This window comes from Rhinolophus hipposideros (assembly GCF_964194185.1).
Source record: "Rhinolophus hipposideros genome assembly, chromosome: 2".
Taxonomy (NCBI): domain Eukaryota; kingdom Metazoa; phylum Chordata; class Mammalia; order Chiroptera; family Rhinolophidae; genus Rhinolophus; species Rhinolophus hipposideros.
This window is the reverse complement of record NC_138048.1, coordinates 51424204-51541928: the sequence shown is the minus strand read 5'-3', so window position 1 is coordinate 51541928 and position 117725 is coordinate 51424204. Positions and strand designations below refer to the sequence as shown.

Here is a 117725-nt window from a genome sequence, read left to right as displayed (position 1 = left end):
GTTGTTGTTGTTGTTGTTTAAGTAGCAGCCATCCTAATGAACATGTGCTGGTATCTGGTAGTTTTGACTTGCATTTCCCTAATGATTAGTGATGTTGAGCGTCTAGTCATGTGTTTGTTGGTCTATCTGCCATTTTTTAATTGTGCTGTTTGTTTTTTTTGTTATCCTAACTGCCCTTTTGCTGGACCCCATGACATGGAATGTCATCTCTGACCTGGTTTCACTGGTTTTAGGAATCCGGATTTCTGCCTTTCTCCTCTCTCCAAGCATGTGATGTGGGCCTGGCTCTCCCTCCACACACCAGCACCTTCTGTCCTGGCTGCACCTTTTCTCAGGGTATTGGCAGCCTGTTCTCAGAGGAGCAGCACCTTGCATGTGGCTCTTGTCATCCATCCTCACTAGCCTGGCTCTCCACCTGTCCGGAGACTGCTGGCAGTGCTGCTGCTGATGTCCAGCCCTCCAACCAGGCTGCCTCTTCCGCGTGCCCACAGTCAGCAGCCCACTGTTCATTTCACAGGGTCCCATCTGGCTGTGAGCTGTCCTCTGGAGTGTTTATTGGCTCTTACAGTCTGACAGTGAATGCGGGGAGATGGCCACACACAGAACTTTATATGACACCAAGCCGAGAGCTTTGACAAGACAGAGACTTGGAGCCCTGGCAGCACAAATGTATGAACCTTGAAGAATTAACAGTTGCCAGGCAAAGAAAGGGGAAATTAGAAGAAACAAAGATTTGAAACGGCAGAAGCCCTTGTGTGGTAGGAAATGGAGGCTGGAGAGGGTGTGTGTGTGTGTGTGGTGGGGGGCAGGAGGTGGCAAGGGAGAGGCACAGAGAAAAAGCTGGAAAGGTGGCTTCGGGATGGTTTTGTCTCCATGATCAGGTTTTAAGTTCTAGAGAGCAGACCTGTATCTTAACTTCGTATGTGCTCCAGAGAAGTGTGTTGATTGGATTTCCTGTTTGCTTTTGTCATTTTCCAGGTCAGCATTTTGGTTTCATTCCCCTTCCTTCCTTCCTCCTTTTGCCTCTCCCTGTTGTAACTGAGTGGCTGCTGTTGGGTACTTAGAACATCTTCACTGTATTGATGTAAGGCATACTGTCTATGATGGCAAACCACTGCCTCCCCAGGCTCTTTTTCCCCTGCCAGAACTTAGGGCACTGAGCATCCCCGTGTCAGGGGCAGGCCCTGGAAGTTCTCAGCCTGCAGGAAAGGCCTCCAGGTCTCTCCTTGGCCCGCCAGCTCTCTCATTTCCTCTCATTTACTTGCTTCCCCTCAGAACCCCAGGGTTGATCATGGTCATGGAGGTGAAGGAGAACTGATCAGAGAAGGATGGCAGAGGTGTAGGAACCAACATGAGGCCTACGTATGGAGACATAGTTTGGCTGCTGATAGTCCTAGGGTTATGAGCACTCTGTCATGTCTGATACCGTGTTTCCCTGAAAATAAGACCTCGCTGGACAATTATCTCTGTCATGTCTGATACCGTGTTTCCCTGAAAATAAGACCTCACTGGACAATTAGCTCTAATGCGTCTTTTGGAGCAAACATTAATATAAGACCCAGTATTATATTATATTATATTATATTTATTATATTATATTTATTATATTATATTATATTATTATATTATATACCAGGTCTTATATTAAAAACCCGGTCTTATATTATAGTAAAATAAGACCGGGTCTTATATTAATTTTTGCTCCAAAAGACTCATTAGAGCGGATTATCCGGCTAGGTGTTATTTTTGGAGATACACGGTAGCTCCAGTCAGTTTAACCACAGCCTAATCCACAGGTGGGAAGGCTAACAGCTTCCTCTGATATGCAATTATTTTTCTTTCTCTCATTTGCATAGTTGCCATTTGTAATATTTCTTACTTTCAACTCCTTTATTTCTGTACTAGGCATTTTAAAATTTCAAGTATTAAATATTTCCAAATATGTCACCCATCCATTCATTTATTCATCAAAAAAATATTTCTAGCATTCTTTTTGTGTGCCTGGCACTATACTAGAAGGTAGAGGTACAATCATAAACAAAATAGAAATGGGTTACCAGCCATGGAGTTTGTTTAGTCAGACAAGTTATTATTCCAGCTATTGTCCTCCTCCCAAAATAAAAAAGAGGCTTTTCCCCCTCAAATAAGACATTTTTACTTTTTGCCAAAATAACATTCTCATTATAGAATTTTTGGGACATAGAAAAGAAGAATGTTCAGCTTATTTGTAGCTTGATATTTGAATACAACCATATTTGTATTGATATTGATATTGTATTTGATATTGTATTGATATTGTATTTGTATTGATATTGATGATATTTGAATATACATACATATATATATTTTTAATGTGTTCACTCATCATAGAATCATAAACATAGTGCATTAAGTAGGTGTGCCAAAATATTCTGTTTTAGGCTAATGTTTAGTGGCTTTATTAAGAATCTCCAATAATTGTAAACAACCCAAATGTCTTTCAGTGGATGAATTTTAGGAGTGATACATTGATACAATGGAATACTGATACACAATAAGAAGACCTCCTGAACCATGAACATGAACAAATCTCAAAGATATTATGCTAAGATTTAGCAGGTTGTATATTTTGGAAAAGGCAAAACTACAGGAATAGAAATTCTATCAGTGGTTGCCTGGAGTGGGAGCTGACCTTAAAAGAGCATACAAATACTGTATGATTTCACTTATATGTGGAATCTAAAAAACAAATGAACAAACCAAAACAGTAAAGACCCATAGATACAGAAAACAAGCTGATGCTGTGTTTCCCCGAAAATAAGACCTAGCCGGCCCATCAGCTCTAATGTGTCTTTTGGAGCAAAAATTAATATAAGACCCGGTCTTATTCTAGTATAATATAAGACCGGGTCCTTAATAATAATATAATTTATAATATAATATAATATAATATAATATAATATAATATAATATAATATAATATAATATAATATAATATAATATACCGGGTCTTATATTAATTTTTGCTCCAAAAGATGCATTAGAGCTGATGGTCCAGCTAGGTCTTATTTTCGGGAAAACACGGTGGTTGTCGAAGGGGAGGGTGTTGAGGGAGTGGGTGAAAAACTATATTTTAGAAAAGAGCATACAGGAACTTGGGTGGTAGTTGTGCTTACTAAACTGTATAGATGTCACAGAACTGCACACCAAAGTCACAAATTTCACCAAATATAAATTATGTATCAATAAAACCAACATAAAAAAAAACCCATCAGAGCCATTGTTCACTTCTCTGTTGCCAAAAACCCAAGTGTGATAATCTACTGTTTAGGGAGCCGGGGGGGAAACAGGCACTCTTGCACACAGATATAAACTGGTACCTCTACCAAGTACAGTTTGGCACCATCTATCAAAATTAAATTTCATAAATCCTTTAACTCAACAACAAAAAATAATAATTCTTACTTGATATTGCTCATCTGTATGCATACTTAATGTTACTACATTGTATATAATCCTAATTATATAACCCATAGAAATGGGTGGAAACCCAAATATCCATAGAACACTATATAGTAACCCTTATCCACGGTTTTGTCTCCCATGGTTTCATTTATTTACAGGCAACCATAGCCTGCAAATATTACATGGAAAATTACAGAAATAAACAATTCGTAAGGTTTAAATGATGCGCCATTCTGAGTAGTGTGATGAAATCTCTCGCAGTCCGGCTCCATCCTGCCTGGGATGTGAATTATCCCTTTGTCCAGCATAGCCATGCTGTATATGCTAGCCAGCCAGTTAGTTAAAATAAATAAATAAACTTTCAACTGTCGAGGACCTCCAGCCATTGACATTGGCATGACTCAGTGATCCAGGATAACCTCAAGCAGATGGCCCCGCTGATAGCTGTCGGCTCAGTAGCCTAACGCTGCGTCCCAATGCCTGCCTGCTTCATCACAAAGGTTGAATACAATATTTTGAGACCACATTCACATCACTTTTATTACATTATAAGTGTCCCATTATTAGTTGTTGATCTTTTACTGTGCCTAATTTATAAATTAAGCTTTATCATAGGTATGTATGTATAGGAAAAATATCGTGTGTACAAGGCTTAGAACCATCCATGGCATCCACTGTGGGGCTCGGACCACATCTCTCGTGGATAAGAAGGGACAACTATATTATGCAGCTGCAGAGATGGACCCTTTTTATGGAATGATCAAAATACAGTGTTATCTGTGTAATAGTATGTACAGTATGCTAAGTTTTTGGATAAAAAAACGAGCGGGTAAATAACTATGCTCATTTGCTGTGTATGCTTTAAGAAACTAAAAACAGGGCCAACGTGGTGGCTCAGGTGGTTGGAGCTCCGTGCTCCTAACTCTGAAGGAGGTTCGATTCCCACATGGTCCAGTGGGCTCTCAACCACAAGGATGCCGGTTCAACTCCTCGAATCCCACAAGGGATGGTGGGCTGTGCCCCCTGCAACCAGCAACGGCAACTGGACCTGGAGCTGAGCTGCACCCTCCACAACTAAGACTGAAAGGACAACAACTTGACTTGGAAAAAAAGTCCTGGAAGTACACACTGTTCCCCAATAAAGTCCTGTTCTCTTCCCCAATAAAAATCTTAAAAAAAAAACACAACAAAACAAACTTGCTGCTAACAGTATAATAATTCGTCAATGAATGCAGGTTTTTGTTATTTTTTTTAAAAAAGAAACTGAAAACAGTGATTATAGGGAAGAGGCTGAGAATTAGACAGATGGAAAAGAAATCGATGTTAAATCAATGTTGAAACGGAGGAAGGTCTGTGGCCTGAAGAGCCCACATTTCTTATCCATATACTGTTTAGCACTAACTTGTTCAGGTATGACTGGGAAAAATGCTGCTATTTTATACTGGTAGGTGCGAGGTGAAGAAGCTGAGAAGATAAGACACCAAGGAGGCTAAAAATGCTGGTGCAAAGCCGATGAGGAGCAGGTTCCACTGCAGCCGTTACCACGTCCTAATTCTACTCCCCTTAGGAGAAGCGAACATCCCATTAAACTGGTAGAGTCAAACCACATATCCAGGCAGATAAGAATAATTAAAAAAAAACAAAAACGCAATGGAAAGAGATCAGGCATTAATCACGTTCTTCATAATAAATTCAGAACAGCAGTTTGTGAGGATGGACCCCATTTATGAGAGTGAACACAGAGCCGAGATAGCCCCGGGGCTGCAGAACAGCTTTGATTTGGTGTGGAATTTGCAAGTCCATGGCTTTCCGATCAATTTTACACTGCTCTGTAATCTTGTATTTCTGTTTCTCTGTGTCGAAGACCTCACCCTCCTGGCGTCTGGGCCTGTGCAGCTTCTTCTTGAAGTAAGCACCAGTGAGATGTTGGGGATTTTCACAGCACGGATATTTTGGTGGAGGTGGCGATGACAAATTTCTGGTGTGTTCTACACAAAGGAATTCGATTGAGAGACAGAGATCCAGTCACACATCACAAGCCTCTGCTCAGCTCAGGGAAACCGCCCTCTTGCCTCTATGGCGCCCGGTGAGCGCGATCAGAATGGTTCCAGGACTGATGCTGGCCCCAAGTTTTCTCACCTGCTGACTGAACAGTTTCTTGCCGTGGCTCAGCAGCTTTCAAGGCAGTCTTCAAGGACCTTATCTAGGCATTTTGTGAAGTTTAACCACTCAGGTGCCACCATTCTTGTTGCCACCAACTGGTTTCATAACAGTAGCAAAAAACTTCTTTTTTTTTTCAATCCTGGATTTAACTGCTGAATACTTCCTCTGGTACATGGCCTTCCGGGAACACATAGCCCATCGGGAATACCCTCCAATTCCTCTGACCAGGGCAGGGTTTCGGCTGCAGTGGGGCTTCCCCTTCTGAGGCGTTTTGGCCTTGAGGTTACCCTTTTTTACCTTGCCACCAGCATCAGCCTTCTGGGATTCAGGTTTCTTCTCCTTAGTGTCCGATTTCTCAGCCCTCCTCACCTGCGATCCACTGATACCTTGCAAGATGGTTAATCATTCCCCCTTGGTTGAATATAGTAGTAGTTCCCACTTTTCTTCTATAATTCTTATTGCCAAAGCTAATTGAGCTAAATCTATTAATATTTAATCAACTACTCTCAGTGCTTAGCATTCAATCTAGAGCATTTGTCATGAGGGGTCTCTGCTCCCGCTCCCCACATAAGAACGCAGGATGTGGTGAGGCCAAAAAGGAACACCCACGGAGCCATAAGTAGGGGAGTCACACCACTATATTCTCTCTGGCGGCATCCGCCTGTCTACAATCCGTTCTTGCTAGCTCAGCCACCATCTTCTTGCAAGCCCCCATTTTCTGCTAGCAAAGCCAAGGCAGTTATATTAGTGGCCAATGGCTCACTGGTTATAGCTGACGGCCAACTAGCCACAGCTGATGGCCATCCCATCACAGTTGATGACCATTTACTACCTGAGCCAGCACCTTTCTATGTGAGGCCGAGAGCCTGGAAACTGCACTCATGGCTCTGTCCCCACAGCATTCCTTAAAAATATAACAATTGCCCATCATGCTATTTTAGCTAAATGTTTATTAAAGACATCTACATATAAGAACATTTTTTCTTGAACTGTGCAAATGAAATCCTTAATGAAACTTCTAAAAGCCTTATAGTACTTAATTCTCCACAAATAGAAAAAGCTCAGGAAAGCAGGTATTTCTATCACTGGTTGTATGACCTTCTGCAAATCCCTGTCCTTCCCTGAGCCTGAGTTTCACGCCATAAAGGAGGCGGTTGGAAGAGGGTCCTTATCACCCGTGCCTCTGATATCTGCTTACTGTCCCTGGGAAGAGAAGGCTGGTGCTTTACCGCTTCCCACAGCTGACATCTGATCTCCTTTGCCTTGTTTTCCCTGTGTAAAGGCCCCAGGCTTACAGACAGAGCCTGGGTTTGAATCCCAGCTCTGCTCCTCCCAGACAACCCCGTTTCTGTCTTCTAATCTCTCAGGAGCATGTTTCCTCGCAGTGAGGTGGGAGAGGGCCACTGGGAAGGGAGTCAGTGTGTCAGAGCCTCTAGTGGTAAGATCGGATCATCTGTTAGCTTGTGCTTCTCCCCCACAGCGCTGGTCGGTGAGTCCTCAGTTTGCCAGACCATCTCTGTGCCTCTGACTGTGTGCAGAGCATTCCAAGTCAGAGGAAAACCACCAGTCCCCTCCCACAGGGAGCTTAGTTGCCCTGTCTACCACACACTTCCCATGACTACAACTCACTCTGACCAAGCGAAGAGAGAATTAAGAGAGAGGAAAACAAGCAGGGGGATTCCCCTATACTTTTGGGACCACGGGTTCTCTGAGCAGAGAGGACATCCTCTCCCATGGAACTTTAGATCCCGTCCAGCTGTTGCTGCCACTGCCGCTGTAGGTTTGCCTGGGAAACTGGCGTGGAAAAGAATGGACAAAACAACAACAAAAAATGTAGATTTCCTCCACTCACTTTAATCCCTAGGAGCCCCCTTTTCTGCTCCTTTGACCAGAAATAGCTTCTTTTGGAGCTCTTTCTGTCTGCACCCAGACTACAGCTCTAGGTTTCAGGCTAGGGGATAACAGAGCAGGGAAAAAGGAAAACTCACTGCCAGTTTGATGCTACTTCAGATTTGGGTTTTCTTCCCCAGTCCACTGCTGTCTCAAATAGCAGGCCTCGGACTAAAAACAGGATCTGCCACTCCAGAGTTGTGTATGCTCCTGAGGGTGTTCATGCAGGAGAAAGCCACAGGCCCTGTCACTTAATTGACATCAGTCACCCCGATGACACCAGTCCCACTCACCCGCAAACCTCACCTTCGAGGCTAACGTTATTTTTCTCATGCACCTACTAAGCAGTTGGCCCTTTCACAGACCTTATCTCATATAATACAATAACTTCCCAAGTTAGATTTTATTGGCCCCATTTTATAGACAAGGAAATGGAGGATCAGAAAGGTTAGGTGACTTTCCCAAAGCCATAGAAAGAGATGGCACTGGAATCCAAATTCCGATCTGGGTGACTCCAGCACCCCCATAGCCGCCTGCTATATAAATACCCAGCATGGCTGCCAAACTGAATCCTGGGAGCCCAGCCACGAAAAGAGAGGACAACTGAAGGAACCACGTGACTATTTGGAAATTCTCCTGGTGCCCAGAGCTCACCTGAGGGGAGGAGCCTATGCGTTCTGGGCAATTCCCTGGGAGAATCCTTCCACCACCCTCCGGCTCCACTGAGCAGGGTGACCATCCCTCCTAGTTTCTCTGGCACATTCCTGTTAATGCCCATTGCTCCTGCGTATCGCTAATATCATCTCTTTGCACCCTCACAAGTGACTCAGTATGGACCCTAGATTATAACAGAGTCACCCTACCACTGGGGAATGCTTAGCCATGCCTCTGTCCGTATGCTCAGCCTTGTTCTTAGTACAGGACAGGCACTAGCCCAATTAAACCTCTGCATGGATCAGAGATGTTTCCTGAATCTTCCCTCAGCCTTTTCTCCAGCCTGGAGGATCCTCAGAGGGCTGCACACCGCTGTGGAAAGGGAATGAATTTTGGAACCCAGAGACCTCGGTTCTCTATTTGCACCTCTGGCAAACTATTTAGTTTGTTTGAGCCTTAGTTTCTTCATCCATAAAATGGGCATAATAAAACATATTTTAAGGTGGTTGTAAGGATTGAAATAAAGAATGTAAAGAACTTGGCACAAACAGCAGTTTCTCCTTTTGAAGATGGGAGAAGCTGGAGACTAGGGGTGTGGAAGAAGATGCATGGGGTGGGGGGTGACCTCACTGCTGCAGTGGAGCCCTAATCAGTGGACAGCAATACTGCTGGAACACATATTCCTTGAGCAAATGCTAAAGTCTTAAAAATGCAGCCATGATTGTAATGGCTACTGATAGCAGTTCAGTTGTAACTTTGCAGAGAAAAGAACCCAGAACATTATTCATCCTGAAGTTAGCAGTGCCTGAGTGTGGGTGGCGAAATTGTGGGTAATTTTCAGTTCTTGGGTTTTTTTTTTACAAGTTTTTCAACTTTCTAAATCATGCGTGTGTGTGTGTGGGTGATTTTATACTCAGAGGAAATCACACATTATAGAAATAGACCAATGTAATAACTGGTTTTTAGTGCATTAGAAGGTTATTTTGGATTGATGGTCCTGATTCCCTAAGTGGTCAATAGAGGAGCCTAGATGGAAACTCAGGCTTCTAGATTCCCAGTCAGAAAAATGCAGAAAAGTGTGTGCATATCCATTTGCACAGAAAATGACTGCTGTGTTCCCCCACCTGGGCCCTTACCTGGTTCTCCTTGGGGCCCTGGGGTCTTGAGGACCCAGACTCCAGGCAGAAGTGGAATTACGGGGTGGGGGGGAAAGGGGCAGGGCAGGAGGGGAGGCAGCACAACCTGGGGAGGGCACGGTTGCTGTGGAAGGACCACAGGGGCCTCCTGCTCAGGACCCGCCCCTCCTCTCCTCAGCTGGGCCCGTCTCAGCACATCTCTCCCAGAAATGAGTCAGTGAGCGCCTGGATGCAGGGTGACATGGTAGAGGGCCAGCTGCAGAGAGAAAGAGGCTCTGAATCAGTTCAGGCACTCAGTAAGAATTCAATGCATGAATAAAAAGTCAATTAATTAATTAATTAATTAATTAAGGGACCGGCAAGAAATGACCGAAATCCTCTAGCGGCAGAACAGAAGCCTAGCCTCCACTTAAATGTGAGACATCTCTGAAGGGCCACCCCAGGTCTTGAGCTCCCCAAGGGATCAGCTGATGCTTCTCCTCTACCCAATCCTGCATTTGCCACCCCTCACAAATGTTTTCAGGAGAGTGCCCTAGTTAACCACCTGCATAGAAATCTCCTTCTTGGAGTCTACTTCCTGGGGAACTCGACTTATGACAATGCCCTGTCATACAAAGGGGGACTAAAAGAAGAGTGATGTTCGCTGCCTGTCACTGCTCAGGTGTGACTGCACTGGGACCTGGAAGCATCGGCCTCTCCTGGGGGCTGGAGTGAAATGCAAATCTCAGGTCTCACCTCAGACCTGCTGGAATTTGAATCTGTGCTTTAGCATGGTCCTCAGGGGATATATGTGCACAAAGTGAGAAGTGCCTCACTAAGAGCTATCACAAAGGTCAGATGTGACATTACAAATGTGGACACACAAGTATCTCCTGGCCACTAAGTGAAATTCCCTCAATTTGCTCAGTAGTTGTGTTCCTGGAAAATTCAGTGTGTCTTAAAGTTATGCAAAAAAAGCCCTACTTTGCCAGGTAGAATGGAGGACATTTCCTCATTGTACATTATTGCTCCATGTATTGTCGAAGATCCCTTTTATACCAGTGGTCTCTGTCACAGTGACCACTGAAAATACCCCCAGCACTTCCCAATTTGTCCGCTAGGGGTCATTACTGCCCTCACTGAAAACCAGTGGTCCCCTTAGAGAAAACCCTGTGCATGGAAATTTGCAAATTATTCATCTAATCCTCCCAGTAAGCTTAGGAAGTAAGCATTATGATTCCCTTTCCTTAGCTAAGAAAACCCAGTTCAGAGAAGTTAAGTAATTTGTCCAAGTTCACACAGTTAGTAATTGGGAAATCAAGAAAGGTTTGAACCCAATTCTACCTGTCACCAAAGTCCATGTTTCCCCTGTGGGTTGCTTTGTGTTTGTAGTTTATCAAGAATTGCATGGTTACTAGGGTGTGGCCAGGTTTGTTTATAACAGAAAAGAATAAATCTTCTTTAGGGCCCACCCTTTGTGTGGACACAGGGCAACTGTAGGAATTTGAGGCTGAGATTTGCTGGGCTTCCCTGAGGAATTTCCACCTTAACTGCCTGTGTCCTCAGAGCCTGGGTGGGCAGATGGAAGCACAGCCTTAGGCCCCCTTCCTCAGGTGACATCCTAAGTGGCTATGGGGACAGAGTCCCAGAGAGCAGTTTCCAGGCTCTCAGCCTCACGGGGAAAGGTGCTGGCTCGGTTATTAGATGGCCGTCAGCTGTAATCTGATGGCTGTCTGCTGAGGCTGGGTGGCCATCAGCTGTTACTGGTTAGCCATTAGCCACTAATATAACTGCTGTGGATGCGCTAGGGGGTTGGTTGGTGGGCAGAGAAGCGCGGATTGCAGCAAGCAAGTGGGGTTGGTTGGCAGAGACGCGGCAGGGAGATTGCGCATCGTGTGGCTCCTGCTTCCTGTGTCTCCAACCCAGCCGCCAGCAAAACTATAGTAATATGAACCCCCTATTCATGGCTCTGTGGATGTTCCTTTTTGGCCTCACCATGACCTGCGTTCTTGTGCCGGGAGCGAGACCAGAGACCCTGCAATATGACAGTGTCTGTCTGTCATGCAGGGACTCAGCTGCAATCTGCCATCTGCTTCTCTGCCAACCACCAACCCCCCAGAGTAGCCATGGCAATTATATTAGTGGCTAATGGCTAACCGGTAACAGCTGATTACAGCTGATGGCCATGTAATAACCGGAGCCAGCACCTTTCCCCGTGAAGCCGAGAGCCTGGAAACTGCTCTCTGGGACTCTTTCCCCCACTGTCCACCCCCACACACCACAAAAAGACCACTAGAAAAATGAGTGGGCCCAGATCCAGGAGACACCAATCAGAATTTCTCTGCGGGTCTCTCCCACCCTCCACACCTGGGCCCTAGACAAAGTGAAGAGTGTTCCAATATCCAGCTCAGATGCCTTGTCACTTCACCTTGAATTAACTGGACCTGGAGTCAAGGTTTGAATGACAGCTAAGTTTGGCAGGTGTAAGTAGGAGCTTACACATGGAGGTAGAGACCAGATGGGAAGACTGGACCACATTATCCCCAAGTCGGGCTCTCTCCTCGTTGGGCCTAATGGAGAGCTGAGGGGCACTCTCTATGTACTTACGCCCCCTGCTGGCAGAATCTTTCTCAACTTCTTCAGTAAGTTGTTTGGTAGAGGCTGACGGTGTTTGGAGTGGGTATGCACAACCCAATTGTGTTAGTGCAGATCCTCCAAGAAGCAGTCACCAAAATTGGGATCAAACACCCAAGGATTTTATTTGGGGAAAGTGTGAGAGAAAATGAGGGAACCAGAGATGCTGGGGGAGCCTTCAGCCACCTGAGTGAGGAGAGAGGGAGGGAAGGTTGAGTGGAGGAGTGCCCTAGACCTCCGGGTAGTCTACAGAAGGTTCGACAAACTATCAGGGAGTCCTGGAGCCTGTGTCTCTCAGGAATGAGTTAACATCCAGGTCGCGGTCAGTCATTATTTGGGAGCTGGGGGCACTGGGGATTTTCTCCTCTGACTCCGACTCCCCTACACACACACACACACACATTGGGTTTTGTAAGCCCTTCCGTCAGCCCAGGGTGTTGGCTCTTTCAACTTTTCTAACTCCTTCCTGGAGGTGGTGACAAGACCTTAGGAGCTGTGTAGGAGGGAGATAGGATGAAAGAAGACCACCCTTCTTTCAAGCCTCAGAAAGCACATCCACAAAACCCAGCAAACCTTTCTTGTGCCAAAACTGACGGCTTCACAACTTTGGTGCACTCTTATACGAAGAGTATCTTTATTTTCCCCCTTACATTTTTCTAAGAACCCCTTCCAGAAAGAGTGTGGGGTGGGATGAACAAGGTGATCTGTTACATTGTTCCTGGATTAATAGGAGAAGAACCTGGAAAGTCATGGTTGCAGCCAACACCAGAGGCCAAGGCAAAGTGTTCTGCAGGGTTGTTTAGCAGAAGTGGGGCACCCACAGAGGAGGGGTTTGTGAAGGTTACTGTGGTAGTGGGTGCAGGATGAACCACTGTTGGGGTAATTCGGAAGGAGGCCCGTGCACGGTCCCAGGGAGTAGGACCGAGCACCAGGCAGGAAGTGTGTTGGTTTGTGACAGACTTGAAGGGGAGGAAAGAGTCAGTGCTGACTGGACACCCCAGGGCAGCCTTCTGGGTGTGTGGGCCGCTCAGGCAAATCACTGCTGGAACCCCACACCCAGTACCAGCCTCAACTAGACCTTCTGTGGTATGTGATTTCCTTTCTCTCCAAGACAGGCATGGCCTTGCTCATTCCAGGGCAGCCCAGAGGCTGTGAGACCCTGAGCTGGGTCCTTCCTCCCTGACAGGCCAGATTTCCTCCCTGTCCTTCTGGTGACCCCATTATTTCTGCCATCCCATGCTCCCTGAGCCAAGTGACTAATACACATAAATCTCCCTAGGAAGAGTAGAGACCAGGCTGAACTCTGCAATGGAAACCAAGCCCAAAGAGGTGTGGTTGGCTGCCCTGGCAGCCACTTGCCATTGCCCATGGGTGCCAGGTGAGAGATGTGAGCCCAGCGAGAGGAAGGAAGGGGGCCAAGGACGAGGAGAGGGGCAGGCAAAGGGACTAGGTGAGGAAGGATGGTAGCCAGGGAGCTCCATGAGGGCAGAAACCAGGTTTGTCCCATGTTCCCAGGGCCTGGCAAGCACCTGGCACATAGTAAATACTCAATGAACATTTGTTAATTGACTGATTGATTGATTGATTGATTGATTGATTTTGAACAAATTCACCTAGAGGGGCTGCTGTAAAGGATGGTGAAATGGGGTTGGGATGAGAAGAGGCATCTTGCTTCTTAGGAGACAGTCTCTAGGCAAAAATGGCAGGAGTCTTTTTGTAAACTAGCAGTCCTTTTGAGATGTCTAAGGGGGGCCATGGGAGGGGTCTGGAGTGTGCACTTCAGGGGCTTGCTCCGACTGATCCTGTGGTCCACAGTTGGCCACCAGTGTCCCACAGAGCATTCAAGGAGGACAGTGACTGAGGACATGGGGATGTGCTCCAGCACGTGCTGTGTAGTTTCCTGCAGTGTACTCGCTATTCACGTTGTCTTCAAGGGGGCACCTGCATGGTCCAATATGGCAGCCGCTAGACACGTGTGGCTACTGAGGACTTGAAATATGTCTAGGCCAAAGTGAGATGGAAAGTATAAGCTACACTTGGATTTCCAAGACTTAGTAGGAGAAAGAAATATCTCAATACTTTTTCATATTGATATGTTGAAATGATATGATTTTGGATATGTTGGGTTATATACACTATAATGTTAAAATTAATTTCACCTGTTTCTTTCTACTTTTAATGTGGCTACTAGAAAATTTTAAATTATATGCGTAGCTTGCATTATATTTCTACTGGACTGCACAGCTCTGCAAGATATTCCACATCTTGCTTTTTCTCACCTAACATATTGTGGAAATTGTTCTTAATCAATACATATGGAGCAGTCTCATTCTTTTCAATGGCTGCACAGTATACAATTGTGTGAAGATGCTATAATGAGGTTTCAATATAGTGAGATCGTAGTGATTACAAAATCCTCAGTAGTTCACTGCTGGGAGCTATGAATCTTCCATCACAGTTTAAAGGCACAAAGGGAATTCCAAGTGGGACTTTGTGGGTTGCAGGTAGTTGGAGGACGCAGGTCCACACAGTGACCCATCGAGGGGATGTGTCATGTGCTGAAGTAGAAAACTAAGACTCAGGTATTAGGGAAAGCTCACAGTTGGGAGGGGAAGAAAGAGGAAGAGGAAACAGGAAACGAGTAGACAAAAGGCCAGTCAGAAAGTTAGAGAAGAACCGGGATGGCCCAGGGCCACAGAGGTCAGAAAGAGACCTTTCCTACAGGAGAAGGAAGTCAAGGAAAGGTGTGCATTACGGTGCTAGGGCGCCTTTAGCTTCAACAAGGGGTCCTCAAATTTGTGACTTAAAAAAAAATTATTACGTGATTTAAAAAAACTATTTTGCATTGAATATATATTAGTCATTGGCTGCATATTTATTGAGTCACTTCTGTGTGACAGGTCCTGCTCTGAGGTGGGAGGGAGTTTTCAGAGGGAACTAAGACAGGCAAGAATCCTGCTCTCAAGAAGCTTATAATTTATTGCAGAGAAATGGATAATAAACAAGCAAACAAATTAGTAAGACTTTAGGTAGTTATGTGATAGAGTGACTGGGATGGGTGGTAGCATGGCAATGTCATGGAAGTCCTCTCTGTGGAGGTGACACTGTGACATTTAGTGCAGATTTGAACAAGGAGAAGGGCGTCAGCTACATAACCACCTGAGAAAGAGGTAAATATGTGTTCTAGGTGCCATGGGGAGGCTTGTGTGGGGTCTTATTCAGTTTGGAGTGCGGGCAAGAGATCAAGAAGAACTTTAGAGAGAAAGTGGACACCGAGGTGAGTCCTGATGGATGGGTTCCTACTTGTCAGGGGGACAGCCTTGTGGATTCAGGACAGAGCGTTCAGTGGGCTAAAGTGTGGAATGCAAGATGAGGCTGAGAGCCAGGCAGGGCACATGTCCTGGAGGGGTTAATAAGCCATGAGGAGAAATTTGGACTTTATCCTGAGGGCAGGGGGCAGACACTGGAGGGTTTTAAGCAGGATGGAGACAGGATCCGCTGTGAAAATAAGGAGGATCACTTCCCCCATGATGTAGAGAATGGATGGAAGGGACAGGATTGGAGGCAGGGTGAGAGTTTTGGGGGTTGGGTGGTCATCCGCGTGAAGGAGGAGGGTGTCCTGAGCTGCGGTAGGGTCCATGATGATAGAGGATAGAGGAAGGGATGGGAAGGAGAGATTTAGAGGAGGATAGAATTGACAGGACTTCTGTCTTGTCTGAGTGGATTTTAAAGGTGAGAGAAAAAGATCAAGGCAGACATCCCAACGTTTGATTTGGAACATTGTCTGAAGGGTGCTACTCAGTAGATACCGAAGACAAGAGCAAGAGCAGGTCTGGGGTACACAAACGGTGTTCTATCCATACAATGGAATATTATTCGGCCAGGAAAAGGAGTAAGGTCCTGACATGTGCTACATCATGGATGAACTTTGATAATCGATGCTAAATGAAAGACGTCAGATGCAAAACTCTACATATTATATTCTTCCATCTATATGAAATGTCCAAAATACTCAAATCCATGACCACAGACAGCAGATCAGTGGTTGTTAGGAGTGAGGGGGAAAGAGGCAAGGGGAGTGTCTGCTTAATAGTACGGTATTCTTTTTTGTGGTGATAAAAATATTCTGGTACAAGTGGTAATGGTCGCACAGCACTATAAAAATACTAAAAACCACTGAATCGTACTCTTTAAAATGGTTAAAATGATAATTTTATGCTACGTAAATGTAATCTCAATAAAATATTTAATTTAAAAAAAGCATGTTCAGGGCACAATGATGAGTTTGTTTGGGAGGTGTGAATTTGGGGTATCTGAGAGATACCCAGGTGGAACTGCCCAGTAGGTAGTTGTGGCATTTGACTCAAGAAACAGGCCTCAGATGGAGTCAACCATCAATACATAGAACCACAGAGACGCCATTGCTGCCTCAAGCTGCCCCCGCTTTTCTGGTCCAGCTCAGGATTCAGAACCAGATAGATGTGCCTTCAAATTCTGCTTTGGGAGCTCCTGCTGGCTGTTAGGTCCGTACCCACAGAGACAAAGTTCAGGTCACCCTTTGTGTTAATTATTAGTCTTCTTTGGAACACAGATTTTTGTATTTTCACATGAAGAGTGAGGTTGGTTTAATGTACATACAGTAGGACAAAAAGAGCTACCAAGGCAAACCCAGCCCACCAAGACTTACACTTTTCATTACAGAGCATGTCCTCAGAGTCTTTTCCATGGGACTAGGAATCTGGCTTTTAACAGTGTCAGTGCTCAGAGTCACACACTAGTTGGTTTCTCTGGGATCAAATTAAACCTAAAGTCCACCTGAAAGTCTTCCCACATTCATTGTCATCACCAAGAGTGTTTTTATTTTGACTTTTCTTATACTTAAGGACTGAGCTTCTTTTTCACATTTGACATCCCCATTTGAAATTCTCTTCCCTCACTAAATGGAGCAAAAGATTTATAATCATTTTTTGAAAGCACAACAAATGCAAATATTTAATCTTTTTTAAAAATTTTGTTTTATTGTGGAATATTGGGGAACAGTGTGTTTCTCTAGGGCCCATCATCTCCAAGTTGTTGTCCTTCAGTCTAGTGGTGGAGGGCGCAGCTCAGCTCCAAGTTCAGTTGCCATTTTCAATCTTAGTTGCAGGGGGTGCAGCTCACCACCCCATGCAGGAACTGAACCAGCAACCTTGCTGTTAAGAGCTTGAGCTCTAACCAACTGAGCCATCCGGCCACCCCTCCAGCAGCTCAGTGGCAGCTTGTTGTCTTCAGTCTTGTTGTGGAGGGTGCAGCTCACTGGCCCATGTGGGAATCGAACTGGCAACCCTGTTGTTCAGAGCTCGCGCTCTAACAAGCTGAGCCATCTAGCTGCCCCACAAATATTTAAAGTTTTCATGTGACTCTTCCATCTTTTTTAATTGACTGGGTAAAAATCTTTCTACTCATTTTTTCTCCCGAGTCTTATATTTTTATTGTTTTGAAAGAATTAATTGTTCCATATTTTCTCTTTATAACTTATCAGGTTGTGTATGTATTGTTAAATACCCTGCTAGGCTGTGAACATCTTAAGGGACAGTGTCCCTTTGTGCCCCATATCCTAGATACCCAGTAAGGGCCTGGCATATGGTAGGCTCTCCATATGGATCTATGGAATCACCCCAATGAGCTTTACCTAATGTCCAGGGCCATGTACAGTTTTCTTCTTCCTTCATCCTTAACTTCCTGAGTCCACATAAAGGCTTCATTTGCAACCATGGCTTGCCTGCTTTGTTTTCTTCCATAATCTAGAACAAGTGGCTCCTAAATCATCTCACAGTGGCTATCAGAGTTCAGAGTGAGGGATTTCCTCTTAATGCTTGCATAGGGAAGAATCAAGAGAGAGGCGATGAAAACCAGCTCAGGATTCAGAACGAGATAGATGTGCCTTCAAATTCTCACTCTTCTCTGTGGCAGCAGAGTAATCTTGGGCAGGTTATTTAGACCGCTGTTTCTTAAACTGTCAGCAAAGGACCAACTTTCTAAAAAGGCAAAATTATAGCAATGGTAAAAATCAGTGGTTGCTAAGGGGAATGAGGAGAGGGAGAGATGAGTAGGTGAAGTGCAGGGGTGTTTAGGGCAGTGCAACTATTCCGTATAATACGGAAGTGGTGGACACACGACACTGTGCATGTGTCAAAACCCATAGAACTTTCTAACACATACAGCGAAACGTAACGCATGCAAATGAAAAAAGAATCATTTAGGAGGTCAGAAATTCCAGGCTAGAATGCAGAACAATTCCAGACTAGAATGCCCAAACAATCTAAAGGTACTGCAGTTGTATGAACAACCTCACTAAAGGGGGTGGGGAAAAGGGTGCTAACAGAAGTTACTTTGCAAATGAGTGGAGTATATAAGACTAAAGGCGAAAGAAACTGTACATAAAGGTGTTTCTCATGAGGGTACAGGCTAACAATTCTGATAACACTATACATATATACTGGGATTGAACAATTAAGTAAATGGTGACAGGGGCTACCAGGAACCTCCCTGTTGGAGTGGGAGGCTACAGATTAGCAAGGGGAGGAGGCTGGAATTATCTGTGTGGAAATGGATTGGAGTTGGAGACATCAGTATGAACTCATGTTTAGCTTCATATAGATACATATGGGTATATACTAAAGTATTTATAAATACGTATATGGACGTGGGTTAGTATACACATGTATTTCCTTGCTCTGTCACTTGAGAGACACCACGATATCAATGGGTATACCTAGAGTCAAGATCTTACTTTCTACTGCCACTCTCCAATAAAAGAGATCCTGGGTTCCTTGAAGAAATAACTAATTCTAGGGTTGAGGAAAGAAATACCTAAGATGAACTGGAGCATCTTGTATAAATGCAGAAAGTAAGAAAGAGCTTAAAAAAATAAAACACAATAATGAAATATATCGAAGAGACACAGGAGCCAGTGGAAAGACTTCCCAAAACTGGAACAATTTGAGCAACAACATAAATAAAATCATACTTATAATCTAAAGTATAAAATAAATATTAAGAGGTCCATACTGACGTATATAAATGCTTGAATGCATAAATAAATGGGGGGAGAAAAGACAAACCCCCTATGCACAATTTCAAATAATTAATGTGATATTGCCCCCTCAAGGAAGTTTGAACACAATTCCCCAACCCTCAAGTGTGGGCTGCATGTAATGAATTCTTTTTAGAGAGTATAGTCTGGAAAGGGTGGAAAAAAGACTAAGTTTACAGTAGGGAAACCTGACAAAGACTACGTCAGCCAAGTGACCGAGATCAACATCCACAGTGACAGGTCATGCTGAGTGTATGTCCCCTTGATACTGTATGACGAGAATGTCACTTTACTTACATGAATTCCTCCCCAAAATTCACAACCCCGATCTAATCATGAGAAAAACATCATACAATTCCAGCTGAGGGGCATAATACAAAATCCCTGACCAGTACTCCTCAAAACCGTCATGGTTATCAAAGACAAGTCTGAGAAACTATCACAGCCATGAAGAGCCTAAGGAGACATGGCGTCTAAAACATACTCATAAGGTGGTATCCTGGATCGGATCCTGGAAGAGGAAAATGACATTAGGTAAAGAAATCTGAATAAAATATGCATAAATAATACAAATAAATTTAATAAAGTAGTAACTATTTAATAACAATGTATCAATGTTGGCTCATTAATTGTGACCAATTTACTAACAAATATAAGGTATTAATAGTAAGAAAATGGGTGTGGGTTATATGGGTCCTCCCAGACTGTCCTTGTAATTTTTCTGTAAATCAAATTATTCTGCGAAAAGGTTATTAAAAATGAATTACTAGAAAAATAAAATGTATAAAAACCAAAGATATATAAAATATGAATCCCCAAATTTTACATAATACTGTGTTTATTTCATCTTTTGTTTGTCAAATTGTAGGTTATAATTGCAACTATTTCGTGTTTATAAATACATAATGATTACCTAGGATAGGCTTTCTGATAAAAAATAAATCATGGCATAATTAGATACACTTCATCTAACTTTTAATTTATTCTAATTCAATTATATAAAGCAGAGATTAGCGAACTTTTTTGCAAAGGACCATATGGTCTCTGTCACAACTACTCAACTTTGCCTCAATAGCGTTGTAGACAATCCTAAAATGAATGTGCAGTTGTGTTCCAATAAAATTTTATTTACAAAAACAAGCAGCCGCTAGATTTGGCTCATGGGCTATATAGTTTGCCTACCCTTCACATTTAGCTTAACATTTGTGAGATTTACCAGTTTTCCCAAGTATATTTGTTTTCAAATCACTATCTTGTGAAACAATCTGCTCATACTTCTTTTCCTTGTGAAATATTTAAAAAAAATTTCTGTTTCCAATAAATACTTATTGATAGGACCCATGAATAAGAAACTGTCTCTAACCACACTATGAAGTGAAACAAAAATCCCTAGAGACATGTTCACTAAATATATAAAGATATTATTTCACTCAGGACCAGAGTTTCAACATTGTCAACATTTTCATTTAATTTCCATGAATTTTTTCCCTGGATACTATTCCTTTGCATTGATCTATTTACCAATTCTTGGCCCAAGACTACTTTAAATTACTATAGTTTTACATTTTACCATCTGGTCATTTATTCAAAATGTATTTTTTCATATGAACTTGAGAATCAAATTTTCAAGTTCCAAAAAATAACATTGGCGTTTTTATTCTAACTGCAGAGATGAATATAGGGAGAATTAACATCTGTTTACCATTAAAGCTTTTCATCTAGGAACATATGTCTTCTTATTTATTCAAGATATTTTTAAAGTCCTTTATTACGTTTATTATTTTTCTTCATATGACTTTTCCACAACTCTTTTAAGGTTTATTCCTAGCTGTTTTGTGCCAAATGTTTATTATTTTATTTTTAATTTTTTTTATTGGGGAACAGTGTATTTCTCCAGGGCTCATCAGCTCCAAGTCGTTGTCCTTCAATCTAGTTGTGGAGGGCGCAGCTCAGCTCCAAGTCCAGTTGGCATTTTCAGTCTTTAGTTGCAGGGTGCATCGCCCACCATCCCATGTGGGATTTGAACCAGCAACCTTGTTGAGAGCCCACGCTCTAACCAACTGAGCCATCCAGCCGCCCCCGAAATGTTTATTATTACATACAAGGGACATACAACTTCTCTGTCAAAATGCTAGGAGTTTCCAAACACTGTCTCTCGATTCCTGTACTTACCTCACCGTGACCAGCATACATCTGTGGTTTGCATTTATGGAAGCACTGATTTTGACTTCTGTGAGCCTCGGGCTCCTCTTGGGTAAAATAAGAGCACAGTGTTGGTAAAGAGTTGGTAAAGATGGATGCATTCACAGGCAGCTCCTCAGGTCCCAAAGGAGACATCCCTTTCCTGCCCAACAGCCGCCATGCTCTGTGGCTGCTCTCTGTCCTGTTTGCCCCACCTTCCAAGAATGCATCCAGTAATGGCCTGACTCTTCCTATTTACAAGTTTTGTAACACTTTGAAAGAAGAAGATAAACAGAAACAACAAATTATGGGGAAAATATTTGCAACTAATCTGACAAAATGTCCCTAACAGTATTACATGAAACACATAAATTGATCAGAAAAATACTAAGATCTTAACTGGATAAAGGATTTGAACAGATAATTCACTATGAAAAAATATATATGTATTATTCACATACACACATATGTATGTATGGAAAAAATAGCTGTTTAATTCTCAGAAGTGGTAAAAATGTGAATTAAATTAATTGTATAATTATTAAACTATAAAAATGATTTTTCAAATTCTTCCTAGGGTTTTCAAAGTTTTGTTAACAGTGTCACTGTGTTGGTTAATGTCATGTTTCAACTTGGTTGGGCCATAGTGCCCAGATATTTGGTCAAATATTATTCTGTATGTTTCTATAAGAATGTTTTTGGATGATATTTACATTTAAATTGGTGGACTTTGAGCAAAGCAGATTGCTCTTCATAATGTGGTGGACTTCATCCAATCAGTTGAAGGCCTGCATAGAACAAAAGGCTGACCTTGAACAAGAGGGAATTCTCCAGCAGACTTTAATTGTTGGACTTCATCCGAACACCGACTCTTCCTAGTTTTCTAGTAGACTGCCTTTGTCTTGAGTCTTTAGCCTGCCAGTCTCCTGCATCAGATTTTGTACTCACCAAGTCTTTATAATTGTGTGAGCCAACTCCTTCAAATAAATCTCTCTCTCTCTCTCCTGCTTCTCTGGAGAATGATGACTAACACAGGCACTCTCATACATAAGTACAAAACTTTTGAAAAGCAATTTGGCAATATGTATTAAAAGCCAATAAAAGATTTATACACTTTAATTCAGTAATACCCCTTTTGGAAATCTATCTTAAGAAAATGATACCCAGAAGGAGAACTTATTGGCATGTTAAGCAGGACATTATTATTTATAATAGTTAAAGAAAGAAACCAACAAACAAAATATCTAAACATTCAATAATAGAATAGTTCATTAAATTATGGTATAACTCACAATGGAATACTATTCGGCGTTAAGGAAAGATGATATAGGAGCATTTGTGACAACATGGATGGATCTCGAGAGAATAATGCTAAGTGAAATAAGTCAGACAGAAAAAGCAGAGAACCCTATGATTTCACTGATATGTGGTATATAAACCAAAAAGAACAAGACAAACAAATGAGAAACAAAAACTCATAGACACAGACAATAATTTAGTGGTTACCAGAGGGTAAGGGGGTGGGTGGTGGGTGATGAGGGTAAAGGGGATCAAATATATGGTGATGGAAGGAGAACTGACTCTGGGTGGTGAACACACAATGGGATTTATAGACGATGTAATACAGAATTGTACACGTGAAATCTATGTAAATTTACTAACAATTGTCACCCCAATAAAATTAATTAAAAAAAAAATTATGGTATAACTACGCGATGAAACACTTCCATTAAAATTATATTGAAGATGCTTAATAAATTAAACAACTGAATACAAAATTATATCTACAGTGTTGTTCAGCCATGTTAAAATATATATGTAGATGAGAAAATTGGGAGTGAAAAAAATTATTAGGGTTATTTATAAAGAAGACGTGTTACATGTGACTTTCCACCCTCTAATGTTAGGCTTTCTATAACATTTGTATATTGCATTTATTTATTTTATTTTTCGTATTTTTTATCTGTGTTTTATTACTGAAATACATTATCCTACCCATCCCACCCCACAATAAAAAGCCCACCCAGATCCCTCATTCTTTCCCCTCATCCCCCAACTTGTATCCTGTACAAGTGCTACAGAATTCACTCCCCACTGGCAATTCTGAATGTATCCTGAGTGGAGAAAAATGGAGGGGGCAAGGGAGCCCCAGGAGGGGCTTATTTGATGGCCTTGGCCACTTGCTCCTAGGTCAGCTTGATCTTTTCATCCTCTGGACAAATGGCATGACACAATTACTGATACACTCCCTGGAACACCTCAAGCAAGGAGAATCCCTGGTACTTCTTATACACCATCTGTACTCTATGGAGCTTTGGCAACAGATTTCAGTCAGCCAGAGTGAGCTCATCACCATTCAGAAATTTCCGCTGAGAGATGCCTTCAGCAGTGGTCTCATCTACTTCTTCTAGGATGGGGGATGTTAAGAAATTCTCTAAAACTTTCAGGGCTTTCAGGAGCCCCTTTTCCAGATGATCACTGAAGGCTGGGTTTGAATTCTTGATATAGGCAGAAAATTTAGCAAATACGTCCACCTAACTGTGTTGGATTCAGCGTTCAGAGCTGCCAGCTTGGGGTAACTGGGAGGGCAGAGCCCTGCCTCCAGAAATGCCTCAGTCTTGTTGGTGTCTGTGTGCACTTCGGTGCCATACAGCAGGAATGGGACCTGCCCTCCTGGGCACGGCTTCTGTACAGTCCAGTTTGCCTCTTGGTGTCAATGGCGGTTATGTTAAACTTGTCTCCCTTGAGCCAGGACACCATGAACAGTCTGAGAGACGGGGCAGGTCTTGGCCCCATCACCGCCAGCGTTCACGAACAATTTAATTCTTCAGCCATGACTGCGATGAGGATATTTGCATTTATTTTTTTAAAAGGGAATAAAGGGAGGAAGGGAGAGAGGGACAGAGGGAGGTGATATTTTGCAGGTATTTTGGACACTGGTGAGCACAGGGTGCCTTCTCCCTACCCGCCCATCCCAGTCCTACAATGCTGCCTTCGGTGTATAGGCTCTGGGGTCCAACTCCCCCCAGGAAGGAGGTGAGCAGGCAGCAGCTCCTGGAGTGGAGGGAAGAGTTGTGCCAGCTGCCTTTCCTTCCACCTCTGGATTCCTACTTCATCTTTCTGGTCCTACATTTCTTCAATACCTGGTCACATCTGAGGATGTGATTGCTCAGCTAGAGTCTCTCTCCCTGTTGCTCTCCCAATGGGAATGCAACAAGACAGGGACTCAGGGTTTGGCCTAGAGACTTGTGTTGAACTTTAGCCAACCAACTGAATGCTAGTGATGAATTCACCCAGTGTTGGCCTGGGGACACCTGGAGAACCAGATCTCTCCCACTCAAGAGTGAGGGAGAAAGGAGACTCCTGGATGTTTGCATATGTTTCTCCCTCTGCTGGAGAACCCATCCCTTTCTTTACCTGGCTAATTTCTACAGTCTTGAAAGACTCAGCTAAGGCATGACCTCCTACAGGAAGCTTTCCCAGATATACACTTCCCTGCCAGGCTGGCTCAGGTTGGGAACACCAGGAGGATAAATGCTGTGTCTGCCAAGGCCTAGGCAGAGCTGAAACTTAGAAAATATTTGTTGACTGAAAAGAAATCACTTCCTTGTAATTGACTTGGCCCTTGGCCTCACATCTCCCTGAACCCACAATGCCCTCTACCACATATACTGTCTTGGGAAGAATAGCTTCTTTGATTAAATTTATGTACCATATGGAAGGAGGAAACACTTTGGTGTCGTGACGGCCATGAAAATGTACTGCTCAGCTCTCCGGCTGCACAGAGCATAACTGATTGACACACCAGCTGCAGTCCCCTGCATCCACCATCACTTTTGACAAGAGATCATGCTTCCCCAGGGCTCCTCCCAGCCAGTGCCTGAGCATAGCGAGGGTATAACGCAGGCACGTTCCAGCAAAACATGGGACTCCTCCAATGGGTGACACTGGCTTGAGGACATCCTATTGGCCTGATGGAAACCGTCTTAGACTGAACTGCAGTCCAGGACTCTTCCTACCCAGTCCTCGAGGCTTCTTTCCCCCGTTCCCTCACAGAGGTCAGACCTGCATCGTGTCTGAAGAATCTGCTCACTCTCTATGGTTCCTCCCCTGTGGTAGCCAATTTCCAAGATAGCTCCTAATGATCCCCACTTCCCTCTGTTCATGTTCTCATGTAGCCCCCCCACACTGTCCCAGGGTTGGTCTGTGTGACCAACAGAATATGGCACAGGTGACAGAATGTCACTTCTGAGATTAGGTTATAAAAGATACTGTAGTTTCTCTCTCTCTCTCCCAAGTCAGCTGCCATGTTGCTGCCACGTTGTTGAACAGCTCTAGCCCACATGGTGAGAAGCTGAAGCCTCCAGCCAACAGCCACATGAGTGAGCTTGGGAGCCTTTAGATGACTGTGGCCCCTGCTGACAACTGCAACCTTCTAAGAGGCCCTGAGCCAGAAACAACTAGCTAAGTCTCTCCAGATTCCTGATCCTCAGAAACTTGGTGAAATAATAAATGTTTGTTGTTTTAAGCCACTAAGTTTTGGAGTGATTTGTTATGCAGCAATAGATAATTATTCAATAATATACTCCCCTTTTTCTTTCTGCGGCATTTCCTCTAATAAATCTTTTGCATGCTTAATCTTGTCATGACATCAGCTTTTCAGAGGACTGAGACAGCATAGGTGTCAACAGATGACAAGAAAAACAGCCAACCCTAACTGAACAGGTAGTAGTGCACTTCTAATCACCTATCATTTTAGTTAATCCTCACGACAATCCTATGTGATACTACTATTGTCCCCATTTTACAGATGAAGAAACCGAGACACAGCGATGTTAACTCATTTGGATGTGGAGAGCGCGCCTAGAATAGCAAAAACTGCTGTGTTTACTGCAGGGAATTCTAGTTCTGGCTCAACGGTGTGACTTTGGACAAGACATTTCACTCCTTTGGGCCTCTTCCCGTCTATGATGAGGGTGCCAAAATGACTGGTCTCTGAGGTCCCTTTTAAGGATAACAATAGGGTATCACTAGCATTCCAAGAGTTAGATTAGTAAAACTGACACGTAAGAGATAAGATCACACAGACACATACATGTGTGTACGTATACAAATATATGTGACTCAAATGTCAGCTGGAGTCATCCTTTCTTTGGGGTCCAGAGAGAAGGGAGGATCAAGGCCCCATTCCACCTTCCTTGTCAAGTCCAGTGCTCCCTCCAGACACGGAGAATCCTTTGGTGGCAGGTGGAGGAGGTGATGGACTTGTGTCACCCCCCACTCCAAAGTCCCACTCCAATTTCCTGCCTTGAGACTTCCTGGACTCCACCCTGCACAAAGCAATTCTGATTTTTTTCTGTCCCTGTGCCAACCCAAATTTGAGACATAGCCTTTTTCTCCTTGATCCCTGCCCCCCTGCCCCACCCCCATGATGCACCCACTTACGACAGAACTCAGACTGTGGTCTCCTGGTCATTGGCCACACTGCACAGCAAACAGGAGCCTGTCGCAGAGCAGGAGGTACTTTTTCTATGACCTGCCCCGGCCCACCTCCCTCCACCCCCACGCCAGCCACCCAGGCCTGCCCCTCTTGCTGTTGCATAGGGTTGCCAGATAAAATACAGTATGTTCAGTTAAATTTGAATTCCTCATAAACAACAAATAACCTTTAGTATCAATATGTCCCAAATATTGCATGGGATATGTTACATTACACAATTATCCACTGGTTATGTGAAATTCAAATTTTACTGGACATTCTATATTTTTATTTGTTAACTCTGGCTTCCTCTTTTTTTCTGCTCTTGTTTAAAAATTCGTTTTAGGTGTATAAAACAATGTGATGGCCCCTCCCGCCCCCGCGCCCAATCTACTAGCCCTCTGACATCGTATACAGCTGTTACAATTCCATTGACTCTATTCCCTACGCTGTACTCCACACCCTGTGACCATACATACATACATATATAAAATTATAGTTGACATTCAGTATTATTCAGCTTCAGCTTCAGGTGTACAGCACAGTGGCCAGGCTTCCTATTTTCTTCCAAGGTTTCTCGTTGCTCTCCCCAACGTCACCTCTGACACTCAGATTCTGTTCACTGTATAAGTCAGAGCAGTTATGGTCTGCCCAGACCTCATCCCCAAAGTCAGCCCAGGTCCACGCTGCATTTCTAAACCCCTCAAGGACAACCCCTCCTTTATTAGCTCAGTGCACCCACAGTTTATGGTTTCTTCTTGAATTCCTCCAACCTGTTCTTCGAAACAGCACTTTCCTCTTCTGTTGCTGGTATAGAAGTCGTCTTAACACAAAAACGCTTCTCCAGCTGCCGTCAGAGGGTGGAAGGCCTATCAGTGCCTACACAGTGCAAATAAAGAAAGAATTTGCCAGTGGAGGCCAGCCAACAAGGAGAACAAGAAAGAGGGCCCAGGAGGCTGAACCGGGTGGGAAGAGGCCCTGGATAGAGGAACGCAGCTCTCCACTTCCAGAAGTAATCCCTCGTGTTAGCCATCCTATAGTGTTAGGGAGTATGGAGGAAAATGGTTTTGAGGTCAAACAAATATGGAAAATTTCTGGTAAAACTATGTTTATTTCAGAGCCTTAAATAGTCCTACACACATTGTGAATTTCCAGGAGTGGATGAAATATGCAACCTTCTCCAAACTTAATTGGCCTTGAGTCCTTTTTTTGAAAAGCTGTTCATGTAAGAGCGTTTTGCTTTGGGAAATGTGGCCTTTCACTTCCCTCTCCCCTAATTTTGCTGCCAGCTCACTAAGTTATCTAATTTGAGTCTTTGGATAACTAGAAGCTATGAAGGGGACCACCCTGTCATCAGACACAGAGATTTAATAATTGCAAAGGGACAGCATAGGGGAGATTGCTGAAGATGAATAGACTTGCATAGGGGAGGATAAATCAATGACATCACACAGTCAGACAGTTGGGGAGTTCTAGCTTCTATTTTCCATTAATAAACGGCATTCTGGTTTATGTATCAGTTGTGCACATGGGTTTGGTTAGCAGAAATCATTTCCCCAGAAGCTGGGACATTGATAAGACCTGGCTCTTGGTTACTGGGCTGAAAAGATGGGCCCAAGCAAAGTGACCAGTAGGCTTCTTGTTTCTTCCCACAAAGCACCTTCAACTCTAGAATTGTGGATCTTTAATAAATGTTAAATTTGCGGAGGGCCAAAGGGGTCATCATAGGTCAGCCATCTTATCAGTGGGCAAAAGGCCAACGGGTGAGCTGAGGTGTATGAGGAAGGAGAGAAGTGAGAAAAGGGGTAAGTGCAACGAGAAAGAAAAGACATGAGTCAGGGAGGTCCAAGATCAGAAGCGAACATGACATTTAGTAGGTGCCCAATACTGGAGGGCAGTGGGAACAGGAAACGCGTGGAAAACAGGAAGACAGAGGAACTAGGCTGTAGGCCGGACGTCAGAACAGTTTCCGGCTGAACCCAGGACAGCAGCCAGGAGGAGATGCACGTCCTAGCCTGGGAGGCCAAGAGATAACTGGAGGCCTGCTCTTCTCCACGTGGTGGAGTTCTTCAGGAGTGGACAGAGCACACAGCCCATCCCTGGGGGGAGGCACCTGAGCTCTCACACCTGGGGAAAAGGGTGTGGATGGTGAGGGCCTGACTGGGGTTCTGAGAGCTGGCAAGAAAGCTCTGGGAACTGAGGACTCAAAGTCTTCCCTACCCCATCTTCCCATTGGACATCCTTTTCATCAGCCACGGCCCTGGTCCTGCTCCTCTGTCCCATCCTGGTTGTAAAAGGAGAGGGAGCTCCTTGTGGGCCTGTGGAGACTGCTGAGACCCCGACCTGCCTCTGCCAGAATACCATGGCAGCTGATTCTATTTCCTCTTCCTGACCCAGGGGCTTGAGCTCACAGCCACTTCCTGTCTGCCCAATAGACAGGAGCTGTGACAGCCCCCCTCCACACCCCCGCTTCCCCACCCAGTTCTCAGAGCAGCCCAGATTGAAACTGAATTTGACACATTCCCTTACTTCCTTGTTCCTCTTGGCACCTGGGTCACTGACGTCCTGGCCCAAAATGCTCGTTGTGCCAGCACCCTCCAGAATCAGGGACCCACCCAGGTAGACTCAGAGTCTGGCAGCGTCAGAGCTGGAAGGGACTGCAGTGATCGACTAGTCCAACCTCATTTCAAAGATGAGGAAACTGAGGCAGCGAGTGAGGAGTAGCTGCCCAAGGTCACACAGCCGTGAGACTGTTTAGGTTCTGAATCTTCACGTCCTCCCTGAACTAAAATAGTGCCCAAATAGAGAGCCCCTGTGATCAAAATCCAGAGGTCACTTCATCCAGCCTCTTGCCTCCAAGGGGTCCATGACAACAGGGGTTGCTGCAATCTCATAACTTCTGGCTGCACGTTGACAAATGCAGCCTCGCTCCCTCTCCGGGCCCCAGTGCCACATTTTTCTATTCACTGACAGAACATAGACCACTGAGTGGCTTCCCCTAGAGAGCCCCAGCATCCCTGGGGAAAGGGAGAGGATGACCCTAGTAGACTCTTCTTCTTCATAGGGGTATTATAAAGCCAAATGCGATTCAGATGCAAAAGCACTCAGGGGGGGAACGTGTGAGGCCCCTACAAGGTAATGGGGAAAGGACACACGCCCCAGAGACATTTGGCTCTGCTCAGGCCAGTGGCTCTGCGACCGCCTTGCCCCACTCACCTCCGAGCCATGTGGACTCTGGCTTTACTGACACCGTTCCCTTCTCTGGAGGGTCCTTCCTCTGGCCCTTGGTGCACCCATCTGATACCACCTTCCTTTTAGGAAGAGACAGTGCCCTCTGGTTTGCAAATCAAATGAGCTGGGTTCAAATGTGCACCAGTCAGCCTGCTGTATGTTTTTGATTTCAACAGCTTTCCCTCCTCTTAGGAAATGTCCCACATCCTTTAAATGTCTGATAAAACCAACATCTGTGTTCCGTAAAGTGTCCTCCTCCAGCCACTCGCCTCAGCATCACTTGGGGAAATAGGTAAACACGCAGGTTCCCTGGCTGAGGCTTGGTGGAGGGCAGGCTCTAGAGCTGATATTGAAACCAGCTCCGCTAGGACATGCTTATGCCTGTAGAGTCTGAAAAGCTGAAGGATCTGAGTCTTACCAGCTCTTTAGCCTTATCTTATTTATTCCTCCCCCTTAGCCCCATCTCTGTGGTCTTCTTCAGATCCTTGATTAGGTAAAGTTTTTATCTACCTCAGGGCCTTAGCACATGCCATTCTTCTGCTCACAGCTGTCTTGCCCCACCTCCACCTGGCTAACCAGTGCTCCTTCTTTAGACCAGCTTAGGCATCCTTCTGCCTGCCCTCCTGCTCCAGCTAAAGTAAATGCCTTGCTGTATGTCCCTAGAATCCTCTCTGCTTTTCCCTCATAGCACTTAACACAATTATAATTTACTTGCTTGACATTTTGTTTAATATCTGCTTCCAGACCAGACTGTTGAGGTCAGAGACTACTGTTATCTCTGCTTTTAGCCCCACACCTGGCACAGATAGTTCCAATCAATGATTAGAGATAATATTCTATGTCAAAATACCAAACACAGTGGATGCTCAATATACGGCGGCTTAAAAAAACACAACCAGCAAGTTAAATAAGAAAACCAGCATGAAACAGCCAACATAGAGCTTTACTGTTAGTAGCAAGTCAATTCTCCGGTATGCATAGTTTGCTCTATTTTCTCACCTGTGCATGTGGTGACACAGGTTACCAGCCTCTGGCAGCCTCTCAGTGGTGGTGGGTGAAGGGCAGAGGTTTGTGTGGCCTCGGGCTGCCTGCTAGAAGGACATGCCTGTCCAGGAGCTGGCCGAGGCCCAGAGGAGCTGGAGGGCTGGCGGTGGGCAATGCCTGCGTTGCCCACCACCTGGCTTCTCTCTGCTCAAGCAGAAGGGATGACTGCAGGCCGAGCATGAACCCAGGTGAATGCAATTCCAGCTGACTCTCAACCAGCCCTAATGGACAACACAGCTTAGTCATGGCAAAGATGGCCTGTGCCCACCAGACCTGGGGCTCCCCAAGGCAGGTGGCTAGGTTTTTCTTAATTCTCTGGGTGTCTTCCCTGCACCCAGCACAGAGCCAGATACACAGTGGGCACTCACTTAATAACCATTAAAAGAATCTATGGATTAATGAATGAGCAAAATGGCCTGGCATGGTGGCTTCAGTCCTGGGTATATGAGTGTGTATGCACATGTTCATACTTTAACAGACCACAGGGCTGAGGAGAGGATGACTTCAGAAGAGGCAGTAGATGGCAAGGGCCTGGACACATGGGAGTGGAGGGTGGTTAGGATCCGAGTAAGGAGAGGGGAGGCAGGTTTTGACTTTGGGGGTGACAGGGAGGCTGCCTTTAAACATCTGAAGTGCTGCCCAGGGAGAAGGGTATTGGAGGTGACCAGGTAGGATGAGAGTCCAGAGCTTGTTAAACAGAAGAACAATGTCTTGCAGTTGGTTCTGTCAAAAAACAGCACAAAAGGTAGTGAGCTCCCCGTTACTAGAAGGACTCAGCCAGGGCTGGGCAGTGCTTAGTTGTGGCCAGTGTAGACCAGTGTGTCTCAAAGTTTGTTTTTAAAAACTACAACCTACATAGAAATATATTTCATGTTGCAGTCCTCTGCACATGCACACACAGGGGCCCACTCTGTCGGTCTGGGCGCTCAGCACAAGCATGGGGAGAGCATTGTACCTGCTCTCCCATCAGGTACCTGCTCTCCCATCAGGTACCTGCTCTCCCATTAGCCTGAAGGCCCCATCAGGCCTGGGGTCCCGAGGTTGTATTCTCAAGGAATTCAAACTCTCATTAGTATTCACCGGAGAAAAACTCATTTAGGAAGATAAACCTTCACTTAAAAAACTCACAAAACATTTTTCTCTTTTATTACAAAATAATATTTATTGTTGGAAGTACCAATAAGCAAAAAGAATAAAAGCCATCTACTACTCAGGTAATGCCAATGTCAATGTCGCAGTATATTTCCTACCGGATTCTTGTTTTTATCATTGTGTATAGTTCTTAAAAAAAATGGGATCACATTGCATAAACCATGTTATCAACATTTTTACTTCACAGTGTTTTATTAACATTTCCTTGATTACTGTATATTCTTCCACAAGATTATTTTTAAAGAATGCATCATATTCCATTGCATGAATGCATTATAAGAACTTAACCAAATTCTGGTAGTTATCCAGTTTTTGCTATGTACATATGTCTTTGTACACCTGGCCTGTGATTTCTTTTGGATAAATTCCTAGAAATGAATTTTGAAGAGTAGAAGTAAAATATTAAGACTTTTGCAATGTGTTAATAAATTACTTTCCAGAAATTACCAATTTTTAATCCCGAGAGCCATTAAAAATGTCCGTTTCTCCATATGCTCATCAATCCTGAGTATTATCATTTTTTTCAAATCTTTACAAATGCGATTTTTCTTAAAAAGTGATATTTTGTTTTGATTTGCATTTCTTTAAATACTAGTGGAATTGAAAACTTCTTCGATGTATTTCTTTGTTTATTCATGCCCTTTGCTCCCATTTTATTTTATTTTAAAGTATTATTATTATTTGTAAGAGCTCTTTATATATTAAGGATATTCATACCTTTCAAATATGTTGCAAATATTTTTTGAGTTATTAAAAATTGCCTTTCAAGTTAACTTGTTTTTTGTTTTGACATAGAGGGTTAACCTTCGTTTTTAAATATTGCCAAATGCATTCAAAAGCCAAAAATTATAATGTTTGGCTTTTGCGTGTTATTCTTTCCTCATCTTCAATTACCCGTCTGCCTCCTTCCTCCCTATGATGCACACTCCAGAAGCAGATAAGAGTTTCTTGTGATCAGGGAGGTTTATCTCATTTCCAGTCTCTTATGTTCTCTGCTGCTTTCCAGGTCATAGGCAGGTTATGACCATACAGTTAAACAGATAGATCATGGAAGAAAAACCAACTGTGGATACCCTACGTCCTGGATTACCCATCCATATAATCCGAAAATACTGCGAAGCTGATGATTCTGCCCCACTCTCCTTCCGGGCACAAAGCCTGGCATCCCAACACTGCCCCTTGTAGAACAGAGTCCAACCCTCCTGGGGCCCTCTCCCCACCCGGAGGGTCTTCTCAGGAAGATTCCGGGGTAGAAAGACCCTTTAAAGCCCTGCTTCTTGGGCTGGGTACAGCCATTCCTCATCTCAGATTGGTCGTCTCTCAAGCCCCACCCCCACCTGCCTTTCCTGCCTGGACCTCTCCAACAGCACACCCTCTTTCACTCTGTGAAGAAACCACAGGCTCTTTCAATTTGGGGGGAAATTGAATAGCAAGAGTGAAAAAGCTGTGGAGAAAGACAGACCTGCCTTCTAATTCTGGCTCAGGTCCCTGTTAGGTGTCTAAATCCGGACAAATTACGTAATCTCTGAACTGCTCAGAGACACTTCAAACAGTCTGAAGTGCTGCCGGGAAGGAGCACCGTGGCTGTTCTGCCCAAAGCTCCTTTGCCCCGAAAATGACAACGTTCACATTCTGTTTCCCACCCACCTTCTCTCTCTCACTTCCCTCCATGAGCTCCAAGTCCTCTATTCCATGTAGAAAACAGAGACACCCACCCCCAGGAAACTCCCAAACACAAGCACCCTCTGCACAACCCCCCCGCCCCCACCTCCCACCACAGAGAAATGGGAGATTGTTGCTCCTACAAAGCAGACCCTGCATCAGGCTCTTCTCTGCAGTTTTCCTCCTTTCTGAGGCTCCCCCACCCCAGGCAGGTATTCTGGATTCCATCCAGGTATCCAAAGGATTTCACCCACATTCAGGGGAATTGGGGTGAGTCAGCTACTAGTACTTCTCACGTTTCTCGTGGTGCCACACAGGTTGGCAGCATTAAACCACTACAGCCCTGATGAAGGGGCTCTGGTTTCACCGTCTTATTTACTCTTGTTAACGCTTCCTCCACCCTCCCACCTGGGCTGCATCCACAGGGGCTGGACCCCAGCTTCACCTCAGGCCAAACGACTGTCCTCCTGTATCTCAGGGACTCTGCTTACAGCCGTCCTTTCCTGTTGTTCCGTAGTTCAGGGTCAGGCCTGGATGACTAATGAACCTGTCAATTTGCTCAGCACTCCTGTCCTGACCTTCCCATTTTCTCCCTGCCTTCCTCACCCTCTGTATTCATCTGATGAAAGGACACGCTTTCATTGTAGGAGAAGTCACTGTTTTTTTAAATGCATTGGTCATTTACACGGAAACACAGACTCACAGATATGGATAAGAACACAAGTGAATTTTAATTTTGTCTCTCATTGTTGCCCAAGGCTGGTGGGGAGGGAAGGAGAGGATCTAACAGAAGAACAAGAGTTTAGGTTTCATGTTTTTAATACTTCAGGCAAAGTACAGTGACCTTGACTCTGATGGCATGGGGTAGGGGTGGGGTAGGTCTAGCCACAGCCAGGGTGCTCTGAAAGCCAGGTCCTAGCATGTGTGGGCCTGCCTCTTGGCAGAGGGGCAAACTAACCAAGGACCGGTGGCCGAAGTGTCTCAGAGTGACCAGGAGTTTGGCTGCCCAGGCATGTTAAAGGGAATCAGACATCCAGGAGCTCCCCAGGCGATAACAGTCGTAAAACCTTTTAAAGCAGTTTTAAAAAACTTATCTCACACTTGTGTAGGCTAATATAATGATCTCTATATAATATATACTATTATATCACACATCACAATATGTTAATGCTATACATATGAATTATTATAAGATATTGAAACCTACGTTTGAACTCTCAACACACAGTCAGGTTGCATCTAGGGTCTGCAGGCTTTGACCACTCTGTGAGATGTTCTATTGTCAACAATTTTAAAAAGCCCTCCAATAAAAAATATTCTCTCAGGACCCACCCCATCCTTGCCCTTGCATACTCTGCTTTTTAGTAGGTTGATTCAATACTATTGTTTCTGATTCTCAAAACCTCATTCTCTCAAACAGGCTCCTTTCCCCCAGTTTCCAAAGCATAGTCTTTGAAGAAGTTACCACCTTGCATAATCATTGCATAAAATAAGCTTATCTGCATATGATTAACATCTGATCTAGCCAAGCTGATTATCTCCCAGTTTACAGGACCCTGGTGGGGACAGTAGCCTCCAGAGCCCTATAGCCAGACCTGTCCCCCCACCCCCATTTCCCTTCCAGAGCTATTCACTCAGCAAGACTCATACTGTACCTCCCTCACTTCCATGAGCTGTCCCTTCCACCCAGAACACCACCAGACTCTTGCTACAAACAACTTTTTGGCTCTCTTTCCATGTCCTCCTTCTCTGGGGAGGTGGGTGGGTGGGTGGGGGAACACTACCATTTGTTGAGAATCTTCTATGTGCTAAACCAATAGGAAGTATGATTACTATTCCCATTAAGCAGATGGGGAGACTGAGGTTTAGCTAGGAAGCAGCCTGCCCGAGGTGACTCCAAAGCCCTTGCCCTTTCCCTGGAGCACTCGCTCTGCCTTCTGGGGCTCAACAACAGCCCCTCTCACACCCTCCTTCCCAAAGGAAAATAGGTGGTGACTCCTACCCAGGCATCTCCCGGACCTGGGGCCAGGTCCTAGGCAGTTTACCCTGGACCTGATACCTCACAGCTAAAGTCTCTGGACCCCAGAAGCTGAACTTTCATCTCAGTGAAAATTTCATCTTGCAGTGCTTGCACCTGCGGATGTAGGCTTATTAATTGTAATCCTCTTGCCTCCTCCTCTGGCCTGCACCTCAGCTCTCAGGGCTCCAGGGAGTGTGTGTGGGTAACCAAGGCTGAGGAGAGAGAACATTCCAAGTACACTTGAAGAAGTAGTGTCAAGTGGGTGGGGTAAGGTGAGAAGTCGCTTTTTTTTCAATAAAGGGAGAGTCTGGGGTTGTGTAGGTAAAAGAAAAAAGGTCTAGGTCTTATTTTTCCCCACCCTTGGAGATCAGGGGGGTCAGTTTAGGGGTTGGGGCATTGGAGACACGCCTGGGTATGGAATGCCAGAGGACAGGGTGGGGTTCGTTGATTTTTAAATATACTGGCCTGTCCCTCTCCGCTTGCCCACCCTATTCTCTTCCCTGGGGTTAAGAAAACAGGAAGTATGATATCTTCACTGGCAAGTCTACCTTTGAGAGAGCAGGACTGAAACAAGGGGTGCCGGTGTGGTCATCTCCAGCGGGGCCCTGCTCTCCTGTGTTCCCCACTTCTCTTCAGCCCTCCTGGGCAATGGAGGGGTGGTCTCTGCATAGGACATAATGAGGCAGAGCTGGGAGCTCCTGGGTCTGCTGCCTGCCCAGCTTCCCTCCCTGGGATGTTTGATCAAGGGATTAGTCCAGATGTTTCCCTGGGTCACCCAGCCTGGCTTGTGACACAGCAGTGATGAGGGCTGGCATTTGGGGATGTCTAGGGTCAGCCCAGAGTGAAGTGGGCTTCCCTGCAGAGGTCCATATTGTGATGACCCATACATTTACTCTTCCCAAACTTTCTTTATAGAGGTTGTACTGGGTTGGATAAGTGTCCCCCTCCCAAATTCATGTCACCAGGAACCTCAGAATGTGACCTTATTAGGAATAGAGTCTTTGTAGATGGATCAGTTTTGTAAACTGAGATCGTACTATATTAGCGTGGGCACGGCCACTCCAGTGACCCACGTCCTTAAAAGAGAAAACAGACACACACACGCAGGGGAGAAGAAGGCCACGTGGCGGTCACGTCAGAGGCTGGAGCGTTGCAGCTGCAAGCCAGGGATGCCTGCAACCACGAGACGTTGAAGAGGCAAGGAAGGATTCTTCCCTGGAGCCTTTAGAGGGAGCATGGGCCTGCTGACACTTTGATTTAGGACTTCTAGCCTCCAGAACTGTGAAGAGAATACATTTCTGTTGGTTTAAGGCACACAGTTTATGGTAGTTTGTTATGGCAACCCTGGGAAACTCATACAAAGATCCTCTTGTATTGCCTTCATGGAGCTTCCTCCATTGCCTAACACACACCCAGACCTCAGGGCCACAGATCCAGAGGGCCTGTCATTAAACGCCCCTCTCCCCATGTCTAGAGCTCTCTAGATTGTGACCCTGTGAAGGCAGGGGCTGTGGCTTGCTCATCTCAGCATTTCATGTGCCAGGCACACAGGTTCATGGAGTAAGTTGGTTGTTGGAGTCCCAGGCTGACCCTCTAAGCTCTGGGGCCTCCACCGTACACAGGGGGTTGGGGCTTGCTGGGACAGCCTGGCTCTGTTCCCCTCTCCTCCCCTGGCCTTCCCTTCCAGGTTCAGCTGCTTCCTCTCTCCAGCTAGGTTTTGCTCCAGGATGATTCCCATTCTCTTCTGCTCTAATTCTCTGGCTAAGTACCTCCCTCCAACCTTTTATCTCTTTCGAATTCCTTCTGGATCACTTTCTCTGGAATATTCACCTGGGCTGTGTATTCAAATGTGAGGCCTGGCATTGGTTATGGATCAGAGCTGGGAGCCCATCCACGAAAGCATCCTTGAGGGCCTCTACCTGTTTCCCAACCCACCTGCAGAATCCTTAATCTAGCCACTATTTTTAGCTCACCTGAGTGATTATCTCATTTTACTGTTGGTTTTACCTCTACAATTAGACTGCCTGCACTGGAGATTTAATGGACTCCAAGTGTCCAAGAATACACCCACATCCTGTAGACTTAGCTAATATATGTTCCTTGACTTCCTGCTGTAGGAGAAGGAAGGGCAGAGCAGCCTAACTAAACATGTTAGACCCGATTCTAGCTTAAGGAAACCAGCCTAAATACTCAAAGAGCTTCAGGCACACAGACTCTCATCTCTGCATTACTTGTAATAGGGACAACTGTAAATAGCTCAAGTGTCCAATGTCATTAAATAAGTTATGGTGGCAGTCCACTCAGTGGAGTATTGTGAAGTCTTTAAAAATATGTGAATGAAGTATTGTAACAACAGGAAGAAATTTTTAGGTTTCAAGTTACATGATCAAGTAGGAATTCAAATTTTATCTATGATATGATAGTTTTAAGCTACACACACACGTATATAAAAATATATGAGCGATTCATGGGGATACTAGACTATCAATGTATTAAGAGGGGTTTTTCTTGGGTGGTGAAACATTCATGATGTTTTTCTTCTCTCTTTCTTTTAAGTATTTTCCATATCTTCTATAATGAGCATGTATTAGTTTTATAATGGGAAAAAAGACAACTAGTAAACTTTATCTTAAAAGACTATTTTAGGCCCGGACTGGGCTCTCTGTCAGAACCCTGCATGGAGATCTCTGCTGGCTGCCGTGTCTGAGAGGACAGCCCATTGTTTATCTGTCCCCATCATGACAACGTCTCTGAGTGTTGCTGTGGACAGAGGGTTAGACTAGGGGCAATGGTTCTGATCTGGGTGCTGGAAGTATGCAAAGACAACTTAATACACATGGCTGGCAGAGTGGCAAAGCAGAAAGAGCACTGGAGACATGGGTTCAAGGCCTGCATCTGCCACTTACAACTGTGAACTTTGACACTCCCTTCTCTCTGGGCCTGCCCTCTTCCTTAGAAGATGAGGAGTGTGGACTACATAATTGCCAAAGTCTCTTTCAGTTATAAAATTATGTTGAGATTCTTTTTTTTTTCCCCTTCAGAGTTTAAAGAGGGAAACCTAACCATAGAATACAGAGAGCAAATTTGGACACGTGGATTCTGGGTTTTTGACTTAGTACTGTTGCTAACTTCCTGGCCTAAATTTGCTTCTCCTTGAAGTTGAGTGAGTGGATACATTTAGATTCCTGGGCCTCAAGTCACTACCGGCCCTTAAGCCCTGCCTGTGCATTCAGGATGGCCCCTCCCTCACAAGGACCGCATGCCTGGGAGATGTCGCTTGGACAGGTATTATGACCCCATCCGCCTCAGAGGTAAAACGAGAAGGAAAATGAGCTAGTTGGTATGAAAATGCCCCGTACTTTTAGAGCAAAGAGCTTAGAACCCCAATCCTGAGAGAATTATGGGGGCCTTTGTGTGGTCCAAACTCCAGGGCCCCTGCTTTCACCAGGGCCTGGGAGCCAAGGCCTCAGAAGCGGCTGCCCCTTCACTACCTCGGCTCCTTTCTCCACAGTGGCACTGACACCAACACACAACACTCTCCTGGTGAGAGTCCGGTCACCGGGCCCCGACATCAATCCTGTTGGTCTTTGTCTCTTGCAGTGTGAAATCTTGTCTTGTCAGGCAGGTCACATACTCCACATGGACAAAATTACTGTACATAGCAATGTGCCAGGCCCATCAGGCCCACACACCCCTTGCTGAACTGTTGAGTATGATACAGTGGAAAGAGAATTTGGAGTGGTGCAGATCTAAGTTTGAATTCCAGTGCAGAGGGTAGCTTTCTGTATCTATGAAATAGTCATCCTCTTATAAGTGTTTCAGGTTGAGTCCTTCTGGAAGCCAATGCTGAGATGGAGTGAAATGGAAAGTCTTATTGGGAGTAATACTTATGAAAGGAAAAGGGAGGAGGCAGGACTGGGCAGAGGGAGCCGACACCTGAAGTCACAACGTCCCTGTCAGCCTTATGGGATACTGTGGGGTGCAGACTACCTGTTAGGGGAGTCCTGTGGGGTAAAAATAGCCAGCACCTTGTACCATTGCGTTGCTCATTCACCGGCCCAAGGGTCACCCCGAGAAAGCTGAGGCTACCCTGAAGGAGCTAACAGCTGGAGGCTGCCAACTAACCACTCTCCTTGCCTCTGAACACTGAATCCCTTCTTAAAGGTGCACCTCGGTGTCTTGGGAAAATAATGTAGCTCAGTACAGAGTAAGCACCGGTGTATGTTAATTCCCTTCTTTTGCTTTGGAGCCAGGCAGACCCAGGTCTCGAATCCCAGCTTTGTGACTTATTGTGTGAGCTGGGCAAGGGTGACCAGAGAGTTAGCGTTTTCCAGTTTTACTTGATCACCCAAACTGGACCATGACTCAAGATGACGAGAGTACATGTTCATCATCCTGAACCTCAGTTTCCTCACATGTGAGATGGGGAGAATGATATGCACCTCACAGGATTACGGCGACATACACAGGACCTGACATTCTAGTTACAAGTTTTTTTATTCAAGACTTAATAAATCACACTTAATAAATGTCAGACTTCCTGCCTCACCTCAGTCTCAGTGCTAAAGCGGGACCAGAAGTAACTATTAGCAGCATGAACGTCTATCAGGACATACATTATATGGAGGTAAGCAATATTAGGGAGCCCTCCCAAAATGAGGGCCTCCTGCTTTGGTTAGCTTAGAAAAGAAATCCCTCTTTAAGATCTTGACTTTGCTGCTCAGAACCCAGGCTGTGTGTTCCTTCCATGTGAAAAGGTCATAGTCTTATCCTTACTCCAAATTACTTATACCCCAAGTCCAAACTGAGCTTTCTTGGCGCCTGCATGGAATCTCAACTTAAACTTGGTTTTAGATTCCTGCCCCTGGGTAAGCCCAGCTGTCTGTGGGCCTAGGAGGTCTCCACCAGACAGAACTCAGAATCTACTCACTTCCTCCCCTCTTTCTCACCCCTCTCTGGCCCCGTCAGATGCCTGGGAGGGGATAAGGAAGGACAAACAGATAAAGAGAGAGTATGAGACCTAGAAGCATCCCAACTCGAAAACAGGCCTCTTGAGAAGGAGCTGAGATCAAAGGGAAACTGAGAAGGGAACTGGAGGTGGGCAGGGAGAAAATGGATTAGATTTGAACATGCCAATGTCATGAACCCCAAAGACCTTGGTATGCAGATGGGCCTGGACATTCTTTTCCAGAGTCCTCCTCCCTGGCTTCCCTCATTTGTTTCTACCTTCAGGGATGGCGTCAGGATGAAATGAGGAGCCAAGTGCTCTCTACAGGTGTCTTTACATTTGTAAAGCACTTTAATGTGCATGAACTCTGGCCAGTCTCACAACCTTTTGGGTAGTTGTTCTTTGACAAAGATTCTTTGCTTGACCAAACTTTAGTCAGGCTCCTGAAACTTCTTTTTGGCCCATCTATGCAGTTCCTTACAAAATCCAGTTTTAGCAAGAATCCTGCTAAGTCAGTTTAGCAAGAGTGCCCTTCCTCAATATCTGATCACCCCCAATATCTGATCAGGTTCCTCATCCTCTACCATCCTCCAGCTGATGTCTAATCACCCTGGCCTGTCTTCAGCAAAAAGTCTTGTTAGGTTAGCTTAGCCGGAATCCCCTTACCCCTGATGGTTTATTTCTCTTAATAATTTTTCATCCACTGACCCCAACCCTGCTCCTTGGCTTTAATTCCCACTTGCCCATGGTGTATGAGTATTCGGAGTTGAGCCCGGTTCTATACTTTCCCCTTATTGTAATAGTCCTGAATAAAATTCTCTTATGTTAATAGTCCGGAATCAAAAACAGTCCTGGATCCTTTTTATTGCTTTAACTACCTCCCAGCTCTGGCTTTCCTTTGATATATCACCCCTATTTCATAGATGAGAAAAACAAGTCTCGAAGAGCATGTGACTTGCCTTGGGTGGCACCGCCCAAGGATTCTGATGCCCAGTTTGAAGTCTTGGCCACCACAGCAGCCTCTGGAGAACGTTCTGTGCCTCTGGCTTCCCTTGTATTGAAAAGTAGAAGGGTATATCTGTGTTAGGTCAACAAGAGGTCCAACGCTTACTTTGTTCTAACCTGAAATGCCTTTTTTCCCCTCTGTAGATGGGAAACTGCATTCCAGAGGGTCACCAAACAAACACACACAACAAGTTAATAGAGAGACCTCATGAGCAAGAACTGACACAGAAAAATGATTAAGGCCAAGTTGGGCCTTGGTGTCTACGTAAGTTCTTTCAAGTGATATCATCCTCCTATCCTGTCCAGGTGCTCGATGCCTAAAATCCCTCTTTACCTTTGTGAATTTCCTGCTCCCAGGAAAGAATGGGATCCACTCATCCATGCAGAGGTGGAGGGACTCGTGGGGGAGACCCTGTTGCTTCTCTGTAGTGTCTGCATTGTAACTGGAAAGTTTAGCCTTTGGGCAAGTAGCGAATACGATGGGGGGCCTTCACGGTCCTCTGAGATGGCACCACAGTGTCAGGCATCTAATCCTCCTGGGCAAAGCTGGATCTGCCTGGGAATGTGGAAATACCAACTCCTCATCCTAGGCTGTGTAGTGTCTGAGAGCCGCTCTGGGAATCATCACTGCACAGACCCCACACTCAGAATCAAGGCTTAAGGAGCCAGAAGCTGGGGTTCTCACTGTGGCAAACGGTGGGGGAAGATCTCCATTGTTTTCCTTTGCAGAGCTACACCAACTACCTTCTCTCACCTTCAGAACTCTGCTCAGTACACCTGTCTGGAGGTCCTTAGGAGTAACAAAAGATCAAAATGAGGTGACCTGAGCTCCAAGGTCTCCACCCTCACTTCCTCATGGGGTCACAGGGACTTCTTCCCCGGTTCTGCTCTTTACCCTACGACCCATCCCAAATGCCTTAACCTACCTTCCCAGGTTGCAGCCTGCTGGCTCTGTGCTCCCTCTCCTGGACGAAAGAGATCCGCCATGTAGTGAGGCCCCGCCGTGTGCCCGGCCCTGAGCAGATATTTTAAGCCCAGCACTCCTTCCCAAAAGTCGCAGACGGGGTATTTATGATTCCTACCTCTCACCCCGCTTGTTCGCCCCACTTCCCATGTTCCCTAGGCTCTGCACAAATCTCACTTTTTCTCCTATTCATACAGACCCAAACTCCTCCCTCTTGTCCCCTTTCTTTCCCATTCTCCCCTGCCCTTCTTCTGGAATGACCCAGCTGCCTTCCAGTATAAAAGTCCAAAACTCCAGCAGGACAGGGGCAGGCTTTGGGGAAGCAGGAGAGGACCCAGGATCCCAGACCAAGGGTGGCCCACTCATTTCCAGTGCCTCATGGTTTCTATTCCCCCCATCTCCTCCCACCTCTCCTCCTACTTGGCTCAGGCTGACTAGGAGCAGAGCAACTATTGTATAGGGTTTTTTTTTTTTTCCTGGTGGGGGAAGGGGGTGGAGATTGAGGAAAGAAAAGACGGGCAAGGATGATTGGCATGGGGCCCCGCCTTCTTTTGTCCTCCTCCCCTAGTACTCTAGTCCCTCAGGGAAATACACCTGTTTTAGGCCAGCAGCTGGTGGTGACAGGTTAACTTCTGCTCCTCACACCACCGCTTCTGTGCTGAGGAACTACCCTGAGGAACCTGAGAGACTCTTTTGGGAACCATGAGCTGGGCCCACTGGAGGAGGGTCCCCTGGGTGTTCCTGAGCTGCTTATGTTCCTGCCTCCTTTCTCCAGTGGTCCTGGGTGAGTGATGCACGTTTCTGGGGGCAGCATTCTGGGGGCAGGGTTGACTGACTTCAGGAAGCCCATCAGAGGAGCTGGGGCTTGTGTGTGTGTGGGGGGGGGGTAGAGGGAGAGACAGAGAGACAGAGAGAGACAGACAGACAGAGACAGAGAGACAGACAGAAAGGTGAATGGACAGAGATAAACAAGACGGGGAGGGAGAATGCTACAGAGACAGAAAAAAAGAAGATAGAGACAGAGAGAAGCAGAGAGGTGTCTCAGGGCAGGAGTGCCCTGGTTTAGGAAAAACCATCAGGGGTATTGGTGCTTATTTTGTAGGAAGAAAAGGACAAATAGGCAGAACTATAGAATGAAGGAGAGAGATCTGAGAAGAGAGACAGACAGAGAAAACTAGGAAAACTGGGTGACAGAACTGGAAGAAAAGCTTATATAAAGATATAGAGACAGAGGAAAAAACCAGTGAGAAGCAAAGCAAATTAGATACAGAGAGAGGAGAAAAACCAGAAGAGACAGGAAGAACTGAAAGGAAGGGGCCAGGAAGAAAAGAGGCAGACTGCCTGGGAGAAACAAGATGGGGACTAGCAGGCAGCTGAGATGTGGGCAGTCAACTTCTTGCCTTTGACCTTGAGTTTAAAACCCTCCTGTTGTGGTAATGTCCTCAGGGCAGGGCTCTTAGCCTTGGTGCTGGCCATGGCCTCCCCCACACCTCTACTTGCCCTCTGTATGTTGAGCTGGGGGTAAAAAAAAGAATGGAACCAAGGCCTGTTGGAGAAGTTCCTTCTGGGTCTCCCGTTCTCTCTCACCACCTTCCAAGTTGCCCCTCTGGCTCTAGGACGAGATTTCATTCTGGATTTCTAGATGTCTGAGTCTTCTGAGAGGTTGTGGGTCCCAGGAGATTGAGGAGTCAGGAACCCAAACCAAGGATATAATCACAGCTCCTTCCCCTATTCAACAGGCCTGGGGAAGATTTCAGCCAAGGAATCATTTCTTGGGGAGTGGGTTAGAAGGAACAGGCTCCCCTACAAATAATGAGACACGATGCTGGTGAAAGGGGAATATTCCACCTTCCTTGAAATGTGTAAGGGCTTAGCTAGGAGCAAATGAAACAACCACCACCGCCCCAACATCCCCCCACCCGCCCAACAAACCTCTCTTTGACGCCACCCCACATTCATCACACAGGCAGGAAATGGACACCAGAAGGATCGTTCAGAGCCTAGCTACTCAGAGTCTTGTTCGGGGGTAAAATAGAGGGATGTGGAAGAAGGCATATCTGTGGGAGTCATGACCATGGACAATGGGGGAGAAGGTGGCTTGGAGTTAGGGATCCTGGGGCCCCATCTTAGCTTGGTGGCTAACAGACCTGGTCCCTGTGACCAGGTCCTATTGTATTTCTCTCCAGAGCTCAGGTACTTTATGTAAAAAGCGGGGTGGTGAATGGCATGACCTCTGGATTCGTATGTTCCGTGATTCAAAATCAACACAAAAAGTGTTTGGCGCCAGCTCCACACTTGGTTCTGTGTTAGTTGTCAAGCTCAGAAGGAGCTGGGAAGTCTGTGGAGAGGAGTCTGAAGGGTCAAGGACTGGGGTGCGAGTGGACAGTGACGGCTGAGGTGGGGAGCGATGAGGTATGAGAAGCAGGAGTGAAGGAGCATGAATGTGGAAGGGAGTCCCCAGGATGACCCTGGAGAAGTGCAGGGATGCCCTGGGCGCTGAGTCCTATGCTTTGTTGAAGGAGACAAAATGGAGCAGGGCCAGTAAAGGAGGTGGCAGTGGGATGGGAGGTGGCACGCCAAGCATGTGATTGAGCAGCAAGAGGACCTCGAGGGAAAAGTAGTCTCCACAGGACAGGCAGTTAGCCTTCCACATCTTGTGGGGGGGCTTCTGGGAAAGTGGAAACTGGTCAGTCCCATTCCCTTGGATTCCTGAGGGCGGCCTATGACTGACCTGCCTATATTTGAATATAGAGTCTATTTCCACACTTGCTGCCAGAGCCCTCGCCCAGGCACCCCTGGAGCAGGTGTCAGAGCCTCTGCCTGGGCCAAAGGGAGAAACTTCAGGGTTTCCACGAAGGTGCCACAGTGTCAAAGGCTTCCTTAAGGAAGACTCATGGCTCTCGAATGTGAAAGGGGAAAAGGAGGTGGACAGAGGTGGGCTAAACAGGGAACCAACGGAAACTTGGTGGCTACTGGTGGTTCCCAGCAGGAATGACGCAGAAGGAAGCCTGGCAACCCTGACTCCATGCCCTACAGTAAGGAAACTGGGTCAAAATACACCTCAGTCTCCCATACTATCAGTGGCCCAGTAACTAAGGGGCCACCGCCCTATGGGGCCACTGGGAAGTTATGGGACTATAGCAAGTACAGGACAGATCCATGGTCACAGAGGGCTCCAGAGAGAAGGGTCCCCTGCTCTCTCTCTGAGAACCTTCAATTTGTCTGTTGGTCTTGGGGAGTCCTACCCAACTTGCCACCAAGGACACCAAAACCTTCTGCAGGCCATCTTTCCCCACCCCATGCCCAGGAAACCCTCACTGTGCTTGGGGATACCCAAAGGGAGAGAATACCTAAACAAGAGGTCCTGACAAGAAAATCAATCAAATTTAGGCCAATGGCTCAGCAGAATGTACAGTGAAGAGCAAGAATTTCAAATCAGAAGACCCCGTATCAGTGTTGCCACTTACCAACCCAGGAGATACGAGAAGTCCTTTTAATTCAGTGTTTTCAGTAGCAAGATGAGTCACACGGGGAGAGACTATTTCATAGGGTTGTGGAGAGGATAAAATGAGGTAGTATCTGGTATAAAGTAGAAGGGCCACGAAATCTTTTTTGAGAGAGGGACCACTCCATTTTAGAAGTGGGAGATTGGGGGTGAGGAGGGTGATGGAGCCAGGAGTGTTAACAGGCGTCTCTGTTGCCTCAATGGAATTTCCATTCATCTAAGGATCTTTGAGCCTCTAAAAAGCACCCGTCTTTCCTGTGGGTTTGCAAGGGCCACCTGGGTTTATTCAGAATGTTTCTTATCTTATGAACTGAATGCCAGCTCTGCCTTCAGTCAGAGGCCCCACTTGAGCTGACACCACTGCTTCACGGTTCCTTGCCCAGCAATCTCCTCCACACCCTTAGTTTCTGGGCTCAGCTCCGGAGCCAGAGGCTGTCCTGGCACTGTTTGACATGCGAATGATTTATGTCTGCATTGCCAGTAGAGGCCAAGCACAGTTAGCCTTTTATGTTCTCAAACAAGTAGGTTTGCTACTGTGTCTGTTCTCTGGTTTTGTGTAACCGCTAAATGCTTCAGATAGGCACATAGTCTAGCTGTTGGAGCCACTTCTCTGAAGACCAGAACTGAAGACGTTGTAGGTTATCCCTCCTCCTAGTCCCAACCTTTCTTTGTTGAATGCTCATCTTTCCTTCTACTAAGTTGAATTCATGGCAAGCAGACACTTAGTCATCATTGCAGCCCCCTTCCCCAGCATGCTGTCAAAGAGTTGATTTGAAATGAACTCAGTTTGTTGGCACTTCAAGGAGGTTTAAATACTCAAGATTTTCCTTGAGAATAAACAGGCCCCAGGAACTGGGCATCCATGTTTGTGCATGTAGTAGCCTCTACAGCCACGGCCTTGCTCATGAGGAGGGCCCTGGCTTGTGCTGCAGGCAGTTCAGGTCTCCACGTGTGCATTTTTAAGGTCTGCATAGACATCTACTCTATATAGATACCCTCAACTAAAGTTGCAGTTCTAAAAGTCTTGTTGATGGTGGGTTTGGGGAAATTCAGAATAGGAAAGAGTTCATCATCTGACCTCCTACATGTGCCAAGTATTCTGAACACAAAGATGAATAAGTCATGGTTCCTGCCTCCAAAGCTTGTTTAAGGTCACACGGCCTACAAGTAGGGCAGCTGGGACTAGAATCCAGTCTCCTGACCCCTCATTCAGTGGGTTTGCACTGCAGCTCACAACCTTTCACAAACCACCAAACCAGCCCAGCCCATTAATGGAGGAAGAACAGAAGCATTCACAACCCCTGATGAGATATTTGTTATTCATTTATCCATACATTTGTTAATTAAACTACTATTAAAGCAGTGACTGCTATGTACCTGATATTCTTCTAGGACAGCAGTGTGTGTCCAGGTCTCGCAAGCAGAGACATGAAATAATTACATAAAGATCCCCAACTACAAATGTGGTGTTATGTTGAGTAAGTGTTATGAGGAAAATAAAACAGGGAGACTTCGTTGGGATTATTAAGTCCAGGGAGACCTCTCTGAGGAAGTGCTACATGTACGAGCTGAAACCTGAAGGCTGAGGAGTAAGCCAGGTGGAGCGGGTGGGGTGGCGGGGGAGCAAGAGCCAGGCAGGGGAAGATGCACAGAGTCAGGAAAAAGTTTGACCTGTTAGAGTGTTTGAAAGAGGTAGGCAGGTGCGAGACCATGCAGGGCCTTGTAAACCATAGAATGGGTTGTGGATTTTAAGGAACTAAAATGGGCACACGATAAGGAGTTTGAGGTAAAGGAGTGACGCGACCAGATTTGGACCTCGGAACGATCGCTCTGGATACTGTGGTGGAAAAGGGATTGGAAGGGAATCAGGGTGAGATGGGAGACCAGGTAGAAGCTGGTTGCAGGAGTTCAGGCAGGTGATGCTGTGGCTCAGGCTGGTGGTAGCAGTGGAGATCTGGGAAGGGAATGGACTGGGGTCAAAACAGCAGTAAGTGGAAGTTCTGTCTTAATAAGGATACAGTCAGTCACAAAGATTGCTGCCTTTGCCAGGATCTCAGAAATTTGTAGAGGTCAAGATAACAGGCAGCACAGAGTGCCATTTACTGAGCTTGGGTACTAAGCTAAGCACTTAACGTATATTGCCTCATTGGTATGACCATTATCTGCCATTGTCCCACTTTTATAGAGAAGGACCAAAGCCTCAGAGAGGTCAAGTAACTGGCCCAAGTCACTCAGTGAATGTTGGTCAGTTTGACAGCCCATGCTCTTAACCACTCCGTAGCCTTGTCAGATTTTGCAGGTATTTGTCCATCTCAGGCTCAGAAAGGACTTTGTTGGGGGGTGCCAGAAGTACCATATCTGTCAGGAATCACTAAATCACAATAGTTACAACAGTATCACTTTCCTGCTTCATTCCCTTCTCCCCCACGTCAAAGACCAGCTGATCTGTGTTCTGAGGAAACTGGGGTATCAGAAACATCCCTGACATCATTACAGCTTCCTCAAGCATCCCCTTCCTTTTCCTTATTAGTAAATGGAGCCACCTCTTTTGAGCTGACCTCAAAAATTTAGGTCAATAACACCAAGGAAAATAATTTAGAATCCACCTTTCATAGTTGTCTCCAAGGCAAGAGCTTATTCCTCCTTTCCATCTATACCCACCGAAGTCACACCTCAAACAGTGCCTATTGACCAAGCCTTTCTTCACCTTGGATATTGCCACAGGTCGTTTGACGTAATTTCTCCCAGCATCTGGTATGACACCACCAAGATTACTCCCGTGACAAACCCAGAAGCTCACTAGCACAGCTCCAACTTTCTTTTTTTATCCATGCTTTCCTCTCCTCAGAAGTTTGATCTCCAGCCTCCAACATCTCGGTTTGGGAGCTCTTCTCTCTCTGGCTCCCATAGGAGGCCGGCACACCCTCATAGCCTAGGGTTGCCCTCAGGAGTGTGGCTACTTTCTACTGCAGTAGAACCATCTCTCAGAACCATCTCACACCTCTCAGGCTGCAACCATCATGTTGGCCTCCTCCGGCCCCAGGACCACTGTGACAGTCAAAGGAGAAACAGATGCCACCTCCCCCTGTCTGCAAGCTCAGCTGAAGGAACCAAAGCCTGGGAGATGGGGACACATGACTTCATTTATTCAGTTGATGTCTACCAGCCACGTGTTGGGTGCTGGAGGTCTTGTGAGATCAGTTATCCTAAGGGCATTTTCAGGTAGCATCTTTCCTCATCCTGAATTCTAGGAACAATGGAGGAAAAGTACCTAGTGATAACAACACTGGTCACAGTTTCTGTTTCCTGTAAGATAACAGCAGGTACACAAACCATTGTCACCTGTCACAGTCCCTACAGCAGCAGCTCCAATAGCCATCGCATCCATTAGCTCACACTAGTCCACCGTCCCTGAGGGGGTAGCTCTAGAAACTCTCAGCTCCTAAACCCTGACCATAGCGGAGCAGAAGCCTGAAATCATCCATAGCCCAGGAACTGCTCAAAAATTTCAGTGTATGGTCACCAAGAATTTCTTAGGGAATGACAGAGTCTTCATCCTCAACCCTGGGAAGTAAAGACTTGTGTGTGAGCATCTGTGAGAAGGACAGAGACTGCACCCCCATATGATGAGGATGGGGTTTATGCTGATTGTGAAGCTGAGAGATATACAAATGGCCCTTGGTTCTCTACACAGAGCAGCAAGGTGGGTGGTTCTGCCTCCCTCCTGCAACTTCTTCACACCTTTCAGGGCACCCACTGCCCTTCTGGAGTCAGTTTTCTCTTTAAAGCTTTCCTTGCAGTTAGGTGCTTGACTCTGTACTGCCCTAGGCATAGCCTGGTGAAGAGCCCCATCAATCAGGAAACAACAGCAGAAAAGAGAAAATTTGCGGGTATTAAGGCTAATGGGTTCCTCACCTCCAGTTCCAAGAAAAACTCAAGACAAACAGACCAGGCACCAAGAATAAGCCTCTGCCCACAATGCATGCATGTGAGACACAGGCTTTGTTTTCTCTTCAGGGAGTGACTTCACTCCTCTGTGGGAATGTTATCTCCCACCATCATTACCACTTCAGCTACCACTCCTCCACCTGAGTCAACAACACACCTCTCACCTTCTCATACCTGTGGAGTCACCCGAGGGCCAGGCAGGAGAAACGATGCCTATTGATACCGTCAACCTTGCCAACCATGTAGCCTTGAGAATACTGTGCCTATTGCTGGACATCTCCCACCAGAAACAGTTCAACGGGGGAAAATAACTTCCTTGCTGAGAGTTCTCTGACCACAGAGAAATCCATGGAGGCTTCCAGGATTCAGTGAGGAATGCCGCATCTCAGTGCTTGCTCCTGAGCGCTCTCTGTCCCTGGATGCAGGCTCCTCCTCTGACAGAGCTTCTTAAAAACTATCCATTGTACGTGAAACCACACACGTGTCTTCTGACAGCAATCCTATCACCCCAAGGTGTCACCGCCATCACATCATCACAGAAAAGGAGATACTAGGAAAATTGACAGAAATATCCTAGTGTCACATGATTTGCCCCTGAAAATATGCCCGTCTTGTCCCCAGGCTCAGACCATTGTGGATGTGGCAGGCCAAGAACTCAGGGCAGGTCAGTCAGCATTTGTCCGTCTCTTGCTTCAGCTCTCCTGAGGTAGGGTTAGAAGAGCCCAGCTGTGGAGAGGCTATGTACTCGATGACAGTCCCACAGCCGAGTGATAGCTCATACCTTCCAAGTCTTTACTCTTACCTTTGAGCCCCAGACCTGTCACTTACAAGCTATGTAATATTTGGCAAGTCACTTAGCCTTTCTAGATCTGTTTCCTCATCTGCTAATTTTTTTCTTCATCTGTTAAACTATCAACTAAGATAAACTAGAAAGAACTGTATAAATACGTGGTATCGACATTTTTATTTATAGAGTCAAAATGTGCCTAGTGAGAGAAGTAGAAAAGAAATCCCTCTTCTCAACTGTATGGGTCAATTAATCACAAATCAGTTGATAATCAGGAACTCAAAGTAAAGACAATGTCTTCCACAGAAACTACCTTGGTAATGGGCGTTCCTTGTTATAGAAATCATTCTGCTGTGCAGACAGACCCATTGACAAGACTCTTGAACACTCATCTCAGTCATAAGCAGAAGTCACCTCCTTCTGAAGAGACAACTTCAGGATCCGGGTTTCCTTATCACAGTTCTGAGAGGATGACAGAAACAATTCCAGTCACTAGTCTCCATGGCTCTGACAAAACAATTAGACCCACGCCCTTAGGATCCAAGCAGCTTATACAGGCATTTTCTTTTTTCTTTTTTAGCTCCTAAAGAGGTTTTCAAGATTACATATGTATAACTGGGAAACAAAATCACAAGACAAAAAAAAGATTGGGGAGTTTTGATCTAGAAAACTTTATTAATAACTATTTTCCCCCATTTATAACAATATTCTTTGTGATCTGGAAAATTGTTTTCTAAAAGCCTAAACAAAGTCTTAATGTTTATCACATGAATTAATCTGTTCAAAGAAATCCATTAGTCACAAATTATTATCCCCTTTGCCTTTCTATCATGAGAATGTACTTAAGAAGATATAATTTTCATTCACAAGGCAAATGTATGCCAGTTATCATACAAAAAATAGGAAATATGGGTGCCTTACTTCAAAATCCTCCCCACATGGGGAGGAAATAAAACACTTCCAAGTGTATATAGTATACTGTAGTTGGTCAATGACACCGATTATTGTGGTATATTTAAATATCTTTAACTGTTTTAAAGTGGGAAACTTCCCCAAAACAGTGAGGATGAAATAAGGAAGTGAGTGCTTTCACTGTCCTTTATCCTTTCTGAGCAATTTGTTTAAGATGATAATCAAATGAACTCATTGAGTCTCCAGATTTATCTTATTATTAATACATTTCATATAATACATGATTGATTTTAGTCATACTCTTTAAGTAATTTTTTTTGGCTTATCTAATATCTTAGTTGTACCTAACTTTAAGGACTTTGTGTGAGTTTCCTTATTCGTACTTAAATAATCTTTCTAAACATACCTGTAAAAATGTAAATGTTGGATTATTCACTGATAAGTGCCAATATCTCTAATAGAAAAGGTTAATTCAAAGAAATTTAGACTAAACTGACACAAGAAATAGAACTGGTCTTCCCATCTGCAGTTCCATGTGACTCTATTACACCCTATCTCTAAGTGTCTAGACTTATATCTACTATACTCTCGAGAGCCTTCCAAATGCTCCTAGATCTAGCAGTTGCACAAATCCTACTTCAGGAGACTTAATATAATCATACCTATCACCATTCAAATAACATTCAAAAATGTAAAATGATCAATTGAAACAAAAAAATGACTCCCACCCACTTCCTCTTTCATTCAATGTCACTTCTCACCTATTTCAACCATAAGTACAATTGTATTCAAAAAAGATGCGGAAGATAATGACGTTTGTGAAGAGAGGGCCTTTTTTCTCTTAAGGAAACATACAGAGTGGAGTTCTTTTTGATTCATGCAGGTGAAATAATAGGGGCAAGAATAGAAGCAGTGAGACATGAAAAGAATGTGGAGTTTGGAAAGGGAAAAATAAGTTGTTAGGCAGATGATGAGGCAAGAGCCCTGGGATAAAAACGAGTGGCACGAAAGGATACACTTAAGGACCCATCCAGCCCACAAAGAAAAAGGTGGCCTCTGACTGCAGCCCTCGAAGCCTGCTCATCAGTCTCCGGCCACGTGTAATCCGCTCGACATGGTGAGGCTTTATAGAGAAGCACACAAGCTGGTGTTCATGTCCCAATGTAAGTTTCTTCTGATGGGAAAGATCAAGTATCTTTCCCCTAGTGTGCTGTGGCACAGCTCAGCTCAAGCCTTGCCGATGCTGGATGAGAGAAAGTATCATTGAGACGAGAAAGAATGGCATAAGCTTGGAGCAGCTGCACGTGTCCTGCTGGGTGGTAAGTGGCCACGTGTGAGCCCAGGCTCTCTTTCGGCCACTCAGCCCTGACTTTACTTCTCTGCCTCTGGCTCTGGGCCTCCTGAGCTTGAAAGATGAGCTCAGGGTCTGCTCCCCAACTCATGAGCCCCATTTCCAGCTCTGCCCTGCCCGCTCCCCGGGTTCTGGCTCTCCTAGGGCACAGGCATGTTCTAAAGCTATCCTTGCTAAGTAGGCGATATGAGAAACTCTCTTTCCTGGTCCCACAGCTGAAGGTCAATGCAGCAGTGGTGTGATGAAAGCTAGGAGTCTAGGTAGGAATGGAGGAACCAGGAGGAGCAGTTCAGAGGCTGCTGCAATACAGTAATGAAGGTAATGCAGCAGAGTGAGCAAGACACTGGTGGGAGACACATTTTGGAGGAAAGGTAGTTGGTGCCAAACTGTGATGTCGAGGAGGGAAGGGGGAGGAATCAAAGATGGCTCGGGCCTGAATATCTGGGGGACTCATGTTCTAATTAACATTAACATGAGAAAGGAAGATGGAAGAAAGTTCCAGGGTCAACTTAGACATGTTGCATTTGACAGGCCAGCCAGGAAATCTCTGGAAAGGTGAGTCTGGAAAATGGGTCTGAAGTCAGGGTAGAATTACAGATTTGTAAGGCAGGAAAGTAAAAGCACATGAGCAGAGAGAAAGTGTAAAGGAAGAGGGAAAGGGCTGGCGATGACACCCAGAAGGCTGACTTTGGGAATTGAGAAGCGAAGAGAAGTGGCAAAGGGAACAGAAGAAACAGGGAAAGTGTTGGGCAAAGAAGAATTATTCAGCTTCAAGGAGAGCAATGCCATGCAAATATCGAGGGACACTGTTCAAGTTGAGAATACTGAGTTAGATGCTTTATAAATACATGTTGAAGGAATGAATGGGTGGTGCCAAATTTTACAGAGACTAATGGGGACTGAGAAGAAAATTGTTTGTGGTGATTAGGAAGGAGTTTTTTGGTAACTTTTGAGGAAAGTCTTTCCAGTGAGGTGAGTTAGGTGGAAGGTGAAGTGTGAGAAGTAGATGATAAAAAAGAGGTGAAAGGGGTACACCCCTCTTTTAGAATGCTTGTGGGTGAAACAAAAGATGGGGATGAGGACACAAGATGGTGAAAAACTTTTATTTGAGGTCAAGAGACACCTAAACGTGATTGTCAGTGGAAGAGAAGGAGCAAGGTAGAAAGAGATTCTTTCTTTCTTTCTTGGACAGAGAGAAGCCATCCGAGGAGGGAGCAGGGGAACAGACAAGTCTCTGTGTGTGTGTGTGTGTGTGTGTGTGTGTGTGTGTGTGTGTGTGTGTGTGTGTAGCCTTTGAGTAGAGACTTAGCCTCTCTTCTGCTGCAGGATAAGGGACATTTCATGGTGGAGAGGGTTCTGGGACATCGAAGGGGATCATGTTAGACGGCTTTTCAGTGAAGTAGAAGATGGAGTGTCATAGAGAAAAAAGGGAGAGGCGGGGAGGGGAGAAGAGGGGAGAGAAGAGGAGAGAAGAGTCCCATTTCTCTCAAATATCAGCTCTTCACAGTCAAATCCCTCGCTCTCTGCTCTGCAGATATGTTATGTATTTGGCCAGGGTGAGAACAACAGGCTTCAGTTGTCTAACAATCTGATGGGAACTGAAGAGCCTGACTTGCATTCTTGTAAAAGACAAGGTCAGTTCATTGCAGCAAATCTTGAGCAACAAGAATAAGGCTGGATGTATTCTTTAGAACAAAGCTTGATCAAGACCCCAAATATCTCTGCCTTACAACTTCAGTAAGGTGGTTTTAGCTTACAAAAAATTTAAAGAGCAGATACTATCATTTTATTTTCAGGGCAGTGTTTCTTAAAATGTGGTCCATAGGCCACCTATACCAGAATCATCCTGGGCATGTGTTAAAATGCAGATTCCAGGACCCCACTCCATACATAGGGATTTGGACTCTGGTCATGGCCCCAGAACACATTTTTGCAAGCTTCCCCAGGGATTCAGATACACCCTATCTTTTAAGAATCACTTTCTTACCAAGAATAACTTGTCTGTAGCCACCCCCTCACCAGGATTTTTTGCCTAAGGATACCCTACTCAAGTTTAGTAGGCTGGGTTATCTATAAGCTGTTTTCCTAAACAGCTAAATAATCCATTGAAGGAGTGGCTTAAGATTTGTTTAAAAGGTGGTGAAAGACAAATAAAATACTGTAGTTTGGATGTAACTACTGCTAATCTCTTCCTTTTAGCAACAAGCCCAACAGATTTAGCCCCCCTCCCTACACAATAAAAGATGTCATCGGCCTGAAGGGACTCTCCTTCCTATTTACTGGAGCTGGAGCCTCTAACCAACTCAGCCAATGACTAACAAGAGTTGTTTAAATAAAGATTCAAAAGGTGGACACAGCCCTGTTTAACAAGATTTTAAATTGGTACTACCAAGCAAATATTTTTTCAAAGGGAGAGAGTTTGGGGAAACAGGTACACTCTCATATACTGTTCATGGGACTGTAAATTGGCATGACTTTTCTGCAAAGAAATTTAGCAGTATGTATTAATGACATGAAAAGTTTTATAATGGCATTAATCAGTAATTACGCATAGACAAATTTATGTTAAAGAAATGAGCTGAAATAATGAATATAAAACAAAATATTATACATAAATATAGTCATCAAAGCTTTATTTATAATAGCAACAGATTGAAAACAGCCTAAGTGTCCAACAGTAAGTTAATTATGGGCTATCCCTATGAGGAAATATCATTTAATGTATAAAGGTGATGTCCAGTGCTCCATAAAGGGCATGGACACACACACATGCACATATACGCTCTATCACATATACATACTAACAACACATGGAACAAGCATAAATTTATTAAGGAACAACTTACAAGCAAAGAAGCAGTAGGGTGCACAGTCCTCGAGCTCTCGTTATGTCACAGAGAGAAGGTTATAGTTGAACACACTGAAGGAAGTGCTCCAGGAGAGAGATGTGCCTCTGCGGTGCTGCTATTTATAGGGAAATGGGAATGGTAGCAATAACAGATTTCAGGCTGAGGGACTGTCTCTGTTGGGAAAGGGATCCTCCAGAACTTAGCAAGGGGTGTTTACATACAACACCCAAGATCTTGCTATTGGGCTTAGCTGGCCCAGTACCCCTCAGGCAGCTCTTCCATGCTAAAAGGGGGAAGAGAAAGAACTACCATCTAAGACATAAGATTTGTCTATACTCAGGTTATGTTTACAAAGAATAAAAACATGAAGATACGTTCATGATAGCAGGTAAAGTTAAAAAAAACACGATATAAAATTACATATACCAGGTATGTTAAACTATATATTTTTTAAATCACAGAAAAAAATCTTGGAAAGACACATAACAATGTGGTTGTCTGAGTAATGATATTATGGGTATTTTGTCTTCCAATTATCTAATTTTTGCCATTTCTGTTTAATGAGTATGTCTTCTTTAATATATTTCATGATGTATAATCCTTTTAATACGCTGCTGAATTTGATTTGCTGCTATTTTGTTGAGGATTTTGCATTCATATTCATAAGGAATATTGGTCATAATGGATACAGTTTTCTTTTCTTGTATTGTCTTTGTTTGGGTTTGGTATCAGGTAATGCTGGCCTAAAAAGTGAGTTAAGAAATGTTCCTTCCACTTCAACTTATTGGAAAAGTTATCAGAATTGGCGTTAGTTCTTCAAATGTTTGGTAGAATTTGCCAGTGAAGCCATCAGGGCCAGAACTTTTCTTTGTTGGGAGATTTTTGATTGCTGATTCAATCTCCTTACTAGTTATAAGTGTATTCAGATTTTCCACTTCTTCATGACTTAGTCTTGGTAGGTTTTGTGTTTCTAGGGAACACATTGATCTTTCCATGTAGGTTTCCCAATTTTTTTGGTGTATAATTATTCATAGTACTCTCTTATAATCCTTTTTATTTCTGTAGAATTAGTAGTAATATCTCCACTTTCACTTCTGATTTTATTGAGTCTTTTTTTTTAGTCCATCCAGCTAAAAGTTTGCCAATTTTGTTGATCTTTTCAAAGAAACAACTTTTGGTTTCATTGATTTTTCTCTATTGTTTTTCTATTCTCTATTCCATTTATCTCTGCTCTAACTAATCTTTTTTATTTCCTTCCTTCTGTTAGCTTTGGGTTTAGTTTGTTCTTCTTTTTCTAGTTCCTTAAGTTTTAAAGTCAGGTTCATTCCTGATATTCTTTATTTATCCTTTCCTTCCTTTCTTTCCTTCCTTCCTTCCTTCCTTCCTTCCTTCCTTCCTTCCTAATTAATCTTGCCGGGGTTTTTTCTCTTTTATCTTCAAAGAATCAACTTTTGGCTTTATTGATTTTATTTTCAATTGTTTCTATATCATTAAGTTCTGTTCTGTTCTTAATTATATCTTTCATTCAGTTTTTTTTCTTATTTCTATCTGATGTTTCTAGTACACTTTTTCACTGAGGGTTTCAGTTTTATGTGGATAATATTCAATTTACAGTGTCCTAATTAAAATTATTTGTCCTTTCTCCATGCAGTCCTTAAAACCCAAAACACTAGATCTCAGAAATCTGCCAGCCCTGTGAGAGCATTAACTTACTATCTTAGTTTTTATCTCCTTCACTCTGGAGTGTTTCCCTTTCTTTCTTCTGATCTCAGTTCTGTATTTAGAAAACATTTATTACACATTACCTGGCATTTATACATTTTGTAGTTAAAGGCTTATCTCTTCTGTTATATTGCTGGAAATGGAACTGTATTACTTTTCTAAACAAACACACACCCAAACAAACAAAACTCTTTACTTAAAAAAATTGGACTGTACTCTCAGGAAACTTTTACAGCTGATATTGATTTTAACAGAGGTGCTGCAGGCTCTGAAAAGATGCTAATTATCAAGCATCTATAATAAGTTTAGTAAGTTAGGCATGTCAATAGCTTCTGTCTGGTGACGCAAAGCCAGATGATAGAGCAATGCTCTTATTCATGTTCTGAGGAAAATGAAATAAAGTTAATAATTGCATAGTGAGTGTTTTCCAATCTAAACCTTTTCTGGAGAAACCAAGTTTTGGAACTTTATTGAGGAGGGAGCAGACACAGAATTTGAAGTCCTATAAACAAACCTATTCATAATTCTGAGTAAAGGAAATTCCCTTTTAAAGTTGAAAGTTGAAGCAGAGTCATTTTGGGTTAAGTAGGGACCCAAGGTCCTCCTAACACACCTTGCAGCTCAATCCATGCATTTATCTAAACCAGCTTAGAAGTGTGTCGCCTGTAATTAGTTACTATTAATAAAGTACAGAAGCTTGCAAGTGAACCACTTATTTTTAATAAATTAGAGCTGGGTGAGGATTTGTCTGTAGCTTGTGTGAGTGCGCTCAAATATTTTAAACAAAACAGCTTGGTATTTAAACATTCTGCCTAGCTAATAAATTGAAAAAACAAAACAAAACAAAAAATGGGCCTGATCAATTAAATTAACATCATGTTATGATGTTACCAGGGCTAGAGTATGTGTACTTACTTAGGTTTCTGCTAGATTGGGACAAATGTTAAAAATGAAAGAAAAAAAGCTAGAAATTTAATTTGCTTTTAAAAACTGCTATAATTCAGGATGAAAGAGCTAACACTCCTTCCCCCCACGAAGTTTTAAATGATGTGGTCACTCTTGATGTCTAACCTTGCTTTCTTCCTCACAAGCAAGATAGCTATGAGTTGTGATATTCCTGAATTTTTTTTTTTTTTATTTGAAGCAATCCTGAATAGGTGCCTCACTCTATAGGAATCCTGCACCTCTTCCCCTTAGTCTCTATTGCAGAATTTTTCTTTAAGCTCCCCTCCAGGCATGTGTAAACCTCTGACCCGGAACAGGTTTTATTGACCAGACCTCTGGCTAGAGCTTCTGCACTGCCTGGTTGCCCAGGGCTGCAAACAGTGCTGTAGGTCTGAAGGTTTTCCTTCTACACAGGTGCTATTTATTCTCATTATGAAGGAAGTTGTCTTCATATTTGTACTTCTCAGGGCTGTCTTAAGGGAAGGAATATTTGGCAATTTTAGCAAGAAAGACTGGCCATTTCAAATCAACAGCATTAAATTTTAACTTTATTCTAAATTCCTTTAAAAAATAGATGATGCTTTTTGCATTTGAAAAGGACAGTCACATTATAGGATTTTAAAAAATTAGTCTACGTAGTTGACAAATTTGCTTTTGAGCTCCTGAATGTATCTGTCAGAGCCCTTAACCACCCAGAGAAGCACTTTCTTCTAAATATTAACCTTATTAATCCTCTTAGCCTTTTGAATTTGGCCTATCATGAAAAAACTCCTTCTTCCGATTAAGTATTTTGAAACTAGCTATTATCACCTATGAGAAAGAGCTCTTTTCCAAAAAGGAGCAATGTCTTAATCCTGATGTTCATATTTAAGGGAACATCTCCTGATAAATGGAAAAGGGTTTTCAATAAAGAACCAGATAAAACAAATTTGTTAAAACTGAATTCGTTGTTGTATTTCAATAACTTCTTGGGGGCGGGGGGAGGAATTAGCGTTAATAGAAGGGTTGAGTCAAAAAGAAGTTACTTCTGTGGTTTTTTTAATAAACTTTATTTTTTTTAGAAACTAAAGATAGTTTTGGGGGGAAATCAATACAAGGTAATGTAAAATATAAAATAAAATTAGATTGTCATCAGTGATCTACTCTTATGGAGTCTCTTTTTAAAATTGAGGTGTAATTGACATAAACTACTATATTATATTAGTTTCAAGTGTACACTGTAATGATTTGATGTTTGTATACCTATCTCTTTATTAGTGTGTCTAGACTTTTGTGAGGCCATCTGGCAAAAGGGCCACACAATGACTTTCATGGACCCTAGGCATTTTTGCCATCCTGAGAGACCTGTTTAAAAAAAATTTTTTTAAAAATGAAAGACTATATTTTACGACTGTGTTGCACTAAAGACTAATCAATGCTGAATTCATTATTATACATTCATTACTATTACATTGATTTTTTTCCTTCTGATTGTAAAAGAAACTAACATGAAAACAGTTTTGTGGGATCCTAATAGTAGCTTGTACCCCAGGTCCTGTGGGCTCTGCACCTCATCTGCCCATAGCTTTGCTGGTAATTGTAAGGTGGTGAAGCCTTGAGAAGCAGCTTGCTGAGGTTTGTAAAAAAAAGGATTTTGCTGAGCTCAGGACCTCACCTGTTTGAAAAGAAACAGAATTCACTCTACTCACAATTTAAAAAAAAGTAAAGTAGGAAGGGAAAGTTCTGGATTGTAGGCTGAGAGACTGCCCACAAAGAAGTTCCTCCAGGAAAGTAAAATGAAATAAAAATAACTATATATCTTACTATAAGACAGGGTAAACCCGGGGAGGGGGAAACCCTACATATTTCCAGAGAAGACAGAAAAGACAGAGTCACTTTACACTTGAGTCCTCATAAAGTCTCTTGTATTATAGGGTGTACTCCCAAATGCTTTATGCCAAAACAAAGTTGTTTGGAGATGGCAAGGGAGCCTACAGGGAGAGGGCCAAGAAACATGTTGAGAGAGGGTCAGGAAGCATGCTGGGAGAGGGCCAGGGAGCGGGAGCGGAAAATAAATAAATAAAACAAAGTTGTTTAAGACAGTACAAGTTGTTCACATGTACTGTATTTAGGCATGTTGGGTATTCAAGTATACAATTCACGGCATTTTCCCTCTCTTTCTCTCTAAAGAAGGTCCTGATAAGCTAGCAAGTTTCTTGGGCATTTCAGATGGAGTAATACAGAGAAACAAGGGATGAAAAAGACCACAAGATTATCACTGTGGGTGAACACTGGAAGGTGTTTTGGGGTGGGATTAGAAGAAACAGAAGGAATATTGTAGGAATGAGCACTGGATTAAGGAGAAGAACAAGAAGCTCTGTGAAAAAGAGAAAAGGCTACTCATCACCTTTCTAGTGTTGGAGAAATGTGTATATAGGATATGCAACAATTTTGAAAATTCTTGATTGCATGAATCCATGCGTATTTTAGTTTAAACAATTTTCTGAGACTGAAGGACTTAAATCTTGGTTTTTATGCCTCATGTGGGGAAACCTGGAGATCCATTAGACTAGTTTCCATTACTATCCTTCTAAAAGTGGTCCTAGAGACAAAATGTTATCACAAAAAAACTTATTGCCGTATTATTTAGTACTAGATACTGCCTGTGTTAAGAAATACTACCCATGGATAAATAACTAATTCTTTACAGCCATACATTCTGGAACAATGTGATAAAAAATGGTATATGTGCATAATAGTTGAGTAACAAACTGTCCAGTTTAACAGCCATAACCTCTCATGTCTCATCAGTCTTTATCTCCTATCTTTAAGGGACACAAACAACACAGAAAACAACATATCCTGAATACTCCAAAGAACAAGAAATGACAAAACGTGATTCTAATGTGACATCGCCTACCAGTACCGGGCACGTAACTACCAAAACATCAGAATCGTTCACAGATTCAAAATCAAAACACACCCTTGGAGATTCAACAACCAGCATCCTCACAGTACTAAGCACATCAAGACCCTCATCCTCAACAAGTGGACACCATTATACAACACATGTTCCTCCAGAGACATCCCCTTCAGGTGAAACAAGCACTTCGTCATCGTCCAGTGTCAACCAAACACCTCTGACAACGTCACAAATTATTACAGTACAAAGTTCTACAGAGACCAATGCAAGAACTACAGAAAACACATCACTCTCTACTTCTACAATTTCTACTCCAGTCACCTCAGCAGTCTCGATGACAACTCAAATAGATCAGCAACAAACGACAACCTCTTCCAGCACCTCCACTCAGGAAACACAAGCATCTTCTCAGAACCACCAGAGAGAGACTACTGAGACGACCACAGACTCACAATCCAGCTACATCACAAGAGTGAGCACTTCAATTCCCTCATCCTCACCAAGTGGACACACCTATACAACACATGTGCCTTTAGACACATCCCCTACTGATGAGCCAATAACTGCATCATCTTCCAGTGTGAACCACACACCTCTGACAACGTCACAAATGTTGACAGCATTAAGTTCAACAGACACCACTGCAGGAAATACAGAAAACACGTCAAGCTCTGCATCTACACCTTCTACTCCAATCACCTCAGCAGTCTCTATGACAACTCAAATAGGTCAGAAAACAACGGCACCCTCTTCGAGCACCTCCAATCAGGAAACACAAGCATCTTCTCACAACCACCAGACAGAGACCACTGAGACGACCACAGATTCACAATCTAGTTACATCACAAGAGTGAGCACTTCCACTCCCTCATCCTCACCAAGTGCACACACACATACAACTGTTGTTCCTCCAGAGACATCTCCTTCAGGTAAAACAAGCACTTCTTTATCTTCCAGTGTCAGCTACACATCTCTGACAACGTCACAAATGTTGACAACACCAAGTTCAACAGACACCACTGCAGGAATTACAGAAAACATGTCAAGCTCTCCATCTACACCTTCTAGTCTAATCACCTCAGTAGTCTCGATGACAACTCAAAAAGGTCAGAAAACAACGGCACCCTCTTTAAGCACCTCCACTCAGGAAACACAATCATCTTCTCAGAACCACCAGACAGAGACCACTGAGATGTCCACGGATTTACAATCCAGCTACATCACAAGAGCGAGCACTTCTATTCCCTCAACCTCACCAAGAGGACACACCTATACAACGCATATGCCATTGGACACATCCCCTACTCATGAGCCAATCACTACATCGTCTTCCAGTGTCAACCACACACCTCTGACAACGTCACAAATGTTGACATCACCAAGTTCAACAGACTCCACTGCAGGAAATACAGAAAACACGTCAAACTCTTCATCTACACCTTCTTCTTCAGTCACCTCAGCAGTATCCATGACAGCTCAAGTAGATCAGACAACAGCAGCACCCTCTTCCAGCACGTCTACTCAGGAAACACAAGCATCTTCTCAGAACCACCAGACAGAGACCATTGAGATGTCCACGGATTCACAATCCAGCTACATCACAAGAGTGAGCACTTCTATTCCCTCATCCTCACCAAGTGGACACACCTATACAATGCATATGCCATTGGACACATCCCCTACTCATGAGCCAATCACTGCATCGTCTTCCAGTGTCAACCACACACCTCTGACAACGTCACAAATGTTGACAGCTTCAAGTTCAACCCACACCTCTGCAGGAAATACAGAAAACATGTCAAGCTCTTCATCTACACCTTCTTCTTCAGTCACCTCAGCAGTATCCATGACAACTCAAGTAGATCAGACAACAGCAGCACCCTCTTCCAGCACCTCTACTCAGGAAACACAAGCATCTTCTCAGAACCACCAGACAGAGACCACTGAGACGACCACAAATTCACAATCTAGTTACATCACAAGAGCGAGCACTTCCACTCCCTCATCCTCACCAAGTGCACACACATATACAACTGTTGTTCCTCCAGAGACATCTCCTTCAGGTGCAACAAGCACTTCATCATCTTCCAGTGTCAGCTACACATCTCTGACAACATCACAAATGTTGACATCACCAAGTTCAACAGACTCAACTGCAGGAAACACAGAAAACACGGCTTTCTCTGAATCTACACCTTCCACTCCAGTCACCTCAGCAGTCTCGGTGACAGCTAAAGTAGATCAGACAACAGCAGCACCCTCTTCCATCACCTCTACTCAGGAAACACAAGCATCTTCTCAGAACCACCTGACAGAGACCACTGAGATCACCACAGATTCACAATCTAGTTACATCACAAGAGTGAGCACTTCCACTCCCTCATCCTCACCAAGTGCACACACATATACAACTGTTGTTCCTCCAGAGACATCCCCGTCAGGTGCAACAAGCACTTCATCATCTTCCAGTGTCAGCTACACATCTCTGACAACTTCAGAAATGTTGACAGCACCAAGTACAACAGACTACACTGCAGGAAATACAGAAAACACGGCTTTCTCTGAATCTACACCTTCCATTCTAGTCACCTCAGCAGTCTCGATGACAGCTAAAGTAGATCAGACAACAGCAGCACCCTCTTCCAGCACATCTACTCAGGAAACACAAGCGTCTTCTCAGAACCACCAGACAGAGACCACTGAGATGTCCACAGATTCACAACTCAGCTACATCACAAGAGGGAGCACTTCTATTCCTTCATCCTCACCAAGTGGACACACCTATACAACGCATATGTCTTTAGACACATCCCCTACTGATGAGCCAGTCACTGCATCATCTTCCAGTGTCAACCACACACCTCTGACAACGTCACAAAGGTTGACATCACCAAGTTCAACAGACTCCACTGCAGGAAATACAGAAAACACGGCTTTCTCTGAATCTACACCTTCCACTCCAGTCACCTCAGCAGTCTCGATGACAGCTAAAGTAGATCAGACAACAGCAGCACCCTCTTCCAGCACCGCCTCTCAGGAAGCACAAGCATCTTCTCAGAACCACCAGACAGAGACCACTGAGATGTCCACGAATTCACAATCCAGCTACATCACAAGAGTGAGCACTTCTATTCCCTCATCCTCACCAAGTGGACACACGTATACAACGCATATGCCATTGGACACATCCCCTACTCGTGAGCCAATCACTGCATCGTCTTCCAGTGTCAACCACACACCTCTGACAACGTCACAAATGTTGACAGCTTCAAGTTCAACCCACACCTCTGCAGGAAATACAGAAAACATGTCAAGCTCTTCATCTACACCTTCTTCTTCAGTCACCTCAGCAGTATCCATGACAACTCAAGTAGATCAGACAACAGCAGCACCCTCTTCCAGCACCTCTACTCAGGAAACACAAGCATCTTCTCAGAACCACCAGACAGAGACCACTGAGATGTCCACGGATTCACAACTCAGCTACATCACAAGAGCGAGCACTTCTATTCCTTCATCCTCACCAAGTGGACACACCTATACAACGCATATGTCTTTAGACACATCCCCTACTGATGAGCCAGTCACTGCATCATCTTCCAGTGTCAACCACACACCTCTGACAACATCACAAATGTTGACATCACCAAGTTCAACAGACTCCACTGCAGATAATACAGAAAACACAGCTTTCTCTGAATCTACACCTTCCACTCCAGTCACCTCAGCAGTCTCGATGACAGCTAAAGTAGATCAGACAACAGCGGCACCCTCTTCCAGCACCTCTACTCAGGAAACACAAGCATCTTCTCAGAACCACCAGACAGAGACCACTGAGACGACCACAAATTCACAATCTAGTTACATCACAAGAGCGAGCACTTCCACTCCCTCATCCTCACCAAGTGCACACACATATGCAACTGTTGTTCCTCCAGAGACATCTCCTTCAGGTGCAACAAGCACTTCATCATCTTCCAGTGTCAGCTACACATCTCTGACAACATCACAAATGTTGACATCACCAAGTTCAACAGACTCAACTGCAGGAAACACAGAAAACACGGCTTTCTCTGAATCTACACCTTCCACTCCAGTCACCTCAGCAGTCTCGGTGACAGCTAAAGTAGATCAGACAACAGCAGCACCCTCTTCCATCACCTCTACTCAGGAAACACAAGCATCTTCTCAGAACCACCTGACAGAGACCACTGAGATCACCACAGATTCACAATCTAGTTACATCACAAGAGTGAGCACTTCCACTCCCTCATCCTCACCAAGTGCACACACATATACAACTGTTGTTCCTCCAGAGACATCCCCGTCAGGTGCAACAAGCACTTCATCATCTTCCAGTGTCAGCTACACATCTCTGACAACTTCAGAAATGTTGACAGCACCAAGTACAACAGACTACACTGCAGGAAATACAGAAAACACGGCTTTCTCTGAATCTACACCTTCCACTCTAGTCACCTCAGCAGTCTCGATGACAGCTAAAGTAGATCAGACAACAGCAGCACCCTCTTCCAGCACATCTACTCAGGAAACACAAGCGTCTTCTCAGAACCACCAGACAGAGACCACTGAGATGTCCACAGATTCACAATTCAGCTACATCACAAGAGGGAGCACTTCTATTCCTTCATCCTCACCAAGTGGACACACCTATACAACGCATATGTCTTTAGACACATCCCCTACTGATGAGCCAGTCACTGCATCATCTTCCAGTGTCAACCACACACCTCTGACAACGTCACAAAGGTTGACATCACCAAGTTCAACAGACTCCACTGCAGGAAATACAGAAAACACGGCTTTCTCTGAATCTACACCTTCCACTCCAGTCACCTCAGCAGTCTCGATGACAGCTAAAGTAGATCAGACAACAGCAGCACCCTCTTCCAGCACCTTCTCTCAGGAAACACAAGCATCTTCTCAGAACCACCAGACAGAGACCACTGAGATGTCCACGGATTCACAATTCAGCTACATCACAAGAGTGAGCACTTCTCTTCCCTCATCCTCACCAAGTGGACACACGTATACAACGCATATGCCATTGGACACATCCCCTACTCGTGAGCCAATCACTGCATCGTCTTCCAGTGTCAACCACACACTTCTGACAACGTCACAAATGTTGACAGCTTCAAGTTCAACCCACACCTCTGCAGGAAATACAGAAAACATGTCAAGCTCTTCATCTACACCTTCTTCTTCAGTCACCTCAGCAGTATCCATGACAACTCAAGTAGATCAGACAACAGCAGCACCCTCTTCCAGCACGTCTACTCAGGAAACACAATCATCTTCTCAGAACCACCTGACAGAGACCACTGAGATCACCACAGATTCACAATCTAGTTACATCACAAGAGTGAGCACTTCCACTCCCTCATCCTCACCAAGTGCACACACATATACAACTGTTGTTCCTCCAGAGACATCCCCGTCAGGTGCAACAAGCACTTCATCATCTTCCAGTGTCAGCTACACATCTCTGACAACTTCACAAATGTTGACAGCACCAAGTTCAACAGATACCACTGCAGGAATTACGGAAAACACGTCAAGCTCTGCAGTTACACCTATTCCAATCACCTCAGTTGTCTTGATGACAACTCAAATAGATGAACAAACAACGGCAACCTCTTCCAGCACCTCCACTCAGGAAACACAAGCATCTTCTCAGAACCACCAGACAGAGACCACTGAGATGTCCACGGATTCACAATCCAGCTACATCACAAGAGCGAGCACTTCTATTCCCTCATCCTCACCAAGTGGACACACCTATAAAACGCATATGCCTTTGGACACATCCCCCACTCATGAGCCAATCACTGCATCGTCTTCCAGTGTCAACCACACACCTCTGACAACTTCACAAATGTTGACAGCTCCAAGTTCAACCAACACCTCTGCAGGAAATACAGAAAGCACGTCAAACTCTTCATCTAAACCTTCTTCTTCAGTCACCTCAGCAGTATCCATGACAACTCAAGTACTTCAGAAAACAACAGCATCCTCTTCTAGCACCTCTACTCAGGAAACACAAGCATCTTCTCAGAACCACCAGACATTGAGCACTGAGATGTCCACGGATTCACAATCCAGTTACATCACAAGAGTGAGCAGTTCAACTCCCTCATCCTCACCAAGTGGACATACATATACAACACCTCTTCCCCCGGAGACTTCCCCTTCAGGTAAAACATTCACTTTTTCCCCTCCCCCTGACAGCTACACACCTCCAACAACATCAGAATTGATGACAGCAAGATCCTCATCAGACACTAATACAGGTAAAACAGAGGACATGCCACTGTCTGCTTTTACATCTTCTACTTCTGTCACCTCAGCAGTCTCCTTGACAACTCAAGGTGACGGAAAAACAACAGCACCCTCTTCTAGACCCTCTACTCTGGAGATATTACCATCTCCTCAGAACCTCCAGACTGAGAATACTGACACCACCAGAGAATCACAAAACAGCTACATCACCAAGGGCAGCACATCAACTTCCTCATCCTCACTAAATGCACACACATATACAACGCTTGTTTTTCTAGAGACATCCCCTCCAGGTGAAACAACCACTTTATCCCCTCCCCCTAGCAGCTACACCCCTCCCACGACAACAGAAATGATGATAGCCAAAACCTCAACCGACACTATGGCGGGAAACACAGAGGCCACGTCCCTCTGCAGCCACATCTTCTACCCTAGTCACATCAGCAGTCTCTATGATAGTTCAAGTAGATCAGAAAACAGCAGCACCCTCTTCCAACACCTCTACTCAGGAAACACCAGCATCTTCTCAGAATCACCAGACTGGGAGCACTGAGACAATCAGAGACTCACAATCCAGCTACATCATCCAAGTGAGCACATCAACTTCTTCATCTTCACCAAATGGACACAAATGTACAATAGTTGTTTCTCTGGAGACATCCCACTCTGGTGAAACAAGCAGTTCATCTTCTTCCAGTGTCTGCCACACACCTCTGACAATCTTACAAATGTTGACAGCACCACCCTCTACAGAGACCACTATATGTGAAACACAGGACACATCATTCTTTGTATCTACACCCTCTATTCCAGTTACCTCTGCAGTGCCACTGACAACCCAAGGAGATGGAAAAGCAACAGCACACTCTTCTCACACCTCTACTCAGGAAACACAAGCATCTTCTCACAACCACCAGACTGAGAGCCCTGACACCAGCGGGGACTCACAAAGGAGCTCCACCACAGAATTGAGCACATCAACTCTGTCATCCTCACAAAGTGGACACAAGTTTACAGCTGTTGTTCCTCCTGAGACATTCCCTTCAGGTGAAACATCTACTGCTTTCCCTGCACTTCACAGCTACATACCTGTCACAGCAATGGAAATGATGACAGCACCAACCTCAGCATGCATCACTGTGGAAAATACTGGGGAGATATTATTATCTGTCACTAGACATTTTCCTTCATTCACTTCTATACTTTCTACAACATGGGGGTCAGAAGTACAATCAACACCACTCTCTGTCAGTTCTTCAACTCCAAAAACATCTACAGTTTTCCACACCCCCTGGAGCAAAGGCACAGAGGCCATGGGATGGCCTCATGATGGTAGTTCAATGTCTACAAGTGTTTTTCATGAGACATTCACTCCAGATAAAACAACAATATTTACTTCTTCATTCTTTAGTAATAGCCCTACAACTCAGTCACAGAAAGAACTATTGTCAACAGCAAAAGCTATCACTATACTGGTCACAGAAAACACACCTAGTTCTATAGCTAGTACTATTTCTTGGGTTACTTCTAACATCTCAACAAGTGGTAAACAGGGACAGCCAGCCACATTCTCCTATCAGCATATCTCCTCAGGAAACAATGATAGTTTCCCAGACTCACTGGTCACAAGGCACAGGGACCACTGGAGATACTCATTTCAGCAGCACAAGCTCCAGTGTGACTCAATCCATCAAAACAGTTACATCTGTTTCTCCTTCATCCATACTAAGTGAACACCCGTCTCAACAAACTATAACAGTAGGCCCAACAAGCCAGTTAACACTAGTCTCTACCAGCACTTCTCAAGAATCATCAGCTATTTCTCAGATAGGTCATACTCAAGGCACAAAGACCACCCAAGAATCCTAAACTACAAATTTAGTCCCCCCCATAACAGACATAATCAAGAAAATCACATCTGCAACTTCTTTATTCAAACCAAGTGGACACTCATTTTCAGAAAGTGTTCCTCAGGATACATCCACCACAGGTGAAGTGATAACATTCACCCCAGTACCCCACAGGAACAGCCACACAACTCAAGTCACTATTACAAACACAGAACTATGGACCGCACCAGTCAGCTCTGACACCACCCTGGGAACCTTAGGAGGTACATCATTTTCCATAACAAGCGCCATTCCTCAGGCCACTTCTGTAGTTTCAACATTGGGAAGCCCAGGAGGACAATCAATATCCCCTGTTACCAGCACTTCACCTGACACAACATCAGCCATTTCCCAATCCCACCAGACTCAAGGCACAGCAACAACTGGAAAACCACACACCACCACACCAGCTTCTTTGGTGGTGGCCACTACCTTAGTGGGCACAGGTACAGCTTCTTCATCCACAGCGAACAGCCAAAGAACTTCAGGAAGTACTTCCCGAGAAATGTCCACTTTAGATGAGATCAAAAGTTTCTCACCAACTCCCTCCAGGGAAAGCCACACAACTCAGTCCACAACTGAATTGTTGTCCGCTGCAACCAGTGATGACATTATTCCAGGAACTATGGGAATCAGATCTGTTATTGTCCCCAGCACCGTTTCAGCCATCAGCTCTGAGGTCTCCACAACAGGGAGACTGACAAGACAATCAACCCCAGCTTCTCCCAGTGCCTCTCCTCAGGAAACATCAGCTCTTCCCCAGATGGCACAGACTCAAAGTACAGGAACCACCAGAGGATCTGAAACTGTCAGTTCAGTCACCCAGGTGACTAACACCTTTTCAACAGTCACATTTCCATTCACACCAAATGTGCATACATCTGCACAAACCATTGCCCACACTCTGTCACCTTCAAGCTCCAGCACAACATTAATTTCAAACCCAGTCAGAAGCAGACACATGACCCAAACAGCAATGCCAACCCTGTCATCTGGGGCAACTGAAGGGCCAATTACAGTTGGTTCTACCTCCCTGAGTGATGCAGCCTCTCATTCTTCTTCCATGATTTCGTCTATAAGTGGAAAAGTTCTGATAACAACCTCAAGCTCAGTCATTCATGAAAACATGACTGCCATGGTCATTCGCACTGTGGGTTCTGGCAGTAACTCTTTGACAAATACCACACAAATCCCAACTTCCTCCGTGGGCAAGTCAAGCACACCCCGCCGTAATCATCCTGCAGCTGTTCAAACAGTAGCCTCTGCTACCAACCCTATTACAAGGCCACCATATATGAGTTCTACAAGTAATCATAACAGCACAGCTGGATCCACACCGACTGTCATTTCCACCTACAACCTACCCTTTGATCAAGACCACTCCTGATACTTCTTCAGCATCTAAGTATTCTAAGAGTCCATTGTCTACGCTACAGCCGTCACAGACTATGCTTTCTCTGACTCTACTGCCTCTGGTAATGTGGGCAAATCTCAGACCATAATTACTTTAACCAGTAATTCTTCATTCTCTCAATCAGTCCCTGGCCCTGCAGTCACCTGGAGCTCCACCACCCAATTCACAGGTCATCCCACGCCTCTGTCTGGTACCAGCACTTTTCCACCATCCACAGCAACCTTAAGCTCCACTGTGAAGACTGAGACATCAGGTAGGTAGGGACTCCAGCATATTGGTCTCTTATAGTGACCCCATTGGCTCAATTTGGCTTAGAGGAGTGCTTGAGAGAAGACAGTGAGTCGGCATTACCAGGCTAGGGTTAAAGTCAGGTCCACAAGAGGTTGAAGTGAATGGGGGTGTGGTGAGTGAAAGGGTCACCATCCCCTCTGCCCCAGCAGACAACTGCTTATCTGCATGAAGTAGATGGGTTTGAGCCAAACAAGAGGGTTTCTAGCTCCTAAAGTCTATGGCTGTCTTTGACTCTGCTGCTGTCAAACTATAAGACCCTCTCCCTGAATACCAGGAACAGTCACAACCTCGATGAAGACAGATATCGAGAGAAGCACAGCAACATCACTACCCTCAACAACCTCCCAGATCCTTACCACCTCTACTCCCAGCACGTCCACGGGCGTCCACTCAACAGCTGTTTCAGTCCCTATCAAGCCCGAGAAAGGTAAGTGATGCCATAGAGCTGGGCCTCTCCGCCCTGGGATGGAGAGGATTGAGCTAGGTGCAGAGCTTGTAGTTGTGGCAGCTGGATTGGATCTATCAAGGAGGGCCATTGTGGGTAGTCAGGGAACCAGTTCTGTGAATATCTCCACTGCCCCTTCTGGACCATGGGAGATCAAGCTGTTCCTCATATCCCCTTTATAGGGTGATGTAACTGAATGCTCATTCTCAGCCTGCTTGCTCACAGACTCTGCTTTCTCAGGTCAAAAGGATCTCGCAAGGGGCAATGATACAGCATCAGACTTGGGTGCTGGGGGTTGGCTTTGTGCACTGCACTGGGCTCAGAGGTAGAGATAGAGGAATGATCAAGGTGCTGTCCAGCAAGTGACAGATCTGCTGACTCAGTGAGTACAATTAGAAGAACAAGCCCAGGTAGAAGGCACACACAATGAAAGGCCCCCAGAGAGTGTGGGGGTGGGTTCAAGGTGAAGAGGAGGCTTCCTAGAGTGAATAGGAACTGGGGGAGTGGAAGCAGCCCAAGCAGGCAGGAGGATCTGAACAGCAGGCATAAAGGCATAGCTGTGGAAAGTAGTGCCAGTGTTGCAGGAGGATTCCCGAAAGCACTTGGGGTTGCTGGAAGTAAGGTGAAAATTGTTGAGAAGTGATACTATCATTTGAGGGAATATTGTGGATAACAGGAACCAGGGAGGACGTGGCTAGATTTGCTTTTATAAATGGTGCTATGGTGATGGGGTGGAGGATGATTTTGCAGGAGGACAGGAGAGCAGTGTAATGACAGCCATGGATTCCAAGAAAGACCAAATGAGGGTGGCCATAATGGAGAAGAGGAGAGCCATTTGAGAAATGTTTAGGACAAGATTTCTCAAACTGCCCAAGGAACTAGGTGGGGTGGGGGGGATGGGGGGGTTCTTAGGACAAATTCTAGGGTATCTTCAAGTTTATTTAGAGTAATACCATCTTAGGGAACAAATCTCATTCTATGAAATGGTCTTTCAATTACCAATCTTCCTTGCATTGGAGGCATTTTATCTTTTCACCCTTAAAAGAATGATGAGTTCCATAACAGATGCAGAATAATTTGTTGGCATTCTGACAGCAGAACTTGATTTTCTCCAAAGTGGGGAAGTCTGAGAATACCAGTTTAAGGGGTAAAATAAGGAGATGAGGTAAACCCAAGTGGAGAGGGGAAGAGAGGAGTCCTTGATGGCTCCCAGTCAGGGGAACAGAGGACAGGATGAAGGAGCAGCTGGGTAAGCTCTCTGAGGATCCCTGTCAGTCTGAATGAAGTCAGCGCCCATGAGAACTTCCTGCTTTTCTTTGTCCTGGCCCAGGTGTTACCCTCTTCCCCTACGGGTCACATGTTGGAGACCAGGAATTTGTCAGGAGGATTGTGGACTTCACCTCACCGCTCTTCAAGCCCCACATTGGCTTCCCTTTCGGCTCCTCTCTCCGAGATTTCCTCTACGTGAGTCCCGGCTGCAGCCCAAAGGGCAGGACCTGTGACCCGTGTTTCCTGGTCCTGCTTCCCTCTCAAGGACTCTAAGATGGTCCTGTGGTTGTGACCATGATCCTGATGGAAAGAAAGGAATCTACTATATGCCTCTGACTCAGTTTGCATTTAGTCTTTAATGTCAGGGTGTCAGCTAGGCAAGGTCCACCTATCTACCTGTGTGGACAAAAGTATCTTTACCTCAGTGAAGAGATCTTGGGGCCCAGTAAGCTCTCCACTGTTTTCACAGGCCCTTTTTATGAGTAGGAAGCTCTACTTGGGAAACTTAACTGTTTGATACTGTTTACATTTTCTATAATTATTCCTGGTTCCCTGGTCCAAGTACACATGTCTCCTGGAGGAGAGTTGGAATAGTTGTCATTGCCCCTGTGGCTCTCAGTGAAAGAGGCTGAGTCAGAACACACTAAAAGGATGGCACAGTGATGGGGTGAGGGTATCAATCCTTTCAGCCCCATCTGATGTGGCACCAGGTTTAGGATGGGGCTGAGGGGATTTACCCAGAACGGTCTGCTCTGGGACAGGCTGGTCTTACAGACGGAGTCTGCTGCTGAGGCAGGGCAAAACCTACCACCTTAGAAAGGACTTAGAATGACAGGGATGTCCTTGAGGGTAAAGTATTTATGTGAGAACTATGTAAATGGGCTCCCCCAGCAGGCAGGGAGATGGATGACATGACCTCCCAGAGGCCGTTGACGTCTCTAAAGTTCTACCCAGAGAGGACTTCGGGGTCACATTCTGAGAAGCTGGCCCAAGGCCTCTCTGCCCCCCTCCCTCAATGCTAACCAGAAAACCTTTGTGCTCAGTTCACAGATAATGGCCAGATCATTTTTCCAGAATCAGAGTACCAGATTTTCTCCTACCCTAACCCTCCCCTTAGAGGCTTCGCAGGCTGGGACCGTCTGGCCCTGGTGGCTCCTTTCTGGGACGATGCTGATTTCTCCACCCACCGGGGAACCATATTTTACCAGGTGGGCCTTTCAAAGCTGGGTTTTGGGATCACACAGCACCCAGCCAAGAGAGACAAAAGACTGGGTAGAAGGCGGTACACGTGTTACTGCTGTGAGAGCCGGGCTCAGTGTGGGCAGGGATTGGTGCTTAAATATGAGGGCGGGAATGAAGCAGATTAGGACTATTACACTCAGGAATATGCTGACACTACCATAAGAAGACCTTCAGGTAACAGAGAGGGGTTGGCAACCCAGTGTTTGATTCTAAAATAAGGTTGTAGGGTCTTTCCTAACAAGCCTGAGTCAAGCAGGGCCCCCCTATATACTCCTGGATTGGGTTAATGATTGCAATCAGTGGGAGCATGTAATGAAAGCTCAGGGTGAATGTGGATCGTGCACCTCCCGTGGACAGGCACTGCAGAAGGTCGAAAGACGGAAAAACACATGCCTGTTCTCAAGGAGCCTCTGGTTGGACATGGGGAGGTTGGAATGGGCACAGGTGGTTATGCTGTCCAAGCCAGTCTGTGATAAGAGATGGATACATGAGTTTAAGTCCACAAGACTTGGGTTTCTGGGCCTTGGCTTTCCTCTCCGCACACCCCAGACTCCCCACAGCTGAATTTGAATCAATTTTAAGGTCCAATGAACTAACTAAAAATGTAGGCCTGGGAGAGAGAAGGATGTGGGATGTGGGTAGACTAAAGGGAGCAGGATCACCGTGCAGAAAGTGGGGGATCTCTCAGGGGTGTTCAGCTGGGACCTTCATTTCCTTATCCTTATCTGACTTTCTTTCCTAGATATATGAGACACTCTATGATGACAACAAACCACTTGTAGTCCAGCAGGTGGAATCTTGGATTGAGAAGTTCACACACACCTGGAACTACAAAGCCAGGTGGACCCTAAAGGTCACATGGGTCAATGCCCCTGCCTATCCTGCCCGGTGGACCCGTGGGGTGAGTGGACAAATGGACCGCTCTCTGTGAGCCATCTGGAAGTCAGACATCCTAACATTCTAGCCAGGGACCAATCTTCTAAACCCTCTCTGACTCCAGGACAGATTTCTGATGGCAGCACTCCCCCTGCCCGTGGTGATGCTGAGTCTCCATCATGCACCAGGCTGCCCCAGCCTTTTACTCACTACCTCAGAGCACTGGGTATTGGGAGGTTCAAACTTAGGAAATGGAATATTTGTAAGTCAAAGAGGGCTGGTTATTTGCAATTTTATATGGCTCAACTTGGTATTATTATCCACATTGTAGAGGTGAAGAAGACGATGGTTAGAGAGGTTAAGCATCTTGCTCAAGGTCACCCAGCTAGCCAATGACAAAGCCAGGCCTAGAACCCAAGTTTTTGTAACTTCGAACACTGGCTTTGAATCACAATGCTATCCAATGGAAATGGGCGACCACGCACTCTTCCTTCCGGGGACTCAGCTGTTACAGTCACAAAGTTCTTCCTTGTGTCTGGTCTAAAATTACTCATTTCTTCATTAGTTCAACAAGTTCATTGATTACCTACTTTGTACAAACACAGCACTTGGTATCCATCTTCAGAGACTCTCCAGTCTCATTTGCAGTGGTCCTCCCCATTATTCACATTGAGGAGACATTTAGACAATGTCTTTAAATATTGCCGAGAAAGTTACATAGGCCTCTCCCCGTCCCTGGTGTCTTACCTAATCTCTCAGGTTCCTGAAGGTTTCTCATACAAACTCCCTTCCAACTGGTTTCTAACCCAGAACCCGTTATCACTCCTCCCTGGAAAGAAGTCATAAAGAAGGCAAATCCACCATTCTAGGTGCTTTGACACCCAGGGTGAAAGATGATTCTAGTGCCCTGGACTGACAATTAATCCCTCACCCAGGGGCACGCTCCCAAATTTATCAGCATTTTAAGCCCATGTCTTTGCTCTGGGTAGGCCAGGAAAAGAAGATGTGTGTGTCAGGAAAAGGATGTGGGATGGGTGATAGGACCCCAGATCTCTCACAGACATCCCTATGTTTGTCTCCAATAACCCTCAGACCAACACCTACCAGGCCATCCTCTCCACGGATGGAAGCAGATCCTTTGCCCTGTTTCTCTATCAAAGCGGTGGGATGCAGTGGGACGTGACCCAGCGCCCAGGCAACCAGGTCCTCATGGGCTTCTCCAGGTAGGACGGGGAGGGGCCGTCAGCACTGAGCAGATAATAGGAAGTGGTGCAGAGCAGGGGTTTTGCTATGCACACACTCCCATCCCCCAGGACCAGGCATAAATCCTCCTTGCTGATGCTTCCGACTCACGCCTACTCCAATTCCCGCTACTTGCTGTTTCACAGGAAAAGATCCCTATTCATCTGCTGTTCCCTTTTCTTCCCAAGAACTTCTTTCCTCCCCCAGAACTCATGCAGTGTAATAATTCCCAGAGCTTTGACTTCTCTGATTTCCACTGATGTTAGCTGACCTCTCTCAACTTCTCAAATATCATAACAACAGCCAACATTTATTATACTAATGACTTAACATGCATTATTTCATTTGATTATCACAACCACCTCATGAAAAAGATACTATTTATTACCCGTTCTACAGATAAGGAAACTGAGGTGCAAATAGATAAGTTATTGCCCAAAGTCATAGAACTGGGAAGTGGCAAAGCAGGAATTTGAACGCACAGACGTCTGAAGTTGAAATCTGCTTTCCTAACTTCTGGTGCCCCTGGGCTGATGATGAATTCCTCACCCAGGGGCACCAACACCTTGTCTAGGGTTTGGGGAAAGACAGGGAGTGGCAGGATGGGGCTGTAGGTGGGGCTGTGTGTTCCCGTGTGTGGAGGTGGCTCAGTTTCTGACACAACAGTGTTCCAGCACAGTATTTCCAGGTGTTGGTATGTGCAAACGGTTGTGAAGGTCACTTGTAATTCGTTACTGGTAATTGCTGCAAATGGTTTTCTCTTAGATGGTATTCTGGAGAGCCCTATAATTACATTGCTTTCACTTGCTTTTTGATGTGCTGTGAAGGAGAAAGGAGTGGAATTATCCAACTGGCTAGGAATTTCACACCATTCTGAGTGTGCCTGCTCATAGAAGGTGTCACACCTGTGTGCATCATCTATCCTATGTCAGAAAGGAGAAAGATCTGGAGGCACTGTCCTGAGACACTCACCCAGGGTGAGGCTGCAGGCTTTGCTCCAGGATTACCTCCTTCCTGGGGCAGCACTTTGAACCCTACCATTGAGAGGGCGGGAAGGCACCCATTGCATCCAGTACTCACCCAGTTCTGAGTGCTTTACAAATGTTACTGCATTTCATCCTCACAATACTGTGAGGTAGATGCTACTGTAATCTCTTACACTGATGTGAAAACGAAGAATCAAAGAGGTTAAGTAACTTGCCCATGGTTATCAAGCTACTAAGTGCTAGAATCAGGAATTGAATCCATGACTGTTTCTCTTCAGAGACTAGCTGTTAACGATCCCAATATACTTTCCCCCACCAATCCCTAGTAGAAGGGAAACTAACCGGAAGAAGGCCTGAACTCTGTTTTTTCCACCTCTGTCTCATGACCAGTTTCTGATCATTAGCAATCAGATGTGGAATAAATTAGAGCCTCCCCAGCCCTGCCCCATCCATCTCCTCCCCTCTCCTGCTTAGTGGTGGGAGTCAGTGATTCTCGGTGACTGACTGACCAATTGATGAATTAGTTGACTGACCAGCTGATAACTAATGACTAGCTGGACTGAGTGAGTGACTGGCTGAATGAATAACTTGCCGACTGAGAGGAAAGACCCTGGACGTGACAGAGGCCTATGATTCTTTCCTTTGCCTGCAGTGGAGATGGGTATTATGAAAACAGCCCACTGACATTCCAGCCAGTGTGGGAGAAGTATCGTCCAGATCAATTCCTGAATTCCAACTCAGGTAAAAGTACCACCTAATCACACTTGAGTGGACTTAAATCCCCTTCTGTCCTCTACTCCATGGGCCATGACAGTCCTAGAGGGGCAGCTCCTGAGCATCCCCACAATCCCAACGGGGGTCCCCAGCACAAATTGACCTCCCACAGGTGTAATCGGGACTTGGCACTGCCCCGGGGAGCAGCTGGTACCTTCTGTGCCCTCACACAATATAGTCTCGGTTGGGGCTATGTCTTCTCTCTGGGGAGCCAAACCTAGGAGGTCTCTCGGGGAGGGGGGTAGGGGGGGCTCAGATCCTGGAAATGAGGACAGGGCTGTAGGAGGAGGTAAAGATATGAATGGACAGTTAGGACAATATTCCAAGTGTCCTGGCTCAGAGTTGGAATGTGAATCCCGATGAGATCCCTTCAGGGAATCTACCCAGAGGAGTTCCAGAGGTATGACATTCATTCAGTCATCATATTTATTGGGCACTTGCTGTGTGTGGACACTGTGCTAAGAACGTGGAAAACGACAAAATAAAGGAAAAGACCAACTATGTTTGTTCTCAAAGAGGTCTCACTCTGGTAAGGTGGCCAGTACTTTAGAATCAGGAAGAAGCCCATGAGGCCTCCTCCATGACTCGATGTACTGTCCTGAGGCCCCAAAGGAAAGAAATTATAGTTTCTAAAATGTGATACAACAAAGGACATTTTAGCGTTAGGAATCAGCCATATAAATTGTGAAGCATAAATCCAATTCTATTTGTTCTGTGGCAAGAACTTTTGGTAAACAGAAGCTAAGTCAAATCATGGGTGCCATCTGTGGCGAAAGCTGCCCAACCAGATGAGGCCCTTCTGTCAAGATGCACCTGCTTGTGACCTAGGGGGCGAAGTATGAGAGAGAGAGTGAGGGAGAGGGAGAGAGAGAGAGAGAGAGAGAGAGAGAGTTGGGAGAGAATATCTAATGAGTTTCCCCTGATGCCAGGCCATTGTGGAGAAGATACCCGAACAGATAATCATAAACAATGATTATTTTTTCCAAAACCTTAACAAATTGTAGTTATCTTGACAATTTCTTCTTTTGTGTGGCAACAAGGTCAAAATCTAATGCATATGTCCTATTGTATCTTGTTGAGCTCTGGAGCCCTCCTTCTCACTCCTGGCAGCTGGGGTGGGCAGCATGTCACTTACAATTAATTAAAGGTATATTTAACGTCCAATCCCCCAGCAAGGTTTCTTCTCCCACTTACTTCTCCCTTCCAAGGATGGTGTCTGAGCACAGAGAATGCTTCCTCAGTGGTGTTAGAGCAAGTCCCAGCTTCACATGCCAATGTCTCTGTGGCTCCCCAGCTGGCCTCTGAGCACTGGCCTCTGCCCTGGCTGTTTGGCCACAGACATGTCTGTGCTGGGGGCAGGGTCCAGAATGAAAGCCAAGTGGCTGGTGGCATCATTCACTGAGATATAGGATGCAGGAGGAGCCACTGCTTCATGGGGGTTGGAAGGTGCTGGAGCTGAGTGACAAACAAGAGGATAGAGGATGCTGTGAACTAAAGATCAGGGCCAGGCTTTGGCTCTGACTTGGGTGCAGGTGAGGCCTCCCTGTCCAGCACTTGTCGCAGGGTTTCACCCTAAGATCCAAGCTTTAGGGGCATTTAGAGGTCACATCCAAGTGGTCTCTGGGAGGAAATTGCTGCCAATCTGAATTGGGCCCCATCCCTGAAAGAGCTGTCCAGAGGGGGAAAGTGGCATACAGAGGGTACATCTCTGAGTTTTGGTTGTCTCTAAAGCTAAAGCAGAGCCTGTGGCCCAGGCCCTGGGATAACCCCTTTTTCCTTTGCTCCCCCAGGCCTCAGGGGTCTGCAGGTCTATAAGCTACACAGGCAAGAGAGACCCAACTACCGCCTCTGGTGCCTGCAGTGGTTGAAGAGGCAGCCTCAGTGGCCCAGCTGGGGCTGGAACCCGATCTCCTGCCCATGCTCCTGGCAGCAGGGACTATGGGACTTACGATTCCAACGCGTTCACATAGGTGACACCTCCTTCCTGTCTCTTGGGGTACCACCATGGTTCCCCACATGCCCACCAACCACCCCTCTGGTAATGCCTATCCTGTCCCTTTTGAGGCACCCTCAGTCCCTCCCCAGAAACACCCTACCCTGATCCTGCCCCACCGCAGGCATTCTGGGCCTGAATATGTCTGGGTTGTTGCAGGCTGGTGGCACCTCAGCAGCAGGCATCTGTGCAGCTTCTCCTCCTGGCGTGGGGGTGTGTGCTGCAGCTACGGGCCATGGGGAGAGCTTCTCGAAGGCTGGAGAGTGCAGAGTCCTTGGCAGTTTGGTACGTGTGTCCACCTCCTCTGGGGCTCTCTGCTCTTCCCTATCAGAGACCAGCCCTGGGCTCTATGCCAAGCAGTGGGACCCATAGATTGAAGCCTTTTGTCCCCATTCCCTCCCAATTCCTTCCCTTCTCTGGCCCTCAATTTCTTGATCTTGTAATGTTAGGAAGCTTCCAACATCCCTTCCAGCTGGCATCTTAAGGGTTTATGATTGAGTGCCTCTTGCCCCATTTCCACTTGGTCCCATAACCCCAGCCCAAAGTGGGGGTGTCTTTCTAGGGAACGGGTGTGTGACCCTATTCCTCTGGACCCAGATTAGCAGGCTGTCTGGGAGAAGACATGGAGTCATCTCCCTCAGGAGACCTCCAAAGAAGCTCAAGGACACAGGGGTGGGGGGACAAGTAATGTGTGTCCTCTGCCTTCCTCCCTGTAATCCAGGCATCATCCATAATCCCCAAACCATCAGCTCTGCCTTCCCACTCCCAGCACTTTAAGAGCAGTGGCACTCAGCACCCCACTCTTCAAGAAAGGAAGTTCCTTAGCTCCAACCATGTTCTGGCCCACCTGGGGGCTTGGCGGCATGTGGCTCCTACAAGCCTGCAAGGGAGATGGTAATCGATCGTTAGCCTAAGGTCACTGGGTAGGACAGGATCTGAACTGAGGTGTGCCAAATCCCCAAACCACACCCTTTGCCACCCATCTCATGCTACCCCACCGAACCTTCCAGCTGGGTTCCACAGGTCCTCCATGTCCCCACCCCCACCCCAACACGATGCTATTCTCCACAGACCAAGAACTGGAGCCACAGCACTGGTGCTGCCGCTGGAATGACCAGCCCTCCTTGTGTGCCCTGTACCAGCAAAGGCGGCCCCGCATCGGCTGTGCTGGGTACCACGCCCCAAGGCCCGGTGAGGCTGCTGCCCCCCCCACCCCCTGCCGGAGGCAGGGTTGAAGCAGAGGATCTGGGGAGGGGTGGCCTCTTGGGGCCTGGACCAGGGCAGTGCTAGCTGCCTGGGGCCGGGCTGTGGCCACAGGGGAGATGGAGATTGTGCTGGTGTACGATCGCAAACAGAGGGGCTTTGTACGTGGCCCTGAGGAAGGGGCTGAAATGGGGGAGTGGGAGCTAATGAGCAGACATGCATGGGGCAGGCCACAAAAGTGTAAGAGGGCTTCTGGGGAGGATTCTATAAGCCATGAACACCTTTCCAGGCTTGAGTCTATCTGGTCAAATGCCCTGCCAAGGGGTAGTGGGGAATCTCAGATCCTTCCCTTGTCTGGCATGCCAATGTGGTGTTTCTCCTTTTTCCAGCCTGGATGTTCGGGGACCCCCACATCACTACCTTGGATCGTGTCAATTACACCTTCAATGGGCTGGGAGACTTCCTGCTGACCCAGGCCCAGGATGGAAACTCCTCCTTTCTGCTGCAGGGCCGCACTGCCCCAACCAGCTCGGCCCAGGCCTCCAACTTCATTGCTTTTGCAGCTCAATACAACTCCAGCAGCCTTGGCCCCATCACTGTGAGTGAGGCAGGGAGCATTAGGCCTCCCTGCTCCCCTCCCAGAGAGCCCTCAAGGACCCTCAGCTGGAAATGGAGTCCCGGGAAGAGAAAGAAGGAAGAGGGGAGGAGGGCAGAAGGGAGGGACGATGCATGCTGCCGGAGTAGTGCTTTGTCACCCTAGAGACTCAGGATTAGGCTCCTGGCTCCACCAGTTATGTAACTAAAGAAACGACTTAACTTCCAGTGCCTCCATTTTCTTAAAGTAAAATGGGGATAATAATATTACCTACCACACAGGCTGTTGCAAGATTTTAATGAGATAATCTAAGAAATGTACTTAGCTCACATCCTGGCCCATGCTAAGTACCCCATAGCCGTTAGCTAGCAAAACCTCATTGTCACACTCATCATCACCTTCATCTTCACTCAAGGCTCAGGTTCTAAGCTGTCTGCAGCCTCCTGTCTCAGCCTGTGGGCCAGCCTGCTGGTCAGGCTTAGGCCTCTCCCAATTCCCTTCCAGGTTCAATGGTTCCTTGAGCCCAATGACACAATACACGTGCGCCTCAATCACCAGACTGTGATGTTTGAGACTAACCGTGAAGATGCAGAAGGTAGGCTGGGGTCAGCTGTGAGGGTTCAGGAGGTGCCCTGCACCTGAGAGCAATGTGTTCGGATGTGGCGGCAGCAGCACTGGGGCAGAGGAGAGTGCTCGTCATCCCTGCTGTCCCTTCAGCAGCTATGCCTGAGGCAGCTTCTTTACCTAGGAGTCGGGCATTTCCCTCCTCACTTCTTCCTCCAGTGCTGTGAGGGCCTCTCTGTGGTGGTCCCTGTCTTCAGTCCCCCAGGTAGAAGGGGGTGGTGTGGGCCTGAGGGTGTCCTGAGAGTTTGGTTTTGGGCCACTAGAGAAGGCACCTCAGGACACCCATCCCAGAGCTGCTCTCATTCTCCTCTCTGCATTTTGAACCTTCACTACTGCCAAGCCGTGGGCCCACAGGGTCCCAGCGCTGGGTTCTTTCTCATCCGTCTCCCAACATTCTAGGCCAGGAGATATTCAACACCACTGAAGTCGTAATGATCCGCAATGGTTCCCTGGTGACAGCCAGCATAGATGGGACAGTGATCATCTCAGTGACTGCTCTCTCCAACATCCTCCATGCCTCTTGCAACCTCCCAGAGGAGTACCGAAACCACACAGAGGGCCTCCTGGGTAAGAAGCAGGCAGGACCCTGACTCTGAGGCACCAGCCACAAGAGGAACTCAGACCCGTAGACTCCAGGAGGCTCCCCCTCCCACTGGCCTGCAGACATCCCAGCTTATTTTCCTTTCTCAGCCTCCTTGGAGTAGAACCCTGCTGGTGGCAGGGAGGGTCAGGGACCTCTTCAGCTACCTTGGAGGATCACTTCTTGTCCTCCTAAAACTCTAAAAATTCCGGGGCAGCCAAGGGAACATCAAGAATGGGATATGAGGAGGGTGGGGCCAGCAGCAGCCCTTCTCCTCCATGAACATCACAACTTCCCACTCCTCCCTCCATTGCCTCCATTCCCTCCTTCTTCCTCTATTCCCTCCTTCCTTCTCTGCTCCTCCCTCCCGGAAACAGAAGGGCTCTGAGGTTATGGTCCATCCTCTCCCGCCTCCTAGAGGACTGAACCAAGAACAGATGCCATGGAAAGCATCTTCCTGGGCTCCCTGCTCCTCCTCACATCTTGAGTGTGACAGCGGAACCACAGTCCCAGGGTGCCCAACCTCCTTCTCTGTCCCTCAGGGGTCTGGAATGACAATCCAGATGATGACTTCAAGATGCCCAATGGCACCACCATTTCCCAAGGGAGCTCTGAAGAGATGATTTTTCACTATGGAATGACCTGTGAGTCTGGGCCTCAGAGTGCTCGGGGTAGAGGGGGCAGGGCCAGGATGAAGGAAGCTGCTAACATTGTCTCCCTCAGGCTGGTGGGTACCAGACTTCTGTCCTTTGTAAGGGAGGAGTGGAAAGGCCAGGAGGAGATGCTGAGGATTCTGGTGCCGCCCCAGATGTCCCCTCCATTCCCATCACATCTGCATCTCTCTACCTGGAAGAGAGGATGAGGGAAGTGAGTGGCCCTCACTCACCAGAGCTGAAATTTCCAGACTCAGAAGCTGGAAGTCAACCTGTCCTTCCATGTCTCTCTCCCCCACTGCAAGCCATATACAGTGATAGTAAGGGGTGGACCCTGCCGAAATATAGCTGGAGTCCCACCCCTGCTACCACTTCATGTGTTATAGGGGAAATCAACGGAACAAGCCTCCTTGGCAAGAGGGATGACAATCTGCCTTCCAACTTCACACCTGTCTTCCTTTCCCAACTTTTGAAAAACAACTCGAATGAAAATTTGGCCTCTGAATGTAATGGAAATGAACAATGCATCTATGATGTCCTGGCGACAGGAAACGCACAGACCGGACTGCACACTAACATGATCTTTAGAACATACCAGCAGATGAACACCACCCTCCGTAAGTGGCGTGAGGCCTAGGAAGGCATTTGCAGAGTTAGGGGGCAGATGATACTCTCTCCGTGGTACTCTCTTAAGCTACACATTCTTTAAATTTACCATATTCTTTCACTTATGTTATTCCTCTGCTCAAGCCCAGAGTGACTCCCCAGCTCACTCTGTTCTTATGGCGACCTTCAAAGCCTTATCCAATTTACCTCTCTGAACTCTTCTGCTAGTATGCCCACCTCGCTCCCTCTATTCCAGCCCCATTGGCTTCTGTACGTCCTTCAAACATGCCGGGCTCACCCACACTCTGAGATGCCACACATGCTGTTCTCTTTGCCTGGAACACCATTTCCCAGGCAGCCACAGGCTTGCCCCTGGCCACCTTCAGGTCTCTATTTAAATGTCAACTTTTTTGGTTAACCTGTCTAAAATTTCATGTTCACCTACACTCCCTATTCACCTTCCCTGCTTTAATTTTTCTCCTTAGCATTTATAACTATCAAATATATTTTCTAATCTTCATAGGTATCTTTTTTTATTATTTATTCACTGCTGTGTCTTCACTACCTAGAACAGTACCAGCCATATAGTAGGTACTCAATAAATACTTGTTAAGTGACTGAATAAATGAGTGAACAGAAACTGAAAGAAATAGCACGGCTCCAAAAAACAGAGACCAGTGCAAATGTTTTACTCCCTCTCTTTTTTCTGACAAATGCAATGCCCTTCTAGATATTATCGTCATGATTTTCAGCCCTCTCCCAAAGGCAAAACTCTGTGATGCCCTGAACAACCCTGTTCTCTGATTCACTTTGTACCATGCCCAGCACCGTACTCTGATCAGAAAAACACTAGAAATGAATCCTGTTTGGGGAGAAAATAAAGAGAGAATAAAGATTTGGCCAGGTGGTTGGTACAACCCCAGCCTGCTCTGCAGGTCTGAGAGCAGGTACATAGAATAATTCCTGCTTCCAGAGGCGGGTCACAGCCCTGGGAATGCTTCACAAACCAAAGGACTGGAGAAAGACAGAGGAGTTCTCAAAGCAAGAGTGTCCTACCTTAGGCTCTGAATTCCCCTTTGTGTTTCAGATCAGTTCCCGCCCTCTATAGATGGTCACCGAGTAGTAGAAGCCTACCTGGGGCAGACCACACGAATTGAGTACACCAGCAACTCTAAGGACGTCACGTTCACTCTCAGGAATGACTACACTGACTTCAAGCTTTTTGGTAAGAATGTTTGGGGACATGGGGATGAGGTCAGAGTCAAGTTTTGGGGACTTCTGCATTATTATACCCTGTGCAACTTCATGTCCCTTTTCCACCGGAATATCCAGGACAAGCATTCCTTAGGAATGATTTCTATAATTCAAATCGGTGCCCCCCGCCCCCATCCTCAGGGAACAGTAGTGATGGGCTTCTGGGGAGATTTGGCCAGCTAGCTAGACTGACTCTGGGCAATCACCAAGTTATAAGACTAAAGTATAACAACTAAGAAATACCAATGTAAACATTTTCATATCTATTTTTTTAAAAGGATATAATGTGGAACAAGATTTAAATAAATACAAATACTTTTGTTTGGAATGTTTATCACTATTTTTATGTTTGCCAACCACGGTTATCTACCTTTGTCACTCCTTGTTGGCTTTTCTGTGCTGGGACCAAGCATAGCTTCATTTCTCCCTCACAGTAATGGTGTGGAGACCCCAGGCCTGTAATCATGATGTGGGTCAAGGAATCAAAGCCCACAGGATGCAGCTTGCCTTCTGTCACCAGCACTAATTATGCTGGTGACTGCTCTTTGCGAAACCAAAGCCCTTCGAGACCTTATTCTGAGCTCTGAACACCTCTCTGCCTCATTTCCTTTCTCTGTGCACAAGAAGGGCTTCTGTCTGTACCCTTTTGCTCCATGTGGCATCAGGGCCAGACAAACATATCAGGATATTTTCTCCTCCACTGGCCTCCTCTCCTGAAGACTGACGGTCTGGAAGTTACTGTCATCTCTTCCTTAATATCAGCTGCTTTTAACCTGCTGTGTTAAGGAGACCTCCCTATTTTCTTGAAAATATAAGGCAGGTTTGATCAGAAGAGTCCTCATTGATATGTAGCAGTGTTTCACTATAGTCTGGTGTCTGAAGGGGTGGCTGGTCAAAGGTCCAGGAAGTGAAAGGGGTGGGCAAGAAATCAGGGCAAAAAATGGGGCTGCTGTGAGGGTGAAGCCAGTTTGGCCTGCAGTGTGTAGCCTGGGGAAGTGTCAGGAGGACCCTGGCCTCCATCGTTCATCCATCCTGGATGTCCCATCATGGTGCAGGCCCATGCACTTTACCATTTGGGGTCTCTTCAGCAGGAAGCTGCCTTCTCTCTATGGAGTTCCACTCTGCAATCAGTTACTTGGGCGGGTGCTACCTCTAACTTGGAGTGTAACCAGTATTACCCCAGGAAACCAGCCTTGCTCAAGGAAATACCTGATGAGATTTGAGGGTTGGGGGAAGTCCAGCATTGACTCTCAGGGTGTTAGATGCCAAGATATGTTGGACAGCAGAGCAGACAAGGTTCCCAGCTCTTATTGATCTTGTCTTCCCTGGGGTAGAGAATGGGACATTGCTGTGGACACCAAAGTCTCTGGAACCATTCACTCTGGAAATTCTAGCAAGAAATGTCAGGGACAACTTATCATCTGTACTCCAGCCGAAGACCGTGGTCTGTGCTTGCAAGGGAGAGAAACAGTGTTTATACAACCACACCAGCTGGGTGGGAAATTCCTCCCTGGAGGTGAGTGCTGGGACGAGGGTGGGAGGGAGGTTTTCATGTTGAGGTGAAAGGAAGTGGGAATTGGAGGGATGTCATAGTTGAGCCCCTCTGTGGTAAAGTGTGTGTTAAGAGGTGGGTGGAGCTATGGTAGGTGAGTAGAGCCACAAACTTACATGTATAGGAAGTAGAACTTTTCGTTACTGCTTATTCTTCATCTGGATTTTTATCTCCCAGCTCCTATTCTGCCAGGCTGGTGGGAAAACTTCCACATCAGCCTTTCTTAGAGTTCCCCAGTGGTTTCCATCTCCATAGTTCTGGAACTAGGCACTGAGGGGTGGGGTAGGAAGGTGCCCGGGTGGTCCCTGGGCATGAGTCTGCACGGATTACAAGCTCCCTCCTCTTCAGACCCAGGGAGGTGCTCGGTGGTTCTGTGCCTTGCTCAGACACAGGGCACCTTTCATAAGGAGGCTTAAAGTCCATTCTGCCTAGAAACACCACACAGCCATTTCTCTCTGGGGTCTCCTCATCATGGTGTTGGGAAGAGAGGTGCAGGTCCCCTCTGATCTTGACACTTCCAAACCTCTTTGTTTCCTCTTTTACTTTCTCCAACTAAAACAAGCAACTCTTTCAATCTGGAGAAACCCTTCTCCATTCAAGTTCTAGCCAAGATACTTGGCCTAAGTCCACACATCTTGCTCCATCTATTTTTTGTTTGTTTGTTTTGGATTGTAAAAGGGAAGCCAGAAAGGAAAGTGTTTGGCTGGCAATACCCTACGACCCCCTTTACCCTTTATACACACATGTCCTTCTCTAGAAGCATGAGCAGAGAATTCCTACTTAAAAGGGGTAGAGGTGGGGGGAGACCAGGGACTGGAAAAGGAAAAAAATATAGAGAGTGGGGAAAATACAGCTTAAAATCAATGTATTATTCTAGATATCCCCAAATACCCAGTCTTGGAGGTAGAGTGTTGGAGGGTTCCACTTCAGGAAGATTTCCAGAGTCATCTCATGGAGATCAGAAAAGAGAGAGCAGGGGGCTTGATGAGGTTTCCAGAACGTTCCCTGCCCTATGCCATTGTCCTGGTTATGTGTGTTCTCACTGTGCTGAGCAGTGAGGCTCTGTCTTCTTAGTTTGGGAGTCAGCAGGAGGAGAACGAGTAGGAAACTGCAGCCTATGTGGAATCCAGTTTGCAAGGGATAGTAGAATATTTATTTAGTCCCTGTCTTACTCTAAAAAGGATTTCAGGCAAGGAGATACGGTGTGAGATGGAAGAGGCTGAGAACCTGGGGCAGGGCCTGGGCACAGGGGTTGGGGAAAAGAATGGCCCAGGGAGGCAAGTGGGCTAGAGGACAGTGTGCCTTTGGGCAGGGATGTGCAAGGCAATGGCCTGGTCAAGAAAGTGCTCCATAGATTTTGGCAGAACTAAGACGCAGCGTCCATGGGTCCTCAGAACAGAGGGGTCCGTAGTGAAACACCCAGACACCTTTAATGGTTCAGCCTCCTGGCTGCCTAGTGATCAGCAACCCATTTCAGGTGGCCAGCTGCGAGTGTGATGAGAACACCTTCGGCCACTACTGTGAACACTCCAAGGACCTCTGTGAGGAGCAGTGCTTCCCGAATGTGAAGTGCATTCCTGGGCAGGGCTGTGAGGGCTGTCCCCCCAACATGACTGGGGATGGGCGTCACTGTGCACGTAAGCTGAAACAGGGCCCTGGCAGGAGGAGGTTCTGGGAACAGGTGACACCTGGGGGGCCTAGGACAGCCACAGGCAAACCATTTCTCTCCTTTTTCTAGCAAGTAGGGTTTCGGAGGAGAGGGGGAATTCCTGCCTGTTTCCGTGAATTTTTTTTCTATTTCCCGTTCCCGAATCCCAAGAAAAGTTGGTCGGGAAATCGGGAAAATTGGCTCCTTGAACCAAGTAATACCCACAATGGAAAATAAACATACTATTCACAACGTAATTCTTAGACATTTTTCCTATTTATCGCTAGGGTTTCCGGGTGGGAATTCCTGACTGTTCTCAGGATTATTTTTTTAATGCTTTTCCATTCCCGAATCCCAAGAAAAGTTGGTCAGGAAATCAGGAAAATCGGCTTCTTGAACCCAGGTGGTTGGTAGTATCGGCCGTCACTTTGTGGAAACAATTCATCGTGGAGAACAGAAAACAGTTTATATCTTGGGATTTTGGGATGGGAAAGCGAAAAAAACTCTTGAGAACGCGTGGGAATTCCTGTCCAGAAACCCTACTAGCAAATATTTGGAATGATCAATGTAGATAGATGTGGTCAGGAGGTAAGGTCGGCATGGTAGGGCGTGAGGCTGAAGGAGAAGAGATTGTACAGACATGGGGGAGAGGCCAGGGCAGAGCAGCCCTGAGGCACCGATGGGGAAAGCCCAAGGCAAAAGACTGAAGGTGGCCTGGAGAAGAGAGAAGACTTCTGGCACAGCCAGGGAACCAGAGGCAAGGTGCGCCCTCAGGCTCCTCAGGGTCTTCAGAGATGCAAAGCCCAGCATCTCCACATCCCCCGGTCAGGACATTTGGAGGGGCTGCCATGGGGTGTCTCATTTTCCCTTTGAGTCCTCCTCCCACCATCTTGACCTCTGAGCTATTGGAGTCAGATGAGAGAGAGCACAGTGAGGCTTCCACTAAGCCCTGTAACGCACCCAAAAGAAATCTGAACAGAGGTCAGAGTAGGTAGAACCACAACTTCGTAAAGGCAGAAAAGGGGATGTAAGTAGGGAAAGCAGGCTGACAGACCCTTCTCCTGCCAGCCATCTGGGTCCTTTCCTGATGCGAAGGGTCTGATAAACACTCCATTCGTTCATAAGAGGGAGAGTACCTACCTGGCAGAGGAAAAAGGGTTGCCTGGCAGAGAAATGTCTGGGAAAAGGAGAAGAAGCATTGTTTGATGTTCAGAGTGGCCCACAAGCCTGCAGATTGTGCCGGTTTTCGGGGAAAGAAACCAAGCTTGTCCCAGGAACAGCTTTCCATGGGCTGGTGGCTGCCCCCTGCTACCCAGTGTGGGGTTACTGACCTCCTCTCCCTCTGCAGTTCTGAAAGACTCTGAACTCTGTCAGAACAAGTCCTGCCCTGTGAATTACTGCTACAACCAAGGCCACTGCTACATTTCCCATACTCTGGGCTGCCAGCCCGCCTGCACCTGCCCCCCTGCCTTCACAGACACCCGCTGCTTCCTGGCTGGGAACAATTTCACTCCAACTGTCAGTCCAGGTACTACCAGATGCCCCCGCCATCCCCATCTCCACGCTTCTCTTGTTTAGGGAAAATGGGGGCAAGAGGGAGGGCTCTGGGGACTAGGGCTAAGTTCCTCAAACTCCCAGGACAGAACTCCAAATTTCTCTTAGGTGGTGGTAAGTTGTAGGCTATGGGAGCCAGTGGGGCAGCTGTCACAGCATGAACCATAGGCCTGAGTGTTCTTCTGAGGAAAGACTGAAGGTGACCTGATGGCTCAGTGAGAAGAGAGTCAAGGGGGCCCTGACCACAGTCAGCAAGCACTAGGGTGAGGGTCAGCAGGCTCGGCCACCTCTGAGTCCTCTGGTGACCTATCACTGTAGGATAGGATGGTCTCTCTGGACTAGCCCAACAGTCTCTTGGGGTAAGTCTGGGTGAACCGTGCCATGATCATGAATCTGCTTTTCCCATCTCCAGAGTTTCCCTTAAGAGTCATCCAGCTCTTGCTCAGTGAAGAAGAAAATGCCTCCATAGCGGAGGTCAACGCCTCGGTCAGTGCTGCAGGGGCTCTGGGTGGGGATGCGGGTCTTAGCCATCACTTGTGCATTCTGTCTCTATTCATCCATCTAGATTCAATTACCAGAGGAGACAGGAGCTTCCTGCCTCAGGGAAGGCCTGGGGTGAGGAAGGCAGGAAGCCCCAAGACTGAGACCTCTAGCAGGTTGGAATGACCAACTCAAAATGAATAGCATCTAGGGTGGCTGAGTCACCCCAGCCTCTCCTTCTGAAAGTCCCTCAAGACTTGCACTTGATGTTATATGGGAGAAACGCAAGGCATGTCACTTCCAGGAAGCCTTTCCTGACTTCCCAAGGAAACTGGGGGCTCCCTCTTCTTGGCTCCCATCCCCTAGTCTGTCCCTCAATCACAGGCAAAGTAGCACAGTGCTTGAGTAATTGAGGCTCTAGAATCCTACATACCTGGGTTCAAATCCTGATTCTACCGCTCACTAGAGCAGGTGTAATAATTAGACAAATTATTTGATGTCTCATCTATAAAAATGGAAATAATAATAGTACTTATGTCAATGGGTTGTGTCAAGGTTTAAGTGACAATGTATGTAACGTACTCCACAGTCTGGTAAAATCTGTTGCCATTTGTCTACTGCACCACTATGGGTCTTTGAGTATGGACTGTTCCTGTCATGTTGACGTCCCCAGCACCCGACCATCCCCTAGGTCTGGTTAAACATGATTGATGTTAACATACATGTGGGGAGAGAATGAGTGGGTGAGTCAGAGCTCAGAGGCAAGGTAGGGGCCATTCATTTCAGATTCTCCCTATATAATGGGAGGCTGGGGGTAGGGGGAAGATATGTAAAGTCCTTCACTCACCAACAAACTTTTACTAAGCACGGACCCACCCCAGTCACTGGACTAGGCTGGGATGTGATGAAGAAATGGATGAGAAACGTTCTGGGGGTCCTGGGGCTCGCATTCAGAGAAGAAAACAGATAGGGATGAGTTAATTGTATGAAAGTGGGTGGCGTCTCCTCTCCGGGCTGGGCCTCATCCCCACTGACACCACCCCCAACCCCATCCTCCACCCTAGGTGGCCTACAGACTGGCAAACCTGGATGTTCGGGCTTTCCTCTGGAACAGCAAAGTGCAAAACACGTAAGTGGGACTGTCCCTGCCTGGTCCCCAGGTCCTCCCTCTTCCCTGTCACCCCTTAACCCCTCATTGTGCCCCTCCCACACAGGGGTATCACGACAGCACTGGCCTCAGGAAGGTCCCTTCGACACTGGATTGTCACCTCAGAGTTCCAGTACCGCCCACGGGGCCCTGTCATCGACTTCCTGAACAACCGGCTGCTAGATGCCGTGGTGCAGGCATTCTTTCTGCAGGCCTCATGGGGGAGTTGGAAAAGAAGTGAGGGGCCGAGGAACAACGTGGTCTTCCACCCCATCTCCAGGGGAGACGTGCACAGTGTGAAGGCTTGTGAGTCACTATCTTGGGGATGGTCACAGGGATAGCTGAGGGAGGAGGTAAAAGGTGGGAGCTTGTCACAGATCTTCAGCCCACGCAAATGGGCCACAGACAAGCAAGAAACAAGTTCATTTAGCTTTTTTGTTTGTAATTTTTTAGAGAAATTACAAACCTTTTAGCCACCAGATTTCTAGATTCAAGAGCAGGAGCATAAAACACTGCTGAATGAATCCCCATGTGCAGCGTTTCACAGAGCAATTACTCCGCTTGCTGCCTTCCTGACCACCACTGCTATTCTTCCTTTTATTAAAACTGTTAGTGATATTGTTAAAATATCATTGTACTTTACAAACATGAACAGGGACGTCCTTTTGCCTTTGCCTTCCTGCTGAAAGGTATTAAGTTGAAGGCTGGGGCAGAGATATCCCCATCTGAAAGGGTGTGACACTCTGCAAAAGTCACCCACAATCCAGGCCTCACCACCCCCATCTAGAAAATGAGGTGGGATTTCTGAGGTCCCTGAAAGGGAGCCCCTGACTCTTCCAGAATGGGAATGAGATAGGTTGGCATGTTTGTCAAAGAGGGAAACACACCCTGTTTTGGGGAGTGAGGCAGAGAACAGGGTGGTGACCAGACCAACTCAACAAAACTGCTGTGTTACTTGGGTCCAGGACCAAGCAAGAGCTTCTTCTAGAATCTAGGCTAAATTTCCTCCTTCCTGGGGGCAACAATATGAAATCCTCACTCTACTATGTGTATGTGTGGTAGGGGGTCTAGGGGTGGGAAGAAGGGAACTACCCCAGAGCAGACCATGCCTTTTGTTAAGGAAAACAAACAAAAAAATCCCTAATTTTTACTATATAAGTACAATATATTTATTGTGGAAACTTTAGGAAACACAAGTTAACAGAAAGAGAAAAAATAAAATCACCTGTAATCCCAAGTCCCAGAGACAAGTCCATTCATCTTGCACATATCCTTCCGAATGTTTCTTTTATGCATAAGCACCTTCACACATAATCAATATTTTTTATAATAAAGGGATCAAATCATACCTAATGTTTGATAACCTCCTCATTACTTAAACAATTGTGAACATATTCCCATTTGATATATTATTTTATATAATGTACAATTTATATAATTTAACATATTTTAAATAGAATATTATTCTAATAGGGACCGTTTCCTGAGTGCTTACAGTACAGCACTGCTGACTACCCTGCATATATGAATTACCTCCTTTAAACTTCACGGCAAGGCTGGCGCTATTATTATCGTTTCCTTTTAAAGATAAGCAAACTGAGGTTGAAAGAGTTATGAAATTTCCCCCAAATCACACAACTAATTAGGAGTAAAGTTTGAAATTCAGTTAAGGTCTGGCTGACTTCAAAGCATATGCTCTTAACCAATGCATTTTCCATACCGTGGTGCTTATTGGTTACATAATATTCCTTGTTCAACAAAACGCCTGTTAAACATTGTTGATATTATGAACCATGCTGCTCTGGACTTCCATGAACATACATATGTGTGTGATTTTCCAATTATTTCTAAGGATAAATGCCTGATAGGGAATTCTTGATCGAAAAGGTATAGCTTTGGTGTTAATTGCTGTCCATGTTCGTGTGTGTCCTACATGACAGTGAACGTGAGCACGCTGGAGACTTACCTCCAATGCAAGGGCTACAAGGACTACCAGCTAGTCTACAGCCCGCAGGACGGCTTCACTTGCATGTCCCCATGCAGCGCGGGCTACTGTGAGCACGGAGGCCAGTGCCAGCACCTGCCCGATGGGCCCCACTGCAGGTGAGAGGGGCAGGGGGCAGGAGGTGGAGGGCAGTGCTAGGGAATCCAAACTGGGCAAAAATACTGCATGGGGTCCAGAAAGGCCATGGGACCTCAGGCTGTCTGAAAATTATAATGATTTCCTTTGTAATTGAGAGAACAGGGATCAGAGGAAAAGGGACAATGGGGGGAAAAATGTGTGAGTGCCTACTCTGTGTAAATAAAGGTGCTAAATTACCTCTGAAACTCAAACTAGCTACTAGGTACATATTATGACTGTCTTAAAGATGAGAAAACTGGGGCTCAGAGATGATAAGGACCCTGCCCAAGGTAACCAGTAAGTTAAGTAGCAGGATATGGGTTCCAAAGCCGAACTCTTCCACCCGATTTTGCTACTTGGTGGACACCCTGCTGTCTCCTTGTGGAAAAGGAACCCATTGTCTTATGTCTAGGCCTGGCCCTGCACCTCCTTAAGAGTACCAGGCAGGGGAGGCCCTCTCAAACTGGAGCCCTATGTCCCCTTGCTTCATCAACAGTCTGAGGGACTCCCGAGAGCGAAATGCACTAAGTCTGGAGGCCTGCTAAGGAGAAGGGCAGTGCCACCTGGGACCTCTATCTACCGCGTCCCCACCCCCCACCGTCTAGCCTTCTCTCCTCTGGAGTCCAAGGAGGGGATGGGTGGAGCCAAGGACTGGGCCCAACTCTCAGGGTCGGGCTGGGTTTGTGACTATGCCTGCTCACCTGTGGCCAGCCCTGCCCCTTCCTCTGTTCTGATGGAGCTGACCCCAGGTGAATTCACACCATGTCTGCCTCTTTTGTCCCATGACCCCCGCTTCAGCTCCGCCTCAGGGCTGACTCACCCTCTTTCCCTAAAGGGGAACCCAGTCTGTGCTGGGGGGTGGGGGAACCTCCTCTGGCCCCATAGGAGGAGGGGGTGGTGAGGCTGAGTGCCCGCCTCCCCCGTGCTGACCAAGTCCCCTTTCTCTGTTCCCAGCTGTGTGTCCTTCTCCATCTACACGCCCTGGGGCGAGCACTGTGAGCACCTGAGCTTGAAACTTGGTGCCTTCTTCGGGATCCTCTTTGGGGCCCTAGGCGCCCTCTTGCTTCTGGGAGTCATAGTGTTTGTAGTCCATCGCTTCTGGGGATCCAAGATACGGTATTCCTACTCCCTGGACTCGGAAAGCTGATGCCTCGCCCCAAGGGGGCAGCTGTGGCCTAAGATACCTCAAGACCCACCCCAGCTTCACCCGCACATTTCCAGGTACCTTTGCTTTGGGGAGATTGGAAAAAGGAAGGTGACTGAAATCGATTCAGGATTCTTCAATGAAATGAATAATGGGAATGAATAATAATAAAGAATGAATAAAAATAAAGACTAGCACACCTTATCTGTAAACACAGAGGCAGACAGGAAGAGGTCATAAAAGACCAACTACATAAAAGAATGGATTCTCACAGACATAACCACTAGGAGGACACTGACTTACACATATGCAAACGCCAGAGTTAATAATGGGGTGATGGCTCTAAGTTAAAAACCAAAATGCATTTGCACATAAAACTGTCCAGTTTACTTCTAATTAAAGTCTATCTAAATAAAATCTCACTGACTTCTTGTGTTTTCAAAGCTATTGTTTCCATTCATGATTTTCCTCTGGTGGTTGACAGGCCACCAGAGGTAGAGGAACACAGGTGGGTTGGAACCAGTCCTGCCCCAGCCCTCAGTACTCCATGTTGGAAAGCTCAGTTGCTCCAGCCCAGACTTGCCTCCTTGTTTCTATATCACTTTCTTCCCCTCACCCCAACACAAGCCAAAGCCTGGTCCTCTAAGGAGGACAGTAGTGACACCCCCACACTTCCTCTGTCCTTTCCTGGGCTCCAGGCAGTCTTCTGAGCATCTCCACCCACAGTCCTTCAGCCCCATTCTGTTTGTTCCCAGCAATTAGATCAGTTTCCACCTATCCTCTTTTAGCAGGGCAGAATTATACACTTCTCTCATGTAACAACTCCAACAACAACTGGTTCACAACTCCTATGCCTGGGGCACCTCAATTCCAACTCTATGCAGAAACTGGGTAACTGCCTCTTGGTCCTAAATACCAAATCCCTGAAGAGAGAATATTATTGGTCCAGATTATGCCAATTGTCCATCTCTGGTCCAAACACATGTGGCCATAGGGTAGGGAAGGAAGTCACATGATATAAACCTGGTGCTCAGGCTCACTCTTATAGGTGAGAAAGTACTGGTGTTAGAGGAAGTTCCAACAAAAACATGACCTTTGATCTGAGCAGAGACTGCAAACTGTCTGCTTTACATAGAGAATGCCTTCTCCCAGCAGTTGAAGCCCCCCCCCCCAACACACACACACACTCCATATGTACAAGGCTGTGGCTTTACCCTCAAATGTCCCAAAATGTAATCATGTCTCCATATAAAACCACATTCATTTAATCCCAGCATTCATTTATCAAGAATTAAGAACACAGAGCAGCCAAATAGCTCAATTGGTTAGAACATGAGCTCTGACCAACAGGTTTGCAGGTTCGATTCCCACATGGGCCAATGAGCTGCACCCTCCACAACTAGATTGAAGACAATGAGCTGCCACTGAGCTACCAGTGGGCAGCTGGATGTCTCAGTTGGTGAGAGCTGAGCTCTGAACAACAAGATTGCTGGTTCGACTCCCACATGGGATGGTGGGTTGCAACCCCCTGCAACTAGATTGACAATGGCAACTGGACTAGGGGCTGAGCTGCGCCCTCCACAACTACGATTGAAGGACAACAACTTGATTTGGAGCTGATGGGTGCTGGGAAAAACATTGTTCCCCAATAAAGTCCTGGAAATACACACTGTTCTACTTCTCCAATAAATTTTTTTTTAAAAAATAGCCTAAATGGCTTCACTGGTGAATTCTACCAAATGTTTCAGGAAGAAATTCTATCAATTCTGTATAATGTCTTTCTAAAGATTAAAACAGAGCAAATACTTCCTAACTCATTTTATAAGGCTAGCATTACCCTAATACCAAAACCAGAATAAGACATTATAAGAAAACTATACATCAACATCTCTCATGAACATAGATGCAAAAACCCTCAACAAAATATTAGCAGATCAAATCCATCAATGAATAAAAAGAATTATACACCACAACCACGTGGTATTTATCGCAGGTATGCAAGAATGGTTCAACAGGCAAAATTCAGACCCTGGCAAAATGGCGGAGTAGATAAACATTGTGCCTGCATCCTTCTGTGAACACATTAAAATTACAACTAAATTATAGAACAATCAACCCGGAGAATTGTTGATTCTAGCTGAACATAAGTCCTATAATTACAAATATAAAGAAGCCACGCTGAGACTGGTAGGAGGGGCGGAGACACAGAACGGGCCACACACCTCCATGTGGTAGTTGAGAATCAGGAGGAATATCTTGGCCATGGAGATTCCTCTCAGAGGAGCAAGGGACCCCAGTCCTCACACCAGGCTTCCCAGCCCCGAGTATTGATGCCAGGAAAAGGAGCCCCCACAACATCTATCTGTGAAAAATAATGGGGATTCCAACTGCTCGGGTGGGACAGAGGCTGCAGGAAACCCAGGTGACCCGCTCACAGACTCACTTGCTCTCAGGCTGTGGGGACAGAGCCCCAGGCTCTCGGCCTCACATAGAAAGGTGCTGGCTCAGGTAGTAAATGGCCATCAACTGTGATTGGATGGCCATCAGCTGTGGCTAGTTGGCCATCAGCTGTAACCAATGAGCCATTGGCCACTAATATAACTGCCGTGGCTACGCTAGCGAAAAAATGGGGGCTAGCAAGAAGATAGTGGCTAAGCTAGCAAGCGGCGGAATGTGGATTACAGATTGCAGGGAAGCAGATTGCTAGCAAGTGAGATAGTTTGGCAGAGACAAGTGGACGCAGGGTTGCGGATAGTGTGGTTCATGCTTCCTGTGTCTCCAACCCAACCGCCAGTAAGAATATAGTAGTATAACTCACCTATCTATGGCTCCGTGGGTGTTCCTTTTTGGCCTCACCATGTCCTGCATTCTTATGTGGGGAGCGGGAGCAGAGACCCCGCAGGAGACCCTGCATGACACAGGCACTCACCTTGGACTCAGGCGGAGGGTTGGTGACTCGGCGGGCCTTGGAGACATTTGGAGGGCACACTGAGGTTTGTAGCTTCAGGAGGACTAGAGGCTAGTGGTATTTTCCTGGTTTGGGTTCCTCCTTTCATGCAGCTGTTAGGTGGGCGCCATCTTGCCTGTGTTGAACCTGCCCCCTACAGGCCAAATCTGAACCTGATTGGGCTGGTGAGCTCCATTGCTCTGCCCAACTGATTCAGTTGGAACCCTGTCCCACCCAACTCGTGCACAGCGGGAGGCAGTTTTTTGTGAGCAGCCAGCCCCACCCACATTGCAATCTTTCTTGGCAGGCCCAGACTATATATTATATGTCAGCTATAAAGCTTTCCAATAAAGATCAAGAACAAGGCAAGATGTACCCTCTCACTACTGCTTTTCAACATCATACTGGGAATCCTAACTACTTCAATAAGACAAAAAATAAATAAATAAAAGATAAACAGATCGGGAAGGAGGAAATAAAGCTATCATTGTTCACAGATGACATAATCAACTAAGTAGAACATCTGAAAGAATTGATTGAAAAAAACAAAACTGGAATTAATACTGATTTTAGCAAGATTGTAGGATACAAAGTTAACGTACAAAACTCAATTGCTCTCCTACATACCAGTAATGAACAAATGGAATTTGAAATAAAAACACATTACTATTTACATTAGCAAACCCTGTAATTAAATACCTAGGCATAACTCTAACAAAATATGTATAAGTTCTTGTGGGGACAGAGCCCCAGAGAGCAGTTTCCAGGCTCTCAGCCTCACATAGAAAGGTGCTGGCTCAGGTAGTAAATAGCCATCAACTGTGATTGGATGGCCATTAGCTGTGGCTAGTTGGCTGTCAGCTGTAACCAGTGAGCCATTGGCCACTAATATAACTCCCATGGCTATGCTAGCAGAAAATGGGGGCTAGCAAGAAGATGGTGGCTAAGCTAGCAAGCGGCGGAATGTGGATTACAGATTGCAGAGAAGCGGATTGCTAGCAAGTGAGATTGTTTGGCAGAGACAAGTGGATGCAGGGTTGCGGATAGTGTGGCTCCTGCCTCCTGTGTCCCCAACCCAGCTGCCAGCAAGAATATAGTAGTATGACTCCCCTACCTATGGCTCCGTGGGTGTTCCTTTTTGGCCTCACCATGTCCTGCATTCTTATGTGGGGAGCGGCACCAGAGACCCTGCATGCTGCCCTACGCAACAAATGGCGCAGCGAGCAGGGTCTCCTGCATGACAGTTCTACATGAAGAAAACTACAAAACTCTGATAAAAGTTATCGAAGAACTAAATAAATGGAGAGATATTCCACGTTCATGGGTAACAGGACTCATTATTATCAAGATGTTAGTTCTTCCCAATATGATCTATAGATTCAATGCAATACCAATCAAAATTTCAGCAAGATTTTTTGTAGATATTGACAAACTGATTCTAAAATTTATTTGAAGAGTCAAAACACCCAGAATAGTCAACTCAATATTGAAGAATGAAGTCAGAGGACCTACACTACCCAACATAAAGATTTACTTTTAAGCTAAGTACTTTTTAAACTAGGTACTTTATAAGCTACAGTAATCAAGACAGTGTGGTGTTGGCAAAAGAACAGGCAAATAGATCAAGAGAACAGAATAAAAAGCCCAGAAATAAACCCTCATATATGAGTATATTCAACTGATCTATGACAAAGAAGCAGAGACAATACAATGAAGCAAAGCTAGCGTTTTCAACAAATGCTAGCCTTCAACATCCTCATGCAAGAAAATGAATCTAGACCAGACCCTACACCTTTCACAAAAATTTACTCAAATTGGATCATAGACTTAAATGTAAAGCACAAAACACAGATCATAGACCTAAACATAAAACTCCTAGAACATTACGTAGGAGAAAACCTAGATGACTTTGGGTATGGTGATGACTTTTTAGATACAACCCCAGAGGCATGCATGATCCATGAAAGAAATAACTGATAAGCTGGACTTCGTTAAAATTAAAATCTTCTGCTCTGTGACAGACAGTGTCAAGAGAATGAGAAGACAGCCACAGACTGGGAGAAAAAAAATTGCCAAGAGACTCATCTGATAAAGAACTGTTATTCAAAATATACAAAGGGTAACAATAAGAGAACAAATGATCTGATTTAAAAATTGCCGGGCCGGCCCAGTGGCTCAGGCAGTTAGCACTCCATGCTCCTAACTCCAAAGGCTGCTGGTTCGATTCCCACATGGGCCAATGGGCTCTCAACCACAAGGTTGCCAGTTCAACTCCTCGACTCCCACAAGGGATGGTGGGCTGTGCCCCCTGCAACTAGCAACAGCAACTGGACCTGGAGCTGAGCTGTGCCCTCCACAACTAAGACTGAAAGGACAACAACTTGACTTGGAAAAAAGTCCTGGAAGTACACACTGTTCCCCAATAAAGTTCTGTTCCCCTTCCCCAATAAAATCTTTTAAAAAAAAGATTAAATTATTCTCTTTATTAGGTACGCTTTATTGAATAACCACAAAGCAAGAAAAGAAAAACTATTTAAGAATTGGATTTATATAACAGCAGTGTTGTCATCATTTATGCAAAATGCTTTCCATTCATGCCCAATTATAGTGCAGCTTAATAATAATTATATCACTAAATGTATATTTTGTTTGACATCAACGATAAATGCCATTTTTTAAACTTTCAGAGCCCAGTGTCCCCTAACTCTTGGTTGTTTTCTCACAGAGCCCATCATCTCAGTCATTCAGCAAACATTTGAGTGTCCTCCGTGTGCGGGGTTCTGGGCTCGGTTCGGTGGCTACAGAGATGAACACACTATATGGCACTTGTCCTGAAGCACAGGTGATTTAACACACTTGTAAATAAATAAACCATGATATAACATGTTAAGCGTTATAACAGAAACACAAAGAGACTAAGAAACTAGCTCCTCTTTAGGGAATGTAAGGAAAGCCACCACAAGGAGGTGCTGAATGAACTGAGCATGAAGAGTTTTCCAGATGAAGGGGTCAGACGGAGAGAGAAGATTTCAGGGGCAGGAATCACGATGTGCAAACACTCTGGATCAAAGCAGATGTGACTGGGAAGTAGTGAGAAGTTTCCTATGGGAGGAATAGAGGATGCAGGAGATGGGGCCACAGGACACAGAGCTGAGAAAGCTGGCCAAGGCTGTATCACAAATGCCCTCATAGTCAAAGTTGGGCAGTTAATCCTGTAGGTAGGAGGCAAAGGTAGAAACAGAGAGACCTGTTATGAGGATATTAGTAATCCAGGCGAGCGATGATGGCAGCTTGGACCAGAGTGAGAGCAATGCAGATGGTGAGGAACTGTCAGATTCTAGGCTTTTTTTTTTCTTCGTTTCAGGGGTACAAAACAATATAATGATTAGACATTTAGATTCTGGGCATATTTTGATAACAGTAGAGCCAACAGAATTTCCTGACGACTTGAATGTAAAATGTGGGTGGGGGGGGGAAGAAAAATAATAGCTCCTACAATTTTGCTTGGAGTAATTGAAGGATGCAATTGACATTAACTGACATGAGGAAAACACAGGCACAGCAGGTGTAGGGGGAAAGATTAGGACTTTGATTTTGAAAATGTTGAATGTGAGGTATCTCAGACCAAGTAGAAATGTTGAGTATATACATTAACGGTAGTTGTACATAAGAGGTGAGATTCTAGAAAGTATTTTTTCTTTCTCTTCCTCTCCTCTTTCCATTTCTCTTTTTTCCTTGGTCTTTTTGAGTTTTCAAAATTTTTAAATCATAAGCAAATTCTACTTTTGCAATAGAAAAAAGCAACGTTTCATTTTAAAAAATAATATGGGGGAGAAATAATTGAGTACTGCAGACTTTCTTTTAAATCTGTTTGTGTCCAGAACTTGAAACTCAGGTCAATTCAACAAACATTCTCTGTGACCCTACTACAGGCCAGGCGCTCTGCTAGGTTCCGGGGACACTGAGATAAACAAATATGGTCCCTGCTCTGGAGGAACTCACAATTTGGCAGGCTCCAGCACTAGCCTCAAGTAAGTGCTACAGTCAAGGTCCAAACCCAGCACCAGGGAAGCATAGAGGAGGAAGGTGGCAGTGAGGGTGCACAAAATCCTTGTATCATAATAATGTCAAAAACACAATTTTAATGTAGGATGGAAGCACACAGCAGATGACAGATGGGTGATCAAATCACTCTTTACTGAATCACAATACATGTACCAAGGGAAGTCTGAGGACATCCCGGGAACAGTGGAAGCCCCCCTCCCCATACGCATACGCTCAGGCATAGATGAGCCAGGTCCCACTGCCAAGTCTGGGGCAAGGGTTTAGGCCAATTGACATCCGTGGGAACCTTCCAGGTACATCTTGGCATAGTAACGTGGTTTCAGTCTGTGGTGGGTCCCAGGCCATGGGCAGCACTGCCCCCCCTTGGCACACAGCCACGCCTGGCTGCAGCTGATGGTCTTTAGTCTCTCCTGACACGCAGCAGGGACACTTGGATGGGAGGCATGTGCACCTGCAGTTCATGGCGGAGCTGGAGGGCAAAAGAAACAGGTAGGTATTTCCAGCCCATCTGGCCATGAACTCACCACAGACCAAGGACAGGAAGGGACAGCGGGAGAGAACATCTGAGGAGGCCAACAGCATTTCCTGAGCCTCCCGCACCCTGGGCATGAGCTAGGTACTTCTTGTGCATTATGTCATTTAAACCTCACAAGGACCTTATAAGACAGGTTGAATTAGCCTCCTTTTAAAAGGGAGAAAAGTAATATGGAGTAATTTACGCAAGGTCACACAGATAGGAATTGGAATTCACACCCAGATCAATTTGGCTTTAAAGCTTGTTGTTTGTCTGATCCCTGAGCCCCACGCCAATGGCTCTCCCAAGAGCTGAAGCCCAACACCCACATGGCCTGGTTTCTACACCTCAGCTCCCTGACCTGCTCCCATCTCCCTGAAATAGTTTCCAGTTTAGGGGACTCAGATCTGACACAATCCTGGCTTTCCTCTTTGACTAGGATTCTTACTTGCTGCTTTGATTACTGTGTGCAGAGGGCATTTGTCATTTATTTGGCTGTCCTTCTTCAAAACCCCCATGCCATGTTCAGGGAATTTCTTATAATGCGAGTCCTGATGGGTCTTCCTTCTACTAAGAGGATTTCCAGGGCCTAGATATTCTCTCTTCCCATCCCCAAGAGCACAAGAGCTAGGCTGAGTTGACCCAGTCTAATCTTCCAATGATTCACACCATTCCCAAAAGCCCTGACCTCAGAATTCCACCACGAGAAGCTTTTCCAGTGATCTGAGTTTTAGGAGAATTTTCCCAACTTGTTATACAAATATATCCCAATCTTGATCCCCATCTAGAGTTTACATCTATGGGTGTTTTTACACCCATTTTACACCCATTTTTACACCCATTTAGAAAGTAGGTCTTAGCTTGCCTACTTTCTTTGGGTCCTGCCCTTTCCATTCTATGTGGTCAGGTCGGGTTGTCAGTCATGGTGGCCCTTGCAGGCCAATGAGATCAGTCCTCCCCTAATATGATATGCAGATCTGGAGAGAGGGTACTGCCTTGTGAAATCTAGGGCTTTCATAGCCACCTTCCCTTACATATGGAGAGAGGCTCTGAAAGATGAATGCAGCAGAGCTAAGAAAAAGAGAGAGAGAGAGAGAGAGAGAGAGAGAGAGAGAGAGAGACAGAGAGAGAGATAGAGAGAGACAGAGACAGAGAGAGACAGAGAGAGAGAGAGAGACAGAGAGAGAGAGAGAGAGAGAACCCTGCTGACCATGTTTGAGCTGCTGGATCCAGTCACAACTGAAGCTGGAACAGCCAGTTCTAGGTTTCTCAGTCAATACCTTGGTTTTCTGTGTGAGCTTTGATAAGTTGGGTTTCTGCCACGTGCAACCAAAAGTCCTGCCTAGCTGCCCATTAATATCATTGACCTTCTCCCAGGGCCAGAAGGCCTGACTTTCCTGAGGAAATTGGGGGTGAAAGAATTTTTTTTACATAGCAGAAAAAGGGAATTCAGAACTCAGGAAAAATGGGCAGAAGCAGAGCCAGGCAGGGATCCTTAGATTTAGCTTCTAATGCTCCAGACGAAACTAGACTCCTCCCAAGTAGTATTACAGTTGCTCTTCTGTATTCTGCAGATCTTCCCTGAAGTCCCCAAGAACCTCTTAGTCTCCTCTACACCCCGGGCCCAGAAAATGCCGCTCACCTGGTGCATCAGCCTCTCTGCCACTCTGGGGTCAGTGAGGTCTTCTGCAGAGGCCACACCCAGTCGCAGGAGGAGGAAGCCTCCCTCCCCACCTGAAAATTGAGAACAGTAGGAAGATGAAAATATGGGGACATCAGTTCAGGAACCAAGACGTGAACTGTGCTACCCAGCCTCTGTCCCCCTCCACATGTAAGTGCTCACTCTCACGTGTAAATATGTCTGTGTTCATAGGCTCTTACATTTACTCACTGCAAAGAGAAAAAGGATTCCCTTTCTTTGATAATTGGGCCCACTGGAGGGTCTTCCCAACAAGAGTGAAGGAAATGATGGCCAAAGGCCCCACCTACATTCGGAGAAGTCAAAAGAGCAGTGTGAGGAAGTAGAAATAAAAGTGGCTCTAGAATCTTCTCAAGCCCTAGAGGTCCTGGACAAGGCTGTTAGGAAAGGTCCCAGCAGGGGAGAAGGCTGGAGAGAGGCTGGCTCTCTGACAGGATTCCCTCAGCCAGTTTTTTCAGCTCTAAACTGGTGGAAGCCTTTTAATCCAGCCTTCCCGACATAACAGCTCTGTAAGCAAGTTCTGTCTGTGGTTGAGGCCCAATCTGTTTGCTTTTACCTGCCACCTTGGAGTCATTTCTTATCAGAATACTATTAGAACCAATCCAGCAATTGCACTACTACAAAATTATCCTATGTTTCTTACTGTACTATTAATTGCAGCCCCGTTTGTCATAACAAAATACTGGAAACCTAAATGTCCATCCATAGAGGACTGGTTAAATAAATTTTGGTAAAATAAAATGGAATACTGAGCAACCGTAGGAAAAAAAAATAGCTTTATCTCAGAGATCTGTCTTTAGCATACCCTCCACTTATATAAAAAAGGAGGATATAAGATATCTAGCTATATTTTTATAGATTTATATAGATATAAGTAGATATTAATACCTATATATTATAAATATCTTTCATCTCCTTTTTATGCTTCTAAATGCATATTTCATGTCCAAAAGAAGATTCACAAGCAAGTGATACCATCAGATATGTATGTGAGGAAAACTGGGTAGTTGGGGGACAGCAGTGGGAGAGAGACATTTTACAGTGTACAGTTTTGTACCTATTGAATTTTAAATTATGTGAATGTATCATCTAATCAACAAATACTAAAGAAAAGCATTTTAAAATAAAACTATATTTATAAGTTGAGCTTTAAAAAATAATAAAAATGGAAGCACAATAGGAGACTGAGTTTTGGCATCAGACTCATTTGGAATCCCACTGCTCTCTCTTTATCATCTTTAAATCTGTTTTTCCTCACCTGTCAGATGGGGTAATAATACCCACCTCATAAGGTGGTTTTGAAGGTTTAATGAGAAGAGATAACATATGCAAAGCTCATAATACACTGCCTGGCCTCAGAGAGAACATTTAACTGGTGCCAATGCTTAAATATTGTGAAATATTTTTATATCACTTCTGTCTGGAATACAAAGAAATTCAGTCAGGGGGTTGCGATTGATGTTTTTAATTCACCTCCCCAGAAAGGCAGGGCAAGCTGAGGATACCGCAGGGATGAGGCACAAGGACAGTAGTGGGAAGTGGAGGTGGAGGCCACAGGCTGACCAGGAGCTGTGCTGACGGAGTAGCCTCTGACAAGGGACTTCTTCCCTGAGAAGTATCTGTGGCCTCAGAGATGTAGCTTTAAACTCCCAAACCTTTGCCCAATTTATTTATGTATTTTAAGTCACCATCTACGGCACCAACCCCAGCAAATGCATCCAGGGAGCCCCACTTTCGTGGGATCCCAGCTGCTCCGAGGGCAGCAACTTGGGACAGATGCCCACACAGTGTTTCTCTGTGTGGCTCCAGCTGAACTCAAGTCTTCCAGAGCATGAGGCCTGTGTCTTTTAAGTAAAATGTGGGGCTTCGCTGGGTGCACAGTCATTACTCAACAGTTAACTTCAGAGAAAGGCAGAGCTGAGAAGGACCTCATTGTTCATCCATTGCAACCCCCTCCAGTGGGGAAACTGAGGCCCAGAAAGGGAGAGGGAGCTGTCTCAAGTCACTCAGGTTGTTAAGGGCAGAGCCAGGATCTCAAACAATTTTTCCAGACCTCCAGCCCCACATTCTTTCCATACACCACCCTAACTCTGCTTGTGACTGATTTTAGCAAGAACCACTAGAAGAGCGTGAAGAGGTGACATCAGAATAGACCTCAGATCCTTCCCTCCCTCCTACTCCTTAAGCAGGTAGATATCCTGGAGACCCTAAACCCCAAGTCCTTGAAGATCCCACATAGGGGAGCCACTTACCTGCAGTAACTTCTGGGGGCCACCTTGTCCTCACAGCGGTCAGCATGGCGGTTGGGGGCTTCCCTCCGGCCATGCTGGCTGCCGTCGGGGTCTTTGCTGAGGCTGTGGTCTTGGCTAAAGTGATGTCTGTTTCTTGGCTGCTGTTGGCCACGGTCAGATGGACAGAAGAGAGAGGGCTCCTGCTGATGGGGACAGGCCCACTGGTTGTGCTCTCTGTGGCAGAAGTCTCTGAGGGGGTGAAGTGCTTGATGGTGCCTACTTCAGAGAGGTTGTAGACCGTAGCTGAGGACCCAGCAGGGGAAGTTGCCTTGCCCACTGTTGATCCAGCCCCTGTGGAGATTGTAACTGCTCCTGAGACCTGGGTGTGGCTTGTTGTCTCAACAGAGAGGGCTGAGGTTTCTTCCAAGGGGTTTATGCTGACTGTCACCAAAGTTCCACTGGGGGTGGTGGCCTTGGCTGCTGTTGTTTCCCCTACTGTGTTAATACTGGCAGTGAGTGGGGTCTCAACTGTGGTATCAGGTCTGGCAGATTCTGTGACACTGGCTGTTGACAAGGTCTCAGAAGAGGTTGTGGTCCTGGAGAGGTGTGGTTCTGCTTCAGTGAAGTCAGGCAAAACTGACGTCTCAGGGTTGGACGAGGTCTTTCCTCCTGTGGGGCTGTGATCCATGTCTGAGGGCCTAGGGATGATGGCAGTTGTTTCCATTTCTATAACGCTGCAATTGGTAATCTCAATGTCGGTGATGGTGTAGGCAACCAAGGCCTTAGAAAGAGCAGTGATATCAGCAGCCAGGGCTTGTGAGGTGATGATGGCTGGAACTGAGTTCCTCTCCAAGGCCAGGGCCCTGGTTTCGGTGGAGGTGCAAGCCAACGTCCAGGTGTCACTTGGGATCCTCTTTGCCTCTTCAGAGCTGTCTTCAGTAGAAAGAGTGTCAAAGATGGCTTCCGAGAGATCACTACCTATAAGAGTTTCAACTGTGGTCATTCCGGTTCCTGAGGGGCTGTCACTTGTGGCTGATGTCTCCCTAGGAGTGGTGATCACAGCCATAAACTTGGAAGGTGTTATTTTTGTGAGAGCCCTGGTCTCTGTTACTGGAATTTTGGTTTTGGTTTCCCTGGTTTCTGCTTCTGGGATGGTACCAACTGAGACTGAGGTCCTATCAGAGGTCTGGATGCCCAGGGGCTGAGTTTCCAAAGGGATGTGGCTTGGCACAGGGGTCTCAATGAGGTCAGGGGCCTGCGCGTTTCCCACTGAGCTTGTGTTGACCCCCAGAGTCACAGCAGTCACTTCTGTGTGGTTCATTGTCCCCAAAGAGCCTGGTCTGAGGGTGTGAGGGCCTGTGTTGGGTAAAACAACTTTGTGAGCCATGAATCCAAGACTTTACACACACTCTTGTGTTTGTGCCCTGGGGACTGCTGCAAGGAGGGAGGGGAGGGGGGTTGGCTTTACTCCATTTTTCATCTATATTTGTAGTGTCAGGAAGACGAGTCCCATGTGGCAGCCACGGAACTGGGATTGGCCTGACTGCTGTATTCCAACAGGCCACTTAAGGCAAGCAAGCCCCAGAATCTAGTTGATTATTGGCCTGAAGGCATCAGAGGAAATGTGTGGGGCCAGGATCCGACCTCAATAGGAAGCAAGGAAAGCAGAAGTCCACATGAGCCAAGAACTGCAGAGCGAGGACACAACTCTCAGAACTTTCTGGAAGAATCCTTGTCACTTTCCCATCGATACTTATCCAGCAAACATTTCCCCCATGGAAGAAAAAGCACTTCAGATACAAGAAACATGGTTTTTGTGTGGTTTTGTGTTTAGAGGTATCTGGGAGGATTAGGAGAGAGGAATCCCCAGAGACTGTGTGGGTGGTGGCTGCTGCAAAGGGAGGGGAGCAGGTAAAGTCCTTAGGGCTCCAGCAAGGGAAAAATGGAGAGCTTCCCAACCCTGCTCAAGCCTCCCCTGAACATGGGCCTGAGACGACAGGGATAGAACCTCAGAACTCCAGAAATGAAACACGAGGCATTTTCCACAGGTAACAGGGAGCCAAGTGAGAGGCAAAACTTGACTTTTTAGAGAGATGCTGCTAGCATTTCTCTCTAGGGAAGAACATCTCTGTCCCCTTTACTGGCCCTCTGAGGTGGTACGAGTGGAGGACAAGCAGGTGCTCATTACCCCAGGGGAGGTTACAGCAGGATCTTTCATGGGCTGACAAGGGTTCCTCTCCTGTCCACTGAGGGAGGGAGGGTCTCTCTCTGAAAGTGGGCCAAGGAGCCTCCTGGAGAGGGTTAGCAGATTTAGCAAATAAAAATATAGGATGCCCAGTTAAATTTGGATTTCAGAAAAGCAAGGAACAATTTTAACAACAAATGATTTTTAGTAGGTGTATTTTTTATGAAATATTTGAAACTTCCTTATACTAAAAAATACTTCATTATTTGAAGTTCAAATGTAAGTGAATGCCTTGTGTTTTATCTAGTATCTTGGAAGGAAAAGGATGAAAATATAAGCCCTCCTTTTCGGGGTTCTGAAGGTTTGAAATGGTCTTTACTGAGGACTACTGGCCCCAAAGTACCCAAGGACACAAAGGAGGTCCAGAACCATGTAGTCACTCTACCTAGGGTGTCAGGACAGGGGCCCAGATCCTGAGTTTGTCTTCCTGTGTTTCCTACTGAAAGAGCACTGGGCCAAGAAGCTAGAGACCAAGTTCCAGCCCCAGGTCTGTGGCCTACTACCGTGTCTCCCCGAAAATAAGACCTAGCCAAACCATCAACTCTAATGTGTCTTTTGGAGGAAAAATTCATGTAAAACCCGGTCTTATTTTACTATAATATAACACTGGGTCTTAATATAATATAATATAATATAATATAATATAATATAATATAATATAATATAATATAATATAATATAATATAATATAATACCTGGTCTCAGTTAATTTTTGCTCCAAAAGACACAGTAGAGCTGATGGTCCAGCTAGGTCTTATTTTCCGGGGAAACACGATAGCTCTGGAGTCCGATTATTTACTGGTTCAAATCGCGAGGCCAGTCACGGGACCTCTCCAAGCCTCCATTTCCTCCTCTGTAAAAGAGAATCCTAATCCCTGACATCCTGTGGTGGCGAGGACGAGAAGAGGAGAATGGGGAAGCTCTTCTATTCTAAAACCTGCAAAGGGTTATTAAGCAACCCTCCCCCACCGTGGCCTTTCAAGGAGTCACTTGAGAGCACACACCTATTTTAATACAGTAAAATTTTTGGCTGTACCCCCATGCATGTTAGCTAGGTCACAGCAGTCGCTCTCATGACTTGTTCAATGCAGTCTCACTACACACACAAATCATGCTTTTCCAGGAATATACGTTCTTCTCCCCACTTCAAATCCTGAAATGTTTCTCTGAGCAGTCCTCTGCGGTCCTCACATGATGGAAGCAGAGTGTTTCTGGGTCAGCCCACACAGCCTGAAGCCCAAACAGTGGTTTGGGTTCTTGCGGTCTGACCACTGACCTCCCCTGATACATTTTCATCCTTTTCCAGGAGCCCTTTGGTGTCATCTTGCAGTGAAACCTCCTCATGCTTCCCAAACCCATAGGCTCTTTATCTCCAGGGTTCTCACAAACCCCCACCCACCTCTCTTATGCACCAGGGGTCAACTCAAACAGTAGACCTCAAAACAGGGATCTTCTCAAGGCCCACACCCTGGCCTCTATAGTTCCAGAACGTTGCAGCTCTCTCGCTCTATTCCTCAAATCAATCTAGTGGAGATGAAAGTGTGTGAACTTTGGACTCTGTCTCTGCTGCTTACCAACTGTGTGACTGACTCCGGCCAAGTCTCCCAGCTCCAAGCCTCTGCCTTTCTCATCTGTATGATGGAGGTAGGGTCCCTCCACACACGCAGGAGCTGGTGTGTCCAGTGAGTTAGGCATGTGTGGCATCAAATCCTGCCTCTGCAGATCAGTTACATAACCCTGGTAAACTTAGGTCTCTTCAGCTTTAAAGGGGAAGGAAGTCGGGGTCGGAGGGTAAGAATTTTACCTCTCTCATAGGGTTATTGTCAGGATGAAAAAGATATTGCACCGGGGTATGTGGGATATCTCTGTGCCTTCCTCTCAATTTTGTTGTGAACTTAAACCTGCTCTAAACAATAAAGTCCATTAAAAAAAAAAAAAAGACAATGCATGTGACAAGCTTGGCACAGTTCCTGTTATAGGTAATGTTAGTTTTCTTTTTTCATAAAAGCTTTCTCCGACCCCACCCTCCCCAAGAAGTCTGTGACAGTCAGATTTTTCACACAAAAACTGTATTTTAAAAGATAAACTCAGAGGAGTTAGAATCTTGCCAAGCCACATTCTTTGGCTTTAGTCAGATTTATCACCAGCCTGCACCTGCCTGACCCTGCCATCCAAACACTCCCCACTTGCTCACACTCCCACAGGCATAAAAACAAACCCACAGCGACCTCACAATGACGTCGCTCCCTCATTTGTGTGGATGGCAGCTTTGTATGGATGGCAGCGTCATTCATGCTTAAGGGGACACACTGCCGTTTGCATGCTCTTCATGAATAATAGTAATACTTCACATGTACTCTTATGGTTAATTATAATTAGCCCAAGAGAGCCACACTCACCCACCAACGGCTGCCGGACAGAAACTTACACCCAGAGCCCTGCCAAGGGAGAAGCCACAAGCCCCTTTCGTGCCCTTACCTGTAGAGCTCCTGGGGGCCCCAGCCTCCCAACAGCAAAAGAAAAGGGAGAGAGCCAGGCCGCAGAGAGAACCCATCCTAGCTGGGGCTCCAGCCTCCGCTGCCCAGGAGACCTGCCCCCACTGCCTCTCACTGCCACCTGTTCCTGCTTCCTCTACCCAGGGAGGAGGGGCAGGCTACCTGCCTAGGTGTGACTGGTAGTTTCCAGATTGCAGCCAGCTGATCAGAGATTCACAGGCTGAGAGCTGGCAGGCTGAGTGCCAAGGGCTGTCAGTGAGCTCTTGCTCCTGCTCCCCTTTCCCAGTAACCTCTCCTCTCTGAAGTTTGATTTCAAGATATGGGGTCATTTACGGTGATACTTATCCCTTAGTTCTGCAGTCAGGGAGGCCATGGAAGATGGTGTTTCACACCTTTCCTTCCTTCCCATCTCCCTTCCCCTCTCCCCAAACCCCTTGTGCCTGGGGCTTGGGCCTTTGGTTAGATAGATCTGGGATTCCTAATCCTAGATTTTATTAGCATGATCTAGGGCAAATTAGAAAAACTTTCTGAAGTTCAACTTCCTGAATTGTTAAGAGGGTATAATCCCTACCTTGCTGAACTGTTTTGTAAGGATTAGATGAGAGAATGAACTCTTCTTACACAGCGTCTGCTACATACCCGGTGCTTACTGAAAACATGCATCTTAGGTGCTCAATCAATGAGTGAGCCCTGAAGTTCACTCCAATCCTCAAGCAATGGCGAGAAGGGACAGCCCCCTGAGGTTGGGTGGAGACAGCTCTCCAGTGCGGGGCAGAACTGATTCTCACATCCTTCCATCTTCACATCCTGTGATTCTACATCCCAGTGGGAGCCAGGACCATGTCCCTTGGGCAGACTGGAGACTAGCAAGGAGAAGGGAAAGTGTAAGTGTGCTGGTCTCAGTCACAGGACGGAAGTGTGAGGGTGACGACTTAGGGAAGTTTAAGGGATTTGGCCTTTAAGAGGGGAATGAAGCTGCTGAATATGTATCCAAATGCCTTAGAGAAGAACCTTATCCCCACAAGGGACCACATGAGCTGTTATGGTCACAGCCAGTGGCCAGACAAGGTACCTTGGAGATTTCAGAGCAACCATTTTGTGATGAAAACAGCTCTGGGTAGAAGAAAGTTAACTGGATTGGCTTCAAGAAATCACAAAATCACAGGGCTAGAAAGAACTTTTAAGTGGGATCAGAAGGTCTAGGTTCTGTTTCCTGCTCCTTTCTTAATGGTGGCTCAGAAGCTGTGTGATCTTGGACAAGTTCGTTTGCCTTTTCTCCGTCAACAAGAGCTCTGAAATCCTCTTGGCCATGCAGTCCGAGGTTCTGCACTGGGTATGTGACTGTCTTCCAGAACTTAATCTTGCATCGGATAAAGGGCTCTGCTGCCTGGAAGGAGGAGTCATTCCAGGGCGTGTGGTGAAAGGAGACTACACAAGAAGAGGCTGAGGGGGGTCCATCTGGGACACAGCCCAGCAGGGGGGTCAGGGATCATGGACTCCAGTTCTAACTACACTGCTAATCTCTAGAGTACTCCTGACAGGCTGAGCCCCTCCACCCTCCCATTCCACCTCAGCCTGTCACTTTATAAAGTGGAAGGAGGAATTTCTTTTGGGGGGATTTCAGGTGTGGAGAGGGGCCCTGGGACCACAGCAATGACTGGAATTCTGTTAGACATTTCTAACTTGAGGCTTCTTTCTAGAGAAGACCTGAGGAGAAATCCAGCAAGAAGGCAGCAAGAATGCAGCTCCTTTCTACCAGTTCCCTTCCCTGCTGGGCTACCTCTCTGTCCCACCCCAGCTGGGAGAGGGACTTCCTCATTCCAGCAGCCAGTGGCTTAATCTACAAACAGAAGTACTTTAGGTGCCTTTTTCACCCCACCAGGACTGCCCCTTCTCCATTTCCTTTTTCTTTTCATCATGTAAACGATCAACAGCCCAGCCATGGTAAATAAGAAGGTGAGGAACCCACTGAGAGGGAAGCCTGACTGAATCCTTCCCTGGGTTTGCTGAATTTTGTCTGGTCCATCTTCCTCTGTATCTGGGGGGAATTTTCAAGCCTGAGCATATGACTGTTGGCTTTGGGACCATAATTAAATATTCAGAAAGTTCCTGGACCTTTTTTTCAGCCAAACTCAGCTCTCACCCTGAAGGAGCATAGGCTAGTTTCATTAATTTAAGAAACATCTGGAGCCCCTACCATACGTCAGGCACTGTTCTGTACGCACTTGGAGTACATCACAGATCCTTGTGACGTAAAACAAATCCCTGCCTCCTGGAACTAACTTCCTCGTGAGGAGAGATGGCAAACAATAAATAAGTGAATTATATAAGATGAATCCTAATGGAAAAAAAGGAAATAAAGAAAACTTGGGTCCAAATTAATGGAGAAAAGACAGATTAACAGGAGAAAAGACAGTTCATGTACACGTGGACCAGTAGTGAGTAACTCACTGAATAGCAAGAAATAAAGGTGTATATACCAAACTTAACAAAGGGACGGGAGTGGGGGAGGGCTTCCATGGGAAAGTTTGGAAGGTTCTGTTGGGCAGTATGTCTCCATGAGAGCTGAATTGTTGGGAAAATCCCTCTGAGGGGGAATAATGGCAGCTACATTTTTGGAAAGCTCTGCTTTAGTCCGATAAGAGAAGCTCTGGTAACATTTCTTTCTGTGTCTTCTGTAGCTCAAATGTTTCCACTTTAAAATAATCTTTATATGAGGCAGCCAGATGGCTCAGCTGGATAGAACGTGAGCTCTGAACAACAAGATTGCCGGTTCGATTCCCACATGGGATAGTGGGCTGCGCCCCCTGCAACTAAGACTGAAAACAGTGACTGGACAACAACTTGACTTGGAGTTGATGGGCCCTGGAGAAACACATTGTTCCCCAATATCCCCCAATACAATTTATTAGAGAGAGAGAGAGAGAGAGAGAAAGAGAGAGAGAGAGAGAGAGAGAGAGAGAGAATATGCACTGTCGTTATAAATAAATAAATAAATAAATAAATAAATAAATAAAATAATCTTTACACCAACTCTAGCGGTCCAAGTGGGTCCCCACAGATTCAAAATGTTGAGTGTTCACAGATTGTGTGGAAGAGACCCTGTTCCCACGGAGAGGTTGTGAGAATCACCTAAGTGTCCAAAGCCCTGAGCGTGGGCCCTCCCCACCCTAACCCCTGTTGTCTTGGGTTGTAGCATAGGAAACTCCAGGGAGCCCTCTGTTCATTCTTTTTCCCCCCCTTAATGTAGGAAAGACCTACAGACAGTAAACTACACCAGCCTTAAGTGGTATACAGCTTAATGAATTTTTACAGATGTATCCGCCACTCAATTCACAATATAGGACATTTTCAGCACAACAGGCTTCCTTGTGTTCCCTCCCAGTCAATAGCTACCCCCCACCCACCACCCAAACCGCCATTCTTACCTGTATCACCACAGATTAGCTCTGCCTGTTTTTCAACTTTATATAAATGGAATTAGGCATTTATACTCTTTTGTGTCTGGCTTCTTTCTCTTAACATTATGCTTGCCAGACTCACCCATGTTGGTGTGTGTAACAGAACTTCATTCTGTTTTGTTTTGGGGTAGTATGCCACTGTATAAATAAATATACCACAATTTATTATGCATTTTCTTATGGATGGACATCTACATTGTTTACAGTTTTTCACTATTCTGCTATGAACACTCCTGTATATATATATATATATATATATATATATATGTCTTGGGTATATGTATCCAGCAGTGGAATGTTGGGTCTTTAGATGTAAATGTGTTTAGCTTCCGTACATAGCATCAAACAGTTTTCCAAATTGATTGTGCCAGCTTATGCCATGCCAACTGCCTTCCCCGTTGCTCCACATTGGTATCTCATCAACAATTGATATCATCGGTCTTTTTCATTTTAGATATTCTTGTGGATGTGGGTTTCTCAGTGTGGCTTAACTTGCATTACACATGTCCTCTGCTTTCCCAGGGGTATGCTGCCACCAGGGAAATGATTTTCCCGAGGAAGGTATCTGGAGGACATAGGGAGGGAGGAGGGAGGGCAGGGAGAAGTAAAATATGCATGCACGTGCGCACACACATGCACATGCAGCTAGAGAGGAACCTCTGTTGGTACTGGAACATCTGGGAAACAGTCTCTTCAGTTTGGGTAAATCTAACTCTGGGACCCAGGCTGGGGTAGGGGAATGATGTAGGAGAGACAGAAGAAGGAGGACATTTGGAAGGAGAATAAGCACTGAGCCAAGAAAGGGCAATGTGACCACAAGTCAGCATCTTTGGGCTCTCCATAAGGCCCACAGGATGATCCCAACCAGAGAGGCCACGTCTCAGATCCTCACCTGAAAACCCTCCTGCCAAGGAAGGGAAATCTCAGGCTCTGGAAGTATGAGTGGGGCTCACCCAAGCTGGGCCCAGGGCTGTCTGTTCCCCAGGCTCCTGTGTCTCTGAGCAGGAGAAGCTGCAGCTAGAAGAGCTGAAGGGAAGAGAAAGGTGTCCCCGCGGGAGGGACACATTTTGTACATCACTTCAAGCCCTCTTGGCCTCACTTCCTACTCTAACTACTGCTGCAGAGACCAGTTTCCCAGGAGTGACCAGGAAAGGCCTTGCCATTTGCTCTCTGGCGCAGGGTTTCCCTGACACCAAGGCTTGGGATGGTTCTGGGAGTTGCTCAGCTCTCTCACACCAGCAACAAAAAACTGGGAGACTTAGCCGCCTATGGAGCAACCTATAAACCATGGAAATGGGAGCTGATGGACTGATACCATCTGAGGAGACAGATGGTTCTCAGACACATTTCACAAGGCTCCTTAGAATGTCCCACAGGATCCAGCCAACAGTCAGACAAAGCAGGAGCCAACTGGATAATGCATCTTTATCCTGGCTCTCCCTCATTCCCAGCTTCACTGTCCTTTTCCCTCAACCCTGCTCTTTGGGATTGTGTTCCTAAATAAATTATTTGGGTTCTGCTTTCAGAGAAACTAAGCTAAAACAGACTCCTTAGCCAGTAACGGGGCTCTGTCCTGATAGGATCTTCCATGCTATAATCATTTCCTTGGAAACCAGTGTTCAGATTAGCAAAGGTTTAGAGTGAGGCTTGGATGGGGATAATGGGTCATTCCATCTGGCTGGAACATAGAGAAGGGAAGGGGACTAGCAGGAGATAAAGCTAATATGTCCTTGGTACTGTGTTGTTGAGAACATTGTACGCCATGAGTGGAAGGTTATCCTTTATTCTGGATAACAAGAATGTTTTTTGAGTAGGGAACTAGCAAAACCAGAGCTCTGCTACAATGTGGGCAGAGACACATTCGGGGAAAGCCCAGGGCTAAAGGTCCAGTCAGGGGGTTATGACCTGGGACTTTGGCAGTGGGACTCTAAGGGGAGCAGATGTAAACCATGTTGTAAAGTAGAACTAGAAAGATTTGGCACCTTGCAGAGGAAAGCCAGGGGCAGAGAAAAATAAAAGAGGACCTTGACGTCTGGAGTCCAGGAAGCTGGAGGGCAGAAAACTATTCACAGAACAGGAGGAAGAGCAGGTCTGGGATGGGAGGTGATGGGCTCAGCAGACCCCAAAGCCACCTGGCATCACCCTCTGAAAGCTTTGAAATCCTCACAGGAAGAGATCCTCTGGGAGGCCATTTCCAACCCATCAGAGGAAGGTCCCATGCCTCTCCTTTCACCCAGGGAAGAGAAGGGGGTGGGCGTGAGGTTACAGGATTCAGACCAAGCTTTTGCAGGACTTACAGACAATAATATGGTGCCTGGAAAGGAATATCGAAAAGAGAAGCATGAATTTCTTAGCCAAAGGGGTGCTAGGTTCTTACGTTCTACTTTCAAGAAATGTTTACTAGATTCACGGCAACCATCACAAAACAATGAATGTGGCAACTTTACATTTTATAGTTTTTATGGCTGATTCTATGCACATTTAAATGTGTTTACAACAATTGCAGGTTTCCGTTTTCTTCTGGTTGAACCAATGTGGAAGCACACAGGATGGCAGCTGAGAGGCAGCACCTCTGGGCCCAGCAGGCCCAGTGGGCATGG

General features: G+C 45.8%; 2 protein-coding genes and 1 pseudogene across 10 annotated transcripts; 1 reads left to right on the top strand and 2 right to left on the bottom strand.

The window, feature by feature from the left end:
• Window positions 1–16904: 16904 nt before the first annotated feature.
• On the bottom strand, window positions 16905–111965 carry MUC20 (mucin 20, cell surface associated). 8 transcript variants are annotated; one of them, XM_081069100.1, is made up of 4 exons: window positions 111648–111800; window positions 106946–108280; window positions 104637–104728; window positions 16905–17917 (listed from the first exon to the last, which is right to left on the bottom strand). In XM_081069100.1, exons 1-4 carry the CDS (start codon window positions 111721–111723, stop codon window positions 17891–17893), a joined length of 1530 nt encoding a protein of 509 aa, XP_080925226.1. In that variant the 5' UTR covers window positions 111724–111800; the 3' UTR covers window positions 16905–17890. The 8 variants fall into 8 exon arrangements, with proteins under 8 accessions (XP_080925226.1, XP_080925230.1, XP_080925227.1 ...); XM_081069104.1 differs by having other exon boundaries at window positions 106946–107902; window positions 111648–111796; XM_081069101.1 differs by lacking the exon at window positions 16905–17917 and adding an exon at window positions 59722–60334.
• On the bottom strand, window positions 23391–29862 carry LOC308506292 (chloride intracellular channel protein 1-like; annotated as a pseudogene). The gene is made up of 2 exons: window positions 29852–29862; window positions 23391–23981 (listed from the first exon to the last, which is right to left on the bottom strand). The product of its transcript is annotated as a chloride intracellular channel protein 1-like (transcript).
• MUC4 (mucin 4, cell surface associated) lies at window positions 71771–98847 on the top strand (the record flags this gene model as incomplete). The annotated part of the gene is made up of 23 exons (XM_081069588.1): window positions 71771–71906; window positions 73255–73388; window positions 74237–74401; window positions 75178–75336; window positions 76404–76534; window positions 78192–78280; window positions 80104–80283; window positions 80466–80591; window positions 81378–81497; window positions 81899–82107; window positions 82609–82699; window positions 83128–83295; window positions 83851–83952; window positions 84348–84578; window positions 85655–85792; window positions 87156–87337; window positions 88851–89010; window positions 90370–90549; window positions 90988–91061; window positions 92120–92184; window positions 92270–92508; window positions 94143–94305; window positions 95279–98847. The coding sequence occupies 23 exons, from the start codon at window positions 71771–71773 to the stop codon at window positions 95469–95471; spliced, it is 3435 nt and encodes a 1144-aa protein (XP_080925714.1). The 3' UTR covers window positions 95472–98847.
• Window positions 111966–117725: the final 5760 nt, after the last annotated feature.

Coding starts and splice junctions, on each gene's coding strand:
- MUC20 (XM_081069107.1), bottom strand. CDS start 110,873: ATGCCACACATGCCTAACTCACTGGACACACCAGCTCCTGCGTGTGTG. Junction 108,281..110,743: donor CGGAGTCAGTCACACAGTTG/GTAAGCAGCAGA, acceptor TACCCAACACAG/GCCCTCACACCCTCAGACCA. Junction 102,950..104,636: donor CAGAGAGGCTGATGCACCAG/GTGAGCGGCATT, acceptor TTTGCCCTCCAG/CTCCGCCATGAACTGCAGGT.